At 40.2% G+C, this 121896-nt stretch overlaps 2 protein-coding genes and 1 non-coding gene across 3 annotated transcripts; all 3 read left to right on the forward strand.

The window, feature by feature from the left end:
* The first annotated feature begins 22666 nt into the window (after positions 1-22666).
* Positions 22667-23490, forward strand: OAZ1 (ornithine decarboxylase antizyme 1). Its single transcript, XM_030823547.1, is given in 4 exon segments — positions 22667-22732; positions 22734-22839; positions 22842-22870; positions 22872-23490. Coding segments are annotated over 4 exon segments (696 nt in total). The 3' UTR covers positions 23367-23490.
* A 22561-nt stretch (positions 23491-46051) lies between these two features.
* On the forward strand, positions 46052-121668 carry RLF (rearranged L-myc fusion). The gene is made up of 8 exons (XM_030823548.1): positions 46052-46313; positions 74168-74322; positions 75888-75969; positions 80770-80902; positions 87477-87679; positions 103269-103405; positions 112273-112414; positions 116542-121668. The coding sequence occupies exons 1-8, from the start codon at positions 46077-46079 to the stop codon at positions 121195-121197; spliced, it is 5745 nt and encodes a 1914-aa protein (XP_030679408.1). The 5' UTR covers positions 46052-46076; the 3' UTR covers positions 121198-121668.
* On the forward strand, positions 63033-63139 carry LOC115837703. The gene has a single exon (XR_004032763.1). It is a non-coding gene; the product is annotated as a U6 spliceosomal RNA (small nuclear RNA).
* Positions 121669-121896: the final 228 nt, after the last annotated feature.

Genomic DNA, 121896 nt, shown 5'->3' on the forward strand with positions numbered 1-121896 from the left:
AAATTCCTGCTGCTGTTCCTTTGCCCAAATCATTTTGCCATCTGGAACAGGCTTGCCATCTTTATCTGTATTAAACAAATGCAACCCACCCCGCAAAGCTCAAGTCCTGATCCATCTCTTCCATTGACCTCCCAGAGCCCCACAACATTTTCAAATCAAATAGTTAAAAGTATCCATGTAGAAAAATACCTACAGAGTTCCTACTTCCTCTGGATTTGGTTTAAAGAGGAACCATTTAGTGGGAGACAAATAAGTTCTCTCAGTGTAAGTCAATTCTTGACTGTTATTTTATTAAGCAGCCCCTGAAGCTTATTAATATAGTAATAAGAAGTGAGAAATTGCAAAGCCTGAATTTCGACCTAACTAGTACTGAAAGTTAATAAGATGCATATCAGTTCCCTGAATAGACTATAATTCAAGGAACAATGGGAACATAGAGAAGTATCTGAATGCTCATCTGTTTCAGTTTTCTTTTTTGACATGAGAAATGAAAACACTTTTTACAGATTAAAATTTTTAATAAAGTTGCTTGCTATTAAAAAGCATACTTATGAATAAGCAAGATCTAGAGACTTACTGGCTTTTCAATAAAATGAGCAGGAATTTCACCAAGTGACTAAATATATTAATACTAAATACTTTTGGACTGAAAAACAACCTACCTCTATTATCTGGGCCATGAAAAAAGACTATGGTGCCGTTACCTAGTGGCAGCAGTGGGTAAAAGCAACATTAAGATTTCTTGGTTTGTTAACTGTTCAGGGTTACAAAACTGATCATAAAAGTGAGTAAATTATATTAGACATGCCATCTATAGTAAAAACTTCTGAGAAAATGCTTTTATATATCTTTTCTTTCTCCTTTCTTTCTTTTTTATTTTTATTTTATTTTTTATTTTTGAGACAGAGTCTCACTCTGTCGCCCAGGGTGGAGTGCAGTGACTCAATCTCGGCTCACTGCAACCTCCACCTCCTGGGTTCAAGAGATTCTCCTGCCTCAGCCTCCTGAGTAGCTGGGACTACAGGTGCACACCACCATGCCCAGCTAATTTTTGTATTTTTAGTAGAGATGGGGTTTCACTATTTTGGCCAGGCTGGTCTCGAACTCCTGACCTCAGGTGATCTGCCCACCTCGGCCTCCCAAAGTGCTTGGATTACAGGCATGAGCCACCAGGACTGGCCGCTTTCATCTATTTTCTTGCCCAATGGAAAAGAATATTTTTTTCTTGGCATTAAGACAACTTTTAAAGTTTTCAAAAATTTTTACCAGGTGTATACATACACACATGCAATATTAACATTTTATGAAGAGAAAATAAAGTCTCTTTTCCTCCACATTTATTTTATTTTTGTTTTGTTTTGTTTTGTTTTCTACACATTTCTTATTAAGTCTTACACCCCAGAGGCAATTCTGTTAACAATTTCTGCTTTTTAGTTTTCCTAATGTTTATCATTAATATAATTATTTTAATTTGATTCAATTAATTTAATTATTTATTGATTTACCACCTTTAAACTGTATCTCCCCATAGTGAAAGATACAGAAATGAGAAAACTTATCTTTCTTTCCACCTCTCCTTTCCATCTCTAAATTTTTGTTAATATTATAAAAATGTGTAATGTTGGCCAGGCGTGGTGGCTCATGCCTGTAATCCCAGCACTTTGGGAGGCTGAGACGGGTGGATCACTTGAGGTCAGGAGTCCGAGACCAGCCTGGCCAACATGGTGAAACCGTGTCTCTACTAATAATACAAAAATTAGCTGAGCATGATGGTGCATGCCTGTAATCCCAGCTACTCAGGAGGCTGGGGCAGGAGAATAGCTTGAACCTGGGAGGCAGGGGTTGCAGTGAGCCAAGATCCTGCCACTGCATTCCAGCCTGGGCCACAGAGCAAAACTCCATGTCAGTGGGGGGAAAAAAGTGTTATGTTTATATTATTTTCTGGGACTAAATAAAATATTTTGTGATGTGTATACAGATGGACAAAAATTAAAAACTCAAACCCAGAATTTACCATATTATAATCCTCTATATATTTGCTGTAGAGCCAACAGGTGTGGTTAAACCCTTAGTAATGGAAATATATTACTGTGTCACTAAGGCTTTGTAACTCAAAAGGGAGCCTTCCACACATCAAGATCTAATGGATTGCCGGGCACAGTGGCTTATGCCTGTAATCCCAGCACTTTGGGAGACTGAGGTGGGCAGATCACCTGAAGTCAGGAGTTTGAGACCAGCCTGGCCAACATAGTGAAACCCTGTCTCTACTAAAAATCCAAAAATTAGCCAGGCGTGGTGATGTGCACCTATAATCTCAGCTACACAGGAGGCTGAGGAAAGAGAATCTCTTGAACCCAGGAGGTGGAGGTTGCAGTGAGGCAAGATCGAGCCACTGCACTCCAGCCTGGGCAACAGAATGAGACTCCATCTCAAAAAAAAAAAAAAAAAGATCTAATAGATCTTTTATATTTTTCCCCCAACTTTTGTTCACTTTGTTGGGTCATATACCTCTATTACTTATATCCCATAGGGTCCTCTTTGTTAGATTCCATTTTCATCTTGCTAAAGTCTATCTTTGTTCTTTACTACCTTTAACTAGTGTCTGGCTCTGTTTCTCTGCAACAATTCTAGGGTCCTATTCTTTTTCCCTTACAATTTTGAAGACTTTTTTTTTTTTTTTTTGAGACGGAATTTCGCCCTTGTTGCCCAGGCTGGACTGCAGTGGCGCAAACTCAGCTCACTGAACCTCTGCCTTCTGGGTTCAAGCGATTCTCTTGCCTCAGCCTCCTGAGTAGCTGGGATTACAGCAGTCCACCACCATGCCCAGCTAATTTTTTGTATTTTTAGTAGAAACAGCGTTTCACCATATTGGCCAGGCTGGTCTTGAACTCCTGACCTCAGGTGATCCACCCACCTCAGCCTCCCAAAGTGCTGGGATTACAGGCATGAGCCACCTCGCCCAGCCAATTTTGAAGACATTTATTGTATTTTTTTTTTAGATGGAGTTTTGCTCTTGTTGCCCAGGCTGGAGTGTAATAGTGCGATTTCGGCTCACTATAACCTCTGCCTCCAGAGTTCAAGCGATTCTCCTGCCTCAGCCTCCCAAGTAGCTGGGATTACAGGTGCATGCCATTATGCTGGCTAACTTTTGTATTTTTAGTAGAGACAGGGTTTCATCATATTGATCAGGCTGGTCTCGAATTCCTGACCTCAGGTTATCCACCCATCTCGGCCTCCCAAACTGCTGGGATTACAGGCATGAGTTGCCATGCCCGGCCAAACATTTATTTTTAATGATGATAAGTCTTACTGCTTTTTAGGGAACCTATTTTGTTTTTGTTTGTTTGTTTGTTTGTTTTTTCTCTTTGAATGTTTGGCTGCCCACTCAGATTCCTATGTAGAGAGATGGCATGAATTTCTTCTACATGTGTATTTTTCCTCTAGGTCTATTCCTTAATCATGGGCTCTATGTGAGCAGGAGAACCACATGATCAGGGAGGCTGCTTTGTAGAATGCATGGGTGGGGAGTAGTCAGGCAGTCTGATGACCCCAAAACTGACTCCATCGTGAGGGTGAAGTGCATTACATGAATTACTCCTAAGTGAAGCTGCCACTTTTTTCTTTTTATCCCATCCTTCTTTTTATGCAAGTCTGATCTACTTTCTCTCAAGCTAAATGTTCTCTCAAGGAGTCCTCCCCAGGCAAATCGCTACTTCTTTAGAGAGACATTCTCATACTTTAGCATTAGAGAAAAAGGTACCAGTACCAGGTATCTTTATAAGGGTGGAAGAATAAAGACTCATTTGTACCAATTGGTTTCTTAAATTGTTTTTAATGTAACACTTGAATAAATTACCTGATAATTAACTTAAATCTCACTTTTGATTGTCTAAAATTTGTTGATTCTGAAAAGAACTGCCCATGTCCTCTAATCCTCATCTCAAGCGTGATTTCTTTCCTAGATACCTACTCCTGTGTTCTCTCTTACCCACTCCGTCCTCAACTTATTCAGAGTGTCTGCACCCATCTATTTACCTCATTGTCTCACCTTTAGACTAGCAAGTTTTCAACAGCAGAGGCTAGGTCTAATTCACTTGGTGTTCAGAGGATCTCGCACAAGTTTAGTGCTCGACAAGTTCCTGTTTAATAATTGAATGAGCACCAAAGGCAGACATTGCAAATACACAAATCCTTCAAAGGACAACAGTTCCAGAATCTAGTCTGAGGAAACCATGGAAGGAGGATCTAGGGAGCCTGCAGTCTACCCATCTGCAGCTACTGAAGAAGCCCAGGCTGAAGCTCTGTAGCCTCTGGCACAGGAAGAAAGTTGGGCATAGGCACTAGACAGGTTAAAGTTTAAAAAATGCAAATCACCAGCTTGGGCAACATAGTGAGGTCCTGTCTCTACAAAAAAATAAAAATTAGGTGGGCATGGTGGTACATGCCTGTAGTCCCAGCTACTCAGGAGGCTAAGGCAGGAGGATCGTTTGAGCCCCGGAGTTTGAGGCTGCAGTGAGTGAGCTATAATCATGCCACTGCACTCCAGCCTGGGGGACAGAATGGGACCTTGTCTCAAAAAAAAAAAAAAAAATCTGAACAGAGCTATAACTAATAAAGAGGTTGAATCAGTAATAAAAAAATCTTGGCTGGGCACAGTGGCTCAAGCCTGTAATCCTAGCACTTTGGGAGGCCAAGGTAGGTGGATCACAAGGTCAGGAGTTCGGGACCAGCCTGGCCAACATGGTGAAGCCCCATCTCTCCTAAAAATATAAAAAAATTAGCCAGGTGTGTTGGTGCATGCCAGTCATCCCAGCTACTTAGGTGGCTGAGGTAGGAGAATCATTTGAACCCAGGAAGTGGAGGTGGCAGTGAGCCAAGATCACACCACTGCACTCCAGAGCTTGGGTGACAGAGCAAGACTCTGTCTAAAAAAAAACCCTGACATTGTCTCCTAACAAAGAAAATCCCTGGACATGATGGCTTTACCAATAAATTCTACCTAATATTTAAAGAATGAGCACCAATCCTTCTCAAACTTTTCCAAAACCTGGAAGAGGAGGGAACACTTCCTAACTCACTCTATAAGGCCAGAATTACCCTAATTTTAAAAGCCAGATTAAAAAAAAGAAAGCTACAGAACAATGTTTTTTAAGAACATTGATGCAAAACTCCTCAACAAAAGACTAGCAAACCAAATTCAGCAGCATGTTAAAAACATTATACATCATGACCAAGTAGGATTTATTCCTGGAATGCAAGGATGATTCAACATATGAAACTAGATCAATGTAATGCACCACTAGCTAGATTAACAAAGAAAAAAGAGAGAAGATCCAAATAAGCACAATCAGAAATAACAAAGATGACAATACAACTAATCCCACAGAAATACAAAATAGCTTCAGAAACTATTATGAACACCTCTATGCACGTAAGTAAAGAACTCCAGAGGAAATGGATAAATTCCTAGAAACATACACCTCCCAAGACTGAACCAGGAAAAAACCGAGAACCTGAACAGACCAATAAGGAGTTCTGAAATTAAATCAGTAACATAAAACCTACCAATCAAAAAAAGCCCTGGGGCCAGGCATGGTGGCTTATGCCTGTAATCCCAGCACTCTGGGAGGCTGAGGCTGAGGTCAGGAGTTCGAGACCAGCCTGGCCAACGTGACAAAACCCCGTCTCTACTAAAAATACAAAAATTAGCCAGCCATGGTGGCAGGCACCTGTAATCCCAGCTACTTGGGAGGCTGAAGGCAGGAGAATCACTTGAACCTGGGAGGCGGAGGTTGCAGTAAGCCAAGATTTTGCCACTGCACTCTAGCCTGGGAGACAAGAGCAAAACTTCAACGACAACAACAAAAGCCCTGGACCAGATGGATTGACAACCAAATTCTACCAGATGCACAAAGAAGAGCTGGTACCAATCCTACTGAAACAATTCCAAAAAATCAAGCAGGAGCGACTCCTCCCTAACTCGTTCTATGAAGTCAGTATCATCCTGATACCAAAATCTGACAGAGACATAATGAAAAAAAAACAAAAAAAACAAAACGGCCGGGTACGGTGGCTCGTGTCTGTAATCCCAGCAGTTTGGGAGGCCAAGGCGAGTGGATCACCTGAGGACAGGAATTCAAGAGCAGCCTGGCCAACATGATGAAGCCCTGTCCCTACTAAAAATACAAAAATTTTCGGGGCGTGGTGATGTATGCCTATAATCCCAGTTACTCAGGAGGCTGAGGCAGGAGAATCGCTTGAATCCAGGAAGCAGAGGTTACAGTGAGCCAAGATGGTGCCATTGCACTCCAGCCTGGGCAACAAGGATGAAACTCTGTCTCAAAAAAAAAAAAAGAAGAAGAAAGAAAAAAAGAAAATCTTCAGGCCAATATCCCTGATGAACATAGATGCAAAAATCCTCAACAAAATATTGGCAAACCAAATCCAGCAGCACATCAAAAAGTTAATCCACTGTGATCGAGTAGACTTCATTTCTGGGATGCAAGGTTGGTTCAACATATGCAAATCAATGAATGTGGTTCACCACATAAACAGAATTAAAAACAAAAAGCATGCAATCATCTCAATAGATGCAGGAACATTTTTGATGAAATCTAACCTCTATTCATGATAAAATTCTCACCAAACTAGGCATCAAAGGAACTTATGTCAAAATAGTAAGAGCCATCCATGACAAATCCACAGCTAACATCATACTGAGCCAGCAAAAGCTGAAGTCTTCCCCTTGAGAACTGGAACAAGACAAGGATGTCCAAAGGGTGTCCACTATGTCCTGGAAGACAAGGATGTCCTAGGAAGAACAATCAGGTAAGAGAAAGAAATAAAAGGCATCAAAATAGGGAAAGAAGAAGTCAAACTATCTCTTCACTGACAATATGATTCTATGCCTTGAAAACCTTAAAGACTCTGCCAAATGACCCCTAGAATTGATAAACGACTTCAGTAAAGTTTCAGGATACAAAAATCAGTAGCATATATATACACCAATAACATTCAAGCTGACAGCCAAATCAAGAACACAATCCCATTTATAATAGCCACAAAAAGAATAAAATACCTAGGAATATACCTAACCAAGGAGGTGAAAGATCTCTACAAGGAGAACTACAAAATATTGCTGAAAGAGATTAGGTATGATACATATAAAGGGGAAAATATTCCTGCTCATGAACTGGAAGAATCGACATCATTAAAATGGCAATACTGCCCAAAGCAATCTACAAGTTCAATACTATTCCTTTCAAACCACCAACATCATTTCTCACAGAATTGGAAAAAACTATTCTAAAATGCACGTGGAATCAAAAAAGAGCCAGAATCACCAAAGCAATCCTTAGCAAAAATAAAAACGTCAGAGACATCTCATTAGACAACTTCGAACTTATGCTACAAGGCTACAGTAACCAAAATAGCATGGTATGGGTACAAATACAGTCACATAAACCAAGGAAACAGAATAGAGAACTCAAAAATTAAACCACACATGTACAACTATCTGATCTTGGACAAAATCGACAAAAATAAGCAATGGGGCCAAGCGCAGCGGCTCAAGCCCATAATCCCAGCACTTGAAGAGGCTGAGGCAAGGAGAATTTCTTGAGCCCAGGAGTTCAAGACCAGCCTGGGCAACATGGTGAAACCCCATCTCTAGAAAAAATACAAAAATTATCCAGGCGTGGTGGCACACACCTGTAGTCCCAGCCGCCCAGGAGGCTGAGGTGAAGAATTGCTTGAGCTCAGGAGGAAGAGGCTGCAGTAAGCTGTGATCATGCCACTGCACTGCAGCCTGGGTGACAGAGTGAGATCCTATCTAACAACAACAACAAAAAAGGCAATGGGGAAAAGACTCCCTATTTAATAAATGGTGTTGGGATAACTGGCTATCTGTATGCAGAAGAAGGAAATTGAACCCCTACCTGTCACCATATATAAAAATTAACTTAAGATGGATTAAGGACTTAAATGTAAAACCTAAAACTATAAAAATCCTGGAAGAAAACCTAGGAAATACCCTTCTTGATATTGGCCTTGGCAAATAATTTATGGCTAGGTTCTCAAAAGCAATTGCAACAAGAGCAAAAATTGACAAATGGGGCCTAATTCAACAAAAGAGCTTCTGCATAGCAAGAGAAACTATCAAAGGGGTAAACAGACAACCTACAGAATGGGAGAAAATATTCACAAACTATGAATTCAGCAAAGGTCTAATATCCAAAATGTATAAGGAACTTAAATCAATAAGCAAAAACAAATAACTCCATTAAAAAGTAGGCAAAGGACATGAACAGACTTCTCAAAAAAAGACTTACAAATGGCCAATGAACATATGAAAAAATGCTCATCATCACTAACCATCAGAGAAATGTCAATCAAAACCACAATGAAATACCATCTCGACTAGTCAGAATGGCTTTTGTTAAAAAGTCAAAAAATAATAGATGTTGGTGAGGCTGCAAAGAAAAGGGAATACATACACTGTTGGTGGGAATGTAAATTAGCTCAGCCACTGTGGAGAGCGGTTTGGAGATTTCTTTTTTTTTTTTTTTTTTTTTTTTTGAGACAGAGTCTTGCTCTGTTGCCCAGGCTGTAGAGCAGTGGTGCAATCTTGGCTCACTGCAACCTCCACCTCCCGGGTTCAAGCGATTCTCATGCCTCAGCCTCCAGAGTAACCGGGACTACAAGTGCACACCACCATGCCTGGCTAATTTTTGTATTTTTAGTAGAGACAGGGTTTTGCCATGTTGGCCAGGCTGGTCTCAAACTCCTGACATCAAGTGATCCAACCACCTCGGCCTCCCAAAGTGCTGGGATTATGCTGGCATGAGCCAGCATGCCCAGCCTGGAGATTTCTTAATGAACTAATATTTGAACTACCATTCAACCCAGCAATTCCATTACTGGGTATGTGCCCAAAGGAAAATAAATAATTCTACCAAAAAGACACATGCACATCTATGTCCATTACAGTGCTGTTCACAATAGCAAAGACATTGAATCAACCCAAGTGCCTATCAATGTGGATTGGATTTAGAAAATGTGGTACATATATGCTATGGAATACTATGCAGCCATTAAAAAGAACAAAATCATGTCTTTTGCAGCAACGTGGATGTGGTTGGAGGCCATTATCCTAAGCAAACTAATGCAGAAACAGAAAACCAAATATCTCATGTTTTCACTTATAAGTGGGAACTAAACATTGGGTAAACTTGGACATAAAGATGGGAACAGTGGGAAATACTGTTCACTGGGAAAAACAAAAATACAAGAGCAGGAAGTGCGGGAGTGGAGCAAGGGTTGAAAAGCTACCTATTGGGTACTATGCTCACTATCTGGGTGACAGATTCATTCATACTCCGAACCTCAGAATCATGCAAAATGTCTTTGTAACAAATCTGTACATGTACCCTCTGATGTTAAACATCAAACAAAGATTAAACAGAAAAAAAACCTGTTAGAACGAATACGTGAATTCAGCAAAGTAGCAAGATACAAAGTTAGCACACAAAAATCAGTTGCATTTTGATACGCTAACAATAAGCCATCTGGAAAAAAAATTAAGAAAACGATCCCATTTACAATAGCATCAAAAAGAATAAAATACTTAGAAATTAATTTATCCAAGGAGATTAAAGGCTTGGACAATGAAAACTACAAAACATTTCTGAAAATAATTGAAGAAGACATAAATAAAAAGACATCCCCTGTTCATGAATCCAAAGATTTAATATTATAAGATGTCAATACTATCCAAAGAGATCAACAGATTGAATGCAATTCCTATCACAACGCCAAGGACTTTTTTGCATAAATAAAAAAACTCATATGGAATCTCAAAGGATCTTGGATAACCAAGACAATCCTGAAACGGAAGAACAAAGCTGGAAGACTCACAGTTCCTGATTTCAAAACTGACTACAAAGCTACAGTAATTAAAACAGTGTAGTGGTACTGGCATAAAGATAGATATGTGTACAACTATCTGTGTATATGTACATAAAATATGTACAACTATGATATTTCCATAAATTTTATAATAATTTAGTTTTTAAAAAGACAGTTATAGACCAATGGGGTAGAATAGCAAATCTAGAAATAAATCCGGGCATATATGTTCAAATAATTTTTTTACATAGGTGCCAAGATCATTCAATGGGGAAAAGACAATCTTTTCTTTTCTTTTTTTTTTTTTCTTTTTTGAGACGGAATCTCGCTCTGTCGCCCAGACTGGAGTGCAGTGGCGCGATCTCGGCTCACTGCAAGCTCCGCCTCCCGGGTTCACGCCATTCTCCTGCCTCAGCCTCTCCGAGTAGCTGGGACTACAGGCGCCCGCCACGCCCGGCTAATTTTTTTGTATTTTTAGTAGAGACGGGGTTTCACAGTGGTCTCGATCTCCTGACCTCTTGATCCGCCCCCCTCGGCCTCCCAAAGTGCTGGGATTACAAGCGTGAGCCACCGTGCCCGGCCAGGAAAAGACAATCTTTTCAACAAATAGTTCTAGGAAAACTAAATATTCACACACAAAAGAATGAAGTTGGATCCTTATTTAACACCATATACAAAAATTAACTCAAAATGGATTTATGACCCAAATGTAATACCTAAAATTATAAAATTCTTAGAAGAAAACATAGGACAAAACTTCACGGCATTGGATTTGGCAATAATTTCTTGGATATGACACCAAAAACAAAAGCAACCAAAGAAAATATAGACAAATTGGATTTCATGAAAATTAAAGTATTTTGCACAGCAAATGATACTATCAACAGAGTAAAAAAGGCAACTTACAGAATGGCAGACCTTTTTGCAAATTATGTATCTAATAAGGGATTAATATTCAGAATATATAGCGAATCTCTAAAACTCAGCAAAATAAGCAAACAAAGCAATTCAAAAATTGGCAAAGGGCTTGAATAGACATTTCTCTAAAGAAGATATACAAATGGCAGATAAGTAGATTAAAAGATGCTCAACATCACTAATCCTTAGGGAAATGCAAATCAAAACCGCAATGAGGTACCACCTGACACCTATTAGGATGGTGTTTGAGATAGAAAAAACCAAATTTTTCTTCCTAATCTCACAGTCAATGCAGCACAAAATGCTTCTGACACCAGATTGGGTTGTTTTTTTCCTACCCCCCATAAATCAGTTCTCCAGCAGACACCGACTGATTGTCCTATAATTCAATTCAATTCTGACACTGGCCAGGTGTGGTGGCTCTCGCCTGTAATCCCAGCACTTTGGGAGGCCGAGGTGGGTGGATCACCTGAAGTCAGAAGTTCGAGACCAGCCTGGCCAACATGGTGAAACCCTGTCTCTACTAAAAATACAAAAATTAGCCAGATGTGGTGGCGCGTGCCTGTAATCTCAGCTACTCTGAGGCAGGAGAATCGCTTGAACTCAGGAGGTTGAGGTTGCAGTGAGCCAAGACTGCGCCATTGCATTCCAGCCTGCGTGACAGAGACTCCATCTCAAAAAACAAAAACAAAAACAAAAATACGTTTGTCCTTGGAGAACATCTCCAATGCCCAGCCGGGTCTCAGCTCAGAAGGAGCCTGACTCTTGGAGTCATTTCCTGTGGCTCACCCAGTGAAGAGATCTTACAACCCCACAGCCACTTGGAGAGCCCCATGCATTGAAGACACTGGCCTTGGCCCTGGGTATACAGCAATTGATGATCGTTTGTGAAGGACAGATATTGAAGAAGGCAGGGTCTATGCTGGTTTATTCATTCATCCAACAACTACTATACTCTGCTATTGAATCTCATAAATATTTTCCTTATTTCTACAGGGTCTACTATGTTCCTTTTTATGGCTGAGTAGCAGACACATCAAAATCTACTAAACCTATTCTTTGTTGGGTTGTAGAGCATTTAACTTATGCCCATTATTGGATCTTACAGAATTCTGTAATTAACTCTTCCTGCATGGAGCTTTTTACTTTTGTTGTATTATTTCCTTATAGTGTAGTGGTTGGTTATGAGTATAGGTTCTGGAAAGAGATGATCTGGTTTTTAACACTGTCCATGGTAGTTTGGGCAAATTTCTTAACTTCTCTATATCTCAGTATTTCATTTATCAAGAAGGGTCACTAATAACACCTTCCTCATAGGATTGTTGTGAGAATTGAAATGAATAAATTATATGTAAAGTGCTTGGTTCTGAGTTAGTACTCAATACAGAATAACAACTGCTGTTATTATTAATTCTTGATCCAGGAGTAATTTCAAGGATATTAATATTTTCAAGACTGTTTCTAGATTGTGGTAATGGTTGTACAACTCTGCAAATATATTAAAAGTCATTGAACTATACCCTCAATAAAAGCCTGTTGCTAATTATGGCTATTTTGTTTTCCCAAATGGTATTCCTATTTTCATTCCTATTCTCACCTCAATTTTGTCACAATCTCATCAGAAATGGGGGCTACTATTTTAAATACAGTTTTCTTTATTTGAGAAAGGTCAAATAGAACCCTTAATGTGCTTTGTCTTGCATTTTTTACCTTATTGCTAGTATTTTTTACCTTATTACTGGCAACGAATGCATGTATTGTTTACTCTTTGCTTCCTATTGAATATTTGCTCTCTCTTGATCTAACTCTGCCCATTTTACTTCTGTGGCTGAAGTCCTTTTTCTTGAATAATCTATTTCTTTGTATGTCTAATTTGTTAATAATAGTGAGTTGGTCTCTAAAAGGAAAGCTTCGAAAAAGCTAATTGTTTTCTCCTTAAAGGGCTCCTCAATATTCTACTAGACCTATGTTCTTATTAGCCAAGGGCTTTCTCCCAACATAGTCTTTCCGTCCTAATGTACCTGCAGCATTTTTCCCAGGGCCTGCACCCTAAAGACTTGATAAGAAAAAGCTTTGAACACATGCTCCTTTCTTCTTGCTTTTCGTATCTACTGATTAGGCTTGGAATTCTGCCAAGATAAACAGTGTCCTCTGCTCCAGGAAAATGCAAGGCTTCTCAACCATCTTTGAGGGGCCTGCTTCAGATGACAATTTCACAACATGTTCACAGGGTGAACTTGGATTGAGAAGATCCCCAATTTAGAGACAATAAATCTCCAACTGGAAAGAAAGCATCACTACTTTCCCTAGTACAGTAATGTTAATTGAAATATACAGAATGTTGTAACTCTTGCAGTTCCATTTAAGTGAACTAGAGATGACAGCAATAGAGGCTGACAAGCTGGCCAAACAGGGACTTCCTAGCCCAGGGTCTGAGCTCTGTCAGTGTGCCCAAAGAGGATTAGGCTCAAAGAGTAGACTCATAATAACTAAACTCACAGGAGTTTGAAGTCTATACCTTCATAAAGGATTTCTGAAAGTTCTGTTTGTGACAGACATGCGCTGAAGATGAGGAAAAGAGTGCAGGTGTTAGTCTGTTTATGTGGGAAAGGACTGGAAACTCTCTAAGGGGACAGAGTGTTCTTCGCTGGATGTATATTGCTTGTTCAGATGGTACCCTGAGACCACAGATGACTCCTTGGCTTTTTCCTTCTGAATATACAACCGAAGACGTTAACCCAGGATAGTCTGTGGTTCAGGAGTGGCCACTAGCAGCACTTCCAGGCACCTCCATCCTGAGGAAGAACACTGCTAGGAGAAGGATGGGCAATTAGGGAGAATGAGGCTGTTGGGTCATTGCTTACTCCTTTGTCTATCGGTACCCAATAAATAAGCATCCTTCCCCTTCTTAAAATAGCCTCATGTTAGGAGGGCTCCATTCAATTGTTTCTTGTGGATGGATTTGAAAGAACTGAAAAGTCTTCTATCCTTAATTCTCTTGTCTCACTCAGGAATGAAATATGCCAGTGTATTAATAAATATGCTCTTTGATGAGAATGCTCTTCTCTTCTGAGAAGCAAAATAAAATGCTAGCAGTTCAGGCCTGAAAAGCACTAAGATCCTGAAGCTCAGCTTCATTGTATTTTGGCTAGCAACACTAGGCCATCAGAAAAAAAGAGAATCTATTCAAGTGGACACAGTTCATTATTTACTTAGAAAAAAATAAAACTCTTATTTCCATATAAAATAAAAAATGCACATAAGATTATTTCACCATAACAATTATCGAAATGTGTAGACTTTACTCAAAGTAATTGAACTATACAGGCCTCAGCAATTCCTGATTGCTTGCTGGCTGCCCCAGAGTTATTTTTATGCTAGCTACCAGAATTTGATGACTTAGTAATAGTTAAATGGCATTTTGTAATAAACAGATAAGCTAAATTACAATGATCAATGGCCCTTAGTAAAATTATATGATTACAGCCATCAGAGAAAAAAAATCCACAGGTAAGAAAGAATTGGATAAGTGCATTAAATGTTTACTCAGGCTATGCAAAAATAACACAACAGAACACTTTTAGAGAATGTAGCTTGTCTCAAATATGCCTTCTATTTGGGAGTCATAAGTTTCTTTTTTTTTTTTTTCTCGAGACAGAGTTTCACTCTTGTCGCCCAGGCTAGAGTGCAATGGTGTGATCTCGGCTCACTGCAACCTCCGCCTCCTGGGTTCAAGCAATTCCTTGCTGCAGCCTCCCGAGTAGCTGGGATTACAGGCACCCACCACCACGCCCAGCTAATTATCCTTAAAAACTGCTCGGGGAGACAGATTTGAGTAATAATAAAACTCTGTTCTCCCGCACAGCCGGCTCTGCTTGAATTACTCTTTCTATATTGCAATTCCTCTGTCTTGATGAATCGGCTCTGTCTAGACAGTGGGCAAGGTGAACTCCTTGGCGGTTACACAACTGGGATTGGAGACGAACAGGAGAGTATTGTAGGCAGAAGGAGGCGGCCCTGTGGGAGGAGTAAGTGTAGAATCTACCTGTCATGTTGGTGCTCTTAACACTGTGGATCAGATCAAAACCAGCAGAAAGCTATGTATTTGTTAGTAGCCATACCTACCAGGGAGAAAAGACGAGTAATTATTACCAACGTTTATTGAGCACTTACTAGGAACCATGAACTTTCGTAGAGGTTATGGAAATTAACTAATTTAATTAGTTAATTAAATTCAACCATCTTATGAAGTGAGCTCAATCATCCTCAATTTTCAATATAGAAACCAAGACATGAAGTTAAGGGCAGAGTGAGACAACTAGTAAGAAACAGAATTTGAAGCTAGTAATTCTGACTACAGAGCCAAAGAACCTAACCTGACTGCTACATACAGCTCGCAAGGTCTTAGGAGACTTTAGGAGCTCATGAGGCACAATGGCATCGCGGGGTCAGACACAGTTCTGAGGAATCAACTTTTGCAGAGGATTTTAATGGCCTCAGCCTGCACATACTAAACCATTCCATCCCAGTCCAATGCCCCTCCTCCATCACAATCAAGTGCCATAATCAGTAGTTTATAAGCAGTAGTGGGTGGAGGATATTTTTGACTGAGAGAGCTGGGAAGAGGAAGACATTTTGTCCAAATTAAGAGGTGTTTGCTGCCTTACCTTCTTGTGAGAATGTTTTGGAACAAACATTCCAAGCAAATACATGTTGCTTGGAATGCAACACGTAGCATCTTCCCATAAGCCTTGGTAATGCTCTCAGATGGACACTCAAAAATACCTGATACCAGCTGGGTACAGTGGCTCATGCCTGTAATCCTAGCACTTTAGGAGGCTGAGGTGGGTGGATTACTTGAGCCCAGGAGTTCGAGACCAGCTTGGGTAACATAGCAAGACTCTGTCTCTAATTTTATTTTTATTTAAAAAAAATATTTCTTAAAAAATAAAATAAAGACATAAAAAAGAACACCTGATACCACATACAACAAGGCTGTTCCTTCCCCAATATTTAGCACTATACCAAAAGAAAATAAATTCTGAGAACGTTTTCCAACAATTCTCCATACTGCAAAGAGGAGATTGTACAATATTACAGAAAGAAAAACAAAGAAACATAGAAACAAAAAGAAGATAAATCAGGTCAAGATGTCCAAGGACTGCAGATTTCTGTACCCAAAGCTGGGTGCCTGGTTTTCTCAATGACTATAATGTCCCATCTTCATTTCTACTTTATTTTTTGTGTTCTTGACATAAGTGGCTAAAAATACCTTTGTTTTTTATGAATTAGAACACAAATAAATCTATTTAATAAGTCATAAATTATTGACATAAAAATCTTTACTTATGAGAAATGAGTGCAGCATAAAGAGACCATGAGTAGGAGCCAGATCATCTTATAAGTTTTTCTTTTTTTAGTTGAGACAGTCTCACTCTGTAGCCCAGGCTGGAGTGCAGTGGTGTGATCTCGACTCACGGCAACCTCCATCTCCCAGGTGCAAGCGATTCTCCTGCCTCAGCCTCCCCAGTAGCTGGGATTACAGGAACGTGCCACCACACCTGGCTAATTTTTGTATTTTGACTAGAGACGAGGGTTTCACCATGTTGGCCAGGCTGGTCTTAAACCCCTGACCTCAAGTGATCTACCGTCCTCTGCCTCCCAAAGTGCTGAGATTACAGAAATGAGGCACCGAGCCCAGCTTTTTTTTTTTTTTTTTTTTTTTTTTTTGAGACAGGGCTTTGCCATGTTGCCCAGGTTGGTCTCAAACTCCTAGACTCACATAATCTGTCTGGCTAGGCCTCCTAAAGTGCTGGGATTACGGCCATACCCCAAGTTTTATAAATAAAAAAGTCTAGGTCAGGTGAGGTGGCTCACCTATTAAAAATACAAAAATTAGCCGGGCGTGGTGGCAGGCACCTGTAATCCCAGCTACTCGGGAGGCTGAGACAGGAGAATCACTTGAACCTGGGAGGCAGAGGTTGCAGTGAGCTGAGATTGCACCACTGCACTCTAGCCTGGGCAACAAAGTAAGACTCAGTCTCAAAAATAAACAACAACAACAACAACAAAAAATGGGGGTAGGGAGTGATGGAATAAATTATTTTTATCAATTCTTTTTTTTTTTTTTTTTTTTTGAGACAGAGTCTGGCTCTGTCACCTAGGCTGGAGTGCAGTGGCATGCTCTCGGCTCACTGCAACCTCCCCTCCCGGGTTCAGGCAATTCTCCTGCCTCAGCCTCCGAAGCAGCTGAGATTATAAGCTTATAAGCATGCCACCATGCCCAGCTAATTTTTGTATTTTTAGTAGAGATGGGGTTTTACCATGTTGGCCAGGCTGATGTCGAACTCCTGGCCTCAAGTGATCTGCTCGCCTTTGCCTCCCAAAGGCCTGGGATTACAGGTGTGAGCCACCCACTCCCTGCTTCTTTTTGGCAATTATTTCAGCTCCAAGATTCTGTGCTTCTATGGTGTCAGATTTATCAATATAACTTAATAGTTCCCTGCTTCTTTTTTTTTTTAAAGGAATACCACTAAAAAGGACAGGAAAGAAAATTGTACCATATCTGGGAATTTAAATTAAAAGTTGTAGGCAACATCTCCATATTTAGATACTGAAAAGAAAATACTCAAATTTCAGTTCAAGACAATATAAATGTGCCATACTAGTTGTATTAACTAGGAGCCATGTATTGAGCAAAACAGTAGAATAGCTGGGCGTGGTGGCGTGCACCTGTAGTCCCAGCTACTCCAGAGGCTGAAGCGGGAGGATCACTTATGCCCAGGAGTTTGAGGCTGTCACATATTGTGATTATGCCTGTAAATAGCCACTGAACTCCAGCCTGGGCAACATAGTGAGACCCTGCTCTAAAATAATAATAATAATCTTTAATTATCTTACTTTATTTATTTATTTATTTATTTTGAGCAGAGTCTCACTCTGTTGCCCAGGCTGGAGTGCAATGGTGTGATCTTGGCTCATTGCAACCTCTGCCTCTCAGACTCAAGCAGACAGGTGTGGCAGCTTACACCTATAATCCCAGCACTTTGGAAGGCTGAGGTGGGAGAATTGCTTGAGGCCAGGAGTTGAGAACCAGTCTGGGCAACAAAGCAAGACCCTGTATCTACCCCTGCTCCCTGCCAAAAAAGAAAAAGCCGGGTATAGTGGCACATGCCTGTAGTCTCAGCTACTCTGGAGGCTGAGACGGGAGGATTGCTTGAGCCAAAGAGTTTGAGGCTGTAATGAGCTACGATCACACCACTGCACTACAGGTTGGGTGACAGAGCAAGACCTGTCTCAACCAAAAACTGAAAACTAAAGTCAGAGATGGAGGATGTCAGGAGTGTAAGAGAATAATCTATGAGTTTTCAAAAAGTCTTATCTAGAGTTAAGAGTATATTATTGGCCGAGTGCAGTGGCTCACACCTGTAATCCCAGCACTTTGGGAGGCTGAGGTGGGCATATCATCTGTGGTCAGAAGTTTGAGACCAGTCTGGCCAACATGGTGAAATCTTGCCTCTACTAAAAATACAAAAATTAGCCAGGTGTTGTGGCTTCATGCCTGTAATCCCAGCTACTTGGGAGGCTGAGGCAGGAGAATCGCTTGAACTTGGGAAGCGGGAGTTGCATTCCAGCCTGGGTGGCAGAGCAAGACTCTGTCTCAAAAAAAAAAAAAAGAAAGAAAGAAAGAATGTGCTATTAGGTATAATTTACAGTATGTAATTTAGATTTTTAATAAATACTTGGTTTTAAAATGACTTTTGGAAATTTGGGATAGATATTGAATAGCGAATGCCTAAATGTTTTTAAAGGCTTTGGAAATAATCAGGTGTATTCATTCAACTTATTCAATAAATATTTATTGACAGCTACAATATCCCAAGCACTGCGACAGGTCAGTGAGCAAAATGGATGAGGACCCTTGTGATGCTTAAGGAAGACAGACAACAGCAATAGACATGCTAAATAACCAAAGTAAACAATAGATTCTAAGGCAATAAGTAACAGGGAATTTAAAAAAAGAAATAGAACAGGACAGGAAGGAGTGCTAGCGACTACAGGAGTGTTGTAATTTTTTTTTTTTTTTTTTGAGATGAAGTCTCTCCCTCGTTCCCCAGGCTGGAGTGCAATGGCGCGATCTCTGCTGTGTGATCTCAGCTCACCGCAACCTCTGCCTCCCTGATTCAAGTGATCTCCTGCCTCAGCCTCCTGAGTAGCTGGGATTACAGGTGCCTGCCACCATGCCCAGCTAATTTTTGTAGTTTTTAGTAGAGACGGGGTTTCACCACGTTGGCCAGGCTGGTCTTGAACTCCTGACCTCAGGTGATGCGCCCACCTATGCCTCCCAAAGTGCTGGGATTACAGGTGTGAGCCATTGCGCCTGGCCAGGAGTGTTGTAATTTTAAATTGGATGGTCAAGGTAGGTCTCATTGAGAAGGGACACTTGTTCAAAGACTTGAAAAAGTTAGGGGATTTAGCCATGTGGTCAATGGGGGAAGAGGCTCTTAAGCAAGAGGAATAACACATGCAAAGGCTCCAAGGAAAAAGTGAGCCTGGTGTGTTTGAGAAACAGCGACTAGGCCAGTGTGCCTGAAGGAGAGTGAACAATAAGGAGAGTGGAGGGGGATGACAATAGAGGCAGCCAGAGCCAGAGTAGGTAGAGCTTTATAGGCCATTGTAAGGACCTTGCTTTTTCTCTAGATCAAGGTGTCTCAGTCTCAGCACTATTGACGTTTTGGGATAGATAATCCTTTTTTGTAGAGGATTGCCTAGCTCAAAACATTGTAAAATATTAAGAAGCATCCTTGGGGCTGGGCCTGGTGGCTCATGCCTGTAATCCCAGCACTTTGGGAGGCTGAGGCAGGTGAATCATCTGAAGTCAGGAGTTCGAGACAAGCCCGGCCAACATGGTGAAACGCTGTCTCTACTAAAAATATAAAAATTAGCCAGACATGGTGGCACACACCTGTAATCCCAGCTACTCAGGTGGCTGAGGCATGAGAATTGCTCAAGCCTGGGAGGTGGAGGTTGCAGTGAGCCAAGATCGCACCACTGCACTCCAGCCTGGGTGACAAGGGCAAGACTCTGACTCAAGAAAAAAAAAATGAAGCATCCTTGGCCTCTTCCTACTTGATGCTAGTAGTCCCCTGCCAGTGTGACAGCCAAAAATGTCTCCAGACATTGTTAAATGTCCCCTACAGAAAAATCCTCCTCTACTCTGACCCTTGTCAAGAACAACTAGCCTACATAATATCAAAAGCCTTTGGAGAATTGTAAGTAAAGGAGTGACATCTGACATGCTTTAAAACAACTTTATTGATATATAATTATATACCATAAAATTCACCTACAGGGTAAAATCTATGGGTTTTAGTGTACATAGTTAGGCAGCCACCACCAGAATCTATTTTAGAATGCTGTAATCACTCCCAAAAGAATCTTGTACCCATTATCAGTCAGTCACTCTCCATTTCCATTCTTTTGAATGTAGATATCCAGTTGTACAGCACCTTTTGTTGAAAAGACTATCTTTCTGGTTGAATTGTTTTGGCACCCTTGTCAAAAATGAATTGGTTGTAATAGGAGAATTTATTTTTGAACTCTCATTCCTATTCCATTGATCTATATGTCATCCCTACACTACCACCACACTGTTTTGATTATTGGAGCTTTGTAGTAGGTTTTGAAATCAGGAAGTGAGAGTCCCAAAATTTGCTCTTCTTTTTCAGAATTGTTTTGGCTATTCTAGTTCCCTTACATTTGCATATGAATTTTAGAATCAGCTCATCAATTTCTGCAAAAAAAAAAAAAAAAATCCAGCTAGGATTTTTGTAGGAATTGCATTGAATCTGTAGATCAATTTGGGGAATATGTCCATTTTAATAATAAGTCTTCTGATCCATGAACATAGGAGGCCTTTCCATTTATTTAGATCTGCTTTAATTTCTTTCAATGGTATTCTATAGTTTCCATTGTACAAGTCTTGCACTTCTTTTGTTAAATTTATTCCTGAATACATTATTTCTTGATGTTATTGTACATGGAATTGTTTTCTTCATTTGGAGAACAGCCTGTTGCATGGCAAGAGTAATGCCATTTTCAAGCAAAGCCTACATAATGACCCATATTTGACTCCTGCATACCAAGGCAGTCCCACAGAAACAATGCCTGTAGCATAGATAATCCCTCATGAAGATGCTTATCTAACTTCCCCAGTGGTCATGAGTTTTGCAAGAGTGTCTGAGACATGACTAACTGCACGTTTTACCAAAAAAACCACTTGCTATATAAAGGATATTTTCTGGAGGGCAGGTGCAGGTGTCCACTGTCTTGTAGCTGCCCGAGACAAGGCTCTGTTCTACCCGTCCTCACCTTCTTCCCCTGACCCATTCCCCAATGGGAAGCTTTTTAAAAATAACTCTATTGAAAGACGTTTTTTCTCTGTTGTGCTTACCTTCATATTTCTAAATAATATACTATGCCACCATTCCTTGATTTGTCTATTTTTGGATTAAGCTAACACAATCCTCCTCTTCTCTCAATACAGTTACAGGACTGACTGTTTTAGATGCTCTCTCTCTCTCTCTCATTTTTTTTTTTTTTTTTTTTTTGAGACGGAGTCTCGCCTTGTCGCCCAGGCTGGAGTGGAGTGGCGCGATCTCTGCTCACTGCAAGCTCCGCCTCCCGGGGGTTCAAGCGATTTCCCTGCCTCAGCCTCCCGAGTAGCTGGGATTACAGGCGCCCGCCACCACGCCTGGCTAATTTTTTGTATTTTTAGTAGAGACGGGGTTTCGCCGTGTTAGCCAGGATGGTCTCGATCTCCTGACCTCATGATCCGCCTCCTCGGCCTCCCAAAGTGCTGAGATCCCAGGCGTGAGCCACCGCGAGCCGGCCCTGTATTTTTTTTTTTTTTTTAGATGGAGTCTCGCTCTGTCCCCCTGGCTGGAGCGCAGTGGCCCGATCTCGGCTCACCGCAACCTCGCCTCCCAGGATCAAGCGATTCTCTTGCCTCAGCCTCCTGAGTAGCTGGGATTACAGGCATGTGCCGCCACGCCCGGCTAATTTTGTATTTTTAGTAGAGACGGGGTTTCACCATGTTGGTCAGGCTGGTCTCTAACTTCCGACCTCAGATGATCCGCCCGCTTGGCCTCCCAAAGTGCTGGGATTATAGGCATGAGCCACCGCGCCCAGCCGGACTCCTCGTTTTTTTAAAATACAAATATCAGAAGCTTTCCTTTTCCTTTCAGCGTTCTTCCCCACGTTCACCCTCCAACTTCTATCATGTGTAGTTTCACTTTTACATGATCAAGATGGAAAACATTTACATTCAGTCTTTTGTGCTTTGTCTATAAGCTGATTCCAAGTTGAAATCAGCAGGGACCACTTCTATTGACTATGTAATTATGCAGAGCAAAGCCAAACCATAAATTATAATTTATATAAATTAATTTATTTCCTTTCTTGCTTAGGGTTTTTTTAATTATTGTCAAAGCTGTTTATGACAAAATATGCGCAAAGGAAGCCATTTTTCCCCTACTGACAGGAAATAAAGTAGATTTTTTTTTAAAAGATCACTTAACCAGTGTCAATGGATGTAAAAATTCAAAGGGGGATGAATAAATTCAAATTTTATTTTGGTATTTATTTATAAAAATAAATAATAAATATAAATTTTATATTTATTATAAAAATAAATAACAATAAATATAAAATTTATATTTATTATAAAAAAATAAATTTAAGGTATTCGATAACTTATGGGACGTCTCAATTTGTGCTTTAAGGGCGCACGGCGCAGAGAGGCGCAGCAGAGGTTTTCCTGGTTTCGGATCCCAGGGGCCGGATGGGGAACTCCTCCCTGCAGCGAATCCTCAAAAGCCACTGCTTTGCCAGAGAGAAGAAAGGGGATCAAAGCCAGCGCCACCGTCCATGCCAGCCGCACCAGGCCGCTCCTCAGCCTGCACAGCCGCAGCGGCCGCAGCAGCAAGAGTTCCAGGGTCTCCCTCCGCTGCTGTAGTAACCTGGTCCGGGGTCTCGGTGGTGCTCCTGATGCCTCGCGCACCCCTGATGCCCCTCGCCCACCCCCGAAGATTCCGGGTGGGCGAGGGAATCGTCAGAGGGATCACAATCTTTCAGCTAACTTACTCTACTCCTATGATCGGCTGAATGTAGCAGAGACTCTAACGTCCAACGACAAGACGAGGATTCTCAACGTCCACTCCAGGCTCACAGATGCCAAACGCATTAACTGGCGAGCCGTGCTGAGCGGCGGCAGCCTCTACATCGAGATCCCTGGTGGTGCGCTGCCCCAGGGGAGCGAGGATAGCTTTGCAGTTCTCCAGCAGTTCGCCGAGGAGCAGCTGAGCGCCGACCACGTCTTCATTTGCTTGCACAAGAACCACGAGGACAGAGCCGCCTTGCTCCGGACCTTCAGCTTTTGCGGCTTTGAGACTGTGAGACCGGGGCATCCCCTTGTCCCCAAGAGACCCGACGCTTGCTTCATGGCCCACACGTCGGGCAGAGAGTCTTTGGGCGAGGAGTAGTAGCGGCCGCAGCGGGGCTGGGCATCCAGCTCCTGGGGCCGCCCCGGCGTCTGCCGGGTGGGTGGGAACGGTAGACTAGCTCATCTCGCCTGGGTTTGTCCACATGTAACTGCAAATGAATGCTTAAAAAAAAAAAAAAAAAAAAAATAGCTGGGCGTGGTGGCGCATGCCTGTAATTTCAGCTATTTGGGAGGCCGAGGCAGGAGAATTGCTTGAACCCAGGAGGCGGAGGTTGTGGTGAACCAAGATTGTGCCGTTGCACTCCAGACTGGGCAACAAGAGTGAAACTCCGTCTCAAAAAAAAAATAAAAAAGAAAAAGGAAAAAGGCCGGGCGCGGTGGCTCACGCTTGTAATCCCAGCACTTTGGGAGGCCGAGGCGGGCAGATCACGAGGTCAGGAGATCGGGACCACTGTGAAACCCCGTCTCTACTAAAAATACAAAAAATTAGCCGGGCGTGGTGGCGGGCGCCTGTAGTCCCAGCTACTCGGAGAGGCTGAGGCAGGAGAATGGCGTGAACCCGGGAGGCGGAGCTTGCAGTGAGCCGAGATTGCGCCACTGCACTCCAGCCTGGGCGACAGAGCAAGACTCCGTCTCAAAAAAAAAAAAAAAAAAAAAAAAAAGAAAAAGGAAAAAAAAGAAATGAAAATTGAGACATGATATGTTGGAAGATATAAGTCCCATTAACGAAATAGAGCAGAATAAGAGGGATCAGGAAAGTTGGAGAGGGAGGATTGTAATGTTAAATAATTAGGATTTTGTTGTAGAATTTTAATTTTATTTAGAATTATTATTTGTATTAGAGTAAGATAATAATAATGAGATTAGAGTTAAATTGAATCCATGACTCTGAAAAGTCTCATTCAGCCAATGAAATGGTTAAATGTTTGCTTTGTTTTTGGCCCTACTGACACCCTATGGTCACTGAAGATGATACATTGCAGCCCTGGTGCCTAAATCCTCCATGTTAACCTTCATAGAAAGAGTGGCCAGTGCCACATCTCCAGGCAGAGAAATGCCTGATACATTTTGTTACTGATGGGAAGGAGGAATTTTTTGGGGATTTCAAGTGTAATGTTGGGGGAGGCAAACAGGGTGGTTGCAGGAGTCAAACAGGAAGGTTTGAGAAGAAAGTTTTCACACCCAGAGACAGTCAAACCATGACAGGTTGAATATGGAAATCAGTGCCTATAATCAACTGGAACAAGTTAAATCTATATATACGCCCTGAATCTAGGATAATATAAAATAAAGAGATGTTAACATGAGATGTGGTTAAAATATAGTTACAATGCAGAAGTAAATTATCAATATATGTTTATAAACATTTGAGAATATTATTTATTAAGTCATATTATGAAAGTTCCACCTTAGAGCTATGGTCATGACTTAAGTAAACAATCACAATTATTACCATATAAGGAAGCACTGTCCAATAGAAATAAAAATGTGAGGCGGTGGTTCACACCTGTAATCCCAGCACTTTGGGAGGCTGAGGCAAGCGCATCACGAGGTCAGGAGATCGAGACCATCCTGGCTAACACGGTGAAACCCCATGTCTACTAAAAATTCAAAAATCAGCTGAGTGTGGTGGCAGCCGCCTATAATCCCAGCTAGTCGGGAGGCTGAGGGAGAAGAACCGCTTGAATCTCATACTAGGTCTCCTTCTCATCCTCCTCTTCCTCCTCCTCCTCTTTCCCTTTCTCCTTCTTCTTTTTTTTTTTTTTTTTTTTTTTTTTTGAGACAGAGTCTCACCCTGTCACCCAGGCTGGAGTGCAGTGGCGCAATCTCGGCTCACTGCAAGCTCCGCTTCCCGGGTTCACGCCATTCTCCTGCCTCAGCCTCTCCGAGTAGCTGGGACTACAGGCGCCCGCCACCACGCCCGGCTAATTTTTTCTATTTTTAGTAGAGACGGGGTTTCACCGTGGTCTCGATCTCCTGACCTCATGATCCGCCCGCCTCGGCCTCCCAAAGTGCTGGGATTACAAGCGTGAGCCACCGTGCCCGGCCTCTCCTTCTTCTTTTCTTCTTTGACAGGGTCTTGTTCTGTCACCCAGGCTGAAGTATACTGGCATAATCATAGCTTACTGCAGTCTTGAACTCCTGGGCTCAAACAATCCTCCCACCTCAGTCTCCTGAGTACCTGAGACTACAGGTGCACAACAACATGCCTGGCTAATATTTATGTTTTTTGTAGAGACAAAATCTCCCTATGTTGCCTAGGCTAGTCTTGAACTCCTGGCCTCAAGCAATCCTCCTGCCTTGGACTTCCAAAGCACTGGGATTATAGGTATAGGCCACCATGCCCGCTTCGTACTAAGTCTTTGAAATCTGGTGTGTATTTTACTTTTTTTTTTTTTGAGACAGAGTTTCACTCTGCCACCCAGGCTGCAGTGCACTGGTGTGGTCTCAGCTCACTGCAGCCTCCACCTTCTGGGTTCAAGTGATTCTCCTGCCTCAGCCTCCTGAGTAGCTGGGATTACAGGCGTGCACCACCAGGCCCAGCTAATTTTTGTATTTTTAGCGGAGATGGGGTTTCACCATGTTGGCCAAGCTGGTCTCGAACTCCCCTCAGGTGATCCACCCACCCCGGCCTCCCAAAGTGCTGGGATTACAGGCGTGAGCCACCATGCCCGGCCAGCTCTTCTCAGTTTGTATTAGCCATATTTCAATTTGTATTACTCATATTTCACTAAAACTGTGATACTGGCATAAAGACAGACATATTGCTATATGTGGCCACAGGTTACCATATTGGACAACACAACCACAGGGCCTGAAAAATGAGTTGCTTGCCAGGCATGGTGGTGTGCACCTGTAGTCCCAGCTATCCAGGAGGCTGAGGTGGGAGAATCATTTGAGCCCAGGAGTTCGAGGCTGCAATGAACTATGATGGCACCACTGCACTCCAGCCTGGATGACAGAGGAAGACTCAATCCATGCTTATTGTGATAACAAATCCCCCATGTATCCAAGTTGTAAAGAAAGGCAAGATGTACCTAATGAAGGTGTGGGCTTCACAAGAAAACACAGAAATATCTGTTTATAATGATAGCCAATATTTATTTAGCAGTTTGTATGCACCAGGCACTGTACTATGAGCTTCACAAGGGTTATCTCATTTACGTTAATCCTCACAACACCTAATAAGAGAATAATAATGTCTGATATTTACAAAACATTGTTCTAGACATTTTGCATATATTAACACATTTGATCCTCAGGGAACCCTATGATGTAGTTTCTACTAGTTTTCAATTTTAAAGATCTGAGACACAAAGAGTTTAACAGCCTTACCTAGTAAGTACAGAGCCAGCATCTGTGTACATATATTTTAAAAATATACATTATTATTTTTCTTATCTTAGAAAGAGAAGAGTCATATTGAATGATTTGATTTCAAGTACATTGAGCAAATGAATCAAAGATCATTTTATTCTGTTGAATGATACATGGCCATAAAAGATGTTGTGACTATGCAGTACTTGTTAAATTTTATCTTTGTCTTTGAATAAGATAAAGCAATCCTATCAAAAACCACTAAACTCTTTATGACCCCCAAAAGCCCTGTGGAACAAATAAACCCATGAGAGATGAGCCCTCTTTTCTGATGTAATAGCCTTGGGGGAGGTAGACCAGAAAGCTGCTGAGCCTGCTCTAATTGGCACAAACAGGGAAGGAAAAAGTCTCATAAAACATTGCCTTGGGCTTTTCAACTTTCTCTGGACAGGATTCCAGTACTATTAAGGCATATCTCAAAAGTGCCCCTAATTTCATGTCTGTGGCCAGTCATGACTATTTTAAGGACACCCTGAATTATAAGAATAGGTAATGGTGCCATCTGCTTCTATAGAAAAGCATTTTTAAAACTTTTTGTTTTATAGAAATATCCATCCTAAACTTTATGTGAAATTTCAAGAGACCCTGAATGGTCAAAACAATCTTTAAAAAGAAAAACAAAGTTGTAGGTTTTACATTTTCTGATTTTGAAACTGTTAATGAAGCCACAGTCACTAAAACAGTGTGCTCCTGGCATAAAGACAGACATACAGACCAATGGAGTAGAAATAGAGCCCAGAAATAAACCCTCTATATATGATCAAATGACTTTTGGCAAGGGTGCCAAGTATATTCAACTGGGAAAGGACAGTCTTTTCAAGAAATAGTTTTGGGAAAACTGGATATCCACATGTAAATGAATAAAGTTAAAACCTTACCTTATATCATATACAGTAATGAATTCAAAGACCTAAAATAATTAGATCAAAGACCTCAAATAAGAGTGAAAACTATAAAACTTTTAAAAGAAAACATAACATTGTTTATAACGGTTGTTCATAACGTTGGATTTAGCAGTGATTTCTTGAATATGATACCAAAAGCATAGGCAACAAAAGTAAAAATAGATAAACTTAAAACTATGCTCTAGGCCGGGCGCTGTGGCTCACGCCTGTAATTCCAGAACTTTGGGAGGCCAAGGCGGGTGGATCATCTGAGGTCGGGAGTTCAAGAGCAGCCTGACCAACATAGAGAAACCCTGTCTCTGCTAAAAATACAAAATTTAGCCGGGTGTGGTGGCGGGCGCTTGTAATCCCGGTTACTCAGGAGGCTGAGATGGGAGAATCGCTTGAGCCTGGGAGGCAGAGGTTGCAGTGAGCTGAGATCGTGCCATTGCACTCCAGCCTGGACAACAAGAGTGAAACTCCGTCTCAAAAAACAAACACACAAACAAACAAACTATGCTCTAAAGGACCCAATCAGGGTGAAAAGGCAACCTACAGAATGAGAGAAAATAATTGCAATCCTATATCTGATAAGGGGTTAATACCCAGAATATACAGAGAGTTCTTACAGCAAAACAAACAACCCACTTAAAAATTAGGCAAAGAAGCTGAGCACAGTGGCTCACGCCTGTAATTCCAGCACTTTGGGAGGTTGAGGCGGGAGGATCATGAGGTCAGGAGATCGAGACCATCCTGGCTAGCACAGTGAAACTTTGTCTCTAATAAAAATACAAAAAAAATTAACCAGGCGTGGTGGCGTGCACCTGTAATCCCAGCTACATGGGAGGCTGAGGCAGGAGAATTGCTTGAACTGGGAGGTGCAGGTTGCAGTGAGCTGAGATTGCGCCACTGCACTCCAGCCTGGGCAACAGAGCAGGACTCTGTCTCAAAAAAAAAAAAAACAAAAAAAGCCAAAAAGGGCAAAGAGCTTGAATAGTTATTTCTCCAAAGAAGATATGCACATGGCCAAAAAGCACATGCAAAAATGTTTGACATCACTAATCATTAGGGAAACGCAAATCAAAACAACAATGAGCTACAACCTCATACGCATTAGGATGGCCACTATCAAAAATATGAAGAAAATAACAAGTTTTGGTAAGGATGTGGAGAAATCAGAATCCTTGTGTACTGTTGATGGGAATGAAAAATGGTGCAGCTGTTGGCCGGGCACGGTGGCTCACACCTATAATTCCAGCACTTTGGGAGTCCAAGAAGGGTGGATCACCTGAGGTCAGGAGTTCGAAACCAGCCTGGTCAACATGGTGAAACCCCATCTCTACTAAAAATACAAAAATTAGCTGGTCGTGGTGGCGGGTGCCTGTAATCCCAGCTACTCAGGAGGCTGAGGCAGGAGAATCGCTTGAACCTGGGAGGTGGAGGTTGCAGTGAGCCAACATCACGCCATTGTACTCCAGCCTGGGCAACAAGAGCAAAACTCTGTCTCAAAAAAAAAAAAAAAAAAAAAAGGAAGGAAAAGAAAAGAGAGAAAAATGGTGCAGCTGCTATGGAAAACAGTATGGCAGTTCCTCAAAAAATTAAACATAAAATTTTCATATGATCCAGCACTGATACTTCTGGGTATATATCCAAAAGAATTAAAGGCAAGGTCTTGAAGAGTTATTTGTACACCCATGTTCACAGCAGCATTATTCACAATAGCTGAAACATGGAAGCAACCCAAATGTCCATCAACAGATGAATGGATAAGCAAAATATGATATATCCATACAATGGAATATTATTCCACCTTAAAAAGGAAGGAAATCCTGAGATATGCTATACCATGGATGTAGCACCTTGACAACATTACGCTAAGCCAGCCACAAAAAGACAAATACTGTATGATTCCACTTATATCAGGTACTTAGTAGTCAAATTTATAGAGACAGAAAGTTGAATAGTGGTTGTTAGGGGCTGGGGAGAAGGGAAATGGGGAGTTGCTGTTTAATGGGTATAGAGTTTTAGATTGCAAGATAAGAGTTTTAGAGATTGGTTGCACAACAGTGCAGATGTACGTAACACTATTGAACTGTATTCTTAAAAACGGACATGTTGGTAAATTTTATTTTATGTATATTTTGTCACAATTAAAAAATGGTTTTGAATAATTTCACACTTAGAAAAGATTTGCAAGATTACTACAGAGATTCCTGAAGAATCTCCACCAGAGGCATTTTGTTATATTTGCCTCCTTATCTCTTTATTTCTCTCTCTTTGTTTCTCTCTCTCTCTCTATATATATATATACATAAATATACACGAATTTACACCTAGTAGTTTTAGCATCCATTAATGATTTTTGCCTGGATTATTACTATAATGGCCATCAAATAGAGATTTTCCTATGTCCATTGTTTCTTCTACATTTATTATTTGAATTCTATAGTAAAGTATCATTTCCTTTCCCGTATCCTCTTTTTTTTTTTTTTGAGACCAAGTCTTGCTCTGTTGCCCAGGCTGCAGTGTAGTGGCGAGATCTCGGCTCACTACAACCTCCGCTACCCTGGTTCAAAAGATTCTCATGCCTCAGTCTCCTGAGTAGCTGGGACTACAGATGCACGCTGCCACACCCAGCTAATTTTTGTAATTTTAGTAGAAATGGGATTTCACCATGCTGGCCAGGCTGGTCTCAAACTCCTGACCTTAAGTGATCTGCCTGTCTCGGCCTCCCAAAGTGCTATGATTACAGGCATGAGCCACTGGGCCTGGCCTCCTGTATCCTTTTTAATTAATTTTTTATTTATATTAGTGTGGGCTTAAGGATTCCCAGTTTATTCAATAAGTTATAATTCCTTACAATCATAATTTACTTTGATGACTAGATTGTCCCTGATTTGGCCAGTGGGAGCTCTTTACACTGGCTCCTGTGTTCTTTTGACATTTCCCATCTGTATTAGTTTGCTATGCCTGCTGTAACAGTGTACCACAAACTTGGTGGCTTAAAACAGCTGCAGTTCTCATGGTTCTGAAGTCCAGACATCCAAAATCAACTTCACTGGGCCAAAATCAGGAATGTTAATAGGCCCATGCTTCCTCTGGGCTCTAGCGGAGAATTCGTTCCTTGCCTCTCCCAGCTTCCAGCTGGCACTTGGCTTGTGGCTGCACCACTCCAGTCTCTGCCTCCTGCCTTCTCCTTTTGCGTAATCTCTCTCTGCCTCTCTCTTACAAGGATACTTGTGTTTGCATTTAGAGTCCACTTGAATAATCCAAGACAATCTCCCCATCTCAAGTTCCTTGATCATATCTCTAAAGATCCTTTTTCTGTATATGATAATATTTATAGATTCCAGAGATTAGAGCTTGAGGGGTCATTACTCAGCTTACTACATCCTCATTCTTTGAATACTTCCTTTCTTCCTGAACCAGTAAGATTTTTCACTGCACTAGTCATGAAATCAGCCATTTCTCTAAGAACTTTTGGTTTCTTTTTAGTGAAGAATGATATTTGGAAGTCAAGATGTAGATGCTAGGTGCACTCATTGCTATGGGTGTGTCGGTCTTGCAAGTCCTTTCAGTAGGACAAGGAAACAAGATATCAACTAGGAAAAATATGTCTGGACACACACACACACACAATCATACATATGATGTACATTCTGAAGTACTGTAGTGGAGTTGGCTCGTATGGACTTGCAAAAGCTGCTTGTTAAATATTCAGGAACTTTGCGGGTGGCTCTGAAACTGGTATTTCATGCTGGGAGTATTTACACCATGGAAATCAGCAAATGCTACAAATTAGTGTGTTTTGAAAAATCAGAAAGCCACTATATATATCCTAAACACACACATCTACCCTTCTGTCTCTCTTTGTATATAATATATAATATTCACACACACACACACACACACACACCCCATAGACTCACACCTCTGACTCTAATTACAGGGTTTGTTCTAGTCTTTCCCCTTTTCGTACTTACTGTCTCCAAGAGTAAGAAACCTGGCTCTCACTATTCTCAATATATTTTCTTATTTGCTCAATCTCCTGACCACATGGGCCATCTCCTTGGCCCCATTCTCACTGACCTTGACCTTGAGCTGCTGCCTTTGCCATGACCCTGCCATTCCTGACCATGAGAACCATTTATTTGGCTCTGAACCTAGTTGTCCTGACCTTGTAAGCTACTACTTCAGCCCCAGACCTGCCATCCCAGATCACCAGAGTTGTCTCCTTGGCCCAGGCTCCACCAGCCCTAAATTCACTTAAACAAATCTTGGCCCCAGCCCTACACATTTTCTTGTTTGTCTATTCTTCCAATTAAAAACGCCCACTTCGTCATTGTTTTTAACTCCCTGATGTTGAGTGGTCAATTTGATTTTTTCACATGGTTGGGTTAAAGATAGGGTTGCCAGATAAAATACAGGATGCCCAGTTAAGTTGAATATAGGACATACATACTTATATTTAAAAATTATTTATAGTTTATGTAACTCCAAACTTAACTGGATGCCTTGTGGTTTTATTTGCTAAATCTGGCAATGCTAGTTAGAACTACAAATAAGCGGCCAGGCATGGTGGCTCACGCCTGTAATCCCAACACTTTAGGAGGCTGAGGTGGGCAGATCACCGGAGGTCAGGAGTTCGAGGCCAGCCTGGCCAACATGGTGAAATCCCGTCTCCACTAAAAATACAAAAATTAGCTGGGTGTGGTGGCAGGTGCCTGTAATCTCAGCTACTCAGGAGGCTGAGGCAGGAAGAACTGCTTGAACCCGGGAGGCAGATGTTGCAGTGAGCTGAGATTGCACCACTGCATTCCAGCCTGGGCGACAGAGCGAGACTCCGTCTTGAAAAAAAAAAAAAAGAACTACAAGTAAGCATCCTTTAATCCTTCTAATCAGTCCCTGGGTCATCTGAAATACTATACTCAAGTCTGTAACCAAAGACCTCCCTGCAAACAATGGGCTCCCAGTGCTTCCTGTACCAAGACCTATTACCTCCTATCTCGGCAGTCCCACTTTCTGTGCAATACCTTTTCCCCACCCCTGGCCTGCTCAAACTGCTTTTGCTCCCCTCTAAACAACAGAGTTGTAGACGACACAGTTTACTATACAACTAGAGCGTTTGGTTTACTAATTAGCTCTTGTATTTCTATCTTGGAATACTCATAAAAGAGATAAGGCAGCCTCATCAATCCTCCAGGAAGCTTTCCCTTGCTAGATGCCAGTAGTCTCCACACCATAGCATTCTTTTCATTTCTTTCCCATTGTTCTTACTGTCTTATATTGCAAACCATCTGTTTGATAGGTTTTGTTACGGACTCATCTACAGGGTAGAATGTTAAGTGTTTGTTTGTTTAAAGGAGGAAAACGCAGAGAGAGTAAAGCTACCATATACAAAGCTAACAAATACACATACCGTATAAAAATTGTGCTTGTATGTAAATAGAATGCCTCTGAATGGCTGTAAAATAAACTGATTTCAGTGGTTGCTTTCAACCAAGAGACAGGGGTGGGAGGGAGACTTATTTTTACTATTATTTGTACAGATTTTTTCAAAACCAAATACATATTGTAATTATTCAAGAATATTTAATTTTTTAAGGAGAAATTATATGTTTATGTGTGTGTCTTCCTCATAAGACAGTTAGCTGCTGCTTGAGGTCAGGAACCAGGTCTATTTCAGTTTGTATTCCAAGAGCCCAGCTCTGTGTCCAGGTCAGAGTTATAATGTGGGTGCTTACGCTCTTTGTCTCTCTTATCTTTCCCCACTGACTCATTTCCATTGCTACTGCAGACAGTAGTCAAGTTAAATTAAAATGTATTAAATGGGCCGGGCGCGGTGGCTCACGCCTATAATCTCAGCACTTTGGGAGGCCGAGGCGGGTGGATCACGAGGTCAGGAGATTGAGACCATCTTGGCCAACATGGTGAAACCTCGTCTCTACTAAAAATACAAAAATTAGCCGGGCATGGTGGCGTGCCAGCTACTCAGGAGACTAACGCAGGAGAATCACTTAAACCTGGGAGGCGGAGGTTGCAGTGAGCCGAGATCGTGCCACTGCACTCCAGCCTGGGCAACAGAGCGAGACTCTGTCTCAAAAAAAAAAAAAAAGATATAGAACATTTCTTTCACCCCCAAAAGATTCCATTTGCCCTTTCTCCATCAATTTCTACCTCATTTCTACCTCTGGCCACTGGCAACCACATAATAATTACTTTACCATTTATGAATGGATTTTAAATAGATTTAACTATACACATTTAATTTATTAATAGGATAATTTTATTATGAAATAGAAAAGCAAAAGACTGCCTACAAGAAAGTGCATATTTGATCACATTTTTGTTTCATTTTTTTCCTGACTCTTTATTATTAGAGAATAAATTTAGCATGTAGTGTAAGAAAGGAAAGTGGAGATTCTTCAACAATAATAGCAGTTGTCATTTATTGAGCAATTATTATGTATCAGGCACCATATTAGCATGTTACATGACTCTTTTCTCATTTGATCCTCACAACAGTCCTGAAAGGCAGGTACTTATTATTAAGGATGCTCCATTTTACATGTGACTCTGAAATACCCCTGACCTCAACTATGGTTAACACAAATGGACCTCGCCTTTAGCAATATTCTAAATCTCTGAGCTCTGGATAACCCACCACATGCTTAAGTAGCAATAAAGGTAGGCTTTGCAAACCAAGTCCCCTCCTTGATTCTCAGAAATCATTAAAACTCCCACTGTCACTGCTGCTCAAGGACTGCTGACCTTGTCAATGTCTGAGCTGCCTTCTCCATGTCTGAGCTGCCTTCTCCAAGACCACTTAACTTTTTGTCTGTGGCCCAACTCCTTCAGGGCTGATCTGGAGTCAACTCCTGCAGGGCTGATCTGGGGCCAACCCCTGCAGGGCTGATTTGGGGCCAACTCCCACAGGGCTGATCTGGAGCCCTCCTCTCCCTCAGGTGTGTCTGAGTAGCTCACAAAGATCCTCGAACATTCCTGGGGTTTGGAGTCTGTTGTCCCAGAAACAGAAGTCCTCTAGGGGGCAGTATGAATCAACTCACTGGGCCAACCTAATAAAGTACCTCCGCCCAAGTTAAAATTCTATTACACGTAAAGATGAACCCTGTGGCTCAGAGAAGTTAACAAACTTGGTCAAATCACCAGCTAGTCAGCAGCAGGACTAGGATTCAATCTCAGCCTGTCTGCCTCCAGAATGGCTTCTTTTCATTCTGTTGAGCTATCTTCCTAACCATTCATTAGCTTAAAGGGAAAAGAACACAGCCAGTAAACAGCAATTAAATAATTGCAGAGCACCTATTCTGTGCCAGGCACTAATCTATGAAGTGAACAAAAGAGAAAAGATGTCACTTGGGAGAAATGGTGTTCTTTGGGGAAAGCCAGGTCTAAGTTAAAGCAGAGAAGAGATCGAGAAACATAGGATTTTGCTGATGACAGACCATGAGTTCTATGCACTATAACCCATTCAATCACTTATGCATTTAGCAAATATTCATGTTTTTTACATCTTTGCACTGTCCTAGGCACTGAAAAATAGAGTGGGGAGCAAATAGACATGAATACTGCAAGTTTACAGTCTAGTGGAGAATTAAACAAATAAATGAATATTTAAATGTATAATTACATATTTGGGAATACTAATCCTGAGTGCTAGGAGTTCATATTAATAGAGATGAATAAAAACCTATCAGCTCATATTGGTCAGATAGCTGGAGACAATGCAAGAAGCATTGCAGCTCACCAAAAATGTTTGACCTCCTTAGCCCAGGTAATACTAGATAACAGAATTGCCTTTGACTATGTATTGGCTGAAAAAGGAGGTGTCTGTGCAGTAGCACACATCACTTGTTGTATCTATGTTAATACCTCTAGAGAAGTGCAGACTCAATTTAAAAGAATAACTTGGTTGGGCGTGGTGGCTCACACCTGTAATCCTAGCACTTTGGGAGGCCAAGGTGAGCACATCACTTGAGGTCAGGAGTTTGAGACCAGCCTGGCCAACATGGTGAAACCCTATCTCTACTAAAACTACACGAATTAGCTGGGCATGGTGGTGGGCACCTGTAATCCCAGCTGCTCAACAGGCTGAGGCAGGAGAATCACTTGAGCCTGGGAGGCGGAGGTTGTAGTGAGCCGAGATTGTACCACTGCACTCCAACTTGGGCAACAGAGCAAGACTCCATCAAAAAAAAAAAAAAAAAAAAAAAGCCAGGCACTGGTGGTTGAAACCATGGGGCAGACGTTGCAGTGAGCCAAGATTGCACTACTGCACTCCAGCCTGGGGGACAGAGCGAGACTCCATCTCAAAAATAAACAAATAAATAAAACTCAAAAGACTAATGGTTATAAGATGTTAGAAAATGGATTCTCTAGGCTGGCGCGGTGGCTCACGCCTGTAATCCCAGTACTTTGGGAGGCCAAGGTAGGTGGATCACCTGAGGCCAGGAGTTCAAGACCAGTCTGGCCAAAGTGGCAAGACCCCATCTCTACTAAAAATGCAGAAATTAGCTGGTCATGGTGGCACACCCCTGTAGTCCCAGCTACTCAGGAGGCTGAGGCAGGAGAATCACTGAACCCAGGAGGCGAAGGTTGCAGTGAGCCGAGATCATGCCACTGCACTCCCGCCTGGGTGACAGAGTAAGACTCTGTCTCAAAAAAAAAAGAAAGAAAGAAAGAAGGAAAAGAAAATGGATTCTTTAAATGCTAAATGACTTGTTTAGCTGGTTACCCTCAGGGCTAAGTTCATTTTTTCATTCTGGTCTTCAAGTAATTGTTATCATAATCATAAGTATAGTTACCATTTTCCTAGTTATCAAATTACTCATGATTTGTGTTTCAGCTTGCTTGTGATCAATGACTAAAACTAGAATAATAATTGCTTAAAAAGTTGCCTTAATTGAAAATAAGTCACACGACCAGAATCAGACCGCTAAATTATACTTTCCTTCTGTTGTTTATAATTAGGCTTTAGCTGCTTTCCGCTTATGAATTAAACATTTCCCCTCTCTGTGGGACATGACTGTCTAGGAATGAGACTTCCTAGTGATGTGAGATATAACTACTCTCTAACAAATGCTTCTTCTGTAATGCTTTCTTCAAAGATCTTGAAGAAAAGGGGAAAATGTGAAAGAAAAGGAATAGTCTGTCTATTTGGGGCTTCTAAAAGCTTAGGTTTTGTGGAAGATTGACTTTGGAAACCGAGTCATGGAGCATGACCTCTTAATCTTGACTTTTTGTTATAGATTAATTTCCTTTCTTATTTTCTTGTACTTGACGCAGATGGTACCTGAGATATAAGACTCCTTGACTGAGTCTACATAAATCTCCTTGACTGAGTCTTGACTGAGATATAAGACTCCTTAGGCCAGGCACACTGGCTCACGCCTGTAATGTTGGTCGGGCTGGTCTCGAGCTCCTGACCTCAAGTGATCCACCCACCTTGGCCTCGCAAAGGTCTGGGATTACAGGCATGAGCCGCCAAGCCCCGCCGTTAGCTTTACTTTTTGATGTTAACATATGAGCTACTTATTATAAATTAGAAAAAAAAAACAACAGGATCATAAGCTTGAATATTCCATTCAAATTCTCTGGTAAAATGAGTAGGTGAGAGTCAGGGAATTCTTTAACTATGGCTTTAGATTTCACCTTGGTTCATAAACCAAGGTAGGTTCTCCCCTACCAGACACCAGCTACTCACAAAATGGAGCCAGAACAATGGGAGTAGAAGTGGGAGGAGGAAGAAAAAGTAGTTGAGATAATAAAAGATAAAGAGAAGGAGGAGTTAAGGGAGGAGGAGAAATTTCAGCATCTTTTTTGTTTCAGAAATTGTTTCAGAGAATCTTTTGTTTTCTTTCCGTAAAAAAAGAACTTTATCAAAACTTCTTTTGGAAGACTCTAAATGCCATTGAAAATAACTTTTCCAATTGCTCTGTTTTATTTTAGAGCCAGCTTATTCTAATTGAGCATATAAGTAAACTAGGCATTTCAAAGGCACCCCATTTTGGCCATTATAATTTGGAGTCATTGTGAGTTATTCATAAGCAATTTTCTAAATACTTACCTGAAAAGGCGTCATATATGTTAACTATAAATCCAGCTGGAGTTTCTAATAGTGGGTCTCTCTTTAAGGAGGAAGGTTCAGTTTTAGATGCACAGTTGCCCATAGTGCATCAAAAGACTTAGGGAAAGTTGTTTTGAGATCAAGAAAGTTGTTTTGAGATCCTAAGACCAAAAGACTTAGGGAAAGTTGTTTTGAGATCAAGTGTGCTGCTTGTGAAAATAACTCCTCAAGGTGTCACCCTTGAGTCACTTCTTCCCACATACAAATCTCAATGATACCAACAAATTTGGATGCTTAAGATACAGGGTAATCAATCCTTTATGTGTGCTCACCAGATTAAGCAAGGTTTCCTGTAAGTTCTACTTAAGGGATTTCCTGTGAAACTGTTACTTATCAGGAGCGATTAACTCAGATACTCACACTAGACCTTCGTTGCTTAAGGTGCCTTTCAGCTGGGAGAAACAGTGTCTATTATCTTCAGGACTTATTTCATCCTTATACAGAGTATTTCATAATTTTGGTCACTCAAGAAGCAAGTTTGAATCTGTCAATTGAACCAAGCCTCAGAACATGGCTAGCTTTAAATATTGTAACATTTTTGCTTAAACCACAAAGATTTACTTCCTCTTTTTAAAAATAAACTGTTTTTCACCTTATCAACATTTTGAATGAGAGAAAAAGTTGTAAAAACTCTAAGGAGTAATTCAACACAAAAACCTTAACCTCATAGAAAAGTGAAAGTCACATTTTTTTTTTTTTTTTTTTTTTTTTTTTGAGACGTAGTCTTGCTCTGTCACCCAGGCTGGAATACAGTAGTGTGATTTCGGCTCACTGCAACCTCTGCCTCCTGGCTTTAAGTGATTCTCCTGCCTCAGCCTCCTGAGTAGCTGGCACTACAGGAATGTGCCACCACACCCAGTTAATTTTTGTGTTTTTAGTAGAAACGGGGTTTCACCATGTTGGCCAGGCTGGTCTCGAACTCCTGACCTGAAGTGATCCGCCTGCCTCAGCCTCCCAAAGTGCTGAGATTACAGGTGTGAGCCACCGCACCCGACTGAAAGTCACAAATCTATGATCAGCAGAATCTCTAGAGAGTAACAAATGAAACTCCTATCTTGCAGCAGAGCTTTAATTCTTACTCCCTCCAGTTAGGAGTGTATTGCTGGAATAAAGTCTGAATCCTCATCAAAGCCAAGAGGACTACAACCTGAGAGGAGCCTTACCAGGGATCCCCATTAGTTCCTTTGAGGATAGATGAACAAAAAAGTTGTTCATGCTGGTATCAAGATTTTGGCTGTTAGTGAAATGACAGGAATCACTGGAGTGAAGATTTGCCTTAGGTCCCTTCATGGTCGCCAAAATGTCAACCTTAATGATGAAATTCAGGCAACATTATTAAATATTGAGTTTATTCGAGTGTAAATTTGAGGGTGGCCATCTGAGAGGATATAGACTCCAAAAAGATGGGGTCAGTGCTCTGAAATGGAGAGGTTTGAGGGCGCTTAAATAGGCAAAGTCTGGGGAAGCTTACCAGGATTTCAACATTTTGCATACAAGATTAATGCATAGATACAGCAATTTGATTGATTATATGCTGTGTTTCTTTTGGGGGAAGGGTATACTTCGCATTTCACATTAAGGATGTAATAGTCAAGGGGTCTTTTTTTCTTGTTTGAGCCAAGTAAAAGAAAATAAGGAAGGAAGTTAATCTATAACAAAAGGCTGCCGTGCACAGTGGCTCATGCTTGTAATCCCAGGGCTTTGAAAGGCTGAGGTAGACAGATCACTTGAGTCCAGGAGTTTGAGACCAACAACCCCATCTCTATAAAAAATGCAAAAATTAGCTTGGTGTGGTGGCGTGTGCCTGTAGTCCCAGCCACTTGAGGGGCTGAGGCAGAAGGATCTCTTGAACCCAGAAGTTGAAGCTGCAGTGAGCTGAGATCACTGCACTCCAGACTGGGTGACAAAGTAAGACCTTGTGTCAAAAAAAAACAAAAACAAACAAAAATGCCAGTAAACAAGAGGTCATGCTTTCTGACTCAGTCTCCAAAGTCAACCTTGCTTAGGGCCTAACAACTTTTAGAAGATCAAAATTGACTATTTTCTTTCACAATTTTAAATTAAAATTAAGTAAATAATGCTAGAATTGTAAATTTCATTTAAAAAACAATTCAGTCTTATTAAATATTTTTGTACAAATAGTTATTCTCAATGCTAATATTCATTGTCTATTTATGATTATGTAAATGTTCAGTCTCACTCTCTACTCATGTTACATCTAGACAGATACATGTATGTATCCGTGTATACGCATATGTGTGTATGGAGACAATTAAAACAAGGAACATCTGCCACTACCAAGAAACAATACATGGTTATGCAAGAAAATTGCATTTGTGCTATCTAAGAGGAAGAGTATGACAAGCTAATTTGTGTTTTCTCTTACCTAAGTGCTTCTGTAGCTCGAACACTCCCTACGTAGCATTTCAAAAACAGTGTGCCTATTTCTCTTAAGTAGCACAACCCAAAACCTTCAAGACATTAGGAGGCAGTTGCCTTTCATTTTTTTAATGGTGGTAAAATATGCATAAGGTAAAGCTTATCATTTTATCCATTTTTAAGTGTATAGTTCAGTGGCATTAAGTACATTCACATTGTTGTGCAAGCATCACCACCCTCCATCGCTGTAACTTTTTCGTCTTCCCAAACTGAAATTCTATATCCATTAAACAATAACTCCGCCGGCCTCTCTCTCCCCCAACCCCTGGCAACCACCATTATTCTTTCTTACTCTATGAATTTGACTACCCTATATACCTCATATAAGTGGACTCATACAACATTTGTCTTTTTATGATGCTTGTTTCACTTAGCATAATATCTTCAAGATTTATCCATGTTGTAGCACATGTCAGAATTTCCTCCCTCTTTTTCAGGAATGAATTTCTTTCCTCTTTAAGGTTGAATAACATTCCATTGCATGTCTATACCACATTCATTTATTTATTCATTCATTCATGGACATTTGGGCCTTTTTTATCTTTTGGTTATTATGAATAACAGTGTTGTGAACATAAATGTACAAATATTTGTTCACGTGCCTGGTTTCAATTCTTTTGGTGCCTTTCAGCTTTGAATATATGGAGCAAGAGACGTGATAAAAAGGCTCCCTAAAGCCTGAATAGTAGTGGTAAAGAAAGCAAATATTTATCTGGGTGTGGTGGTGCACACCTGTAATCCCAGCTACTCAGGAGACTGAGGCAGAAGAATCGCTTGAACCCAGGAGGCAGAAATTCCAGTGAGTTGAGATCACCCCACTGCACTCCAGCCTGGTGACAGAGGGGAAACTCCATCTAAAAAAGAAAGAAAGAAAGAAAGAAAAGAATAGAAAAGAAAAAAAGCTGGGCTTGTTGGTGCATTTCTGTAGTCTCAGCTACTCAAGAGACTGACGTGAGAGGCTTGCTTGAGTCCAGGGAGGCCAAGGCTGCAGTGAGCTGTGATCATACCACTGAATTTCAGCACGGGCGACAGAGTGAGACCCTACCTCAAGAAAGCAAATATTTAAGATTGTACTTGTGCTGAGTGCTGGATTTCAAATGATAGGGGTGCCCATGTGTTCTTTAATATAGTTACTGTGTGTGTGTGTGTGTGTGTGTGTGTAAGAAAGAGAGAGAGAGGTTTGTGTAGTCCTCTAAAGTGTGGGACCCAGGGCAGGGCCCTTCTTGCCTGGGCTTAGGGTGGTATCGTCATAAGCACATACATGTATTAGAACTGGGTGAGTGTAGCAGTGAGTGTAGATAGAAAAGAAGTTGACAGACTATGCCTGGGACACTTAGAAATCACAAAGAAAAGAGAGAATAAAAAAAAGAAATCAAGAAAAAAAAACACCAGGAGAATGTGCAGACTTGGAATCCAAGTGAAATTAAATGTTGGGGAATTATCGACAATGCCAAATACTGCTAAGAGACTTACTAAACAAGGACTGAGAATTCACCTTTGGACACACAAAAAAGTAGAACTCACTGGTGGTGTTAAAATGAGTTGTTTCAGTGAGTGGTGGGGATAAAACCTGACTGAGAAGAGTTCAAGTAAGAATGAGAAGAGGGTAGGTAGAAACAGAGGGTCTGGCCAGCTCTTTAGAGAAGTTTTTCTATAAAAGGAAGCAAAGAAGTGGGATGTAAGCTAGATGAAGATGTGGTGGGAGTGACCAGAGATTTATTTTTCTTTTTGCCTAATAGAGGTGGAACAGCTGATGGCCCCACATCTTCAGCTGAAGCTCCACAGTCACACATCCAAGTGCCTATCTGGCATCTCCATTTAAATGTCTCATAGGAACTCATAGGAAAATCAAACTTAACCTATTCCAAATAGAACTCTTGATTCTCCCTCACTCTCTCCCCAATCTGTTCTTTCCTAAGCCTTCCTTTTCTCAATAAACATTATTGCCCGCCATTCAAACCAAAAGCCACATAGCCATTCCAGATTCTTTCATTTTCCTCACAAACAGTGCATCAGCCTGTTAGTTCTACTTCCAAAATACATCTCTAACTTGATCATCTGGAGTACTACAATAGGTTCCCTGCTTTCATTCTCGCCTCTCACCACCTATTCTCATATGGCAGCAAGAGTGTAAATCAGACGAAGTTACACCTCCACTTAAAGCTTTGATTACTCAGTAAAACAATGATTACTCAGTACACTTCAAATCCCCACTGCTTACCTTGAGCTATACTGTCCTGCATGATCTGGCTCTTTGCTCCTTCTCCGATCTCGTCTTCACCTATTTCTCTCTCTTGCATCATACTCCAGACATGCTGGCCTAAACCTAATTATTTGTATTACAAAGATATTAAAAAAAGAGAATAATATTTATATATACATACATATTTATATATATATATTTTTGAGACAGAGTCTCGCTTTGTCACCCAGGCTGGAGTGCAGTTGCGCGATCTCGGCTCACTGCAAGCTCTGCCTCCCGGATTCACGCCATTCTCCTGCCTCAGCCTCCCGAGTAGCTGGGACTACAGGCGCCTGCCAGCACGCCTGGCTAATTTTTTGTATTTTTTTAGTAGAGACGGGGTTTCACCGTGTTAGTCAGGACGGTCTTGATCTCCTGACCTCGTGATCTGCCCGCCTCAGCCTCCCAAAGTGCTGGGACTACAGGAGTGAGCTACCGAGCCCAGCCAATAGTGAATAATATTATAGATATTATATAATAATATTATAGATTATGTACCCACCACTCAGATCTAATACATTAATACTTAGCTACATGTACCATCAAAATGTAAACTACATGTTCTTTTCTGAATCTCTATTACCTGGAAAAGTGCCTAACACATAATATATGCTAGATGCATCTGGTATAATTGAATATTTGCTTCACATTAAAAAATAAGTAAAACATTACAGATACAGTGAATGCTCCTTATACCTCCTTCCCTCCCTCTTTCCCCAAAAGAACCACCTACCATTCTAAAGGTGATATATGCCATGCCTATAATATCCCTAGTTTTAATATTTTGTTACTTGAGCATTTGTTTTCTATGTTTTCAAAATTTACAGTGTGGAATAATACATTAAATATCCCTTGCAATTTGTTTTTTTAAATCATGCTTTATGCCTATTATGTTGATATATGCAGTTTTCATATGTTTTTTGGCTGTATATTTCAGTGTGTGAACATACCGTAATTTGTTTATCTATTTCTTACTGTTGAACATTTAGGTTGTTTCAAATATGTTGTTATTCCAAATAGTGCTGCAATGAATATGAGCAACATGACAGTTAAGAGGGTGGATTCTAGAGCCAGACTACCCAGGATTGAATTTCAGGCACCGTCACTAGTTGTGTCACTTTGGGCAAGTTACTTCTTTGTGCTCTAGTTTATTTAATTATAAAATGATGGCAATAAATTTTCATGATATTGTTAGTAGAATTAAATGAGTTAATACATATAAAGAACTTCAAAAAGTGCCTGGCACATATTAAATCTCAATGAATATTGACCATTATTATGATTACCCTTATTATTAGGAATTGCTTAATTACAGGACATGTAAATCTTCTATTTCATTAAATATTACACATTATTCTCCTAAGTGATATGCCAATTTATGCTTCCACCAGGGGTATATAAGTTCCATTTTCCTATTTCCTATACTAATTTAAAATTCCTGTCAATCTAATGGATATGAAACTGTATCTCATTGTTGTTTTACTTGTACTTTGATAGTCATAGCAAAGTTATATATTTTTTCTTGGGTTTATTGGCCATTCAGTTTTCTTTTTTGGTGAACTGCCTCTTTACCTACTTTTCTTTCTCTCTCTCTTTTTTTTTTTTTTTTTTAGTGTCCCTCAGGCTGGAATGCAGTGATGCCACCTTGGGTCACTGCACCACAGCTTTGATTTCCAGGGCTCAAGCGATCCTCCCACCTCAGCCTCCTAAGTAGCTGGGACTAGAGGCGCATGCCACCACACCTGGCTAGTTTTGTTTTCATTTTTTGTAGACACAAGGCCTCACTATGTTGCCCAGGCTGGTCTCTAACTCCTGAACTCAAGCAATCCTCCCGCCTTGGGCTCCCAAGTACTGAGATTACAGGCATGAGCCAAAACGTCTAGTTTTTTAATTTACTTTTCTATTGGATTGTTTGCCTTTTTCGATTTTGGGAACTATTTGTTTGTTTGTTTGTTTTTTAAGACGGAGTCTTGCTCTGTCACCCAGGCTGGAATGCAGTGGCGTGATCTCGGCTCACTGCAACCTCCGCCTCTCAGGTTCACGCCATTCTCATGCCTCAGCCTCCCGAGTAGCTGGGACTACAGGCGCCCGCCACCACGCCCGGCTAATTTTTTGTATTTTTAGTAGAGACAGGGTTTCACCGTGTTAGCCAGGATAGTCTTGATCTCCTGACCTCGTGATCTGCCCGCCTCGGCCTCCCAAAGTGCTGGGATTACAGGCGTGAGCCACTGCACCCAGCCCGGGGAACTGTTTTGGATACTAATCAAAACAATGGTTATGGCAGGGCGCGGTGGCTCACGTCTGTAATCCCAGCACTTTGGAAGGCCAAGGCGGGCGGATCACTTGAGGCCAGGAGTTCGAGATCAGCCTGGCCAACACAGTGAAACCCCGCCTCTACTAAAAATACAAACATTAGCCAGGCATGGTAGCGGACACTTATAATGCCAGCTACTTTGGGGGGCTGAGGGACGAGAATCACTTAAACCTGGGAGGCAGAGGTTGCAGTGAGCCTAGATCGTGCCACTGCACTCCAGGCTGGGTGACAGAGTGAGACCCTGTCTCAAAAAACAACAACAATAAACAATGGTTATATATATGGGGAATATCATCTAGTCTGTGGCTTGTCTTTGTGTGCTGTCTTTTTAAACTTGTTATACAGAAGTAACGCATTTTAATACAGTCAAATCTAAATATTTTCCCTTATGGTTTGTGCTTTTCTGGTCTTATTAAGAAATTCTTAGCCGGGCGCGGTGGCTCACGCCTGTAATCCCAGCACTTTGGGAGGCTGAGGCAGGCGTATCACCTGGGGTCAGGAGTTCGAGACCAGCCTGACCAACATGGAGAAACCCTGTCTCCACTAAAAATACAAAATTAGCCAGACATGGTGGCGCATGCCTGTAATTCCAGCTACTCGGGAAGCTGAGGCAGGAGAATCGCTTGAACCAAGGAGGCGGAGGTTGCGGTGAGCCGAGATAGCACTGTTGCACTCCAGCCTGGGCAACAAGGGTAAGACTCCCTACAAAAAAAAAAAAAAAAAAAATTCTTCCCTATTTTTGACATTATAAAGCTATTTTTATTTTCTGAAAAATGTTTTTAGGTCTTTAATCCATCTCGGCCTTATTTTTGGATATGGTTTGAGGTAGAAATCTAATTATTTATTTCCCTTTTGGAAAAAATACCTCATCGCCATTTATTGAAGAGTCTGTCCTTTCGCCCACTGACTTGTAATGCTGACTTTATCATAAACCAAGTTCCCTTGATGTTACTCTTCATTTCGGCCTCACAATCTTTGCTTATTTTCCTTCTACCAGGGATGCTTTTCGCTATGTTCCTTTCCGGGGTACCTTCCTCTTGTCCCTTCAGATCGCAGTTCAAATGTCATCCCCCTCAAATCTAGATTGCTCTACAGGCATTTCTGGCTCCGTGTTCCCGTGACCTCAAAGGGGTCTAGGTGGGCATAGCCTCTAGCCAGTTGTTGCTAGGCTGTTGTCAGGACTGGCGATGCTTAGGCCATTGAGAGGGGGAGCACCCGGAGTCCGAGTGACGGAATCAGGCGGGCGCCCGCGTCGCTAAAGAGTGCGTCACCGTGCGCGGGCGGCCGGGGGCAGGGCCAGGGCTGAGTCACGTGGCTTGGTTGCCTACGCGCTGGTGGGCCGTGGGAAGATGGCGGACGGAAAGGGAGACGCCGCCGCTGTCGCCGGGGCTGGGGCTGAGGCTCCGGCGGTAGCGGGAGCCGGAGATGGAGCGGAGACTGAGTCCATAGTTCGGGGTCATCGCCCCGTATCTCCAGCGCCGGGAGCCTCGGGACTGCGGCCGTGTCTGTGGCAGCTGGAGACAGAGCTGAGGGAGCAAGAGGTGTCGGAGGTCTCATCTTTGAACTACTGCCGGAGCTTCTGCCAGGTGAGGGGCTGACTGGCTGGCTGAGGGCGGCGGGGCGGGGAAGTCAGGGAAAGAGGCCCTGGATCCTCTGCAAGCAGCTGGGTCCGAACTGAAAGGCGCCACCTCTGTGACTCGCCGCGCCCCCGGGCCGGGAAGGCCCAGCTCGGAAGCTCGACCGCTGGCCCCCCTGCGCCACTGCCCGACTTTGGCCACCGCTGGGGCGTTTTGCTCTGAGCCTCATTGAGATCCCGGAGGGCCCTGGCGGGTCTGTCGCCGTTGCCTGTGTCCTGGCCGAGTGGTTGGAGCGCCACTGCCCCCTGAGGGATTGATTGCTTGTCCCTGACGGGAGATCCTTTTTTGAGTGGAGTGCAGATCTTCGAACTGGTAAACCCGGGTTTTTCTGAATAATCCAGAGAGGTGTGTTGGGGCCAGAGACTTATTTTTGGAGTTAACATCTTCTGAGTTCCTGAAAGGTATGACAGTTGGCTTCGAAAGGCGTCTAGGGCTTTCTGATTAGGGATTGCGGAGCCGGTTGGTTGTTTGGTTTTTGCTTTTTTTTTACGTTTAAGCCGTTCTTTCGTCTGTTCTGTACTTCTCTGAGAGGATTGTGCTACCGAGAATAAGGCTGACTCTTTGAGTAGAAGAGGATGGGAAGAGGGATGTAGAGTGTGGCCTCTTTTGGCAGTCGTATGATCATTTCTGTGCCATGGTGGTGGTGGGTCCTAACCTATGATTACATATTTATGGGTGTGTTTAGTTTAGTCTCCATGACCACTCCGAGATTTTTCTGTATGTTTTCAAGTCTTTTACAAATATAAATATTGGCCATTATTATTTCTGCTTCCAGTGTTTGTTCTGTCAGGTTTCAGAGGCACCCCTCGGCTCCTTATCTGTTGTACCTTAGAAAATGCAAAATAATCGTAGTATGTTGGTACTTGGAGTCTTAATAAGTAGTCCAGTATGCTGAATAAATTGCGGCGTTCTAAAATAATAATTTTGGGGGGCAATTTGCTCTGTTGGTCCGGAGTAGAATAAAAGCTAGCTTGCTTGATTGCTTTTCTTCCCTCTCTCTGCCGAGGCAGAAGCACCTCATCTCTTTGAATGGAATTTTGTCCTTACTAATGGGCTTTTCCATGGATTGTACCACTCCAATTTTTGTGTGTACAACCTGCAACATTGCCCTGTACTATCAAATGTTAGCGTGTTGTTGTTCTCTGCTTCCTTAGTAGTCATCATCCTTGTTTAGTAAGCTAACTTATTTTACAAATTGTTACTGACTTCATAGGATAGTGCCAGGGACTTTACCAAGTGCTGGGGAAACATGAGTAAGACAGCACTTGGCCTTGATGAACTTACAGTTGGTGGGAGGTGGTAGGAATGACAGTATTTCCAGTGCGGTTTTGGTAATGATGGAAAAGGAGGTGTTGTAGAGACAATGGTGAGGAGAGAGCCCTCATGGGATATCCTGATGGGAAAGACAATTAACTAGTAAAAATAAGTAAAAAGGTTAATTATAAATTGTAATATGTGCTTAGAAAGAAGTAACTGGGAGAGGCCACTTTAGTTAGTAAGACCCTATGGGCTGCAAGGATGAAAATGAGTCACGTGAAGGTCTGGGGTGGGGAAAGCATCCCAGTGCCAAAGGTAGAGATTGGTAAGGACCCAGAATGCTATGGGAGGAGGGGAAACTAATGGAAGGAGAGGGGTGGTGCAGGAAAATAACTGTGGGTTTTGGGTAAGGCTTCTAAGCTTGAGTTGTCTCCCTGGAAAGATGACAAGAATGAATGTAACCAGTCACATTGAAGCTTGTCAAAGGATCACATATGTATGTATTCTGCTTTATGTCTAGTGCTTGCAACTGCAGTTTTATTTAACGTAATATTTTAATGCCTTGAGTCTTGGTGACACCAGAGATGTGATGGCCCAGAAGAATTTTTAAAAGAAAGCATGTGTAATTTGTCTTTTCTATGAAGTTTTTTTTTTTTACCTAAAATTTTCCCAAAAAATGTTTTTTAGACTAATAAATGAAATAAGAACAAGTATTCCTGTAACACTGTATTGTAATAGAAAGCACATGGGATTGAGAGTTAGTTGGGTCTTGACTGTGTCTTTACCACTTCTTAGCTAATAACCTTGGGTAACCATGTCTGCAAAACTATCTTATTTTCTGACCTTTATCTCCTTATAATGCTTTATACAATCAGAGTAGAAAGTTTGTGTACAAGTCTTCGCAAAATTTGTCATATTTTTTGACACATTTTCCCCTGTAGTCCAGATAAGATCAACTGTGTCCTTGATGACCAGATACAGAAAAAGAAAAAATTGTATGAAGAAGCAGGAAAATTTTCACCGTCAATGAATTTTGTTGAATAGCTCTTGGTTGCACATTTGAAAAGAAGAATAAGATACATTCATTTACTTAAGGAACACTGATTGTGTGACAGTTCTGAAGATGGGAGCCTAGTTAAGACAGTTTTCTCGGACTCTAGGAGAGGAGCACATGATATATAAAGATAGGTAGTAGGCATTTTTACATTATCATAAAGGTCTGACCCCTGCTTATGGGATGCTTAATACTACAAATGTATTTTCATCAGTTATTTAGTTAGAAATGTCCTAGAGACTTAGATTGTACCAAGTAGATCCCTTTTGCAACATCCTGGGACCATATTCTCTCCAACTCTTGCAGCACTTAAAAGAAATGGCTCTATCTTTGGAATTGCACCAAATCAAGAAATAAACTAACATATGAGTGAATAGAGAAGCTTGTCTCATTCTGGGCATATTTTCAATTTTCATAAGTTTGTGAAGATGATAAAATGAAACACTGAAAGTAATAGTTACTAAGAAAATGATACTTAGGTCAAACTGTATTCAGTGAAAATTTGTATTAAGTGACTATGGGATGTGGTTTGTTTTTCTCTTTCCTTCAGTTCCTTTTCTGAAACCACTGCCAGACAGTGTGGATAAGATTAACTTTAGAAAACAGTCTTTCTTTGTTTTCCTGAAAAATTGATGATGTCTTCTCAAGTTTTTCTGTATTTTGGGGACCAAGATTCCTTAAGTTTTACAATTGGTGTTTCTATTTGTAACAAATTTTGAAGACTTTTTTTTAGTGAACTTCATTATCAAAGTTGAAATTATTGGGTGATTATGTGATTACACTTTGAGAATACTAGGCAAAGTAATTTTATGAGTAAACCATGTTTATATGAGACACTTTTAGGTTCAAGACTAACTGACTTCGTAGATTTTTGATGGCTAAAATAATTAAGTACTGCATTAAAATTTCCATTTTTCTTAGATTAGTGATGGGGAGTACAAGGGCTCTGAGTCAGATACCCTATGTATTGGCTTCACTATTGAAATAGTTGTGTGACCTTGGGCATGTTATTTTCTTTAAACGTTAATTCTTTTGCAAATGGATAATAGTACTTATGTTTTGTATGCAAATTCATTGTTGTAAGGACTTAATAAGAAAATATCTATTTTTCAAAATGCCTCCAGAATTGTCTGTGTTATCCAGATTTCTTAGCTTTGTAGTAAAAAGTTTTCACAACCTTGGTCTCAGCATGCTTTTCGGCCCTCCCCTTGTCAGTCCCATCACCTGAATCCAACTTGTTTACTCCTATTCAGGAGTTCTTTACTTAGAGTCAGTCCATGGACCAACATGTGATTGCAGTTATTCCTGTGATTAAAATTTTGTCTGTAAGTTTCCAAGCACATAATTTTGGGAAAGATGATTTTAATTTTCATTTGACTTTTCAAGATCCAATAGACGTATTAACTACGTTAACAAGATCTCAGGCCGTGTCTTTCCCTTTCATTGTGTGGTTCTCTCATTTTCTGCATGGGAGATTTTTCTTCTTTAGGGCCCAGTATAAATGTCATGCCTTCTATGAAGCTTTTCCTGATTCACCGGAGAGGTTTCCTCTTTGTTTGGGATTTTTTTTTTTCTGGACACTTTGTACATACCTGTAGTTTTAGCTCTTAATTTTATTGCTGTCACTGTCTTCGTTCAGGCTTTCTCCTATTGTAGCAACCTCTTCGCTAATCTCTTGTTTTCTGACTGACATTATCTGCAGTTCATCTTTGTGTTCTTTCTAAATTATAAATATAATCTTGTTAGTCACTTTATTCCCTAAAATACCTCAATTTTTCCCCCCGCAAAGGAAAGATAAAGTTCAAACTTATTAGCTTGGTATACAAAGCCTTTTAGAATCTGGACCACCAACTCCCATTTTCTCAGCCTCATTAAAAAAGTTGGTTTGATCCCACCTTCACCACTGTGTCCATTTCTCACTCTGCCTGAATAACCCAGGGTCTTCCTTTCCCCATCTACCTATTTATCCTTCAAGACCTGGCTCTAATATTACGGTCTTTCAGCTTTTTCTGATTTTAGCAGGCAGAATTAGGTGGTTCTTTCTCCAATGCATTCTGTTAGCTTCCAGTACATAAACGTGGTGCCTACATAATTTGTTTCCATGTTTGTCTTTTGTATTGACTTGTAAATCAACAACAGCAGGGATCTTGTTTATTCTTTTTTGTATACTTAGTACCTAGCAATTAGTACGATGCCTGGCACAAAACTAATTTGTTAAATCAATTGTAGGGAGTTCATTATACGCACATGAGATAGACACTTAAAACAGTACTTTAGGGGGAACCCCTAATGTAAAATCTAGTATGTAAAAAGGCAAATTTACCATAAGAAATTACTATAAAGGGAGAGGTTGTGGAGAAATAGGAACACTTTTACACTGTTGGTGGGACCGTAAACTAGTTCAACCATTGTGGAAGACAGTGTGGCGATTCCTCAAGGATCTGGAACTAGAAATATAGAAATACCATTTGACCCAGCCATCCCATTACTGGGTATATACCCAAAGGATTATAACTCATGCTGCTTTAAAGACACATGCACACGTATGTTTATTGCGGCACTATTCACAATAGCAAAGACTTGGAACCAACCCAAATGTCCATCAATGATAGACTGGATTAAGAAAATGTGGCACATATACACCATGGAATACCATGCAGCCATAAAAAAGCATGAGTTCATGTCCTTTGTAGGGACATGGATGAAGCTGGAAACCATCATTCTGAGCAAACTATTCCAAGGACAGAAAACCAAACACCACATGTTCTCACTCATAGGTGGGAATTGAACAGTGAGAACACTTGGACACAGGGTGGGGAACATCACACACCGGGGCCTGTTGTGGGGTGTAGGGAGTGGGGAGTGATAGCATTAGGATATATACCTAATGTAGATGACGAGTTAATGAGTGCAGCACACCAGCATGGCACATGTATGCATATGTAACAAACCTGCATGTTGTGCACATGTACCCTAGAACTTAAAGTATAATTAAAAAAAAAAAGAAATTACTATAAAGGAACAGGATAGGAGCTTTTGGCCATTTCTTGGAGACATTATTTATCAATCTAAGCCTACATTCATATAATAATGTACACATTTACGTGTGTGCAGTGAGGAATAGCATTGATGGAGAGAGAAAATGAGAGGCCTAGTATTGAAGAAGAGTTAGTCACCTAATAGGACAATAGTTTGGAGATGCCAAGATGGATATAATCGGTCCCCTTACCTTGAGGTTGATGGCCATGAAGGCTCTTGAGCCTTACCTCTTTCATATATTGCAAGAAGTTTTTAATGCATTAGCTTCTCTTCTTGCACTGCCTTCTTTTTAGCGATATCTAAATAGAAACTACATGACAAGTAGTTATCATAGCAAAAGCTAGCTTTGTAATGCACATGACAAAAACAGAGTATAAATGTGCCCTGTGGAGCAGTGAAAACTTTGGGTTCTGTCATTTACCGTGGTACCATCTTGTCTCTTACTGTGTAATGTGACCTCTAGTGGTTTCTGTTTCTTCCATGGATCATACTCTTCTGAATAGTGTTGACAAAAACTGAATAGAAAGTACAACTTACTGCAAGACTGCAAAGACTAAAACGTGTTTTATTTTCATTCAGGTCTAGATACTTGTCACCTTTCTCAGTGACCTTCCTTGACTGTCTTATCTAAAATAGCACTTCCCCATTGCCTTTCACCTCTTTAAGTACTGCTTTATTTTTCTTCAAATCACTACTAATCTTGTATGTCCGTCTCCCCAACTGGGATGTAAGTGCCATGAAGGTGTTGGCTTTTATTTACCTAGTGCCTAGTCTCTAAAACTTAATGAGTACTCACTAAATGCTTGTTGATCTTTATCTCCTCCCTTACCTGTATCTCCCACTTGAATTTTTGAGAGTAATAAGCAAGTCTTAACTGTCTTTATCAAGAAATAGGGACATTTGGCCAGCTGTGGTGGCTCACGCCTGTAATCCCAGCCAGCACTTTGGGAGACCAAGATGAGAGGATCCCTTGAGCCCAGGAGTTCAAGACCAGCCTGGGCAACTCTCCACAAAAAAATTTTAAAATTAGCCAGGTGTGGTAATGCATACCTGTGATCCCAGCTATTCAGGAGGCTGAGGCAGGAGGATCACTTGCGCTTAGGAGGTTGAGGCTGCAGTAAGCCGTATTCACACCACTGTACTCCAGCTTGGGTGACAGAGTGAGACCTTGTCTCAATAAATAAATAAATAGGAAGATACTTTTTGTTTGTTTGTTTTTGAGACAGAGTCTTTCTCTGTTGCACAGGCTAGAGTGCAATGGTAAGATCTCAGTCCACTGCAACCTCCGCCTCCTGGATTGAAGCGATTCTCGTGCCTCAGCCTCTAGAGTGGCTGAGACTACAGGTGTGTGCCACCACGCCAGCTAATTTTTATATTTTTAGTAGAGATGGGGTTTCGCCATGTTTGCCAGGCTGGTCTCGAACTTCTGGCCTCAAGTGATCTGCCCACCTCGGCCTCCCAAAGCGCTGGGATTACAGGCGTGAGCCATTGCACCCGGCCAAGAAAGAAAGAGACATTTTTTTGTCAACTAGTTTATCCTGCTTCCCAGCAGGGATCACACCTTATTGTTCTTTGTATCTTGATCGCCTAAGAGTAGAACTTCATTTTTATTATATAATATAAAATGTTTCATATAAAATGCATTAAATTTTATATAAATAATATGTTTTGGCCGTGCATGGTGGCTCTCCCCTGTAATACCAGCAGTTTGGAGGCCAAGGCAGATGGATCACCTGAGGTCAGGAGTTCTAGACCAGCCTGGCCAACATGGTGAAAACCCATCTCTACTAAAAATACAAAAAATTAGCCAGGTGTTATGGCAGGCACCTGTAACCCTAGCTACTCGGGAGGCTGAGGCAGGAGAATCACTTGAACCTGGGAGGCAGAGGTTGCAGTGAGCAGAAATCATGCCATTGCACTCCATCCTGGGCAACAAGGGCAAAACTCCGTCTCAGAAAAAAAATAATAATATGTTTTAACATAAATAAAAATTTATATAATAAAACTTTCATTGCTGGCACAAGGCCAACATACAATCCATTATATGAAAAATTTGAGGGACTGAATAATTTATTGAGGATCTTTTTGTGTGCCAAGCCCTCAGGTGAGTAGTGTGATTTTTCATTTTACAGATAGAACACTGAGGTCCAGAGAAGTTAAGTAACTTTCCCAGGATCACACAGCTGGCATGTGGTGATGAGTTCTTTAGACTGTAGAGCCTATGTTCTTTTTTCTTATATCAGAACTTCCTAAACTGTGTTTCACTCCATATGATATATTTATTAATAAGTGCTTCTTGAAATAAGGCTTCTATGTTCATATAAGTTGGGATAAACTTTTTTTTTTTTTTTTTTTTTTTTTGAGATGAAGTTTCGCTTTTGTTGCCCAGGCTGGAGTGCAGTGGTGTGATCTCGGCTCACTGCAACCTCCGTCTCCTGGGTTCAAGTGATTCTCCTGCCTCAGCCTCCCAAGTAGCTGGGATTACAGGTGCTCACCACCACACCCGGCTATTTGTATTTTAATAGAGATGGGGTTTCATCATGTTGGCCAGGCTGGTCTTGAACTCCTGACCTCAGGTGATCCACCCGCCTCACCCTCCCAAAGTGCTGGGATTACAGGCGTGAGCCACCGCGCCCGGCCCTGGGATAAACATTTAAAATTTTAAAATACGTTGTGAATTTCCAAGAGAGACATTACAAATTGTGCAGCATTTGCCAAACTTACCAGGTCTAGAACATTTTGCCATATTCTAAATCCTTTATCAGCTCAAGAGTCACATGCTTTTTTTTTTCCACTATAATAAAGTGCAGAGGTGATTTGCCTTGTCTTTCTGCCTGCCACTAGTTTTAATTATTTAGTTTTAGCCTAAAACATGATCCTGAGCATTTTTTTTAAATTATTATTATACTTTAGGTTTTAGGGTACATGTGCACAATGTGCAGGTTTGTTACATATGTATCCATGTGCCATGTTGTTTTGCTGCACCCATTAACTCGTCATTTAGCATTAGGTATATTTCCTAATGCTGTCCCTCCCCCCTCCCCCCACCCCAGATCCTGAGCATTTTTTTGTTTTTTGTGTTTTTTTGAGACAGGGTCTTGCTGTGTCGCTCAGGCTGGAGTGAAGTGGTGCAATCACAGCTCACTGTAGCCTTGTTAGCCTCAACCTCCTAGGCTTAGGCAGTTGTCCCAACCCAGCCTCTCTGGTAGCTGGGACCACAGGCGCGTGCCACCATGCCCTGCTAATTTTTGTGTTTTGTAGAGACAGGGTTTCGCCACGTTGCCGAAGCTGGTTTCAAACTGCTGAGCTCAAGTGAGCCTCCCAAAGTGCTGGGATTACAGGTGTTTGCCAACTTGCCTGGCCTCCTTTCATTCTTTAGGTGTGTTTCCTTCAGTTCTTTGAATATACAGTTGGTTCTCGCTATTTGCAGATACTGTATTTGTGCATTAGCCTACTTGCTAAAATTTTTTTTTTTTTTTTTTTGAGACGGAGTATCGCTCTGTCGCCCAGGCTGGAGTGCAGTGGAGCAATCTCGGCTCACTGCAAGCTCCGCCTCCCGGGTTCACGCCATTCTCCTGCCTCAGCCTCTCCGAGTAGCTGGGACTACAGGCGCCCGCCACCACGCCCGGCTAATTTTTTGTATTTTTTAGTAGAGACGGGGTTTCACCGTGGTCTCGATTTCCTGACCTCGTGATCCGCCCGCCTCGGCCTCCCAAAGTGCTGGGATTACAAGCGTGAGCCACCGCGCCCGGCCGCCTGCTTGCTAAAATTTATTTGTAAAACCGGCTGACTCTGACTGAGCTTTTTATGAAAAAAATTTCTCCTCCAAAGGTTTTGCAGGGATTAAATTATGTGTATTGTTACATATGAAAAATATTTTAGTGTATTATAATTTGGGGAAAGTTGAGAATGAGTTATATTTCAGACGTATCTTGAGTCAAGATTTATTCTTATAGGTTTACCTATATTGCTGCAACATAGCTAGGCCAGGATTACTCATGTATTTGTTTATTTCTCCCCACTTATGTGCTAAGTCTGATTACTGTCTTTTTGAGTGCTATTCTTGTCATTATTATTATTATTGTTAGTATTATTTGGATCCAGCAGCTTATGATGCTGACATTTGATTTGATAGTGGTTTTTTGTTTGTTTGTTTGTTTGTTTGTTTTAATTTAGAGACAGGATCTTACTCCCTTGCTCAGGCTAGAATGCAGTGGTACAATCTTAGCTTACTGTAACCTCAAACTCTTAGGCTCAAGTGATCCTCCCACCCCAGCCTCTCAAATATCTAGGACTACAGGTGCATGCCACAGTGCCCAGGTAATTTAAAGATAATTTTTATAGAGACAGGGTCTCACTGTATTGCCCAGGCTGGTCTTAAACTTGAGGCTTTAAGTGATCCTCCCACCTCAGCCTCCCAAGGCACTGGGATTAGAGGCGTGAGCCACCACTCCCAGCCTGATTTCTCGTATTCTTACTCCCAAGGAAATAACCTGAATGTGTCACATTAGCCAGCACAATTTCTTATTAATGTGGACATTTGTTATAAGAATTGTTATTGTATATGATAAAATGTATGTCCTTGCTTGGGAATTGCATTTTTATGATATATAATTTTATAAAATAGGCATATTTTTGTGATTCTATTGTCTTTGCTTTTTTCAGATATGTTTAAAATTATAAGGTATCCTAAAGTAATAAAGCAGACGTAAATATTTTAGTTTTTGTGACTCAAAACTAGTGGATGCTCATTCTAGAAACTTAAAACAAGATTTACAAATAGATGAATTAGATAGTGAAAGTACCATATAAACTCACTTTTAATAGCTTGGTGTATTTATCAGATTTTTGGAAAAATACATATAGAATGTGCGTTTATATAAATATTACAATTTCTAATTGTGCAAACAACTCATGCATACATTTTAATTGTTAAAAATTAGAACAGTATAAAAGGGGAGAATAAGAAGTAAAAGCTCCTGTCATATAGCCTCTTATGTACTCCAGTACTACCTTTTCCTAGGTAGACCATTGTTAACAGTTTAGGAATGCATATCTATATAATTTTTCTGTATGATGTGTACGTATATATGTACTGTTTTTAGAAAAAAATGGTTTCAAGCTTATATACTAAAACCTGCTTATTATTGTAGACATCTTTTCACGTAGAATATGTGTAGACTTACTGTATTTAAGAAATAAATGCATGGTATTACATCAGAAATTGCATTGATTTTAAATTCTACAGGTAGCAACACCTTCAACACTCTTAACTAAAAAAAAATTTTTTTTAAACTATAAAAGCACTTCTTGTGGCAAAAAATACAGTACAGAAGGTTTAAGGAAAAGCAAAAGCCTCTTTCCTTCTGCCCTCAATCTTTCCAGTCACTTCCCAGCGGAAATGACTGTTAACAGTCTTGTGTGTCCTTATGCAATTTACTTTTTAATTTGATATGTTGACCCTTTATCAGTACATTTGGAGCATGCACCATAATTTAAACATTTGTGTTATTTTGTTATTATAAACAGTGTCCTATGAACTTCTTTAAATATTAAGTGCTGGTTATTTCTATCTATAACATAAATTCCTGGAATTGAAATTATAGGATTAGGCCGGGTGCGGCAGCTCACACCTGTAATCCCAGCACTTTGGGAGGCTGAGGCGGGTGGATCACCTGAGGTCAGGAGTTCGAGACCAGCCTGGCCAACATGGTGAAACTCTGTCTCTACTAAAAATACAAAAATTAGCCGGTAGTCCCAGCTACTCTGGAGGCTGAGGCAGGAGAATTGGTTGAACCCGGGAGGCAGAGGTTACAGTGAGCCGAGATTGCATCACTGCACTCTATCCTGGGCAACAGAGCGAGATGCCGACTCAAAAACAAAAATGACTGGATTAAAGAGGATGTTTAAGTTTTGATGGATACTTGCCTGTACTCTATCCTGGGCAACAGAGCGAGACACCGACTCAAAAAAATAAATTACTGGATTGAGAGAATGTTTAAGTTTTGATGGATACTTGCCTACAAAAAGTTGAATATGTACTTCTGCCAGTAGTGTTTGGGAGTCCCCGTTTTGCTAAATCCTTGCCAATGCTTGTATTTTCAAACTTATTAATATTTGACAATCTGATAGGAAAAAATTATCAGATTGTTACACTAATTTGCATTTTAATAACATTCAGGTTATTTTTTTATTTTTTATTTTTTTTAAGGCAGAGTTTTGCTCTTATTGCCCAGGCTGGAGTGCAATGGTGCGATCTCGGCTCCCTGCAATATCTGCCTCCCGGATTCAAGCGATTCTCCTGCCTTAGCTTCTCAAGTAGCTGGGATTACAGGCATGTGCCACCACGCCCAGATAATTTTGTATTTTTAGTAGAGACAGGGTTTCTCCATGTTGGTCAGGCTGGTCTCGAACTCCTGACCTCAGGTGATCCTCCCGCCTTGGCCTCCCAAAGTGCTGGGATTACAGGCGTGAGCCACCGCGCCTGGCCTATATTCAGGTATTTTTATATGTATCAGACATTTAAATTTTTTTCTTGTGAGGTTTACCTTTTTCATATATTATGACTATTTAAAAATGTTGTTAAAAGTCATTAAAACTAGATTTTGTCCAATCATTATGATCATGTAATCTTTTTTTTTTTTTTTTTTTAAGACAGAGTGTTGTTCTGTTGCTTAGGCTGTAGTGCAGTGTTACAATCTCAGCTCACTGCAACCTCTGCTTCCTGGATTCAGGCGATTTTCATGCCTCAGCTTCCTGAGTAGCTGGGATTACAGGTGTGCGCCATCACACCCAGCTAATTTTTTGTATTTTTAGTAGAGACGGGGTTTCGCCATGTTGGCCAGGCTGGTCTCAAACTTCTGGCCTCAAATGATCTGCCCACCTTGGCCTTCGGAAGTGCTGGGATTAAAGCCATGAGCCACTGTGCCAGGCTGATCATGTAATCTTGAGATTTTAGGTCTCTTTGAAGTTCTCATGAAGCAGAACATGTTCAAAGAATTATAATTAGAGCTATAGCCTAACCTGAAGTCATTGGAATGTGTGATACACTTTTGTGATTGATGGTGGCTCTGTGAGAGGTTTGTCAGTGTAGTCATTTATTGATCATTTATTGATCTCTTATAATCAATTCTTCTAAACTCTGGAAGACTAAGTCATAGCTGAATAACTGGAAAGACTGTAGTGCTTTCTATTAGCTAACTTTAAAAAATATTGTGACCTGGCCGGGCACGATGGCTCACGCCTGTAATCCCAGCACTTTGGGAGGCTGAGGCGGGTGGATCATGAGGTCAGGAGTTTAAGACCAGCCTGGCCAAGATAGTAAAACCCCATCTCTACTAAAACTACAAAAATTAGCCAGGCGCAGTGGCAGGCGCCTGTAATCTCAGCTACTCAGGAGGCTGAGGCAGGAGAATCGCTTGAACCCGGGTGACAGTGGTTGCAGTGAGCCAAGATTGCAGCACTGCACTCCAACCTGGGTGACAGAGTGAGACTCTGTCTCAAAAAAAAAAAAAAAAAGTGACCTTTATATGTTTTCAAATAGAGTGCCACCAAATGGATGTATGACCTTGGGGCAAGTCAGCTTGTTATTTGGGGGCCTCATATTGCTCCCTAAATGAGATGCTCTTTAAGGTTTGATTCTGCTCCAAAATTATATAACTCTATTGAAAAATATTTGCTATATAAGATTTATTTTCTAAGTCATCTCCAAATATTTGTCTTGTATATTATTATCAAAATAAATTAATCTTTTAAAAGTATGTTTTATTTGTACCATACCTATGTATTGTATAAAATAGACACAGAAATACATAAAAGGGGTGAAATTTTTAAAAACTCATTTGAATGTAAGTATTAATATTATATTCCTTCTCTCTGATGGATTATTATTTGCCCCTGTAGAATAAATGCCCATCCCAGTGGAAACTACTGATTAGAACTGGAAGTATTTGCATTAGTTATGCTCACTCTCTTTATTTGGTTTTTTCTTCTTAGTGAAATCTTGATTTCGGTCTTTAAAGGACATTGTCAGTGAAAATGTTAAATCAAGGGGCCAAGCACAGTGGCTCACACCTGTAATCCCAGTGCTTTGAGAGGCCAAGGCGGGAGGATCTCTTGAAGCTAGGAGTTCGAGACCAAGACTGGGCAACATAGTGAGACTCTGTCTCTACAAAAATTTTTTAAAAGTTAGTTGGGCATTGTGGTGTCCTAGCTATGTGGGAGGCTGAGGCAGGAAATCCCTTAAGCTGAAGAGTTTGAGGTTACAGTGAGCTGTGTTTGTGCCGCTGCATTCCAGCCTGAGCAGGAGAACCAAGACTCTGTTCTGTTATGGTGGGGGGGGGGGGGGGAGTTAAATCTAGACCAGACGTTCCCCTAAAGTCCTAACAGTAAATGTGCATAAAACATCACATTTGGATCAGTCTTGTGTTTTACTGTCATGTGAAATGGAGAACATATATGTATATTTGAACTTAACAAGATTTCACTTAAAATTCTCATTCTGGCCAGGCACGGTGGCTCACGCCTGTAATCCCAGCACTTTGGGAGGCCTAGGCAGGTGGATCATGAGGTCAGGAGTTCGAGACCAGCCTGGCCAGTATGGTGAAACCCTGTCTCTACTAAAAATACAAAAATTAGCTGGGCGTGGTGGCAGGTGCCTGTAATCCCGGCTGCTTGGGAGGCTGAGGCAGGAGAATTGCTTGAACCCAGGAGGCGGAGGTTGCAGTGAGCTGAGATCGAGCCATTGCACTCCAGCCTGGGTGACAGAGTGAGACTCTGACTCAAAAAATAATAATAGTTCTCATTTCATTCGGGAGGCTGAGGCAGGAGAATCTCTTGAACCCGGGAAGTGGAGGTTGCAGTGACCAGAATTGTGCCACTGCACTCCAGCCTGGGTGACAGAACAAGACTCCGTCTCAAAAAAAAAAGTACAATTTGGTGAGCTTTGGCATATCTTAATATCCATGAAACCATCAAGATTATGATTATATCCATCATCCCTAGAAGTTTCTTCCTACTGCTTTGTATTCCCTTTCTTACCCTCCTCTTGTATACATACCCTCCCATCCTCACTTAACTACTGATTTGCTGTCTCTATAAATTAGATTGCATTTTTAAGAATTTTATATAAATACTGGCCAGGCACAGTGGCTCACGCTTGTAATCCCAGCACTTTGGGAGGCCGAGGCGGGCGGATCACAAGGTCAGGAGATCGAGACGACGGTGAAACCCCGTCTCTACTAAAAAAATACAAAAAAAAAACAATTAGCCGGGCGTGGTGGCGGGCGCCTGTAGTCCCAGCTACTCGGAGAGGCTGAGGCAGGAGAATGGCGTGAACCCGGGAGGTGGAGCTTGCAGTGAGCCGAGATTGCGCCACTGCACTCCAGCCTGGGCGACAGAGCGAGACTCCGTCTCAAAAAAAAAAAAAAAAAGAAAAAGAATTTTATATAAATACTATAATCATATAGTCTCTCTTTTTTGGCATCTCTCTGTGTAATTATTGAAATCATTCATCTTGTATATATCAGTAGTTTATTGATGAGTATTCATTATAATGGATATATCATCATTTGTTTATTTACCTGTTGATAGACATTTGAATTATTTCCAGTTTTTGACTACTACAAATCAAGCTGTTATGAACATTTTGTGTGGAAGTCTTTGTATGGACAGATGCTTTTTCTTTTCTTTTGGGTAAATACCTAGGTGGAATGGCTGGGTCACATGACAGGTTTTCTGGAGTAGTTGTATTATTTTACATTCACATCAACGCTGTATGAGAGTTCTAGTTTTCTACCTCCTCACTAACACTTGGTGTGGCCAGTGTTTTTCATTTTAGCCACTCTAAAATTACTGTTAGTTCATTGTGATTCTAATTTGCATTTCCCTAATGGCTTTTTAAAATTTTGAGATAGGGTCTCACTCTGTCACCCAGGCTGCAGTGGTGTAATCTTGGCTCACTGCAGCCTCTGCCTCCCAGGCTCAGGTGATTCTCCCATGACAGCCTCCCAAATAGCTGGGACCACAGGCTTGTATTACCACACCTGGCTAATTTTTTTGTAACGGCGGGATTTTGCCACATTGCCCAGGTTGGTCTCGAACTTTTGGTCTCAAACGATCCTCCCGCATTGGCCTTCCAAAATGCTGGGGTTACAGGCGTGAGCCACTGTGCCTGGCCCTAATGACTTATGTCACGTGTCTTTTCATATGTTTGTTTGCCATCCTTATATCTTCTTTGACGAAGTGTCTAAATCTTTGCCATTGAAAAATAGTTGTTTTCTTATTGTTGAATTTTGAGAGGTGTTGTGTTTTTGTTTCTGATATATGCTTTGCAAAGATTTTCTCCCTAGGTTTTGCCTTCTCTCTTTTTGTTATTCTCTTAAGAAAAGAGAATTTGTTATTCTCTTAACAAAAGAGTATTTCTTTCTTTTTTATTTATTTCTTTTTTTAATTAATTAATTTTTTTCGAGACCGAGTCTCACTTCATTGCCCATGCAGGAGTGCAATGGCGCGACCTTGACTCACTGCAACCTCCGCCTCACAGGTTCAAGCGATTCTCCTGCCTCAGACTCCTGAGTAGCTGGGAACAGGCGCCCGCCACCACACCCGGCTAATTTTTGTATTTTTAGATGAGACAGGGTTTCGCCATGTTGGCTAGGCTGGTCTTGAACTTCTGACCTCAAGTGATCTGCCCGTGCTGGGCTTATCAGCGTGAGCCACCACAACCAGCCTTAACAGTGTATTTCTTTCTTTCTTTCTTTCTTTCTTTTTTTTGAGACAGTCTTGGTCTGTCACCCCAGGCTGGAGTGCAGTGGTGTGATCTCAGCTCACTGCAAGCTCCGCCTCCCGGGTTCACCCCATTCTCCTGCCTCAGCCTCCCAAGTAGCTGGGACTACAAGTGCCTGCCACCACACCTGGCTAATTTTTTTTTTTTTTTTTTTGTATTTTTAGTAGAGATGGGGTTTCACGGTGTTAGCCAGGATGGTCTGTATCTCCTGACCTCGTGATCTGCCCGCCTCGACCTCCCAAAGTGCTGGGATTACAGGTGTGAGCCACTGCGCCAGCCAACAGTGTATTTCTAAGAACATAAATTCTTAATATTGATAAATTGTGTTTTTCCCATTATGTCTAAGAAATCTGTCTAATCTGAGACCACAGAGATGTTCTGCTATTTTCTTCTGGAGATTGTATAGTTTTAGGTTTTACATTTAAGTCTATGATTCATTTGGAGTTAATTTTTATATACGGTGTGAGGGATGGTTGGAAAGTTCTTTAGATATAGATATAGGTATATCTAAAGAACTTTTAAAAAGTCACTCGTGCTTGCTTCAGCAGCACATACATTAAAATTGGAACGATACAGAGAAGATTAGCCTGGTCCCTGTGCAAAGATGACCTGCAAATTTTTGAAGTGTTCTGTATTTTTCAGGGAGTCTCAGGCCAAGGATGTCATCAAAGAGTACTTCAAATGCAGTAAATGAACAGATAAATCTTTGGCTCACAAAAATCTTTGGCTCACAAAAAAATAAAAATAAAAACATATATAGATAGGTATATAGATATATCTATAGATATGTATGTTATATATTTATAGCTATATATATGAGTGATTTTTTAAAAAGTTGCAGCACCATTTGTTGAAAACCTGTCCTTTCTCCACTGAATTGTTTTTGCACCTTATTGAAAATTAGCCATACATGTGTGAGTCTCACTCTGGATTCTATTCTGTTTCATTGATCTGTTTGTCTACTCTGATGCCAATACCACACTCTTATGTTGCATTTTCAAACAAAATATAATATACTATGAAAGCTATATAGCACATAGAGACAGGAAATAGAATAGTGGTCGCCAAGGGCTAGAAGGAGGGGAGAATGGGGAGTTGTTTTTTTAATGAGTTTGGAGTTTCAGCTTTGTAAGATGACAGGAGTTCAGTGGGTAGATGTTCGAGTGGCAGCACAACAATGTAACAATGTGAATACTTAATACCACAGAAATATACACTTAAAAATTGTTCAGATGGTAAATTTCATATGTATTTTACCACCATTTTGAAAAAATAGTTCGAACCCAAAGCTGTCTTTGGTGGTTTTTTTTTGTTTGTTTTTTGTTTTTTTGGAGAGATGCGATATTGCTATGGTCTTTTGTTTTGTGTTTTTTTTTTTTCCCAGAGATGAGGGTTTGATATATTTAGCCCAGGCTGGTCTCGAACTCCTGAACTCAAGCAGTCCTCCCGCCTTGGCCTCCCAAAGTGCTGGGATTACAGGCATGAGCCACTGGTATCCAGCCTTACCACCATTTTTTATTTTTATATTTTGAGATGGAGTCTCGCTGTGTCGCCCAGGCTGGAGAGCATTGGTGCGATCTCAGCTCACTGCAGCCTCCACATCCCGGGTTCAAGTGATTCTCCTGCCTCAGCTTCCCCAGTAGTTGGGACTGCAGGCCTGTGCCACCACGCCCGGCCAATTTTTGTATTTTTAATAGAGACAGCGTTTCGCCATGTTGGCTAGGCTGGTCTGGAACTTCCGATCTCAGGTGATCCACCTGCCTGGGCCTCCCAAAGTGCTGGTATTACAGGCATGAGCCACCACACCCAGCCTTTACCACCATATTTAAAAAAGCTATTTTGTAGGATGCCGGTGCAAAATGGGTAGTCAGTTTCAGTTGACTGACTTCAGAAAATGAGACCCAGAGAGGTTATCTGGCAATTGATGGGGCAGAGATTTGAAACTGTAGCCAGAATGCCTGTTATTTCCCTCTGTTGTTACACAACTACCTCAGAATTCTAATACTTTTACCCAGCATGATAAAGTTTGAACTTTACAATCTCCAAATTTAAGAACTATTGTAAATCAGTGCTTTTAGTAATAATGGCTCGCTAATGCAGAAATGGAGGATAGTTTGAATTTATCCTCCCTGCCCCCGGCCCCCGTCATCTTCCCTTTGCATGCTCATCCACTTTAGTTTCTTGAAAATTTCTAATCTAAAATTTCTAGACTTAAAGTTAACTCTTTTTTTTTGGGGGGGGGTACTTTTATTGTGGTAAAGTTTACATAACATAGAATTTACCATCTTAACCATTTTTGAGTGTACAGCTTAGTGGCATTAAGTACATTCACATTGTTGTGCAACCATTACCTCTATCCATCCATCCATCTCCAGAACTTCGTCATCTTCCCAAAGAGAAACTATGTACCCATTAAATACTAACTCCGCATTCCCTTTTTTCTTCACCTTCTGGCAACCATCATTCTACTATCTGTCTCTATGAATTTGACTATTCTTAGGTACCTCATATAAGTGAAGTTGTACAGTATTTGTCTTGTTGTGACTGCCATATTTCACTTAATATAGTGTCCTCAAGATACATCATGTATCATGTGTCAGAATTTTCTTCCCCTGTAAGACTGAATAATACTCCATTTTATGGATATATCACTTGTTCGTCTGTTCATGAACACTTGGGTTTCTTCCTCCTTTTGGCTATTGTAAATAATGTTGCTGTGAACACGTGTGTACAAATAACTCTTCAAGATCTGCTGTCACTTCTTTGGGATGTGTACACTGAAATGAAATTGTTGGATCATATGGTATTTCTGTTTAATTTTTGGAGGAACCACCATACCATTTTCCAAACCACTGCAGCATTTTACATTTTTACCAGCAATGCACAGGGGTTCCTGTTTCTCCATGCCCTTGCTAACACTTGGTCTGTTCTTTACTTTTCTTTCCTTTTTTTTTGAGACAGGGTCTTGCTCTGTCACCCAGGCTGGAGTGCAGTCGCATGATCTTGACTCATTGTAACCTCTGCCTCCTGGAATCAAGCGATTTTCCTGCCTCAGCCTCCTGAGTGGCTGGGATTATAGTTGCCTACCACCATTTCTGGCTAATTTTTGTATTTTTTTCAGTAGAGACAGGGTTTCACCACGTTGGCCAGGCTGGTCTCAAACTCCTGACCGCAAGTGATCAACCTGCCTTGGCTTCTCAAAGTACTGGGATTACAGGTGTGAGCCACTTGGCCTGACCTCTTTTATTTTAGATAATAGTCATCCTAATGGGTGTGAAGTCGTATCTCATTGTGGTTTTGATTTGGATTTCCCTAATTAGTGGTGTTTCACATCTTTTCATGTGCTTATTGGCCATTTGTACGTCTTCCTTGGAGAAGTGTCTTTTCAAGTCTTCTGCCCAATTTTTAATTGGCTTGTTTTGTGTTGTTGAGTTTTAGGAGGTCTTTATGTGTTTAGATATTAATTGATCAACAGATAGATGATTTGCTGTATTTTCTCCCATGTTACGGGTTGCCTTTTTACTCTCTTGATAGTGTCCTTTGATGCACAGAAGTTTTTAATTTTGATGAAGTCCAGTTTATATATTTTTATTTGTGTTGCTTGTGCTTTTGGTATCATAGTCAAGAAATAATTGCCAAATCCAATGTAATGAAGCTATTTATCTATGTTTTCTCCTGAAGTTTTATCATTTTAGTTCATATGTTTAGATCTTTGATCCATTTCAAGTTGGTTTATGTATATGGTGTAAGGTAAGGTCCAGCTTCAGTCTATTGTATGTGAATATTTGGTTTTCCTAACATTGTTGAATGAAAAGGCTGTCTTTGGCCAGCTGCAGTGGCTCATGCCTGTAATCCCAGCACTTTGGGAGGCCAAGGTGGATGGATTACTTGAGGTCAGGAGTTTGAGACCAGCCTGGCCAATATGGCGAAACCCCATCTCTTCTAAAAATACAAAAATTAGCCAGGTGTGGTGGCTCGTGCCTATAGGCCCAGGTACTTGAGAGAATGAGACAGGAGAATCGCTTGAACCTGGGAGGTGGAGGTTGCATTGAGCCGAGATGGCACCACTGCACTCCGGCCTGGGCAGCAGAGCGAGACTCCATCTCAAAAAGAAAAGAAAATGCTGTCTTTTTCCCTTTGAGTGGTCTTCGCACCCTAGGTGAAAATCATTTTCATTTGACCACATATACAAGGATTTATTTCTTGGCTTTCTGTTAGATTCCATTGGTCTGTGTGTCTTTTATGGATAACTCTGTAGTAATTAGGTGCTTAGATTATTAAAGGAATATATGAAAAATTTTCTTGAACTGCAACAGTGATGAAAAGAATGTAAATTGAATAAACAAAGTATTGTATTCTATTAAGCTGATCCTCACAAGTTATATTAAAATTATAATATCTAATAATTGTTACAGCTCTTCAGTCTGTCACCCTGTAACACCAATAATAGGAAGGTACATTGGAACAAATTTTCCAGAGCAGAATTTGACACTGTGTAAAGCCTTAAAAATTATGCCACCAGCAATTCCATTTATAGGACATTATTATAAGAAAATTGTCATGGATACATGGGAAAAGTTAGATAAGGGGTGCTCATTTTAGTGTTATAGGGGTGTTCATCTTAATATTATATATAATACTGCAAAGTTAGAAGCCGTTATGTCCATAAATAAAGAATTGGGTAATAGTATCCACACAAGGTTGTGCAGCCATAAAAACACTGACATTGAAGAAAACTTTACAATAAATGGAAAGACGTTATAGCATGATTCTATTAAAATGTTCGTTTTAGGCATTAAAAAAACCCTCAAGCGGCCAGCATGGTGGCTCATGCCTGTAATCCCAGCACTTTGGGAGCCCGAGGTGAGCAGATCACGAGGTCAAGAGATTGAGACCATCCTGGCCAACATGGTGAAACCCCGTCTCTACTAAAAATACAAAAAATTAGCCAGGCATGGTGGCGGGCGCCCGTAATCCCAGCTACTCAGGAGGCTGAGGCAGGAGAATCTCTTGAACCTGGGAGGCGGAGGTTGCAGTGAGCGCAGATCGCACCACTGCACTCCAGCCTGGTGACAGAGGGAGACTCCGTCTCCAAAAAAAAAAAAAAAAAGAAAAGAAAAGAAAAGGAAAACCCCTCAAGCTTAATGTATTGCCTGTTAATAGTGGTCTGTTTCTGGGTGGTGGTATTATGGGTTATTAAAATTTTTTTGCATATGTATTTATCAATGTTATGTTACTTTTATGACAAGACAGCAAAAGGCATTTTTAAAAATTGAAAATGAAATGAAACTAGAAAGCATAGTTAAATCCTGTGACAGAATCGGTATCTAAAAATAATCTTAGTATTCTGAGATTGATGGACTGAATCCAGTGAAATTTAATCAGGATGGATGAAAAAAGTATAGATAGATAGATAGATAGATAGACAGAGTAATAAGTTAGTCATATCGCTGGCTTTAAGAAAACCACCTATAACCAATATAGAAAATGAGGCAGGGGGCATAGTAGCAGCATATGTTAAAGACTTAGGGGGTTTAATTTACTCTAGCCACTTAACTTTCTGGTTGTAAGCAGCCTGCTGTTCTCTCCCCATTTCATTTCGTCTCACTCTCAGCTTAGTCTCTTGATGGGAAACCTCCATCAAGAGATGCTTCCTCATACTGACATTTAAGTCTCATCAGCATTTACTCTGATCTGTTCTAGTTATCTAGTTGTCTATTCATCTTTTCTGACTTTTTTCAAGTTCTTTCTTTGGAGTCCTCCTGTTCCCCTCACTTATGCTCATACTTCAGAGATCCGCCTCAAGTGCTGCCCTCTCCTCTCCTAAAATGTGACTGCACTACAAGTCTACCTCTTGTAGTGCAGTCACATTTTACTGAAATATATAATTCTGGGAATTTCACATGTTGAGAAATGTAAATCAAGGTTTCTTGCTTTATGTGCAAAATTTGAAATAATTCAAACCCCTCTCTATTAGAAAACATGTAACTTCCTATTGCCATAGAACATACAGCTTTAAAAAGAAACACTAGCTATCTTTTGTCAGTTTTTTGTGACCCAGCAGCATTCTGAAGTACAGGATATCTGTCAGTGCCATTGCTTGAAAACATTCCCCAGAAGCATTCACTTTAGAATGGAAGTTCTAAAGAAGAAGGCCAAATGATGACCATGACACAACTTGCTGCAAAAATATTAAAGCTGTTGCTGGGGGTGAGGGGGCAGAATTTAAAAGCACACTTAAAATAGTTGAATTGTGAAAAGGCATAAAGAAAGCATGGTGATTAAGTGTGGGCTGAGGAGCCAGATGGCTCTAGTTCAAATCCTGAATCTAACACTTACCTACTGGATGACTTTGGCCAAATAATTCAATCTCTCATGTTTCCTCATTAAAAAAAAAAAAAAAATTCCCAAAAGACAACTTGACAGTGGCTTCTCATTTTTGAAATGGGCTGATAATAACTCCTAGCTCATGGAGTTGTGCATATTAAATAAGTTATTGGCCTGTAAAGCTCTTAGGAAGTGCCTAACCCGTACTATGTGCTCAGTAAATATAACTAATTATTTCATTAGGAAAGTTAATCCTGAACTGTGTGAAATTTAAATTGGAATGTATTCTTTACATTAAATGTGACCATCCTGAAGGAAATTCTTTCTTGATAGTTTCAAAGAATAGTTAGAATGCTGCCAAGCTCCTTGAAACCATGTAGTAAGAAATGTAGATAGAATTGAGGGTGAGGGGAGAGTTTTTTTGCTTTGAAAATGTAGTCATGCTTATTAAAGAAAATTTGAGAAGTTTAGAAAAGTGTAAAGATGACAAAAATTGCTCGTATTCCTGCTAACTCAGTGCTAACCATGTAAGCATTTTAGTTAATTTCTTCTAGTCATTTTCCCCTTGGACATTAATTTTTTCAATGTACAGACATACGTGATTATAACACATACACAGAACTAGAGGTTATTTAGCCTAGAGAAGTGAACCAATGTAGCAGTCTAGATGAGGGATATTGGGGGCCCGGTTTAGGTGAATGGCTACAGAGATAAAGCATAGGGACAGGAGACAAAGATATTTCTGAGATAGAATCAACAAACTTTGGTGTGATGGTTTCAAAGATAGTTTTTTAGCTCTGGCTCCTGAAAGGAGGCAGATGGAACATAGGAGGAAGAGCATATTTGCTGGGGAAGATGTTTGGTTTTGGACATGCTGAGTTTGAGATTTGAATAGGACATCCAGATGGAAATATGTAATAGGCAGTTGAGGTATATAGCAAGGACTTGAGAGAGTAACTTGAGGGTAATCTGCTTGGGATGTGAATGAGAGCACCGAATAGTCAAATATGGTGCCTAAGTGAGCTAATTTTTTACATATATATCTGACCCCTTAGTATATATCATAGCCTTTCAGGGGCAGGAATAGAGTCTCCATCCTTACTTCCCAGCACAGTACAAAATAGTAGGTATTTGTGGAATGAGTTAACTGAAACAAAAGAGAGAGGCCATTAATTTGGTCACTGTAGAATGAACTTTAGGAGGTCATCTTTATCATTTATTGCCCCTTTTCTCTTCAGTTGTGATTTCAGTTCCTAAAGAAAAATAAGAGACCGTGGCTGGCTACAGTGGCTCACACCTGTAATCTCAGCACTTTGAGAGGCCAAGGTGGGAGGATCACTTGAGGCCCAGGAATTTGAGACAAGACTGGGCAGCAAAGAGACCCTGTCCCTACAAAAAAAAATTTTTTTTTAATTGGCTGGGCATGGTGATGCACTTCTCCAGTCCTAGCTACTCAGGAGGCTGAGGTGGGTGGGAGAGAGGATCACTTGAGCCTAGGAGTTTGAGGTTACAGTGAGCTGTGATTGTACCACTGAACTCTAGCCAGGTTTAAGCAATTCTCCAGCCTCAGCCTCCCAAGTAGCTGGGACTAGAGGCATGCGCCACCACGCCCGGCTACTTTTTGTATTTTTAGTAGAGACGGGGTTTCACCATGTTGGCCAGGCTGGTCCGAACTCCTGACCTCAAGTGATACACCTGCCTCGGCCTCCCAAAGTGCTGGGATTACAGGCGTGAGCCACCTTGCCTAGTTCAGTTTTTTAAATGCAAGATTAGGTTGAAAGGATTACAGCCATCCTGTTATTTGGATGGCTGTAATCCTTTCAACCTAATCTTGCATTAAAAAAAAAAAAAAAAAAGCCGGGCGCAGTGGCTCCCAGCACTTTGGGAGGCTGAGGCAGGCAGGTCACGAGGTCAGGAGCTCGAGACCATCCTGGCTAACACGGTGAAACCCCGTCTCTACTAAAAATACAAAAAAAAAAAAAAAAAAAAGGTTAGCCAGGCATGGTGGCGGTTGCCTGTAGTCCCAGCTACTTGTGAGGCTGAGGCAGGAGAATGGCGTGAACCCGGGAGGTGGAGCTTGCAGTGAGCCGAGATCGCCCCACTGCACTCCAGCCTGGGCCGACAGAGTGAGACTTTGTCTCAAAAGAAAAAAAAGAAACCACAAAGGCTGGGTGCGAGGTGGCTCTTGCCTGTAATCCCAGCACTTTGGGAGGCCAAGACAGGCGGATCACTTGAGGTCAAGAGTTGGAGACCAGCCTGGCCAACATGGTGAAACCCCGTCTCTACTAAAAACAGAAAAATTAACCGAGCCTGGTGGCGCACAGTTGTAATCCCAGCTACTCGGGAGCCTGAGGTGGAAGGATCCACTTGAATCTGGAAGGTGAAGGTTGCAGTGAGCCGAGATTGCACCACTGCACCCCAACCTGGGCGACAGAGTGAGACTTCATAAAAAAAAAAAAAAAGAAAATACCTGGCCAGCCACAGTGGTTCATGCCTGTAGTCCCAGCTACTTGGGAGGCTGAGGTGGGAGGATCACCAGCAGTGATAGAAGGAGACTCTGTCTCAATTAAAAAAAAAAAAAAAAAAGTGATAATGAAGAAGATTGATTATTCCAGCCATTCTTCACATACGCAGAGTATGCTTATAGTGGGTATAAGAGATCTCACTACTTAATTTGAACCAACACATGAAGGGGTAAAGATTTAGGAATATAAAAAGTATAAATTAGTATAGAGCAAACTGGAAGTTCCTCAAGAGTATTGAATCTTTGAAATTGTGTAACTTATAGAAGTCCTGGTGGAATGTCTGTCAGAAGCTATTAGATTGGTGGCAAGAGCATTCGAAGTGGACAGGTGGATTGTGGAAAGACTAACCCCATCTGTATGCACTCTGTCCTTCTCTTTGCATACTTTAGTTAGCAGTTGGTTAATTTGCATGTGTGGTTTCAGCCATCATGTTGTATTGACTCATTCTGAAAGCTCTGTGAGGATAGGCCACATGTCTGCCCGCCCCCACCGCATCTAGCACTTTATGTGTGATAATCTATTGAAAAATATTTGTCAAATGAATAAAATGGTGAATGTATTCAGCAGACGTTTAGTGAGACTTGAGAATGTCCTATGGGGGTGGAAGTGGGTAGAGGAGTGGTAGGCCTATAAAGATTGATGAGACATAATGTCTGACTTTAAGGAACATAAAATCTGGCCCTAAATATAAATTTTTGAAACTCCTTAATTCTTAGATTAGCCAATGCAGACAGTAAGTAACTTACTGACCTAAACCAGAATCTTTTTGTAACATAGATTTTAATAAATTTCTTTTCTTTTTTTTTTTTTTTTTTTTTTTTTTTGAGACAGTCTCGCTCTGTCGCCAGGCTGGAGTGCAGTGGCGCAATCTTGGCTCACTGCAACCTCCGCCTCCCAGGTTCAAGCGATTCTCCTGCCTCAGCCTCCTGAGTAGCTGGGACTACAAGCACGTGCGACTACGCCCATCCAATTTTTGTATTTTTAGAGATGAGGTTTCACCCATGTTGGCCAGGATGGTCTCGATCTCTTGACTTCATGATCCATCCGCCTTGGCCTCCCAAAGTGCTGGGATTATAGGCATGAGCCACAGCACCTGGCTGATTTTAATAAATTAGGTGAAATCTTAGTTATATAACAGACACTCGTTCTGCATTCTCTACTAATTCAGCTGGGAAGCAGGATTGCTTAGGGGTCAGTTTTATAATGTTACTCAGTTTTTTTATTTTATTAAAATTAGGGATTTGATTAAGTGGTGACATGATGCTCTTCTGAAATTACAGAAGGGCATTTATCTAAAGTGACTGTGACCAAGTAGCAAGATACTTAATTGAGTAGGTGGGTATACTAAAAATAGCTCAACTGACTATAATGATTCAGGTATGCAAAGATCAGATAATGCAATATGTTAGTTAAGAGAATTTTTACTGTATATGGTATAATGGTCTATGGTATATTTCCTTGTAAGTTGTTTCTCTCTCTCTTTTTTTTACATTTTAAAGTAATCAAGATGATGCTAATAGTTACCAGAACTCATACGGGGACCGTTTGTGTGGAAACTAAAGCTGCAGAAAATCCAGCAGAATCCTGCACTACTATTGTAGCTATTTGTAGTTGTTTAGGCAGAAAAATCAAAGACAGGAAGTTAGGAATCTTTGAAGACATTATTCTGGGGTAATGAATTCAGATAAGATGTATTTCACTCATGTTAAAGCTATCTTCTGAAAATAAGACTTGCCTATAGAAGTATCCCCAACCAAAAGCCTATTAGGAACTCCTAGCCCAGTCAGACAGAATGTGTATTCCAGGGAGAAGACTGTATCCTGCTTATGTTAGGCTGTAATACATACTTCAGGTCTTAACTAGATATACCAATTAAGCATAGGCAAAACCTAATCAGTTGTCAGAAGGAAGATATATATGAACAAGAGAGAAAACAACTCCATGGAACTCAGAAGGAGAGTCCCCAAACATGAATTTGGCAGTGATTTTTCAACACTGTCCAGGGAGAACATAAGCCAGCTTTCCACCATCATTTGAACAAATTCTTAGTGATAGGACATACATAATTTATCAGGCTTTATTGTGGTTTCATTTTATTTTGGTTTAGATTCCATACTCACCAGATAACTTCTCAGATGCCACAGTATGAGGAATAGGGTACCCTGTGTGGTAAGAGGACTATTCCCCCCATTGTAACCAAATAAACTGGCATTTGGCCTATATGGTAATTTTCTTCATAAACTTTATAAAAAATAAATATACATTTTGTTGAGGATACAGGGGTAGTGAAAAATAAAAATATCAACATAACATTAACCTTTTACAAATTAGTTAGCATAAATTAACCCTTGGAAGCCTAATCAATTCCATGTGTCCAGAAAAAAAAAAAAAAGGATTTTATGGCACTGTAGAACTGAGAGTCATACTCAGGAATAATTCATCTCTTGTTGTAGATGGCAGGGATCATAGTCTTATTCTTATGTACCCAGTGCTTGGCACATGGTTGAAGACTCATTATTGAATTATAGAGATGGCAATTCCAGAGCTACAGTGAGAACAACTAGACATTTTATGGCTCTACTCTTAGAATTATTCTGACATCAAAAGAGTAGTTCTGCCATTTCTTTAACTCAGCAGAAATCATTCATTAAGTGATGAAAATAGAATCTTTTAAACAAACCAGAGCCTTAAAAGGCAAATAAAAGTATATGCATCTGTTAGAAAAAAAATGGGAGAGCTATGTGGTGTGTTTGAGGACAAAGACAATCTGTTTCATTATTTTTATTTGTAAATAATTTTTAATTTTATTTTGTAGACCTTATTGCAATATGCAAGCAACAAGAATGCGTCAGAACATATTGTGTATCTTCTGGAGGTATATCGACTTGCCATCCAAAGCTTTGCCAGTGCACGTCCGTACTTAACTACCGAATGTGAAGATGTCCTCTTAGTGCTTGGCAGATTAGTACTGTAAGTTTAAGAACTTAAATCACTCTTAAAATTGAGTACCATTGGTCGTTTTGTTTGCCTGGTTTCTCTTTACAGTGGCATCACATTTATTCTTCAGAGCACCATTAGAATCATACCATTGAATGAAATTTCCTTCATACTCACGTTCCCAGGAGATACAGTCCAAGTGAAGCTCCAGCCAAGCAACATCATCTTTAACTTGCCTCTAGAGTCTCTTTTCCTATTCAGGCTTGGAATCTGAGAATGATATATTTCTATCCCTTAGGTATAGATTGATTTAAATGACAGAATACCTGGAAACTGGTAGTCTGTGAAGAACATCTTAGCAAAAACAACATGAAATTCTGCAATTTGATTATATTTGAACTAAGAATAATTTTATTAGCAAAAAATATCAGGGTACAGTATAAGATTACCATCTTAAGAAAGAGATCATGATTTAGGGCGGGCACAGTGGTGCACACCTGTAATCCCAGCACTTTGGGAGGAGGCTGAGGCACGAGAATCGCTTGAACCTGGGAGGTAGAGGTTGCAGTGAGCCAAGATGGCGCCACTGCACTCCAGCCTGGGTGGTGGAGTGAGACTGTCTCAAAAAAAAAAAAACAAAAAAAAAAAACAAAAAAAACGATTTAGCTGTTGTTTTAATATTTAGCTGCATAGTAGCAGACACAATTACACCTTTATTGTAATTTTCATCTGCAAATTGAAAAGATACAACAGCCAATCAGTTTGAGCTGGGCATCACCTTGTTCAACTTACAGATTGTTTAGTGAGATGACTTCTAGTCTAGATGGTTTATTTTATTTTTTTTCTAGCCTCACCTGTTTTCCTTCCTATTTTCCAGCGGCCCTTTTTGGAAGACTGGCATTCCTGGTTTTATGATCATATTTTTCCTTTTACCAAGTCCTAGCTTCTGTTTTACCTGTTGTAATCCCTAAGGGGTAAAGGATTATTCTGTAGGGTTTTAGAGAGATGTTGATTCATTGGTATTTTGAGTTGCTCATTATTCAAGTTGTAGTGCATTTCTTTTTTCAAAAAAATCTTCCTGTTATTTCTTTTCTGTGTCTTCTGGATAATAGTCAGAAAAAGGAAACTCTTTTGCTTGGTTTTTTTTAGAGGTAAAGAAACAACTTTGCCAGTCTTCATGCTTCCTCTGCAAGTAACAGAAACCTATAGATAACAGTTACATATATTTATCATTTATCAGCTGAATTGACAGTAGTATGAGCTCCCATTTTTGTCTACTGGAATTAGAATTGTCCTATATGGGTGCCTCTTCACACCCAAATGAACAAAATAAAACTGCTTGGAATGTGATTTCTAAAGAGCTTATTATATTCTTACCAAATGTACTAAAGCAACAATGTAAATATAAAGCCTTGTGGTCTTTCTTTTTTTCCTCCTTTTTAAATTGAACAGTCAATATAAACTCTGAAGCAAATTTTGAAGAGTAAAAACATTTAAAATAGTCTAAACAAATGTAAAATAGATTTTTAATATTGCTGTCATACTCTACTTAATTATTACTGTAACCACCTTTATATACTTACTCATTTTTGTTGTAGGAGTTGTTTTGAATTACTGCTTTCAGTGTCTGAAAGTGAACTGCCATGTGAAGTCTGGCTACCATTCCTTCAGTCTCTACAGGTGAGTTGATTTTAACTCAGAAAAATTTTCTGTATCCAAGACACCTAATTAATTACTGCCAGCAAACTAAAATTGAAACCTTAGAACAAAAACAAGTTTATTATATATTGGTATTAAGGTCATGAAATGATAAAAAGGCCCTTCACATGAAGGGGATGTATTAAAAATGGGTTTTTTTGGTTTGGTTTTGTTTGCCTCTGCATAGTTAGAAATCAACAAAAAAGTTTCATTATTCAAACATAAAGTTTAGACAGCATAAAGCTATCAAAATCATACATGATTATAAAGTAACAGTATTTGGATCCTTCGTAGCATACTTATTGATAACCTTCAATATACAAAACACTATTTTATTACATCTAAGGTTCACCTTTTTCTTCCTAACACTTTAAGAATTGTACCTGGCTGGGTGTGGTGGCTCACCGCTGTAATCCCAACACTTTGTGAGGCCAAGGCAGGCGGATCACCTGAGGTCAGGAGTTCGAGAACAGCTTGGCCAACATGCCAAAACCCTGTCTCTACTAAAAATACAAATATTAGCCAGGCATGGTGGTGGGCACCTGTAATCCCAGCTACTTGGGAGGCTGAGGCAGGAGAATTGCTTGAACCCAGGAGGCAGAGGTTGCAGTGAGCCAAGATCGCGCCACTGCACTCCAGCCTGAGCAACAGAGTGAAACTCCGTCTCAAAAAAAAAAAAAAAAGAGACATAATAAATAATAGACCGGGCATGGTGGTACATACCTATAGTCCCAGCCACTCAGGAGGCTGAGGCAAGAGAATCTCTTGAGCCCAAGAGTCCCACGCTGCAGTGAGATATGATCACACCACTGCACTCCAGCCTGGGTGACAGGGCTCATCCCTAAAATAAAAGGACTCATCTCTAAAAATAAATGCATGCAGTCATTCATTTATTGATCACTAATTATGTACCAATCACTGCTTTACACTACATTTTACTTGTTTTATATCTTCTTTTTTTTGTTTGTTTGTTTTATATCTTCTAATCAAATTACAAACCTTATAGTGTGAGGATTATTTGAATCTCCATTTACAAATGGGGAGACAGGTGAAGAGAGGTTAATTAGCTTGGACAAAGTTACATACACATTTCAAGCCCTGAGCTTACTTTGCTAACTACTTCCTTGAGGACACAGCTTAGACCTGTTTCATGGAGGCACAAATAAAGATGTGCATATTAACAGACACACTTCATTATCTGAACATTTCTTTCCTCTGGAATACATAACCGAAAATGAAATGATATAATGTTCTCTTTAGTGAGAAGAGGATTCTTTGTCATGTTCTTGGCCTATTTAAATCCCTGTAATGCAGTCCTAATATCTCACATATCTGTACAGCTGCTAAAATCATCTTTCATGCATAGCACTTTGATTTTTATCACTCTGTGTTCTGAAGCCTGCCAGTCGTTTTGTTCTGGCGTATGGCATTCTAGAAGGGCAAATCCTAATTAGGACTATTACTACTATATTAATACTGTTTGAGTATCCCATATCTCAAATGCTTAGGGGTATTTTGGATTTTGGAATATTTGCATTACACTTAGTAGTTCAGCATCCCTAATCTGAAAATCCAAAATGCTCCAATGAGCATTTCTTTTGAGTATCGTGTTGATGCTTAGAAAGTTTTGGATTTGAGGAACATTTTGGATTTCAGATTTTTGGATTAGGGATACTCAACCTCTATCCTTTTTAGAGGGAATTCTCTCATATTTCTTTATTCTTTTCTTAGATAGCTTGCTTGCATAAAATAGTTGCCTCTTTTTCCACTTGTGTAAGCTTTTTCAGGTTTATGAGATGTGTAGGATATATTTTTTAACATGTGTTCAGTAAATAAATGTAGTAGGGGTACAAATAAATGTGAAGACATGATCCCTGTTGAAATCCAAAAGATAAAAAGCCCTTAATTTTTCTTATTTTATATTATAAATGGACAAGGCAGCAAATGGTATTCAGGATACTTGTGGTAAGAGAACAGTTTTTATCAGAGCAGGCTGCAGGTAGAATATTTCCCAATTACTATTTATAGCTGAGTAACTTTTTTCCTATGGATATAAAAATATACACTCTGCAAATGATTTTTTAATGAAAAATGAGAGCCTGTTTTCTGCAACTTGGTTTTTTACATAATAATCATGGACATATATCTAAGATTGCATATGTAGATCTCCTGTTTTGATGATCACCTAGAATTCTGTTTTGTGGTTGTGCCTTTAATTGACCAGTGTCTTGCTATTTATTTTAAATGATGCAAGAGTGAACATCTTGAAAAGGGCAGCAGAGTGGTCTTAGCAAAAAAAAAAAAAAAAAAAAAAAAAAAGTGAGCATCTTGTGCTATTATTTCTGTATTGTAGATTTCAAGTGGGCTAGGATATTTCCACCTTAAAAATAAACAAATTGAAGTTTTAAAATTATTCTTGAAATGCTACCATAGTTTTTGTAGTTTTGTAGATTTAATGTTATTTTTAAAAGATAACTTTGCTATATTAGATGTCTATTGGTAACAAAGGATTACACACCATTCTTATTCTGAGTAAACTGTATTTTGAACTTTAACAAATGAAAAAGTAGAGAACTTTTAAAAAGAAACTCACACTGTGGTTTTTATTTCAGTTGCTGCATATCATGGTGGGTGGTAGTATTTTCTGCTAAAGTGTAATGGTACAGGTCAGTTAGACATTATAAATATGGTAAACCTGACACCGCAAATTTTTAACTTTTCACATGTACTCTTTCTCCTCACTCCAAAGTAAATGCGAGTCATTCTAAATTAAGAAGAAAGAAGCCCGAGGACAAGTCAAGCTGTTAAAGGAAAATTGCAGCATTTGTTAAATATTGCTATTGGTGAACTAATAATTAGAAATACTACTTTCCGTATCAATTCCATATTTTAAGTCCTTTCTCAGTAGAAAATAATGCAACATATTGGGTGGGTGTGTGGGTGGGTGTATATGTGTAGTAAAAGCCTATTTTAACATGAAAGTTAAGGGATGGGGGAGACTTTATATCTTGTAGTTTTCACTTGAGTGAATACTAAACTATATTCTTATGCCTGTGAACATTTTTGGCTTATATTTTCCAAAGAAATGTTGATGTAAATGGAAGCTTATGTTCCTAGAGAATTTCAGGAGTTTAAGGGAAACAAGTTAGAATATTAGAACATGGGAACAAGCTCACCGTAATCAATAATCCTCAGTAGTAATAGAGGACAGTGAGACATATACGTAATCATTTATACTGAATTACATTTCTGACTCCTTTTCCCTCACCCTTGAATATAAGAACTTTAATGAAAAAACTCTTGGTAAATACATTTTGTTTGCTGAGTTAATAACTTAGACTTTTCAGGACATTTTATATAGAGCCACCTGTCATTTAAATAGCAAATTTTTAGACGAATTTAAACAATTATATAAAGATTTGTGTCACTAAGTAATACTCCTGTCATTCCTGTTAGAGGAATAGGCAGCTTGTGTGAATACTGCAGAATTCTTTAGAAGAAAGCGGCACCAATGGCTTTAAAATAATTAAATAAACGGGCGCAGTGGCTCATGCCTTTAATCCCAACACTTTGGGAGGCCGAGGCAGGTGGATCACCTGAGATCAGGAGTTCGAGACCAGCCTGGACCAACGTGGCAAAACCCCGTCTCTACTAAAAATACAAAAATTAGCCAGATGTGGTGGCTGTAATCCCAGCTACCTGGGAGGTTGAGGCAGAAGAATCGCTTGAACCAACAAGAGCGAAACTCCATCTTCTCAAAAAAACCCAACAAAACAAAAAAAAAATTAAATCAGCCTCCACCAGGGCTATCATTCAAGTCTTCAGAGTCTGCTAGTAATGTGAGTGATCCCAATAGTAGGGCACTCCAAATATCCTACAGTAATGCAAGGACTTAACTTGAATTGTGGTGATAATTTTACCAGGGAAGAATTCAGGGAAACATTTTAAAGGCACTCTTTTACTTAGTGAAAACATCCTATTTATTTATTTATTTATGAGATGGAGTCTTGTTCTGTCACCCAGGCTGGAGCGCAGTGGCACAATCATGGCTCACTGCAATCTCCACCTCCCAGGCTCAAGTGATTCTCCTGCCTCAGCCTCCCGAGTAGCTGGAACTATAGGCAGGCGCCACCACGCCCGGCTAATTTTTTGTATTTTTAGTAGAGACAGAGTTTTGTCATGTTGGCCACGCTGGTCTTGAACTCCTGACCTCAGGTGATCCACCCGCCTTGGCCTCCCAAAGTGCTGAGATCACAGGCATGAGCCACTGTGCCCAGCCCCATCCTAGTTTTTTTTTTTCTAAAAACAGCAACAGAGGCTGGACACAATAGCTCAACGCCTGTAATCCCAGCACTTTGGGAGGCCGAGGCGGGTGGATCACGAGGTCAGGAGTTCAAGACCAGCCTGGCCAAGATGGTGAAACCCTGTCTCTACTAAAAATACAAAAATTAGCTCGGCGCGGTGACTGACGCCTGTAATTCCAGCTACTCAAGAGGCTGAGGCAGGATAATTGCTTGAACCCAGGGGGTGGAGGTTGCAGTGAGCTGAGATCGCACCACTGCACTCCAGTCTGGGTGACAGAGTAAGATTCTGTCTTTAAAAAAAAAAAAAGGACAGCAACAGAATTTCACAAGGCTTTGAGTATAGTCTTTTTGGTTACTTATTTTTAGGAAATCCAAAGTATTGGTTCTTTCAATTCCTAGGTGTATCAGATATGTTGAAAAGGCAAAACTAATTTTTCTATTGTTAACTTATTTTCTGGGTGTGCTGTTCTTGTTCTAGGAGTCACATGATGCATTATTGGAATTTGGGAATAATAACCTACAAATATTGGTTCATGTTACCAAGGAAGGGGTATGGAAAAACCCAGTTCTTCTTAAAATTCTGTCTCAACAGCCAGTAGAAACGGAGGAAGGTAAGTCTTAAGACTATATTGGATGAGGATTTAGTTCTGAGAAAGTTGGAATTGATTATGGGTTAAAATTTTGGGAATTTAACTCGTGTATATATCTAGTCTTTCTGTTTTTACTTTGAGTAGTAAAAATTAACTATTAGCATTTAATGTTTTGCTTAAGTAAGGATTCTTGCATTGTTAGATAGTTTTAAGTCCCTTTGCACTCATTTTTAAATTTTGCATTGAGTAACAATGTTCATACAAAGTTCCTGAAATAGAAATGAATAATCTGCTGTAATCTTTGGTGTGTGGTAGAGCTTTGCTTATACTTTTCTTTTCTTTTTTTTCCCGAGACGGAGTCTCACTCTGTCACCCAGGCTGGAGTGCAGTGGCAGGATCTCGGCTCACTGCAACCTCTGCCTCCTGGGTTGAAGCAATTCTCCTGCCTCAGCCTCTTGAGTAGCTGGGATTACAGGCGTGCGCCACCATGCCTGGCTAAATTTTGTATTTTTAGTAGAGACGGGGCTTTAGACGGGGCTTTACCATGTTGGTCAGGTTGGTTTCGAACTCCTGACATCGTGATCCCCACCCGCCTTGGCCTCCTAAAGCGCTGGGATTATAGGCACGAGCCACTGCGCCCGGTCTGCTTATACCTTTTTTATTGGCTGCAACAGCTGAGGGCCGTGAAAAAAAATTTCTTTTTTATTTTATATATATGAGATAATTGGAATTCATTGTTTTATAGAGAGATGCAAAGAATGAAGTTTTTGTTGTTTTTGTTTTGTTTTGTTTTAATTGAGACAAGGTTTCACTCTGCTACCCAGGCTGGAGTGGCACAATTATGGCTCACTGCAGCCTCTTACCTTTCAGGCTCAAGTGATCCGCCTGCCTCTGCCTCACAAGTAACTGGGACTACAGGCATGCGCCACTGTGCACAGTTAATTTTTCTATTTTTTGTAGATATGGGGGTCTCACTATGTTGCCTAGGCTGGTCTTGAACTCCTAGACTCAAGAGATTCTCCTGCCTTAGCCTCCCAAAGTGCTGGGATTACAGGCATGAACCACCATATCTGGCCAGAATGAAATATCTTATTTGCAGAATTGTCAGTCGAAGACCAGAAAAATTATGGATTTGAATTGACATTTGCATTTTAGATACACAAAAGTATCTTGTTTGATAGAGCCAACAACTGTAACTTCATTTACGTCAAGTTAATGGAAAGTTCAAAGGGTTACACTCTGTTAAGTACATTTTTTGCTATAAAAACAGACTTTAGAACAATTATTACACATTTTGAGATACCTTTAGGTCTTAGAACTAGCCATTTGATTGTCGATCCTTCAAAATATCCCAGTTAGCTTATCCATTCACTAGGCTTGAGCACCTACTATATACATGGTGTTTGGACCTCTCTGTATAGTGAGAAGATGGGCATAAAGGCACTTAGATTTTCTCTTGATCCGTTTCCTCTGATCATTCTGGTGCTTACCAGTTGCACTGACAAGAAAAAAAAGAATAAGAAAAAGAGCTGTTACATAGAAAAAGATTGGTGTTTATAGTTTTCCATTGAGGTCCTCAATAAACGGCATCCCCTTGTAGGTAGGTGGAGGCTAAAATATCACCTTTGTTATTGATAAAAGCTGTTAGAGCCAGGTAATTTCAGAAACATCCCAGAATTGGGCAGATTCCTATCCAGATAAGTCTTGACTGGGGCAGAGGAGATTGCATGTTTTGTGCAGGCAGGCCCAAGCCCAGGAGGAAAAAAGGGTGGAGTTGAGTTAAACATCCTTAGTGTATTTTCCCCTGATATACTAATCAACTATGTCACCCCACCTCTGGAGTTAACAGTAATTAATCATTTTTAACATAGAAAAACATCAAGAAATGGGGAGAAGCATTGCTTACCTAACATTCTTGGTATCCTGTCTATTCAGTAAATATTAATTAAGCACTCACTGTCTTTAAGACTCTGAATAGGTACATGATACCTACATATCTAAGGAATTATGTTGAGGACCACAGTATAAGTGGTGGGTAACATGTAGCCTGCCTCCTTTCACAGTTGGCCCTTAATCTAATTTCGGGTCAAAAGATTAAAAAGCTTTATTTACATCTCTGCTGCCCTTGCAGGCCAGATATTTAACATATTTGATACCAAAAAGCAGTGATGTTCATCTCACTGATTGTCTTCTGTAATAAGTGCCAATTATTGATACTTTTACCTGATATTCACCTGACATGATTAGTAAAGATGCCATGGAAGAGCTGTTTTTCTTTTCTTTTTTTTTTTTTTTTTGAGATGGAGTTTCGCTCTTATTACCCAGGCTGGAGTGCAATGGCGTGATCTCAGCTCACTGCAACCTCCGCCTCCGGGATTTAAGCAATTCTCCTGCCTTAGCCTCTCGAATAGCTGGGATTACAGGCATGCGCCACCATGCCCAGCTAATTTTGTATTTTTAGTAGAGATGGGGTTTCTCCATGTTGGTCAGGCTGGTCTCAAACTCCTGACCTCAGGTGATCTGCCCTCAGCTTCCCAAAGTGCTGGAATTGCAGGTGTGAGCCACTGCACCTGGCCTTTTTTTAAAGGCAGTGTTTCACTCTTGTTGCCCAGGCTAGAGTGCAATGGCGTGATCTGGGCTCACTGCAACCTCCACCTCCTGGGTTCAAGTCATTCTCCTGCCTCAGCCTCCCAAGTAGCTGGGATTACAGGCATGTGCCACCACACCGGCTAATTTTTTATATTTAGAGATGAGTTTTCACCATATTGGTCAGGCTGGTCTCGAACTCCTGACCGCAGATGATCCACCTGCCTCAGCCTCCCAAAGTGCTGGGATTACAGGCGTGCACCACTGTGCCTGGCAGAGCTGTTTTTCAACTGGATCTTAAGTGTTACTGTTTTTACATAATGAAGTATATAGTATAAGATAAAGTGTCATGATGTCTGCACCTTTCTTTTAAATAGTTCTGAAAAAGAGAAGGCAAAGAAATATGGCAAACCAGTTCAATTGTTAAATCTAGATAGAAGGAAGGGTATAAAAACTAAAAAAAAATTTTGTGTTGAAATGTTTGAAGAAATGAGATACAGAAAGGAACGTGATTGGGAGTGAGACATATTGTTTTAAATATTGAAGCATATGGTAGATTTCCTTTCAATAAATAAATTTAAAGATTGATATCTTCAAATGATTTGTAAAATACAAGATTGAGCTATATGTAAAAATTGATTTAGCAGCAGTTTAACTGTAGTTATAATTATTGAATAAAATAGCTTACCGCATAGAAATAATAGCTATGATTTTCAGAGTGCCTGCTATGTGTTGGGCACTGTATTTGTGCTTTCATATCTCATATAATCCATGAAACAGGTGAGAGATTACACATACCCAAGACCATGTAGTTAAAATTGTGGAGGCTGAATTTGAGTCCAGGTGAGGTGACGTTAAAACGTTTTTGATTGGAGAGCAATGACCCTTCAGTTGCTAAGTGCATGGTTTAATTAAACATCCGTAATATACAAGGCCTTGTGCTTAGTGCTGTAGGGAATACAAAGGCTAACAAGACATGATATTTGTTCACAAATTGCTGACTGTAATAAAGGAGATATCAGAGACAGTAGTAAGTACTATTGAACATTTACTCCATGTTTGGCCCTGTGGTGAGTCTTATCTGCATTTCTAGTATTTCTTTAATTTGTTCATCCATGTGAGATGGATATAACCTTTTTACAGATGAAGAAACTTGAGTCTCAGAGAGGTCAGTTAATTTGTCCAAGGGTCTCACAGCTATGTGCCAGAATCAGGTTTCAACCTCAGATCAGTGATTCTAAAACCTGAAATGTTAACCTTTGTACACTATAATCCCTTATCACTATTCTTCGAGAAAACTAAATGTGGGGAAAGAAGTAAAATGCTGTGGGAATTTGTAAGGTGATAGGTTGTATAGGTAGTACGCCTGTTATCAGGTATGTTGCTTCCTGTGGAATTTGCAGAATTGCTTACAACCTCATATGGCAGATAAATAGAGCAGAATCTGATGTTAGGCAGGCAGAATAGGATATAGGGGAGACATGTGACAGGAAATAATAGGCATGAATTAGATTGGAGATAATTAGAAAAGAATTACTAGGACATAATAAGTTGATTTCCTTGAGGAAAGGAAGTATCAAGGAAAGAAAATGCCAAAATTTTATTGTTGTATAATTGAGAGAATATCATTGCTTAAAATAGAACTAGGGAATAAGGAGCTATGTGAGTGAAGGGTATGATTGTGAGTTCATCTTGTGGAATTTAGTAACTGTGGGACTAAAATGGAAAAGTCCAAGTGATTGTGACCTGTTTTCCCTCCATGCTTTTTGACCTTGGCTACATATTAGAGTATCTATGGAGTTTAAAACCAAAAAACATACATCCCAAGGTCCAGACTCCACTTGCTAAATCATAATCTCCAGAGTTGGAGCTCTGGAATCCAGAACTTTTTGAAGTGCCTTAGGAAATGGGCACTTACATTTTGCTGATGGGAATATAAATTGGTACAATTTTTGGAGAGCAATTTGGCAGTATGAGTCAGTATTACAAGTGAACAGAGCCTTTAATTTAGCAATTCCGCATCTAGGAATTTGTTCTGTAGATTTATTCACATGTTTCAGATGACCTATATATAGGGTTGTAAGCTGCAGCATTATTGATGATTGACAGAGATTGGAAACAGCCTGCAAGTGTATCAGTAGGGGATTGGTTAAATAAATTATAGTACATCCGTACCACAGAATGCTATTCAGTTGTTAAAAATAAGAAGGTAGCTCTAACTGCGCAGATGATGGAATAACCTGTATCATATATTAAGTGGCAAAAGAAAATGTCTTCCATACTCATAGAATATTTCTGGAAGGATAAACAAGAAATTGGAAACTTGTTGTTTCTCAGGGTGGGAAACCAGAGCACTGAGGTCAGGGTAGGAGGGAGAAAAACTTTAACTATATAGCTTTTTCTGTCCTTTTGAAATCTGTGATTATATATATGTGTTTTTCTTTATATTTTTTTAAAGGATAATTTTACGATTGATTCTGATATGTAGTTAAAATTGGGCCAGTGGTTTATCCTTAGTATAAACTATTGCTACTCTACACACACACACCACACACACACACACACCACACGGATAATTTTACGATTGATTCTGATATGTAGTTAAAATTGGGCCAGTGGTTGGTTTGTCCTTAGTATAAACTATTGCTACTCTACACACACACACACACACACACACACACACACACACACCTGGGAGCTTGTTAGAAAAGCAAAATCTCAGGTCCCAGACCTAATAAATCAGAATCTGCATTTTAATAAGCTCCCCAGGTGACCCAGAAGGCACTTTCAAGTCTGAGAGATACTGTTTTAGATTAACCACCTAAAGCAGTTTGTTTACTCACCACTTGGCTTGACATGCAATATTCTCACCTCTGTTCTTTAAGTAATACTATGTAGTGATGTCACATACTTGTTGGATATTTACTATTCAAAAATTGAGGGCTCGGCCGGGCACGGTGGCTCATGCCTGTAATCCCAGCACTTTGGGAGGCCAAGGTGGGTGGATCACGAGGTCAGGAGATCGAGACCATCCTGGCTAACACGGTGAAACCCCATCTCTACTAAAAATACAATAAATTAGCTGGGCATGGTGGCGGGCACCTGTAGTCCCAGCTACTCAGGAGGCTGAGGCAGGAGAATGGCGTGAACCCGGGAGGCGGAGCTTGCAGTGAGCCAAGATCGAGCCACGGCACTCCAACCTGGGCGACAGAGCGAGACCCCGTCTCAAAAAAAAAAAAAAAAAAATTGAAGGCTCATCCAGAGCACTATACAGTCAATGCCAAGTGCCTAATATTCAGTACAGCTCAGAAGTACTGAGTTTCAGTACTTCTGAAGCTTTCAGAGTAGCATTTTCCAAAGTGTGTACTGAACCAGGAACACATGTTTTACAGGTTACTAATATGTATAAAAGGGTTCTCTGGTCAAATCAGTTTAGGAAACATTGGGTTTTTAAATAAAAGTGAACAGTTTTCTTTATTGCAGGACTGTTCAGAGATTTGACCAAGGAATCCTTTTTTTTTCTAGGACTATCTCTCAGGTCTTTTGGTCGGTGGAACACACTTTGAGAAATGCCTGGTTTAGAGGAAAGAGCACCACTGGCTTTGGAATCCTTGGCAAGTTACCTAACTTCTGTGAATATTAATTTTCCTAACCTTAGACTGGGGATAATAATACTTGCCTTGGTGGTGGTGTGAAGAATAAATGAGAGGTATATAAAAATATGCAGCTTAAAACTTGATGTCTCATAAGCATTCAGTTGATAGTTGTTAATATTACATAGGTTACTTGCTTTATTTCTTGCATTTATGCTTATAGTTCATTTCACTATTTCTTAATTTTCCTCTCATCTCTATTAGATGAATATTGAGACCAGAATAAACTTCCCATTTATATAAACTAAATTTTTATTAACTAAAAATCAAATAAAAAGATCTCAAACTTTCATCTTAGCAAGTCTGACTTGTTATGTGGTATGTTGTCAAACTGTTTTATTTTTCATTTTTTCTAGTCAATAAATTGATTGCACAAGAAGGACCTTCCTTTCTGCAAATGCGAATAAAACATTTGTTGAGATCTAACTGCATCCCCCAGGCTACTGCTTTATCAAAACTATGTGCAGAATCTAAAGAAATTTCAAATGTGTCATCTTTTCAGCAAGCCTATATCACATGTTTATGTTCTATGCTCCCTAATGAAGATGCTATTAAGGAGGTGAGTAAAGTAAATAATTGTCGTCATTCAAACTTGGTATTAATTTAATAGATTTATATATATATTGCATGGTTTATTTTTTCCCTTTAGAATGAAAACCAAGATTCATTTTTTTCCGGCTACCAAAATGTATGATTTTAATTGTATATTTAACTGCTCAACAGATAGAATGTAATATTTTAGAGTGGATTTGAAAAGTAGATAACTAAAGAATATACAGAGGGATGTTTACTTATTTGGGTGATGATTTGCTGTGAAATTTTAAATATGAAAGTGGTTTTTTCTTTTTAAAGTAATGACGTCTCCATGTTTGGGGAATGCAGAAGTTGTTAATCATGGCATCAAGGGATAAACTAAAGAAAACGGCACTTAATTTTAGCTTAAGTTACTTTATATATTTAATTTTGTAAGCAGAAAAGTATAGGATTCTAGATTCCATGACTACATCCTGAACAATTAAGTGGCCAAACTGGATACCATGGAAAATAAGGGTTGAGTTTGTTTTTTTTTTTTTTGGAGACAAGGTCTTGCTCTGTCACCCAGGCAGGAGTGCAGTGGTGCGATTTCGGCTCACTGCAGCCTCTGCCTCCCGGGTTCAAGTGATTCTTGTGCCTCAGCCTCCCAAGTAGCTGGGACTACAGGCATGGGCCACCATGCCTGGCTACTTTTTGTACTTTTTAGTAGAGACGGGGTTTCACCATGTTGGCCAAGCTGCTCTTGAACTCCTGACTTCAACTGATCCACCTGCTTCAGCTTGTACTACTAAAAGTACAAAAATTAGCCGGGCATGGTGGTGGGCGCCTGTAATCCCAGCTACTCAGGAGGCTGAGGCAGGAAAATCGCTTGAACCCAGGAGGTGGAGGTTGCAGTGCATCGAGATTGTGCCAAAATACTGACTCCAGGAATTTGTGATTCTGTCCTGGCTCCTAGTAGTCTTTGCATTTCTATCAACTAGCTTATTTTTTTAAGTGCTCACAGACTTTATTCTGGGATGGATATTGGGTTAGCACTGTGGCCTGGACTTTGAGTTTAGTAGTAACTTGAATCTGAGAGGATTGTCTAAGCAGGGAAAGTATAGATAGAGACAGAATGCTAGTCATCTTTGTTTTGGGGATTGACCTTAGACAGGAGCACAGATACGGAATGCAGAGATGAAACAGCCAGTTGGTGGCTATCAAGTGGACAACATGTAGTTTCCTCAAATGGGGATTGAAGCTATGACCTAAGGCCTCATTAATAAATGTTCTTATTTGTTAGACTTTCTGGTGATAAAGAAATCAAAGGATAAAATGCTTTGTACTGCCTGTCTTTTCAGACTTTCTACTTGAACCTTAAATATAACTGCAGAAAACATTTATTGCTCACTTGTCTGTTCCAAGCACTGTGCTGTGTGCTTTAAACGTGTTGGTATCTAATCCTTATAAAAATCTATTAATTTAGGCCAGGCGTGGTGGCTCATGCCTGTAATCCCAGCACTTTGGGATGCTGAGGAGGGAGGATTGCGTGAGGCCAAGAGTTCAAGACCAGCCTGGGCAACATGGTGAAACCCCATCTCTACAAAAAAAAAAAAAAAATGCGGAAATTAGCTGGGCGTGGTGGCCTGTGCCTGTAGTCCCAGCTACTCGGTAGGCTGAGGTGGGAGGATTGCTTGAGCTCTGGAGGTGCAGGTTGCAGTGAGCTGAGATCATACCACTGCACTCCAGCCTGGATGACAGAGTAAGACCCTGTCTCAAAAACAAAAAAACTTTGAATTTTATAGAAATTAACTGAGGTTCTGAGAGATGATATTACTGGCCCATAGTAGTAAGATGTCCAGTAAGTGGTGGGCCCAGGGTGTAAATCCAAGGTGATCTGCCTCTGCTTTGCTTTTGTACATATTAATCTGACACTCACACATCTCATATACATGGTCCAACTCACTGGCACTGCCAACCTTCTGGTTCTTCCTGGATTCTGGTTCTTAAAGTAGACTTGTTGTGCAGGCAAGTTTTTATTTCTTTTGTTTACCCAGAGGGGAAACTTCAGAAAAGATGGGAGGGGACTTTGAAGTTCTGAGGCTTGTGGGTGGCTCATTACTGGACTGGATTTACTGAGGAGCTTAGGTAGAGTATGTTTTTCACAAGACATCTAGAGAAGTGAAAGCAACAATCAAAATATGTAGGCTTGAATCTTGACATTGTCATTTACTAGCCATACAGCCTTGGCCAGGTAGCTTTATTTTCATTATCTATAAAGTAGGCACAACAGTGGTAGCCATCTCACAAAATGGCTGGATAGTTTAAATGTGATAACATCTAAAGCACTTAACACAATGCCTGGCATATTTTAGACACTGTACAAATATAGACTCTAGTATAAGAATTCTTTAAGCCTGGGGTGCAGAACTAGGGAGGATCAGTCGAAGTCAAAACTGATCAGGGGTGAAACCTGAATTTGCACAGAGAAACGTGGTATACACAGAGATAGCCTCCTATGACTTCATCTACATTTTTAAAAGCAGTCATATGGGCTGGGCAGAGTGGCTCACGCCTGTAATCCCAACACTTTGGGAGGCCGAGGCGGGCGGACATGGCGGAACCCCGTCTCTACTAAAGATACAAAAAATTAGTCAGGCGTGGTGGTGTGCGCCTGTAATCCCATCTACTCAGGAGGCTGAGGCAACAGAATCACTTGAACCCAGGAGGCAGAGGTTGCAGTGAGCCAGAATCATGCCATTTGCACTCCAGCTGGGGCGACAGGGCGAGACTCCGTCTTAAAAAAAAAAAAAAAAAGCGATCATAAGGGACCAACTATAAACCTGTATGCTAATTTATTTATTTGCAGTATCAGGTAGTGTAAGGAGATAGATTGCTTACCTCTAATAGCAGCTGCAGTATTTTATGTTTGGGGAAGTTAATCAGACTGAGATGTAGTAATGATTATTCTCAGCACCTGACACATGCCAAAAGAATTCAAAAGCAGCAGTGAAACATTACATTTTGGGTTTGATTCCTCATCCTGTAATAATAACAACTTTACTCTCTCAGCCTTTGCTTAATTAAAACCCGTTTTGTTTCTAATGTTGTATTAGGCACTGGCAAATACAGCAAACTGTGTATGGCCCAGTTTGTTTGCCAAAAATAATTACAGAAAGATAAGTACTAAGCTCTGTGATACTGCCCTAAATTCAGTAGAAGTGTAAAGATAGAGAATTCTGTGTTTATAGAAAAATTGATCCTTGAATTGGAGCTTTAAGTAATGGTGGGGTTCGGATGGGTGGAAAGAATGGTTTGGAGATGACTGAATGGTAGTAAAGCACAGGTACTAACGAGTACTTTGCAGGGATCCACTGGAGAATAAATGCCCTGCCTAGGGCAGAGAGTGGTTATTGAAGTCTTGTGAGAAATAAGACCTGTTGGGGTTGGAAAAGAAGGGCTTGGAAACTCCATTGCATTAATGGTTAGATTTGATGCAGTAGAAATTAAGAAGGCTTTGCAGTTAGGAAGTGACATGACTGAAGTGGTGTTTTAGGAAGACTAGACAGAAAGAGTATGTATCATGTTTAGGACAAGAGATTGTAGCCAGCAAGAGGAGAAAGGACAGGACTTGCTGACAGGGCAAAAACAGAGGAGGATGTACAGAGATACCTTCAAGAGGCTCATAAGGCTTCTAGCTTCGGAGACTGGAAGAATAGTGGTGCTCTGCTGCTAATTAGAAGAAAGAATGGGTGGAGGGACAAGGGAGAGTCTGGGAAGATGATCAGCTTTGTTTTATACATGATCTTTCCTGGTTTATTACTAACAATGTATGGAAACAGGATTTTTCCTGATTGTGTTGAGTTTGCAGGGAACTGTGTTATAGGAAATACGATTTGATACTATTCACAACAAATCGTAGGGGGTTGGCCCCCACCCAGCTACCTGTTTTTATAAATAAAGTTTTACTGGCACGAAGTCCCACATTCATTTCTTGTCTGTGGCTGCTTTTGTGCTACAGTGGCAGAGGTGAGTAGTTGTAACAGAGACTCTCTGGCCAGAAAAGCTGAAAATATTTTCTGTCTGTCCTTGTACAAAAAATGTTTGCTAACCTCTGCTCTACAAGAATTAAATTTTTCAGTCTATTTCAGTGGTTTAGTATCATTTGGTCTAACCCTCTGTGTTCTACAAGTGATGAAACTGAAGCCAAGCTGATAATGTTTCCAAGGCCCTTCCTGCATTAAGCTAATTAGAGACGCCAAGCCCAGCTGGAATGCAGGTCACGTGGCTCCTTGGTCAGCCTTCTTTCCCCTCTACCACCTATTTCCATGTGTTAGACACTGATAAGCCATGGTCTGATTGGGAACATCTTGGTGATGTATCATTCTGTTCATATTTATACATATAGGTGTGATTTAAAACATTTTTATCATGATGTGAATTAATTTGTTAAATATACCAATGCAAAAACATTTAGTACGCATAAAGTTATCTTAAAATTATTTTAAAGGAACCCTAGTATCATCGTATCATCATAACTAGTCAGTCTCTCTTTTTTGTCCTTTCTTTTTTTTTTTGAGATGGTGTTTCACCCTTGTTGCCCAAGCTGGAGTGCAATGGCGCGATATCGGCTCACTGCAACCTCTGCCTCTCGGGTTCAAGTGATTCTCCTGCTTCAGCCTCCCGAGTAGCTGGGATTATGGGCATGCGCCACCACGCCCGGCTAATTTTTTGTATTTTTAGTAGAAACAGGGTTTCACGGTTTCTACCGGTGACCAGCTGGTCTCAAACTCCTGACCTCCTGTTATCCGCCCGCCTCGGCCTCCCAAAGTGCTGGGATTACAAGGCGTGAGCCACCACGCCCAGCCACTAGTCAGTCTCTTATCTTTTCTTTTGCAAGTGTCAACAGAATTAAAAAACAAAAGAAAAGTGATACTTTTCTTTTGCAAGTGTCAACAGAATTAAAAATAATCTGCTTTGGAAAATTACTAGTGAGTCACTAGATGTTGATTAATTTGAGTTTAAATTCAGCATATGTTCTAAGGTAGCAGAGTTACACACATATTTGCCATCTACTTCACCTGAGTTCAGGAGAAGAGTTAACTTGAGCAACAGCTGGGAATAAAAGTACATTGTATGTTGGCACCTGGGGGTATCCCAATAATAGGCATATGTAATGGGAAACCGCTGCTAGGGAAGATTTAGCCAGACACATACAATTAAGATTAATTGACTGGGTCATCTGAAAGTCAAAATTCAGAACCTAGTGGGTAAAGACTGAGTCCTTTCAGGTATCTGGTAGGTCTGGAAGGCAGAAGAATTTCATGGAGTCGTGGAGTTTTAGGTTGTGATACTTTATTTATGTAGAATTAAATGAGATGACATTACTATTGACTTTAAATATTAAAGGATTTTAATAAAAGGTATAGACTTGGCAGTGGCCCAGTGTCCCAAGTGGATGTTTCCTATATTTTTTCATTACTGAAAGGGGAAGTCTTTGCAAAGATCAGGTTTTCAACATAGAAAAGATAGCATTTTAAACATGAAGCACTTCTATTTTAAAGAACTCAAGAAATCTGTCAGCAGAGTTCTTGGCACAGTTAAGGCAGGGGTCCGTTTCATTCTTAATCCCTGAATGAACTACATCTTCCGTGTCTGACGTGGTTGATAGACACAATAGCAGATGGTTGTTTCTTTTCCTGATGGGGAAAGGAAAGGACAAACAGGATCCAGTTTACTCACCAGCCTAACACTGTTGGGAATTGACACAATCACTAGGTATAAATGTTAGAGCAGATACATTTAAACAGGACCCAGTGGGAATTCAGTTTGGAGTAGAAGAAAAAGTAAACAGGAGTATAGAAATTCCAGATGTAGTTTAAGTAAGAATCAAGATTAAGATGAATTCTGAACAAGGAATAATTACAAAAGGTTTAATTAAGTTTAAAATATGCCACCTCCACCACTTTCTTTGATGCTAATTGACTGCCTGTTAGACCATTGGTGTTTAATTGTCTGATTATTTTGAAAGTCTTAATACTTTTACTTTATCCTTGTGATCATACAAGGAATGAGATAATACACTCAGAATACACTAATGACAGAAAGTCTGTATAAAGAAATTGAGGATTTGCTTGTTTAGATATTTTATCTCCTAAAGCATTACAGTTCTTTTAAATAGTTTTGAAGAGACGTCTTCCCAGAACTTTGTATGCATTTGGATCTCACTTCTGGTCTTACTTTCATGGGTTATGTGTGGGTATTTTGGTTGGTGTATGATTGCACTGGAGGGGGTCATTATGAAGAGTCGATCAGACATATCATTGTCAAGAATTCAGCAGGACATTTCAGCCTTCTTTCAGATACACACTGTGATAGGGTTTAAGTGGAAGCATTGGTGACCGTTTATTTCTTTAAGAAATATACAAAGTCCATGCAGCATCATAGTACTGGTCTGTAGCATTACTGCAGTTTAAAAGGAGTCTGATATTTTTAAAACTGGTCAGTATTCTTTTTTCACAGGTAATGTCTTTGAACCTAACAGATGATTTTCCCAAAGATATCTAGGGTTACTTGAAATATAAGTTTGCTAACTGTAACTCCCACCTTTCTTCTACTCAAGGATGCAAGTGAATGAAGTATTATTATATGAATAAGCTTAAATCTACTTTTTGAAAAAATAAAACATTTATCAACTTTGATTTTTAAAATCTGTTACTAGGAACAAATTGTTTTCAGTATACCTCAGAACTAATCAGGGAAATACTGCATTGAAAACCACTATTCTAGAGAAAGGTAATGATAAAATATTAATGGCACTGGCCAGAATACTAGTTTACATTGATAGCCTAAGCAGGAAAATAACTTAGGAACATAAGTATGCTGCCTGTACCCACCTTCTGTTATGCCAGTTGGCTGCCTCTTATGCCTGTTATTACTGTTGTTTAATCGCCTGATTATTCTGAAACCTTTCTAACTGTATCTAATCTTGCCTTTTCCTAATTTGTTTTCTGCAGTGGCCAAGGTGATCCTTTTTCTTAAGTAAAATTAGATATTTTATTTTGAGGTAATTTTAGATTCACATGTAATTACAAGAAATAATGCAGAAATGCCTTCCATTTATTCAGTATACATTCATTGGAGGTGTCTGCTGGGCAATGGGGATACAAGAATGAACAAGACAAAAGGGAGAGAAACAACAGACAGTGTTCACACAATGTGAGACTTAGAGGAGACGTCTGAGCTGGAAATTAAGAGTTCTAAGTTATCACCATTTGAAACCAGAGAGTGAATAAGATTAACTTTTTTAGAACTCTGAAAAATAAAGGCTTTACAGCAATCTGAGGAGGTTTTACTCAAGAAAAAGAAAGAAATCTCATAAGAATATCACCTTTGACCTCAGCTGGTAATATGCCTGTCAGGTGACTCAAATTTTCTGTCACACTGCGCATGTTTGTGAAGTGACCACAAAGGTGCTCTGATTATTGATTTGGGGGTTTTACAAATAAATTTTAGCAAGTAGGCTAATTCACAAATGCAGAATCTGCAAATAGCGAGGCCCAACTATATATTCAAAGAACTAAAGGAAACATGCTTAAAGAATTAAAGGAGGCCAGGTGAGGTGCCTCACACCTGTAATCCCAGCACTTTGGGAGGCTGAGGTGGGATGAGCCCTTGAGACCAGCCTGAGCAACATCTACATGTGCAACATGTAGAGACCATATATCTACAAAAATTTTTTTCAAATTGGCTGGGTGTGGTAGTGTGCACCTGTAGTCCCAGCTATTCATGAGACTGAGGTGGGAGGATCACTTGAGCCTGGGAGGTCAAGGCGGCAGTGAGCTGTGATCACGCCACTGCACTCCCACCTGGGCAAGAGTGAGCCTGTCTCAAAAAAAAAAAAAAAAGAATTAAAAGTATGAGAACAATGTCTCAGTAAATAGAGAATATCAGTAAAAAGACAAATTATAAAAAACCAAAATGAAATTCTGAAGTCAAAAAGTGCAGCAACTCAAGTTAATTCACTAGAGAAGGTCAGCATCAAATTTGAATTAGCAGAAGAAAGAATCAGCAAACTTGTCGAGTCTGAGAAATGATAGAGCCCAAAATGCATGAAATAGCAGAATCAAAGAGGCAAACGGACAATTCAAATATGAGAGTTGGAGACTTTAATACCCACTCTGAATAATAGGTAGAACAACTAGGCAACAAAGAAATGGAAGACTTAAACAATACTATAAACCAACTGGACTGAGCAAGCATCTATAGACTGCACCCAACAGCAGCTAAATATACATTCTTCTCAAATGCATATGGTCTATTTTCCAGGATAGACCATGTGTTAGCCCATAAAACAAACCTAAATAAATTTTAAAGGATTGAAATATATAAAGTATGTTCTCTAACTACAGTAAAATAAAATTAGAAACCAATAGCAGAAGGAAATTTGGGAAATTCGCAAATAAGTGAAATTTAACCTACCTTCCCAAATAAGCAAAATTTAACCTACCTTCCCAAATAAGCAATGGATTAAAGAAAAAAGAGAAATTGGAAAATAACTTTTTGTTGTATTTTGTTTTGTTGTTTTTGAGACAGGGTCTCAGTCTGTCCCTCAGACTGGAGTGCAGTGGCACAATCAGTTCACTGCAGCCTTGAACTCCTGGGCTCACGTGGTCATCCCACTTCAGCCTCCCAAAGTGTTGGGACCACAGGCATGAGCCACCATGCCCAGCCCAGAAAATACTTTGAGATGAATGATGAAACACAACATACCAATATTTATGGAGGGAAATTTCTATTTGTAAAATGTTGATTTTAAAAAAGACATATCTTAAGCCAATAACCTAATGATTCACCTTAAGAAACTAGAAAAAGAAGAGCAAATTAAACTGAAAGCAAGCAGAATGAAGGAAATAATAAAGATTAGAGTATAAATAAATGAAATAGAGAATATAAAATCAATAAAGAAAAGTAATAAAGTTAGTTCTTTGAAAAGATTGACAAAATTGATATACTTTCAGTTAGACTAAACAAGAACAAAGAGAATACTCAAATCAGGAATAAAAAAGGAGATACCATCAACCTTACAGAAATAAAAAGGATTATAAAGGAGGAATACTCTTAACAACTGTTTGCCAACAAATTACATTACTGGATGAAATGAACAAATTTCTAGGAAGATAAAACCCACTGAGGCCGGGTGCGGAGGCTCAGCGCCTGTAATCCTAGCACTTTGGGAGGCCAAGGCAGATGGATCACCTGAGGCCAGAAGTTTGAGACCAGCCTAGCTAACATGGTAAAACGCCGTCTCTACTAAAAATACAGAAAACAAATCAGCCGGGCGTGGTGGCGCACCTGTAGTCCCAGCTACTCGGGAGGCTGAGGCAGGAGAATCGCTTGAACCTGGGAGGCAGAGGTTGCAGTGAGTCGAGATTGTACCATTGCACTCCAGCTTGGGCAACAAGAGCAAAACTGTCGAAAGAAAGAGAGAGAGAGAAAGAAAGAAAAAGAAAGAAAAGAAAGAGAGAAACCCACAGAAACTGACTCACAGATAAATAGAAAATCTGAATATACCTATGACTAGTAAAGAGGGTAATTTAAAATTTTCCCACATCCACAGGGCCTCACTGAACAAAACATTTACAGAAGAATTAATACCAGTCCTTCACAAAGTATTCCAAAAAATAGAAAAAGAGGGAACACTTCCCAACTTATGCTATGAAGCCAGTATTACTTTGATACTAAAACCAAAGGCATCCTAAGAAAGAAAACCACAGACCAGGCCAGGTACAGTGGCTCACGCCTGTAGTCCTAGCACTGTGGGAGGCTGAGGCGGGCAGATCACTTGAGATCAGGAGTTCGAGTCCAGCCTGGACAATATGGTGAAACCCCGTCTCTACTAAAAATACAAAAATTAGCCAGGTGTGGTGACACACACCTGTAATCCCAGCTACTCAGGAGGCCGAGGCAGAATTGCATGAACCCAGGAGGCAAAGGTTGCAGTGAGCTGAGATTGTGCCACTGCACTCCAACCTGGGTGACAGAGTGAGACTCTGTCTTCAAAAAAAGAGAGACAAGAATGCCAGAATGTCCACGAATGCCACTTCTGTTCTTATTGATCTCTTTGCCTCTATATTCTCCTCACCCTCTCCTGTTTTTCTGGGCTGTTGAATACAAATGTAAAAACTCTTACTTGAGGCTGGTTATGGTGACTCATGCCTGTAATCCTAGCTCTTTGGGAGGCTTAGGTTGGGGGAACATTTGAGGCCAGGAGTTCAAGACCAACCTCGGCAACAGTATGAAACTCCATCTCTACAAAAAAATAATAAAATAAACTGGGCATGATGGTGTGTGACTGTAGTCCCAGCTACCTTGGAGGCTGAGGCAGGAGAGAGGATCACTGGTACCTAGGAGTTCCAGGCTGCAGTGAGCTGTGATCATACCACTACACTCTAGCCTGGGCCATGGAGCAAGACCCTGTCTCTTATAGTAAAAAACAAATGGGCCAGATGCGGTGGCTCACTCCTGTAATCCTAGCACTTTGGGAAGCCAAGGCGAGCAGATTGCCTGAGGTCAGGAGTTCAAGACCAGCCTGGGCAACACGGTGAAACCCCATCTCTACTAAAATACAAAAAATTAGCTGGGCACGGCAGCGTACGCCTGTAGTCTCAGCTACTCGGAAGGCTGAGGCAGGAGAATTGCATGAACCCGGGAGGTGGAGGTTGCAGTGACCTGAGATTGCGCCACTGCATTCCAGCCTGAGCAACAGAGCAATCCGTCTCAAAAAAAGAAAGAAAAAAAAACCCAACTCCTGCTTAAGTCACAACATAGCATAAGGTCAAAGAAGTAACATATAACCAGCATAGTATCACCTTTCTTTAAAATGTGTACATATTTGCAGTAGTCACATATTAAACCCATGCTGTGCAACGTGTATGTAGACATAATAATGGAAAAAAAATTCACATTGTTAATATTGGTTATCATTGAGTTGTAAGATTTAAGGATGATTTTTATTCTGTTTTCTAGGTTTTCTATCGTAAATATTTTTGTAATTAGCAGAAATCTAGTAAATAGTAATTAATCAAACTACGGATTTCAAGTGATTTCTTTTGGATGTATACCCAAGTGAAAACAACAAAATCTGTTTTCCCCATAAAACCCCACGAGTAAGTTTTGGATCCTTTAGTCTTCTGTTATCATTGGCCTGCATGATAACTTCGTGGAAATCAGCCAAAAGTACCATCACCCTCTAACTCCACCTTCATATGGTTGCCTTTCAAAGGTGTTCCGTCTTCTGAGGGCAAAAGCCTCATTAGGGCTTGACAAGTGGACTGAATTTCAGCTCCCACTAACTCCTTTGGCTGGTTACTTTTGTGCCATGCAAAACTGCACAACTCTGTGACATGGCTTTATTCAGTCTGTCTTTCCCCCAGTGTATGATTTAGCTCTATCCTAAGTCTCTAAACTTGTTTAATTTAACCTTTCATTCACTGAATGTCAGCTACGTGACATCACTCGTTGCCGTTACATCAGATAACCTTTTCCCTCCTCACATGCCACAATTACTCTCACGTTAATTAGTTTGCTCATTCCAGCTTTTTATTTTTGGGCTACACTCTCCCCTATCCATCTAGAGTCTGCTATCTCCCCAAGAATTCTTTTCCTTGGAATCTTTGTGGCTTACTTCAGTCGATATTATTCTTCCTGTCTTCAGTCTTCTGTCCCATTTATTCTGCATGTTATTTATCTTAGTTATTTTTCATTCTAACAAATAGTTATTGATGTTCATTCATGGGCCTGGCACTGTTGTAGGCACTGTAGATACAGTGGTGAAAGACACAGACTTTTGCCCTCAGGGAACTTACATTTTAGTGGTAAAATAGTAAACATAATTGATTATTTGAAACACGTGTTCAGTTTGTCCTACCAGCTATAGAATTGTAAGCTGCAGGACTAGAAATTATATTTAAGAACAAAAAATTGTTTCAGTATCTAAGTATAAGATGTTTCCTAGATACTCATTAAAACTCTCAAAAGCTTGTTGGTGACCTTCATTTTAATTTACTTTAGCTGAGAAGTATTTTGTGGCATATATTTGTGTTTTAGTGTGGTCTTAGGTATTTATTGCAAAAGACTGAGGACAAGTAGTATAACCATATTTTATTAGTGAGGTGTTATTTTAATTTACATGAATTTTTTCAGTTATTTATTTACTTTTATTTCTTTATTGTATCTTTTTTCCTCTATATTCAAGAAGGTACAGGTATTTGGGGCATAATACTGAGATTCTCTTCAAGTCAAAGGATATTAACTGAGTGCTTGTCATGTGAAGATCCTAAAACAGGTGCTAAGGGGGATAAAAGTATAAAATAAGATCTAGTACCTGCTTTCAAGGGATTTAGAATCTATAAGGAGGAACAGATAACAGATGTGAAAAAACTCTGGCTTCAGTTTTTCTCATTTGTAAAAATGATCAGATGTCTCATTTAGTTAAATGAAAGTGGAAAATAAATCTAGAGTGATATTCCTGTTATTAGCTCAGATAAGTGGGTGCAAGGCAAATGAGCTTTTGAATTGGAAGCTTATACAAAGCCCCCACTATAAACTAGTTCCGCCTTCACAATTGAAACCTTGATGGAAGTAAAACAGTCAAGTTAATAGGTAATGAAAATGTGTGTGTGAGATACCATGCTTAGGAGTTAAGAACCTCCTGATGAGAAATTTCATTATCAGGCATATTCGTGTATTTTAAAATGCCAGGTAAACAGCAATATTAAGAGCTAATTAAAAGGATGTTAGTATTTGCTGAAAATGCATAATTGGAGAAAGTTAAGTTTAATTTGAGATGTTGGTAGAGAAAGTTAAACTTTGCTTGTTTAGGCCAGTGCAGGAGCATGTTTACCAACAATCCCTGTGGTAACTTAGAAGGCATAGAGATAATGATAATAGAAAAACAGAAGTACTGGCCAGGTGTGGTGGCTCACGCCTGTAATCCCAGCACTTTGGGAGGCTGAGGCAGGCAGATCACGAGGTCAGGAGATCGAGACCATGCTGGCTAACATAGTGAAACTAAAAATATAAAAAAATTAGCCGGGCGTGGTGTAGTAATCCCAGCTACTCGGGAGGCTGAGACAGGAGAATCACTTGAACCTGGGAGGCAGAGGTTGCAGTGAGCCGAGATTGCGCCACTGCAGTCCAGCCTGGGCAACAGAGCGAGACTCTGTCTCAAAAAAGAAAAAAAAAGAAAAACAAAAGTGCTTCTACTCCTAGCAACTCTCAAGAGTTGATGCTCCCACAGTATTGCTGGGTTACCCACAACTATACTGAAATATTTTATTTCTATTTCTATGCCATGCTCACTCTTATTAGGCCACTGCATGTGTTTTTCTTCTTGTCCTGGAGTATCTTTCTCAGTTCACTCTCTCTTTCCCATGGCTTATTCCTACTCATTCATTCCTACTCATCTTAGGTGCCACTTTACCCAGAAAGTCTTTTTTGGTCCCCAAATTTGGGTTAGATTCTTCTTACCAAAGGTATTTTTAAAAAGTATACTCTCTCATTATAGCTATTTAATTCTTAGTAACTGCTTCCTTACTAATAACCCTGACTAGACTGTGATATCCATTAGGGCAAAAAATTAGATTGGCTTTCATCTCAAGTACTTAGCACAGTGCAGGTATTTAGCAAATGGCACTGCTTTGCTAGGCACATACATTTTGATACGGCTATTTTTCTTCTTACAGGATTTGTTTACAGTGGATTTGGGATATTATTTATAGAGCTGTGCTCTTGTCCTCAAGTTTATAGTCTAGCTATAGAGCCATAGTGAAAGTGCATAAAAAAGTAAAATAATAGGGCCAGGGTGTTGGCTCATGCCTATAATCCCAACACTTTGAGAGACTGAGGCAGGAGGGATCACTGGAGGCCAGGAGTTTGAGACCAGCCTGGGCAACATAGTGAGACCTCATCTCTACAAAAATTAAAAAAAAAAAAAAAAAAGAAAAAAACTGGGACCTGTGGTCCCCACTACTTGAGAAACTGAGGCAGGAGGATCGCTTGAGCCCAGAAGCGTGGAACCTTCAGTGAGCCGTGATTACCCTAACTGCACTGCAGCCTTGGCAACAGATTAAGACACTGTCTTAAAAAAAGAAAAAAAAAAAAAACTAAAAATAATAAAAGGTAAAGGCCAGTATGAGTAGGTTAAATGTTGGCCCAAGGCAGAATAAATAGCCCAATTTATACATTTTTAATATAAAAATGAACTTTGGACTCATTTTTTATTTGTGAAATAGAAATAATATTGCCTGCCTTGCCAGTCTTACAGATTTGCCATGTTGAGATATGACAAAAAACAAGATAATACAGTAAAACTTATTTGAAAAAATAAAAAAAAGTTCTAGAAATAAGTGCTACAAAGGAGAAATTTGAGAGTGTTTGACAGCAAACCAAATAACATGACCTTAGAAGTTAGGAAAGGATTCTGTAAGAAAATAACATTTGAGCTGAGCTTTAAAAAAAGCCTTTCTGCACCTACCTGAAGAGATGACTAAAATTAGAGCCTTAGAACCACCCCCTTGTAACTGCGTAGCACTCTGGAGGAGATGAGCTGTTTACCTCATTTGCTCTGATGCAAAAAAAAAAAGCCGGGCGCGGTGGCTAACGGCTGTAATCCCAGCACTTTGGGAGGCCGAGGCGGGCGGAACACGAGGTCAGGAGATCGAGCCCATCCTGGCTAACACGGTGAAACCCCGTCTACTAAAAATATAAAAAATTAACCAGGCGCGGTGGCAGGCGCCTGTGACTACTCAGGAGGCTGAGGCAGGAGAATGGCGTGAACCTGGAAGTCGGAGGTTGCAGTGAGCCGAGATTACGCCACTGCACTCCAGCCTGGGTGACAGAGCAAGACTCCGTATCAAAAAAAAAAAAAAAAAAAAAGAGAGAAAGGGTCTTTAAAGTCTAGTTCACTTGTTTTATACTCTTTTTCAGTGTAGGAAAGGAGCCCCAGAAAAATTTGACTGATTTGTCCAGAGGGTTTTTGTTTGCTTTTTTAAGACTTAAATCATATAAATGAAAAGATGTATTTCTAAAAAGGGTTTTGATGGTCTGAAAAACTCATTAATACACTAGATATTTTCCTTCTATGAAAAAATGATGTTAATGTAGCATTTGTATTTAAAACAGTTCCTGAACTGGCCTCCTTTAGCCCCACTGACATTGAGGATAAGCCATATGTTTTACTATCTGTAACCAGAGTGACCCAACTGTGGTCATAGATGCTAGGGGAAGACAGGAACAGGAAAGAAAAAAAAAAGATAGTAATACTTCAGGTAAAAATAACCTGAGATTATTATATATAATTTGACTCATCTATATGGTAGCAGTGTTTGTAAGTAATTTTTTTAAACTGCAAAAATGTTGTTATCTGTACTGAGACTGTAGTAGAACTTCCTTATAGTGTCTGTTCCCTTCTTTAATATTTTCTTATGTGAAATATTCATGCCAGAAGACTCATTCATTAGCAGGAGAAAATTATGTCTCTAATTTTTGCCTCATTAAGAAGTTTCACATTATATAACAGAGTTTACTGAAAAGTCACCATTTTCTTTTTGACTTAGTCATCTCATTTTTGATAGATTGCAAAGGTCGACTGCAAGGAAGTACTAGACATCATTTGTAATCTGGAATCTGAGGGGCAGGATAACACAGCATTTGTTCTTTGTACGACTTACCTTACCCAGCAGCTCCAAACTGCAAGTGTATATTGTTCTTGGTAAGTATATTCAGTTTTGCACTCTTTATTTGTTGGTACATAGTATAGCATTTAGGGTTTATGTAAAATGTTAATTTGTTTCTAATTTAAAACCTAGCATGACCTGTGAATAGCTTCTTGCTTCCACACACAATCATTTAATTAAAAATATCATTGGTTTAATCTAGTCAAGAAAAGGTAAAATGTTCCTCTTGATCATCCCATAACGGGTTGTCTGTTAACTCCAATATGTCTTCTACCTTGAAGATAAAATTTTGTCAATATGAAACAAACCTGTGTTAGATTGTTTTTCTTTTCATTTTTTTAGTATCTTCTGGGTAGTCACTCCCCATTCTTGGGAACCCACAAATGAAAAGGATCAAATTATCTAGGTTTCTAGGTCAAACTAGCACTAAAAAAGGAAATTCATTTGAATAGTAATCTCTTTTGCAACTTTGGAACTATATAGTTGAATTGCATTATTTTGGTTTTAATTCAATTTATATCTTGTTTGCCTACAGAATACTTAGTTGCTAAAAAGGAAACAGTAAGTGTATCCGTGGTTCTTTCATTCTAACTGTATTGAATCTATTTAGGCCAAAGGGACAAACCTGATACACAGGAAACCTCTAAAATGTAAGACTCTCTGTCAGTAAGTATCAGATTAGTGGTATGGATAATGCTATAGGAGATCAGAGAGAGGTGCTCACTGTATACCAGATTATTAAAGGTGTCAGGGAGGAAGTAATATTTGAGATTTAATTCTAAGAATGGGTTGGATTTGCATTATCTTGATTAGAGGAGCTCTGAGTATTTCAGAACCTAAGGATGGCTTAAAATTGGAAATGAGCATTTTGTTTATAGGAAAACCTAGTAAAGCCTTTTGTGTACTTCAGCCCTCATTGATCTCCCTCTGGATTGTCTGTCTATTTTTATAGTTTTATGGTTAATACCATTGTATGTTACTATATTTCTGTTTATTATTTTATGTAGAAATTTTGTGTACTGTAATCTCACCCAGTCCTCATAATAATCATTGTACAGGTGAGGCAGTGGGGGGATCACAGGGACCAGAGAAAACTTGTAATTGTCCATGGTCTCAAGGCTAAAGTGGGAGAGCTGAGATTCAAGCCCAGGTTTTAGACTTCTAATCCAGTGCTTTTCTTCTGTATACTTGTTTTCTTGGCATAGGCCAAAATTCAAATTGTAGTTTTTTACCACCAAATCCACTCTGCCAGAGTTATACCTCCTGTGAGAAAGGAGATAGTGGGATAGGGACTTAAATATAATTTCTTTATAATGAAAAAATATCCACCATTATAGCTAGGTTTTCAATACAAATAATAAATTAAATCATATATAGAATGTGTTATAGTTTGTGTTTAAAATTTTTCTCCCCTTCTTCAGTCAGCCACCATTTACCCTTCCAGAGCTGTTAGTGGCTCTAGGATTAATGCTGTTCTTCTGTAGCAGGAAGAGATCAACAGAGAGTTCCCTTTGTGGCCTCCTCAGGAGCCATAATGAGTAAAGGAAAGAAAATCTTAGTCATTTCACACTTTGTTAAAAGGAAGCTTCTTTCAATTCAAGGAGCAATCGCATCTTTTTTTTTTTTTTTTTTTTGAAATGAAGTCTTGATCTGTCACCCAGGCTGGAGTGCAGTGGTGTGATCTCGGCTTACTGCAACCTCCGCCTCCCAAATAGCTGGGATTACAGGTGCACACTACCACGCCCAACTAATTTTTGTATTTTTGGTAGAGACTGGGTTTCACCATGTTGGTCAGGCTGGTCTCGAACTCCTGACCTTGTGATCCACTGCCTCAGTCTCCCAAAGTGCTGGGGTTACAGGCGTGAGCCACCGCGCCTGGCCACATCTTTTTTTTCTTCCCCTTCCATTGTTTTCGAAAGCTTTTTTTTTTTGCTAGTGGGATGCTGGAGTTAGAATATTAGAATAACATAAAACATTGAATTTTGGCCAGGCATGGCTCACGCCTGTAATCTCAGCACTTTGGGAGGCCAAGGTGGGTGGGTCACCTGAGGTCAGGAGTTCAAGACCAGCCTGACCAATATGGTGAAACCCCATCTCTACTAAAAATACAAAAATTAGCCGGGCATTGTGGCAGGCACCTGTAATCCCAGCTACTTGGGAGCCTGAGGCACCAGAATCACTTGAACCTGGGAGGCAGAGGTTGCAGTGAGCTGAGGTCAAGCCAGCCCAGGAGACAAGAGTGACTCTGTCTCAAAAAAAAAAAAAAAAAAAAAACCCAAAAAAAACCCATTTAATTTTACTAAGGAAAATTAATCACAGGAATTCTGTTCATATGAGATAGATTCTTTTGTTATGCTTGAGGTAGTGGGACATAAGGAGTATTTGTTTAGAAAAAAGCTTTTAAATTAAGTGGTATTTTGGATAAGAGAGATATCAGTATTTTTTAAATGTGACAATAAAGTTAAAATACAATAATAAAAGTAGTCATGCTTATTTTTAAACACATATGCTAGAATTTATTTCTTGGGAGTATCATTCTTGAGTGTAGTTACCATGAAGATAATATTTGAAATGTAAACTACGTAGCTATTGGCCAGGTGCAGTAGCTCACGCCTGTAATCCCAGCAATTTGGGAGGCTGAGGCGGGTGGATCATTTGAGGTCAGGAGTTCAAGACCAGCCTGGCTAACATGGTGAAAATCCAGCTCTACTTAAAATACAAAAATTAGCCAGGCGTGGTGGCGTGTGCCTGCAATCCCAGCTACCCTGGAGGCTGAGGCAGGAGAATTGCTAGAACCCTGGAGGCAGGAGGTTGCAGTGAGCTGAGATCGTGCCACTGCACTCCAGCCTGGGCAACAGAGCAAGACTCCGTCTCAAAAAAAAAAAAAAAAAAAAAAAAAAAAAAAAAAAAAAGGCCGGGCGCGGTGGCTCATGCCTGTTATCCCAGCACTTTAGGAGGCCAAGACAGGCGGCACGAGGTCGGGAGATCGAGACCATCCTGGCTAACACAGTGAAACCCTGTCTCTACTAAAAATACAGAAAATTAGCCGGCCTGGTGGCGGGCCTGCCTGTAGTGCCAGCTACTCGGAAGGCTGAGGCAGGAGAATGGTGTGAACCCGGGAGGTGGAGCTTGCAGTGAGCCGAGATCGCGTGCCATTGCACTCCAGCCTGGGTTACAGAGCGAGACTCCATCTCAAAAAAATAAATAAATAAATAAAGCCGGATGGTAGTGGTGCGCACCTATAATCCCAGCTACTCAGGAGGCTGAGTCAGGAGAATCACTTGAGCCTGGGAGTGGAGGTTGTGGTGAGCCAAGATCATACCGCTGCACTCCAGTATGGGTGACACAATGAGACGCTGTCTCAAAAACCCAAACAAAAACAAAAAACTATGTAACTGTCACTCAGAACATTTTTTATTCTTTTAGAAATTTCCCTCAGAGATATTTACAAACCACAGTAAAAAGTAAAGCTGTTTTAAACTTTATAGCAGTTATTGTTTAACTTATTTATTAATCTTGACCTGAAAAGATTTTTGGCTGTTGAAGAAAATTAAAGAAGTACTAGAGGAGTAAGCTCCCTGTAGATGCCTCTCAGTGGTAACATAATTGGAATAGTCGTGTATTTGAAAAAGGTGACCATTTTGAGTGAGATGATGTTTGTATATAGAGAGGTGTAATTACTGCAGCCATTTTAAAGTCATAAAGTTGAACTTTGAACCTCCACAGTAAGCTTTCAGTGAGTATTTGATAGACTGGCTTTTGCTTTCTGTAATGTGTCTAAGCTTAAATTTTGTGTTAACACATTTGTATTTCTTCAGATGTAGTTACATGTCTGTTCTGCCCCAGCTAGACTGTGATATACCAACCAATATGTTGTCTAATTCACAGTTGTGTCCTCAGTAACTGGCGAAGACTAGCATATGTGTTTTATTTAACAGAATTGTATGGGAGAGAAAAGAGGTCATGGGGGTCAATTATTGTAATAGCTTTAAAAAAAATTTTTTTCTATAATAGTCTTTTTTAGGGGATGATCATCCCTTAATTCCACAGTTTTATTTTCTTCATTCCTAAAATACCTAAATTCTGAATCTCCGTGTAACATGTTAACTGGACTTCATGGGCTTCTTGCTATGTAGAAACACAGAGTGATGTTTGTATGTGTGTGTATATATATATGTATGTATATATATATGTATGTATATATATGTATGTATGTGTGTGTGTGTGTATATATATATATATATATATATATATGTATATGTATGTATTTATTTATTTTTGAGACAGAGTTTCGCTCTTGTCACCCAGGCTGCAGTGCAATGGTGCAATCTCAGCTCACTGTAACCTCTGCCTCCCGGGTTCAAGTGATTCTCTGCCTCAGCCTCCCGAGTAGCTGGGATTATAGGTGCCAGCCACCACGCCTGACTAATTTTTTGTATTTTTAGTAGAGACAGGGTTTCACCATGTGGGCCAGGCTGGTCTTGAGCTCCTGACCTCAGGTGAGCCACCACGCTGGCCAAAACACAGAGTAATTTAAAGTTCTTGCTTAGTAGCTAAATTCCTACCAAAATGTGTTTCTTGCTGTTAACAGAGCTAAATTTCCTTTCCGATTTTTATAAATTTATATATAATTTGTTGAAATGAGCTAGGTGATGGGCTAAATCAAGGGTGTAGTAGATCATCTGAACATTGGAAGCATACATAAAATGGAATCATTTTCCATGATTTTCAGTGGTTGGCTTTTTTTAAAAAAAGTCACATTATTGTAGTAATTGAAGAAGAACTTATCCTAGTGCATGTTTGATCTGTCAGGCTGTAGGTTACTATTGGATGTTGATTTCAGTGTTCCAGTGTACAGATTTGAATGGATGATTGAAGTGACATCTTGCATCCTCATGAGTAACATACTGGCTGTCGTGGTTTCAGGCATGTTTATATATCTGGGTGGGTAATCATTTTACATCAATTTATAACTGTGCAAATATTTTTACAAAATACACCATAAAATGCCCATTTTTGATCATGCTTATTTGGAGTTAACGTACTTGGAGCCTGAAATACTTAATTTGGAATAAACCAAGCCCTAGACGTTCTGACTTACTGTTTTAAAAATTATTTGAGTGGCCAGGCATGGTGGTTTACGCCTGTAATTCCAGCACTTTGGGAGGCCAAGGCGGGTGGATCACGAATTCCGGAGTTCAATACCAACCTGGCCAAGATGCTGAAACCCCGTCTCTACTAAAAATACAAAAATTAGCTGGGGATGGTGGCGGGCACCTGTAATCACAGCTACTAGGGAGGCTGAGGCAGGAGAATCGCTTGAACCTGGGTGGCAGAGGTTGCAGTAAGCCGAGATCGCACCACTGCACTCCAGCCTGGGTGACAGAGCAAGACTTCATCTGGGAGGAAAAAAACTATTTGAGCCTGTAATCCCAGTACTCCGGGAGGCTGAAGTGGGTGGATCTCTTGAGGTCAGGAGTTCGAGACCAGCCTGGCCAACATGGTGAAACCCCATCTCTACTAAAATTACAAAAATTAGCCGGGCATAGTTGCGTGCGCCTGTAGTCCCCAGCTACTCAGGAGGCTGAGGCAGGAGAATTGCTTGAACTTGGGAGGCAGAGGTTGCAGTGAGCCGAGATCATGCCACTGCATTCCAGCCTGGGCAACAGAACAAGACTCCATCTCAAAAAATAAATAAATAAATAAAAAGGCCAGGCGCGGTGGCTCATGCATGTAATCCCAGCACTTTGGGAGGACAAGGTGGGCGGATCTCCTGAGGTCAGGAGTTCAAGACCAGCCTGGCCAACACAGCGAAACCCCGTCTCTAAAAATACAAAAATTAGCTGGGCGTGGTGGTGGGCGCCTGTAATCCCAGCTACTCGAGGGAGGCTGAGGCAGGAGAATCACTTGAACCCGGGAGGCGGAGGTTGCAGTGAGCCAAGATCATGCCATTGCACTCCAGCCTGGGCAACAGCGTGAGACCCCATCTCAAAAAAAAAAAAAAAAAAAATTATTTGAGAGACCTTAATTCTCAACCTGCCTTTTACCACTTTAATGGATTTACCTAACTTTGTTGCCAGGCTGGAGTATAGTGGCAAAATCGAAGCTCACTGCAGCCTTGAACTCCTGAACTCAAGTGATTCTCCCACCTCAGCCTTCCAAGTATCTGGGATTACAGGCATGAGCCTGTGTGCCCGGCTTTAGTTAGTGAATTTTATTTTAGTTGAGAGAAGATATTACTCTGTCACCCAGGTTGGAGTATACTGGTGAGATCACAGCTTACTGCAGCCTTAAATCCTGGGCTCAATGACCGCCCCCCGCCCCCCCGCCTCTGCCTCCTCAGTAGTTGGGACTACAGGTCCCAACCAAGAGTGGCTAAGCTTTTTTTGTTTGGTTGGTTTTAGGGTCTTGCTGTGTTGCTCAGGCTGGTCTGGAACTCCTAGCCTCAAGTAATCCTCTGCTGAGGTTATAGGCATGAGCCACCATGCCCAGCCCTGCAGTAAATTTTAGATAGTTGACATCATTTACTCGTTTATCTTTATAATCAGGATTTACTGGCTTTGATAATTTTTGTTCTGTTCAAATAGGACAGATTTCACATACATATGACAGATTACAAAAGTTTTTATTACTTAACGTGCTTAAATCTGAATAAAGCAATTGTGTGTTTAAAATGAACAGTTATCCCAGCTTGCCTGGCTGGTGGCTATTTTCACAGCTGGCTATCTCAATTTTCACTTCTTGTGGTTAGTAAAGTAGCATTAGCCAAATAAAGGCAAATATTTAAAGGCATTTTAAATTAATTGTATTTGTTATAGCTCAAATTTGCCATCCTGTTAAGCTTCATTCATGTATTTTTTTTTTTTTTTTTTTTTTTTGAGACAGAGTCTTGCTGTGTCACCCAGGCTGGAGCTCAGTGGTGCAATCTTGGCTTACTGCAACCTCCACCTCCCGGGTTCAAGCAATTCTCCTGCCTCAGCCTCCTGAGTAGCTAGGATTACAAGCATGCACCACCACACCCAGCTAATTTTTGTATTTTTAGTAGAGACAGGGTTTCACCATGTTGGCCAGGCTGGTCTTGAACTCCTGACCTTGTGATCCACCCGCCTTGGCCTCCCAAAGTGCTGGGATTACAGCCATGAGACACCGCGCCCGGCCAGTCATTTATCTTTTGAGACACCATATATTCATTTCAATCTTTGAAGCAAGTTTTGTAACTACTTAAAAATTTCACCTTATGCCGGGCACGGTGGCTCACACCTGTAATCCCAGAACTTTGGGAGGCCGAGGCAAGCGGATCACCTGAGGTTGGGAGTTAGAGACCAGCCTGACCAACATGGAGAAACCCCATCTCTACTAAAAATACAAAATTATCCAGACGTGGTGGCACATGCCTTTAATCCCAGCTACTTGGGAGGGTGAGGCAGGAGAATTGCTTAAACCTGGGAGTTGGAGGTTGTGGTGAGCCAGGATCGTGCCATTGTACTCCAGCCTGGGCAACAAGAGCAAAGCTCTGTCTCAAAAAAAAAAAAAAAAAAAAAATTACCTTACAAGAGCCCCAGTTCCCTCTTTAGAAATACAAGAAAATAAATTCTGTTAAATATATTTACTTTAAATTACATGTTTTCATTTCTTAAGCTTTGGATTTGTAGCCAACTTTCTGGGAAACAGTCTGTGTTAATAGCAATATAGGATATCAGTGTTTTTAAATTGGCTTATGAAAAAGTACAGATTTTTAAATGAAAATTATTTAATCAATATCCATTGATTTACTTAAAAGAGCCACATGTATTAAGTGATAGCATTCTTTTTAGTTTAGTGGGTTTTTTTGTTTTTTTTTTTGAGATGGAATCCTGCTGTGTCGCCTAGGCTGGAGTGCAATGGCGCTATCTCAGCTCACTGCAACCTCCGCCTCCCGGGTTCAAGCGATTCTCCTGTTCTCAGCCTCCCAAGTAGCTGGGATTACAGGTGTCCACCACCACGCCCAGCTAAGTTTTATATTTTTAGTAGAGATGAGGTTTCACCATGTTGGCCAGCCTGGTTTCGAACTCCTGACCTCAAGTGATCTGCCCCCCTTCACCTCCCAAAATGCTAGGATTACAGGCATGAGCCACCCGCCATGCCTGGCCTTTTTAGTTTTGCTATTAGAAGTGATAACATTCTTTTTAGTTTCACTATTAGCTTTCCTTGCATTCACATTTTACATTCTCATTAGCATTTCTATCCTTGGCATTGTTGAGTTTCTAATGCTTTTTTGCTTGTTTTACCCATTAAATGTTTTTGTTTAATTTATTATTTTCAAGCTTTCCTTTTGTTTCCATAATGAATCTTTGTGAGATTCCTGTATTTTAGCCATTTCCAAAAAGTGCCATTTTACTTATTTCGCTGGAAGTATTTAACCATTCCAAACTACAGGCTCTAAGTAGCATCCTGACATTTTAGATCTGGAAAGGGCCCTTAAGATCACTGTATCGAAGTGTACCATTAGAGTGTCTATTTGTTGTATATATATTTCGTTCTTAGTTTAGTGATGTCTGATTATCTCTGCCTGTTAGGACAGGGCTTAATTCAATCAGTATATTAATTACCAGTGTGAAGGATAAAACCTTTTAGAACAACATGGGATCTAAATAAGTTTTTTTAAAATGCCACTGTTAAGGATGTAGTGTTTTGTTTTTATTTTTCCCCCCAAACACAAGAGAGAAGTCAGGGAATTGTTACGGAGGATTCTTAACAATTTTATCAGTTTGGGAGAAAGCAGTGGTGAATATAGACAGCTTTTAATCTAGTTTTTGTTTTCTCTACTGTCAGCTTTCTACAGATCAAAAAATTGGGTTGCCGGGGGCAGGGCAGCAAATACCAGTTACTTTAAATGTTTTACCGTGATCTTCTTTTTTTATAGGGAACTGACTCTTTTTTGGAGTAAACTGCAAAGAAGAATTGACCCTTCTTTAGATACTTTTTTGGAGCGCTGTCGTCAGTTTGGTGTCATAGCTAAAACGCAGCAGCATTTATTTTGCCTCATTAGAGTTATACAAACTGAAGTGAGTACTTTATGCCTTCTCTGCTAACTGTAGCTGGAGGAAAGAAATGAGTGGGAAGATAACTTCTCAGGAAATTCTCTTTAAAGGAAGATAAGAAATAATGGGTTTTAATAAGATTAATGGAATTGACCACATCTGACTGTTTCTCCAGATTGACTTCCTATAATTAATCAGAAACAAATTGATGGTCAAACAAGTTAGGTGATATTTATTTCTAATTACTGTGAATGAAGTTGTGTCTCCTGTCACATTAAGAACATTTTAAGAGGCCAGGCACGGTGGCTCAAGCCTGTAATCCCAGCACTTTGGGAGGCCAAGGCGGGTGGATCACTTGAGCTCAGGAGTTTGAGACCAGCCTGGCCAACTGGTGAAACCCTGTCTCTACTAAAAATACAAAAATTAGCCGGGCATGGTGGCGGGTGTCTGTAATCCCAGCTACTTTGGAGACTGAGCAGGAGAATCGCTTGAACGGGGAAGGCGGAGGTTGCAGTGAGCCAAGATTGCACCGCTGCACTCCAGCCTGGGCGACAGAGTGAGACTTGGTCTTTTTTTTTTTTAAAAAGAACATTTCAAGGTAACTATAGAACTTGCCTGTTTAAACAATTACTTTATAACTGGCCATTAGAACATTTTGTTTTGTTTAAATCTTTAATAAAGGTACTAATTTTCTATTGTTGAATAACATCACAAAAATTAATACTTAAAACAATGTCCATTTTTATCAGTTCAGTTTTGTAAATCAGAAATCCAGCACAATGTGGCAGGATTCTCTTCTAAGATTATCATATTGGCTAAAATGTAATTATCCGGGCTAAGTTCTATCAGAGGCTCTGTGGAAAATCCACTTCAAAGCTTGTTCTTATCATTGACAGATTTCAGTTCCTGTGGTTGTAGGACTAAGGTTTCTGTTTTCTGGCTGGCTGCCAATCAGGGTCTGTTCTCAGGTACTAGAAGCTACACTCAGTCTTTGCCTCTATTTTCAGGCGGCAAGGGTGCAACAAGTTGGTGCGTGAAACCTGACATCTTCCATCTCTGACTTTAGTTTTCAGTTTTTGGTTGAGACAGGTCTCGCTGGTGTAGACACCCAGGCTGTAGTGCAGTGGTGTGATCATAGCTCATTACAGCCTCAAACTCCTTGGCTCAAGCAATCCTCCCATCTCAGCCTCCAGAGTAGCTGAGACTACACGTGTAGTCTTTTTTGGTGGGGAGCAGGGGTAGATACAGGGTCTTGCTTTGTTGCCCAGACTGGTTCTCAACTCCTGGCCTCAAGCAATTCTCCCACCTCAGCCTTCCAAAGTGCTGGGATTATAGGTGTAAGCTGCCACACCTGTCTGCTTGAACTTGGGAGGCAGAGGTTGCAATGAGCCAAGATCACACCATTGCACTCCAGCCTGGGCAACAGAGTGAGACTCTGTCTCAAAAAAAAAAAAAAAAAAAGATTAAATGACTTGGCTATATCCTGTGTGCGCTTGCAACAGTATGCCAAGTCACTCTTGATCCCTCCCTCACCTTCCTGGTTTAAGACCCACCAATTTCTTCAAAATTCAGCTCCACATTCCATATCCTGATTCAAATTTATTCACTACTTTCAGTAACTTTTTGGCATATCTGTTTAGAATATATAATAGTATTTCTGGTTACTTTTCTTTGAAAAGTGTTGTTAGTGACTTTTCAAATGTTACCATCCCAGCCAGATTAGGTTGTTTAAGAAAGAATGGCCATTCTTTGCTGTCCACCTCACAGTCTTCCAAAAGGAGTTAGTAACTTGTTGAGAAACTGTGAATTATTTTAAAATTTAGCTGACTTTCCCCAAGTCCTCTCTGCTCTTACTTACAAATGATAAACTTATATCACATCATCCTAATAAGTCAAGAGACCCATGGTCTAGTCCTGTGGAGCCACCAAAGCAACATGGCCTGTTTTACTTGGACTACATTCCAAATGAGAGGGAGAAACTTCTATATTCTTTAGGCCACTACTGTTGTGGGATGTCTGCCATTCACAACAGAACCAGATCCTAGCTGATATAGGCCAGGTAATGCCTCTCTTTCAAAAAAGCTAGAGTCTCGGCTCATCTGAAAGGTAGGGAGTTATCTCAGTTGATTGTTCACAGTTACAGACTGAACTCTGTTCTACTCTTTCCCCCCTTCTCACTATTACGCTTGATTAGTTTTAAAGAAAAAAAAGTTGGAGTCTCAGTTTGCAAGGGATTCTACACTCACTCACTCCCTTTTCACCTACCAGTCCACATCTCTTCTACTCTTCAGGCTAAATATCTTTTTTTATTTTTTATTTTTTTTTGAGACAGAGTCTCACTCTGTTGCCCAGGCTGGCGTGCAGTGGGGTGATCTCAGCTCACTGCAACCTCTGCTTCCCAGGTTCAAGGGATTCTTATGCCTCAGCCTCCCAAGTAGCTGGGGCTTTGGGCCTGCATCACCATGCCTGGCTAATTGTTTGTATTTTTATTAGAAATGGGGTTTTGCCATGTTGGCCATGCTGGTCTTAAACTCCATGCCTCAAATGATGTGCTTGCCTCGGCGTCCCAAAGTGCCGGGATTACAGGTGTGAGCCACCGTGCCCGGCCTAAATGCTTTTAAGTCCTTGCTCCTCTGCTCACTAGTTAGTGACATTGGGCAACTTAACCTTCTGAGTGTTGGGGGTTTTTTGTCTATAAAATGAGGATAATATGTGCAAAAAAGTTTATTTCAAGTAAGTGCCTAGGGTGTAGTAGGGGTTCTGTAAATCAATGACAGTGATTTCTTTGTGTTCCCAGCATTTAGAATGAATGATGCCCAACACAGAATTAAATGCCTGGCAAATTGTTTACTGATTTAAACAGTGGAATTTACTCCGTTATTTTAAATCATATTCTGTTAAATAGTTAGAATGTGCCAGCGTTATTATTTCATCTTTATAACCTTAGGAGGAAAATCTGTTATTACCGTTACTGTTATCATTTTACCAATAAGGAAACTGAAGTTTAGAGGTTGAGAACTTTTCACTTATTGTGAAGCTGGGGTTCAAAGGCAGTCAAAGTCTGATTCTAAAGTCTCTGCTCATAGCAGTGCGTTTTAAGCCACTCTGACATATCTTGCTTTTCTTTGCTCATGTCATTTTCGCATTTTATTTCAGCCTGTCAGATAAAAAGAGTTATCTTGTATGTACCAAGCTTTTATCACATATGACCAGGTCTTCCTAATTTTAAACTAGTTTCTGAGAACCTGCTGCCATAGCAAGATTTTCTGATTTCTGTTTTTTCCCTGGAAAGCTGAGATTCAGTACACCTGTGACGGTGACTATAAATTACCAAATTCTTTCAGGAGGAAATGGAGAGGATCATTTATTTTATCTTTGAAGTTTTGAAAAATCCAAGTGTTCATGATACAGAGAATTTTTTTTTTTTTTTTGAGACGGAGTTTCGCTCTTGTTGCCCAGGCTGGAGTGCAATGGTGTGATCTTGGCTCAGCTGCAACCTCCACCTCCCGGGTTCAAGCGATTCTGCTGCCTCAGCCTCCCGAGTAGCTGGGATTACAGGCATGCACCATCACACCTGGCTAATTTTGTATTTTTAGTAGAGATGGGGTTTCTCCATGTTGGTCAGGCTGGTCTCAAACTCCCGAACTCAGGTGATATACCTGCCTTGGCCTCCCAAAGTGCTGGGATTACAGGCGTGAGCCACCGTACCCGGCCAAAGAGAATTTCTTAAATTGAATTTAATCTTAGACTCACATTTATACCTGTGTTTCCTGTTGCTGCCATTTTAAACCCTGCCCCTCTACTCAACATCATTCTATTTTGAATCCTCCAGTGACCTTTTTTATCCTGAATTTCTTTGGATTCACATGCATTTATTGTTTATGCATTCGGGGTACAGATAAATTCCTTGGAAGTAAGGAACTGCTTTAATACACAGTGCCTAGTAAATGTACATTGTTCATAGTTGTAGCATCTAATTCAGTTCTTTGCATGTTGAGACAAGAAATATCTAAATAACTTTCATGAAGAAAGATTTAAGATAAAATTTAGGAACTCTAAAAGTTGTTAGAAGCTAAAATTCCTTATCAGTGAAAGTTATGTAATCTTTCTGTATGCAAAAAAATAATTTTTTTATCGTCTTTTACTTACAGGCACAAGATACTGGTCTTGGGGTGTCAATTTTACTGTGTGTCAGAGCTCTTCAACTCAGATCAAGTGAAGATGAGGAAATGAAGGCATCAGTTTGTAAAACAATTGCCTGTCTTTTACCAGAAGATTTAGAAGTTAGACGAGCCTGTCAGCTTACAGAATTCTTAATTGAACCCAGTTTGGATGGATTTAATATGTTAGAAGAACTATATTTGCAACCAGATCAAAAATTTGATGAAGAAAATGCACCGGTTCCAAATTCTCTTCGATGTGAGCTCTTACTAGCTTTAAAAGCCCACTGGCCTTTTGATCCTGAGTTTTGGGACTGGAAAACTTTAAAACGACACTGCCACCAACTTTTAGGACAAGAAGCCTCAGATTCTGATGATGATTTAAGTGGCTATGAAATGTCCATTAATGACACAGATGTTTTAGAGTCATTTCTCAGTGACTATGATGAGGGTAAAGAAGATAAACAATATAGAAGAAGAGATTTGACAGATCAGCATAAGGAGAAAAGAGACAAAAAACCCATTGGCTCTTCTGAAAGATATCAGAGGTGGCTTCAGTATAAGTTTTTCTGTTTGTTATGTAAGCGGGAATGTATAGAGGCTAGAATTCTTCATCATTCTAAGATGCATATGGAAGATGGAATTTACACCTGTCCAGTTTGTATTAAAAAATTTAAGAGAAAAGAAATGTTTGTTCCTCATGTGATGGAGCATGTTAAAATGCCACCAAGCAGAAGGGACCGCTCTAAAAAGAAATTACTGTTAAAAGGCTCTCAAAAGGGTATTTGTCCTAAGAGCCCCTCTGCAATCCCAGAGCAAAACCATTCATTGAATGACCAAGCCAAAGGAGAGTCTCATGAATATGTCACATTCAGCAAATTAGAAGATTGCCACCTGCAAGACAGAGATTTGTATCCATGTCCCGGTACAGACTGTTCCCGTGTGTTTAAGCAATTTAAATACTTAAGTGTGCATCTTAAAGCTGAACACCAAAATAATGATGAAAATGCCAAGCACTACTTGGATATGAAAAATAGAAGAGAGAAGTGTACTTACTGTCGACGACATTTTATGTCTGCTTTTCACCTTCGAGAGCACGAACAAGTGCATTGTGGGCCTCAGCCTTATATGTGTGTATCTATAGATTGCTATGCTAGGTTTGGATCAGTAAATGAACTACTTAACCATAAACAAAAGCATGACGATCTGCGTTATAAATGTGAATTAAATGGCTGTAATATTGTTTTCAGTGACTTGGGGCAGCTTTACCACCATGAAGCACAACACTTTAGGGATGCATCTTACACATGCAACTTTCTTGGCTGTAAAAAGTTCTATTACTCCAAAATTGAATACCAGAATCACCTCTCAATGCATAACGTTGAAAATTCAAATGGAGACATAAAGAAATCAGTGAAACTTGAGGAGTCTACAACAGGTGAAAAGCAAGATTGTATTAATCAGCCCCATCTACTTAACCAAACTGCTAAGTCACATTTACCTGAAGATCTTTTTTGTGCAGAATCAGCTAATTCTCAAATAGATACAGAAACTGCAGAAAACCTGAAAGAAAACAGTGACAGTAATTCTAGTGATCAGTTAAGTCATAGCTCTTCAACTTCAATGAATGAAGAGCTAATTGACACACTAGATCACTCTGAAACCATGCAGGATGTATTGTTATCTAATGAGAAAGTCTTTGGGCCCTCCAGTTTAAAAGAAAAATGTTCCAGTATGGCAGTTTGTTTTGATGGGACTAAGTTTACCTGTGGTTTTGATGGCTGTGGTTCCACATACAAAAATGCAAGAGGAATGCAGAAACATTTACGGAAGGTTCATCCATACCATTTCAAGCCAAAAAAGATAAAGACGAAAGATCTGTTTCCCTCTTTGGGTAATGAACATAATCAGACAACTGAAAAGTTGGATGCAGAACCTAAACCCTGCTCAGATACAAACAGTGACTCCCCAGATGAAGGTCTAGATCACAATATTCACATTAAATGTAAACGAGAACATCAAGGTTACTCCTCAGAATCCTCCATTTGTGCTTCTAAAAGGCCCTGTACAGAGGATACCATGTTGGAACTTCTGTTACGCTTGAAACATCTAAGCTTGAAAAACTCAATAACACATGGATCTTTCTCAGGGTCATTGCAGGGGTACCCATCCAGTGGTGCTAAGTCTCTTCAATCAGTTTCATCTATCTCAGACCTTAATTTTCAGAATCAAGATGAAAATATGCCAAGTCAGTACCTTGCACAGTTGGCGGCTAAGCCATTTTTCTGTGAGCTTCAAGGATGCAAATATGAATTTGTGACCAGAGAGGCTCTGTTAATGCATTATCTTAAAAAGCATAATTATTCAAAAGAAAAAGTCCTTCAGTTAACCATGTTCCAACATCGGTATTCCCCATTTCAATGTCATATTTGCCAAAGGTCATTTACAAGAAAAACACACCTTAGGATTCATTATAAAAATAAACATCAAATTGGCAGTGACAGAGCAACTCACAAACTATTAGATAATGAAAAGTGTGATCATGAAGGCCCATGTTCAGTAGATAGGTTGAAAGGTGATTGTTCTGCAGAACTTGGAGGTGATCCCAGTAGTAACTCTGAGAAACCACACTGTCATCCTAAAAAGGATGAATGTAGTTCTGAAACAGATTTAGAATCATCTTGTGAAGAAACAGAAAGTAAAACATCTGACATTTCATCACCAATAGGCAGCCATAGAGAAGAACAAGAAGGAAGAGAGGGCAGAGGTAGCAGGCGAACTGTTGCTAAAGGAAATCTGTGTTATATTTTGAATAAATACCACAAACCATTCCATTGTATTCATAAAACTTGCAACTCCTCATTCACCAATCTAAAAGGCTTAATTCGCCATTACAGAACTGTACATCAGTACAACAAAGAACAGTTATGTTTAGAGAAAGACAAAGCAAGAACCAAAAGGGAACTTGTCAAATGTAAAAAGATATTTGCTTGCAAATATAAGGAATGTAATAAACGCTTCCTGTGTTCCAAAGCTCTTGCTAAGCACTGTAGCGACTCTCATAACCTAGACCATATTGAAGAGCCTAAAGTACTTTCCGAAGCTGAATCTGCAGCAAGGTTTTCTTGTAACCAGCCTCAGTGCCCTGCTGTTTTTTATACATTCAACAAGTTGAAGCACCACTTGATGGAACAGCATAATATTGAAGGGGAAATACATTCAGATTATGAAATTCATTGTGATCTTAATGGCTGTGGCCAGATTTTCACCCATCGCAGTAATTACTCACAACATGTATATTACCGACATAAAGACTATTATGATGATTTGTTTAGAAGCCAGAAAGTAGCAAATGAGAGACTACTAAGGAGTGAAAAGGTATGTCAAACAGCTGACACTCAGGGGCATGAACATCAGACCACCAGGAGATCATTTAGTGCTAAGGCTAAAAAATGTGGCTTAATCAAAGAAAAGAAAGCCCCAATAAGTTTTAAAACCAGAGCTGAGGCCCTCCATATGTGTGTGGAGCACTCTGAGCACACACAGTACCCCTGCATGGTTCAAGGATGCTTATCTGTGGTGAAGTTGGAGAGCAGCATTGTGAGGCATTACAAACGCACTCATCAGATGAGTAGTGCCTATTTAGAGCAACAGATGGAGAACCTTGTTGTTTGCGTTAAGTATGGTACCAAAATTAAGGAGGAACCCCCTTCTGAAGCAGATCTCTGTATAAAGAAAGAAGAAAATAGAAGCTGTGAATCAGAGCGCACAGAACACAGCCATTCCCTGGGTGACAGTAGTGCACCCATCCAGAACACTGATTCCTGTCATTCAAGTGAAAGGGATGGAGGTCAGAAAGGGTGCATAGAAAGCAGCTCAGTATTTGATGCAGATACTCTGCTCTACAGGGGAACTTTGAAATGTAATCATAGTTCAGAAACCACTTCCCTGGAACAGTGTAATATAGTTCAGCCTCCTCCTCCTTGTAAAATAGAAAATTCCATACCTAATCCCAATGGGACTGAAAATGGGACTTATTTCACAAGTTTCCAGCTGCCTTTACCAAGGATCAAAGAATCAGAAACCAGGCAGCATAGTTCAGGGCAAGAAAACATTGTAAAAAATCCAACCCATGTCCCGAAAGAGAATTTTAGGAAACATTCACAGCCCCGGTCATTTGATTTGAAGACTTACAAACCTATGGGATTTGAATCTTCATTTCTGAAATTTATTCAGGAAAGTGAAGAGAAAGAAGATGATTTTGATGATTGGGAGCCTTCAGAGCACTTAACATTAAGTAGTTCTTCACAGTCCAGTAATGATTTAACAGGGAGTGTTGTGGCAAATAATATGGTGAATGACAATGAACCTGAAGTTGACATACCTCATTCTTCCAGTGACTCCACAATTCATGAGAACCTGACTGCAATCCCACCTTTAATAGTAGCTGAAACAACAACAGTTCCTTCCTTGGAAAACCTGAGGGTTGTATTGGACAAAGCATTAACAGACTGTGGAGAGCTTGCCTTAAAACAGCTTCATTATCTTCGGCCAGTGGTTGTTCTTGAAAGATCTAAGTTTTCCACACCAATTTTAGACTTATTTCCAACAAAAAAGACAGATGAGCTTTGTGTAGGAAGTTCATAAGTAGCAATTTTGTTTTAGTAACAGATTGGCTCCAACACTGCAACATGGGGACATTTGCCAACTCGAACAAAGGCTGAGAAGCAGCCACACCGTTGTTTAGGTAGAATAGGCTGTGTATTTACATGAATGTATAATATCTATGTCAGCAGTATTGGCTGAGTCCATTAGCTCTCCAGTTTGGTTTAATGATTGGGTTTATTTTTTGTTTGTTTATTAAAAAAATGGAACTGTACACTTGTTTGGTGCTAATTAATACATCAAAATATACTGGGGCTTCCTTTTTCAAATTAAGTGTGCATGATTGTATATGGAACAAATACTAAGGTCCCAGGGTGGGAGGGCTAGGGAAAGGGATATGGAGTTCTTACTTGACTTGAATGTGCACCTGAGGGTGCTTTGTGTAATATATTGTACACTACAGCATCTTATATTTTTTGAGTTGAGTTTCAATAAATTACAATTTTTCACCCATTCGTTGTTTACTCATCATGAGTTTTCATGCCACATGTAAACTGAAATTGCACTTGTATTTTCTGAAATATGCCATTCACATTTTACCTCAGTAATTTTTTTATTTCTTACTAGCCAAATCATTCAGAACAAGGTTCTTTTTTTTTTTTTTTTTTTTTTTTTTAAGAAGGAGTTTCGTTCTTGTTGCCCAAGCTGGAGTGCAATGGTGCAGTCTTGGCTCACTGCAAC

The sequence above is a fragment of the Nomascus leucogenys genome, chromosome 12, assembly GCF_006542625.1.
Source record: "Nomascus leucogenys isolate Asia chromosome 12, Asia_NLE_v1, whole genome shotgun sequence".
NCBI lineage: Eukaryota > Metazoa > Chordata > Mammalia > Primates > Hylobatidae > Nomascus > Nomascus leucogenys.

Coding starts and splice junctions, on each gene's coding strand:
- RLF (XM_030823548.1), top strand. CDS start 46,077: ATGGCGGACGGAAAGGGAGACGCCGCCGCTGTCGCCGGGGCTGGGGCT. Junction 75,970..80,769: donor CATTCCTTCAGTCTCTACAG/GTGAGTTGATTT, acceptor TTCTTGTTCTAG/GAGTCACATGATGCATTATT. Junction 80,903..87,476: donor GCCAGTAGAAACGGAGGAAG/GTAAGTCTTAAG, acceptor CATTTTTTCTAG/TCAATAAATTGATTGCACAA.